Consider the following 144,179-nt stretch of genomic DNA (forward strand, 5'->3'; position numbering starts at 1 on the left):
TGCGCATGTGCATCCCAGATCTGGAAGTGGAGAATCAAGTACCTGTATGTGATTCTGCGCAGAGGAGCTGCCGCCCCACAGTAAATGTACATGGGTCAGTCGGCAAGGGGTTAGGAATAGATGAAATAGATGAAAAATGAAACATTACTTTCATCATAAAAATAAAAAATAATAAAACAAAAGATGAAAAGGAAAATCAAGAATCAAAAATTATAAACAAATGATAAGTTGCAAAAGAAAGTTAGACAAACCTCTCAAATTTTTTAAATATATTTAAAAATATATTATAATGTGACACTCAAGGCCAACATCTGAATTGTATAGATAAACGTATACACGTAAACATGTATAGAGAAAAGTCGAACTATAGAGGCCAAAACATGGAGTCTTATATAAAAGCATACATTTTATTAGAATTATTTAAAAACAAAGAGATTCTATAAAAACAATTATCATGGTACTTAACATCCCTGGCGGTATTCCCGAGTGTGGCTCAGGGTGGAATTTTAGTACCATTAGGGGTAACCCCAAGCCACACTTGGGGTACCGCCAGGAAGAATCACTGGATCCTGGAAGAGGTTACTTACCTTGTCTCTAGGATCCCGCAATGTATTCTGGTAGTGTACAGCGGCCGGATCTTCCGCCTGATGCTGTGTTTCCCCCGGCTTTCATTCTCTGCGAGCGTTGTGTCACAGGGGGGTGGAACCGGTGGTAAATTAAAAAAGTAAAACACACAAACACACTGATACATTGTCCAATCCTATTGGACTACATTACTAAATAAAAAAAAATTACCTTAGTTTGCCCCCAGTGTTTTCCCCAGTGCCCTTGCCTACAGTTTTACTGTACTATAAATATATATATATATATATATATATATATATATATATATATATATATATATATATATATACTTTACCTTATTTATAGTTATTTATTATATTATAATTAATGATTTTGTGCTTCAAACTTTATCATACCCGAGATGTTATAAAGAAGAACGCACAGTAAAAAAAAATCATATTTAACAAGTTGGTTTGGGCTGCTCGTCCTTAAGAATTACATGCAAAATAATGGTACCACTTTCAGCACCTAAAATCTGAAATAATCATACCGCCAGGGAGGTTAATGGATCAACTGTGCATGTAGAACAATTGTTAAAATCTTGCTTGATAATTCCAATGATACAGAGAGTCTTCATGTATCAATGCATTTCACAAAGATATAGCTTCATCAGGATGTATTACCACAATACAGTAATCCTCTAAAGATAAATAATAATGTCTATAATATATCCATACATATGATAGTACAGTGCATTACTTTGTTTGCTGTGTGGAACATACCTTAGTGTCAGGGCACCATCTACAAAGGTGCTCAAAGGCCTGGTATCCCTGGAAGTATCTTGCATGGTCGCCAGAATGTGCAGGAGTGTGCACAAATTCACATTGGCACGTGCATGTACACTGGCGCACGGATGCACACCAGAGCGCACTGGCGCATTATTATGCACACCCCCAGTATAGGCACCCAGTGTTGGCACCCAGTGGCCTTTATAAGAAGGCCAGTCAGTCGCTGAAGTTGCTAATTGATCTTTAGCTTCCTACTGTGTTCCTGTGATCCCTTTCTCCTGTGATTCTCTGTTACCAACCAGGCTCGTCCTTAACCTGTCTTCTGCCCGCCTCCTGACCTGACCTCTGCTTGTCTTGTGGATCTGCTCTTCTCGCTCTCCTGTGTTTGACCCCAGCTACCCATAGGACCTTGTCTACTCTGTTACCCACCTGGCTCCGGATCCTGGCTTCAAACTGACTTCCCTTCTGTCAGTGCTACCACAGACCTGTCACGTCTCACATGTGCCACCTACCTGCGGCACTCCTGAGTCTCTCTGCAAGCAACGCCACGGGCAACCTGTGCTACTTTGAGCCTGCCTCCTCCTGTTTCCCCTTCAGGGAGTCTGGAACTTAGCAACGAGGGAAGCCCCCTCTTCATTTGCCTCCAGCATCAGGTACGTGTTACTTAGCAACCTAGCACCAAATGCTTCCCATGTTATTGAGGTAACTACCATCCCCGCATTTTGTGGTTCTCTGGATTTTTATTTTGATTTGTGTAATGTTAGATTTTATTTACAATTTTTTTTATATAGAATTGCCTTTGCTGCAGTGCCCTATTGCCCTTATTGCTCCGGGGGCCTGCTCGCTGTATGGTCTTGGCCACCGTGCTGCATCTCAGTTTCAGGGTCTTGGCAATCTTCTTATAGCCTAGACCATCTTTTTGTAGAGCATCAATTCTTTTTTTCAGATCCTCAGAGAGTTCTTTGCCATGAGGTGCCATGTTGAACTTCCAGTGACCAGTATGAGAGAGGGAGAGTGATAACACCAAATTTAACACACCTGCTCCCCATTCACACCTGAAACCTTGTAACACTACTGAGTCACAGGACACCAGGGAGGGGGGTCTACTCAATTTAATTTGCCAACGGTTTAGAAATGAATGGCTGTGTGTTGAGTTATTTTGAGGGGACAGCAAATTTACACGGTTATACAAGCTGTACACTCACTACTTTACATTGTAGCAAAGTGTAATTTCTTCAGTGTTGTCACATGAAAAGATATAATAAAACATTTACAAAACTGTAAGGGGTGTACTCGCTTTTGTGAGATACTGTATATTAAAGCTTCATTATGCTTTGTGGTGATATAATAGTATTTTAGACAATACATAGAGGATATGGCTGGTAACCTAAACCCATGTGACACTATAGACTGTAACGTATTATTTTAAACATCCTAGCATTACGGGTATACTGTATGTATATATATATATATATATATATATATATATATATATATATATATATATGCAGTCTCTCCCAAAAGTGAGTACACTCCTCACATTTTTGTAAATATTTTATTATATCTTTTCATGTGACAATACTGAAGAAATTACACTTTGCTACAATGTAGTGAGTGTACAGCTGGTATAACAGTGTAAATTTGCTGCCCCCCTCAGAATAACTCAACACACAGCCATTAATGTCTAAACTGCTGGCAACAAAAGTGAGTACCCCCCTAAGTGAAAATGATTAAACTGAGCCCAATTAGCCATTTTCCCTCCCCAATGTCATGTGACTCGTTAGTGTTACAAGGTCTCAGGTGTGAATGGGGAGCAGGTGTATTCAATTTGGTGTTATCACTCTCACTCTCTCATACTGGTCCTTGGAAGTTCAAAAAAAGGGGGGGGGGGATATGTGGGACTTTAAATGAGGCAATGACTGGGTAGGGTCATATGCCTCCATCCCTGGTTCAGATAAAAGAGGAGGGAGGTTTGGGACTTTGAATGAAGCACACAGCTATAACATGATGTAGAAAATCAATGTATAAAACGTTTATTGGTACATATACAAATATTGAGTCATTTCAAAATACAATGAATAAATAGTATTGCTCATTAATCGCACATAGTACATATATATATACACACTAAGACATATCGCCACACCAGCGTGTTGTGGGTATTATAAATTGACCTAGACTTCGCTTGTCAAGATGCATTGATAAATAATGGTTGTATGAACAAGTAATATAACAGATAGTGGTAATTGCGTAGCATCGAAAAGGGCTCTACGCATTTCGTGGGTTCTTTCCACTCATCAGGAGCCGATGCAGGGTAAATAGGCTTGTACCTGCAATAAAGTATATTTGTAGTCTAGTATTAAATGCAAAAAACAGGGGGGGGGGGGAAGTAAAAAGGGGGAGGGAGGAGCCTCCCCTGGTTACTCACAGGTCAGCTAAAGGTTCCAAATGAGGTGCTGGAAGCCGAAGACAGTGGGGGACTCATCTCCAGGAGCTGTGGCAGTGGCCAGCGGCGTGAAACCAACACAAACACGGGTGGATAGACTGCCATGGGAGTGGGGTCCCCATTAAAAATCAAAAATGGTGCTGAATGTGCCTAAAAGGACATTCTGTGGAAAGTAATAAAATATATATCAATGTAAATAATGCACATCTGATGATATATAGTGAGGACTGAAGCCCAAAAGCAAGGTGTCAGAAGGAATAGACCCAGGTGAGAAATAAAAGTAGATAGTGACAAGAAATGGAAACATATAGCTCTCACCAAAGGAAGGAATGATATGAGAAAACCACCAAGAGACCAGTGAAAACAAAACAGCCAGAGTGAACAATGTAATCAAGTGATACCTGAATCCTGGGTGAGAGAGCATGATCCAAACAGGTGTGTAGTATAGCAGAGCAAGAAACAGGAAGTGAATGCTTCACCTGGAAGTGATATTTGTAGTGAGGTCATGCCACTAAACCACTCCCAACGCCACGCTATTGGTGTTGGGATCTTCAGAGAGTTCTTTGCCATGAGGTGCCACGGCACCTCATGGCAAAGAACTCTCTGAAGATCCTATATAAAGAGGGCCTAGGCTAAAGGAAGATTGCCAAAACCCTGAAACTGAGCTGCAGCATGGTGGCCAAGACCATACAGTGGATTAACAGGACAGGTTCCTTTTAGAACAGGCCTCGCCGTGGTCGACCAAAGAGGTTGAGTGCACATGCTTAGCATCATATCCAGAGGTTGTCTTTGGGAAATAGATGTATGAGTGCTGCCAGCATTGCTGCAGAGGTTGAAGGGGTGGGGGGGTCAGCCTGTCAGTGCTCAGACCATATGCCGCACACTGCACCAAATTGGTCTGCATTACTGTCGTCCCAGAAGGAAGCCTCTTCTAAAGATAATGCACAAGAAAGCCTGCAAACAGTTTGCTGAAGAGAAGCAGACTAAAGACATGGATTACTGGTACCATGTCCTGTGGTCTGATGAGAACAAGATAAACTTATTTGGTTCAGATGGTGTCAAGCGTGTGTGGCAGCAACCAGGTGAGGAGTACAAAGACAAGTGTGTCTTGCCTACAGTGAAGCATGGTGGTGGAAGTGTCATGGTCTGGGGCTGATGGCACTGTGGACCTACAGTTCATTCAGGGAACCATGAATGCCAACATGTACTGTGACATATTGAAGCAGAGCATGATCCCCTCCCTTCAGAGACTGGGCCACAGGGCAGCATTCCAACATGATAACAACCCCCAAAACACCTCCAAGACGACTACTACCTTGCTAAAGAAGCTGAGGGTAAAGCTGATGGACTGGCCAAGCATGTCTCATGTCTCCAGACCTTAACCATATTCAGCATCTGTGGGGCATCCTCAAACAGAAGGTGGAGGAGCGCAAGGTCTCTAACATCCACCAGTTCTGTAATGTCATCATGGCGGAGTGGAAGAGGACTCTAGTGGCAACCTGTGAAGCTTAGGTGAACTCCATGTCCAAAAGGGCGTTAGGGCAGTGCTGGAAAATAATGTTGACAACACAAAATATTGACCCTTTGGGCCCAATTTGGACATTTTCACTTAGGGGAGTACTCACTTTTGTTGCCAATGGTTTAGACATTAATGGCTGTATGTTGAGTTATTTTGAGGGGACAGCAAATTTACACTGTTATACAAGCTGTACACTCACTACTTTACATTGTGGCAAAGTGTAATTTCTTCAGTGTTGTCACATGAAAAGATATAATAAAATAATTACAAAAATGTGAGGGGTGTACTCACTTTTGTGAGATACTGTATATATATATATATATATATATATATATATATATATATATATATATATATTGTGACGGTATGTGAAGTGGAGTAGTGGATAATCAATATACTTCACTTTGCATCTGTTCCATGGTAAGAGACTGAACCGGAATCCGGCCCGGGTTTTTCTAGCTTCTGTGACAGGCTAGGTTCTGGTGCGGAGATTGTGGGTCACCTGAGTCCATGCTAAGGTGGACTTTAAATGAACAAGAAGAGAGCACAGGAATGCTTTGGCCTGAGACTTAGAGAAGAGCTCTGTTTGGACTTAAATGAGAAAGTTTGCTTTACCACATATTTTGTGGGCAATGGGGACCAGCCCCACACAGTATAGGGAGGAAGTCTGTTGTATAATTTAGCGCAGGATGCAAGGATTTACTTTACTGCTTTTTTGTTGTTGGTTTCTTTTTTCCACAATTTTGCAAATCTCTGCTAAATAAAGCTGGCTACTACTACATGCTGACCTTTTCCAGAAAAGGTGATCCCTATGAGCTAATCTCCCAAAATAAATATATACATATATATATATATATATATATATATCAAATAATAGAAGATGCAATCCAATTGTTATTCCAAACATCCTGCTGCACAGTTTGGGAGTTTGGGACATGCATATGTCCTTCATCAAGCTGCATGTGTAGCACTAATCCTCAGTATAATCTTTTATCTCTATTCCCTCAGTGAGTCCAGCCTCACACTACACAGGTATATCTCCTTAATCACAATTTCTAATAGAATCCACTTTAACCCATTATGTAATCTTTACATAAAGAGATCTACACAGTAGAGGTGTCCCACCTTGAAATTGTATATATATATATATATATATATATATACATCACAGATGCGGTGAGCAGCACTACAGCATTGCTTCCATTAGTTCATGTGCAAAGCAATCAAGCCATCCCACTGGCTGCAGATATAGAATCAAGTCCACAGGGATTGCTGCACTTAAGAATTTTCTTTTATTGGAAAAACATCCAAAAAGTACATACCAGTAGAGATGTCCCGAACTGTTCGCCGGCGAACAGTTCCCGGCGAACTTCGCATGTTCGCGTTCGCCGCTGCGGGCGAACATATGCGATGTTCGGTCAGCCTCCTATACATCATCATTGAGGCAAACTTTGACCCTGAATCTCGCAGTCAGCAGACACATTCCAGGCCAATCAGCATACCTCCCTCCCACACCCTCCCACCTCCTATAAATAAGCAAGGGCAGCATCCATCTTAGATCATTTCTGTGTTACTGAGAGAAGGGAAAGTGCTGCTGCTGCTGCTGCTGCTGTTATAGCTAGGGACAGTTAGTCAGTGTTCCCGGTCTTGTTAGCCAGTGTTCTTGGTACACTCCTGCTGTAAGGACAGCACCCCAAAAAGCCCTTCCTAGGGCTGGTATTTGAGGTTTTTTTTGGATATATATATATATATATATCTATTGTCCCCAAAAAGCCCTTTTGAGGGCTGGTATTTGTGTAATTTTTTTTTGTTCTGTGATATATATATATATATATATATATATATATATATATATATATATATATATATATATATTGTCCCCAAAAGCCCTTTTGAGGGCTGGTATTTGTGTAATTTTTTTGTTCTGTGATATATATATATATATATATATATATATATATATATATATATCTATTGTCCCCAAAGGCCCTTTTGAGGGCTGGTATTTGAGTATTTATATATATATATATATATATATCTATTGTGCACTGCAGTTACCTGCCCGCTGTGTGTGAGAGGCCACAGACCCACCACAGACTGCACTGTGTGCACACCACACTCATTTCGGGTGGCACAGGCACAGTACCTTGCATTTTAAAAAATATTTTTTCTTTTCCTCTGTCATAATTGCAGTGAGTGCTGTGTCAGGTCCACAGAGTGTACTGTACCCACTGCAGTGCACTGCCCACCACTGATATATATACGGTGGCACAGCATCTTGTTGCAAATTGAAAAAAAAAAATATTTTTTATTATTGCAGTTGCCTGGGCTGCCAGTGACTGTCAGGTCCACAGAGTGTACTGTGCCCACTGCAGTGCCACTGCCCACCCACCACTGATATATACGGTGTCAGGCATGACTTTTTTGGATTAGTGTCTGGGGGGGTCTAAAAAGCGTACCTGGGAAGTTTCAGCTCTGTAGCAGGTCCAGAACCAGAAAAAAAAGATCATATAGGTGTAAAAGGGGTTCCCACCATCCCTGCTCTACTGAAAAATTATCTTTTTTTCTGGTTCTGGACATGCTACAGAGCTGAAACTTCACAGGTACACTTTTTAGACCCCCTAGACACAAAATCACAAAAAAGTTCTTAAAAATTGTCATTTTTGATAGAGAGCCAATTATTGGAAAAATTAAAAAAAAAAAAAAAAACTTAAAAAAAAAAAAATTTCTTTGGATTTATTGTCTGGGCGGTCTAAAAAGTGTGCCTGTGAAGTTTCAGCTCTGTAGCATGTCCAGAACCAGAAAACAAATAGAATTAGGGTTAGGGCTAGGGTTAGGGTTAGGGTTAGGGCTAGGGTTAGGGTCAGGGCTAAGGTTAGTGTTATTTTTAGTGCTTAGGGTTAGAGGGTTAGAGTTAGAGGGGTAGGGGTAGGGCTACTAACTCTAACCCTAAGTATCTCACTGTAACCCTAACCCTAGCCCCTAACACTAAACCTAACCCTAACCCTCTAACCATAACCCTAACCCTCTAACCTTAACCGCTTGCCGACCGCCGCAAGTAAATTTACTGCGGCGGTCAGCCCCTCACAGGCAAAGTGACGTTAATTAACGTCACTAGCCTGGGAGGGTCTGGGGAGCGAGCGCACGCCGCCGGAGGCGCGCTCCCGCTCCCGCACGGTCACGGTCCCCCCTGCGCGTGTGACTGGCGGACCCGATGTCCGCCGGTCACTCGGCGATCGTCGGGGGAGAGGAAGAAAGTCAGGCAGCTTGTGTAAACAAGCTGCCTGTCATTCTCCTCGGTGTAAATACACTGATCACACGGTTCTACTATGTAGAACCGTTGATCAGTGTCCTTACACCTCAAGTCACAGCCAATCACAGTAAGAATCACGCCCCTAGGGACACACACAGCCCCTCCCTCTCAAATAAAGTTAACCCCTTCACTACCAGTGTATTTTTACAGTAACAGTGCATATTTATAGCACTGATTACTGTAGAAATGTCACTGGTAACCCCAAAAGTGTCAAAAATGTCAGTCAAGGGTCCGATCTGTCTGCCCCAATGTCGCAGTACCGCAAAAAAATCGCAGATCGCCGCCATTACGCGTTAAAAAAAAAAAACAACAAAAATGACAAAAATCTTTCCCTTTGTTAGTAAACGCGATAACTTTTGCGCAAACCAATAAAAATACGCTTTTTGCGATTTTTTTTTTACCAAACATATGTAGCATAAAACAAATTGGCCGAAAAAAAAAAATTTAAAAAAATTTTGATTTTTACATTTTTTTGGGGGAATTTCATATAAAAAAATGTGAAAAATATTGTTATTTTTGCAAAATTTACGCTTTTTTTTTGTTTATAGCGCAAAAAGTAAAAAGCGCACAGGTGATCAAATACCACCAAAAGAAAGCTCTGTTTGTGGGAAAAAAAGGACGTCAAATTTGTTTAGGTACAGCGTCGCACGACCGCGCAATTGTCTGTTAAAGTCACGCAGTGCCGAATCGCAAAATACCCCCTGGTCGTTTAGCAGCCAAATCCTCCGGGGCTTAAGTGGTTAACCCTAACCCTCTAAGCCTAGCCATAAAAATAACCCTAACCCTAAACCTAACCCTAACCCTAACCCTAACCCTAGCCCTAAGCCTAACCCTAGCCCTAACCCTAATTCGTAATTTTTTCTGGTTCCGGACATGCTACAGAGCTGAAACTTCACAGGTACACTTTTTAGACCCCCCAGATGCTAAATCCAAAGACATTTTTTATTTATTTTTTTTTAATTTTTCCAATAATTGGCTCTCTATCAAAAAATTAAAATTTTTAAGAACTTTTTTTGTGTGATTCGGTGTCTGGGGGTCTAAAAAGTGTACCTGTGAAGTTTCAGCTCTGTAGCATGTCCAGAACCAGAAAAAAAATTAGAATTAGGGTTAGGGGTTAGACGGTTAGGGTTAGAGGCATAGGGGTAGGGTTACTAACTCTAACCCTAAGTATCTCACCGTAACCCTAACCCTAGCCCCTAACACTAAACCTAACCCTTAAAGCCCAGTTCCTGTCCCATTGGTGATGTTTTTTAAGTAAAAGAAAATTCTTAAGTGCAGCAATCTCTGTGGACTTTATATATATATATATATATATATATATATATATATATATATATATATATATATATATATATAAAAAGATCTTGTGATGATACTTAGTACAGTCCCAATCCAAAGTGCATGGCTCTAAAATTTAGTTTTTTATCTTCAAATCAAATCTTACTCCACTCTGTGCACAAGATTATCAAAATACCACACCAAAACGCAAGGGGGTCCCACCACCTTTTGCCACGTACCTGGTCCTGAAGCCGAAATGCTGAGAGGGCTCTCCTTGCGGCTGAGTGCTGGGTGTCCCTGAAGGTGGTAACAGGAAGCACGAAGCCCAAAGTAGCAGAGATTGCCAGCTGTGCCCCAGATGAGGGTTGGTGGTAGGTAGATCTCTCTGCAGGTGAACACTAGGACCCAGGAGTGCTGTGGAAGTTGCAGACTGCACACAGCTGGAAGTAGTTTGTAATGGAAAGTGCAGCTGGCAGGATCAACAGGTAAGTACTGGAGGCAGGTTCCGCAGGCTGGGTACAGCAGGTGGGTACCAAGGCAGATCACAGCAGACAAGGCACAGCTGAAGGCATAGTCGGGGACAGAAGCAGAGGTCAGTAAGCCAGTGGTCAGCAGATCGGATAGCAGAGTCATGGTTAGGCAAGCCGGGGTCATACACAGGGCAGATGACAAGAGAAGATCCGTGAACAATCCGAGGTCAGAGCTGGGAGCAAGACAAGAGGAATCCAAGAACAAGCCGGGTTGACAACAGGTGATCAGAAGCAGCAGCAAACACAGGAAGCAGGAAGCAGGAAACAGGAAACAGGAAGCTGATGACCAGTCAGCAATGTTCATGTGCCACAGATATCCTTTTAAAGGCCAGAGGGTGCTGGGATTGGACGTCCACTTCGTGCACCAGCACGCACACGTCTTCGCCCTAGAGGATGAGCATTTGAAATACGTGTGTGCGTATTCATGCGGGCGCGGCCATGTTGAGAACTGGCTAATGTGTCAGGTCTATGAGTGTTTATTCTCCGGCTAGTTCCCTGACACCTTTTCTCTTATGCGCTCACTGCAAAATGAGAACCTAAACCGTATGTTGTTAGGTCTAGATGGGCATTTTATTCCAAGGGGTAAAGGTATGAGGTGAAGAGCATGAAGGAAGGTCTATTACACATGCGACAGGACATGAAAAAATTCAGGGACTGGGCCACAGCCTTGGAGGGCAGAGTCAGTGTGGTGGAGGACGGGCTGCCACCCCTTATTCAAGATGTCAGGATGAATTCCTCTGGGGTCTCTGAGGCAATGGCCAGACTGGAAGACATGGAAAACCGGATACACCGCAGCAACCTACGCTTGGTGGGCATACCGGAAAAAGCAGAGGGTAAAGCACCGGTGGAGTTTATTGAGCACCGGCTGCTGTCTACCTTTGGGAAGGATAATCTTTCTCCTTTCTTTTCGGTGAAGCGGGTGCACAGGGTTCCTTTCAGGGCTCCACAAACATTTTTTCACATCACAAGCATATTTTGAAGAGGGGGAAAAGACAGGTCATATGCTAGCGACTATTTCGCGGGCACAGAGGCCTTCCCCAATAATACATAGATTGACTCTCCCTTCTGGTGTGGTGGTCTCGGATACTCCGTCAATTTTACAGGGGTTCAGCACCTTTTTTAGGGATCTCTACGCTTCCAAGGTGTCCTATGATCCGGGTGACTTGCTGGCTTTTCTGCAGGACCTTCAGCTGCCGCAGCTTTCTGCTGTAGATAGGGCACTTCTGGACTCCCCCATTAAGTTGGAGGAACTTCAGGAGGCCTTGGCAGCCTATCCTAATTCCAAGGCACCGGGAGCAGATGTGTTCCCTATTGAACTGTATAAGGCTTTTAGTGGGGTGCTGCTGCCCGAGTTCCTACACACACTCGAGGCATCTTTAGAGTTGGGGGCGCTTCCCCCTTTATGTATGAGGCAGTGGTGGTGGTTCTCCTGAAGCCCGGGAAGGATCCGAGCCGCCCTGATTCGTATAGACCTATTTCCCTCCTTACGTCAGATTTGAAACTTTTTGCGAAGTTGCTGGCCAACTGCCTTTTCAAGGTGATTTCTAAAATTGTTCATGGGGATCAATCTGGGTTTATTCCGGGGCGATCCACGGCCACTAACATACGCAGGCTATTCTTGAATATGCAGATTCCTCCGGATAACTGTGGCAACAGAGCAATACTGTCACTTGACGCTGCTAAAGCTTTCGATAGTGGGGAGTGGCAGTATCTCTGGTTGGTTTTGGAAGGATTGGGGATGGGGCCCAAATTTATAGCATGGATCAAACTGTTGTATAACGCTCCCATGGCGTGTGTAAGGGTCAATAACATGCTGTCCCCGGCCTTCCCGCTGCACAGGGGCACGCGACAGGATTGCCCCTTGTCGTCCCTGTTGTTTGCCCTGGCAGTGGAACCCCTGGTGGTAGCAGTCAGTGCCAACCCTGCCATCCATGGGTTCAGACGGGGGGAGGGGGAGGAGAAGCTTGCATTATATGCCGATGATGCATTATTGTTCCTTGGCGATACTTCGGGCTCTTTAGTGGAATTAATTACCCTGATTGCTAAGTTTGGATCCTTCTCGGGCTTCCGGATCAATTGGGACAAATCAGTCCTGCTGCCGATGGACCCACTGGTGGCTGCATTGCCGCCACTGGTGTCTCAGGTTCAGGTGGTGGAAGAATTTCGGTGTCTGAGAATCATTATACATCCAGATCTGTGGAAGTATGTTAAGCTCAATGTTGCCCCGTTACTAGGCCGGTTCAAGGAGAAGCTGACCAGTTGGGTCAGGTTGCCGCTGTCTGTAGTAGGCAGGTGCAATCTGATCAAAATGATTTGGAATCCGCAACTCTTATATGTCTTACATAATGCTCCTGTCTGGATACCGATTCATATTTTCAAACAGTTTAACACTGTCTACCGTGCACTTATTTGGAAGAAACAGTCTCCTCGGATTCACCTGGAGACGCTACAGGAAGCAAAGGATAGCAGGGGTTTAGCAGTTCCCAATCCATTATATTACTTTCTGGCTGCCCAATTGCAACATCTCACGGGTTGCTGAAGGACCCGGTCCGCCAGATCCTTGTGGCGTGTCTGGCGGGGGGGGGGTCGCTGGTGGAGTCCTTGGAGTCTGGAGAGATGGGCATGTTTCCCCAGCATCCGACTCTATTGTTGATAGATAAAGTTTGGCATAGGGCCAGGAGTCACTTTGCATATGAAGGGTTTTCCAGATTCTCCCGCATATTACGTAATGCTAACTACCCTGAGTTGGACAGGCTACGAGACTCCCTACAATGGGCTAGATATGGAGTTCAATTCATTTCACAATTGTACAGAGGGACTGTTCTCAAGGATTTTCAGACGCTCAGGGCTGAATTTGGGCTCCCTAACACTTTATTTTTCCAATATTTACAGTTGAGGCACGCAATTACGTCGCAGACCAGGGACGCCCTGTGGGGCTTGTGTAACCCAGTCATTTTAATTAGTCTTGTAAATTCTACGGTTAAAAAGGGACAAATTTCCTCCTTATACTCCTCCTTTATGGATCATGTATTGAGAGCTATGTCATTTAAATGCAGAACTGCCTGGGCGGACGATATGGGGTCTATAACATCAGAAGAGTGGACAGGTGTACTTGACAATGTGCTCAAGGTATCCCTGTCAGCTACACAGCGACTGACACAATTGTTCATACTGCACCGCACCTATCGGACTCCTCAACGATTACATAGCTGGGGGAGGAGGGACTCCACATTCTGCCCCCGCAAGATACATGAGGGCACGCTACAACACATGCTTTGGAGGTGTCCAAAGCTGCACCGTTACTGGACTGAAGTACTGCGCTCCATTAACGCTGTCTGGGGGCTGCAGCTTCCTCTGAATCCGAAACTCTGTATTTTGCGTTGGCTAGACAAAGAATTGTATACATGGGGGGTGCTTGTGGCAGTCCTTAGGACCCTATTTCTTGCCTGAAAATTGATAGCAAGGAAATGGATCTCTCCATCTGCTCCCACTCATGCGGAATGGATGGAGGAGGTTAAATCTCTGTTGGCCAGGGAACATCTGACTTACCTGCATAGAGGGAGCACCATGAAATTTGAGCGCATTTGGGGACCATGGTTGGATGTGCCGGGACTGGCTCCTCCTCACCTGGTCGCAAATAGGATCCTGGGGGGGTGATTTCTTCTTACTCTTAAAGCTGTTGATGACTTCATTGGTTATTTTAGGGCAGCGCATGGGCGGTTGTGGAATAGGAGCGAGAGGACAGGGCCACTTAATTATCATCTCCCTGAGGGGCTGGGAAGCTTACACTGGGGGAGGGGGAAAGTGGAATGCTCCCCCATTGTGCTGGGAGACTGCACCACCTATTTTATTTTTTCTGTGTTTATCTTTTTATTTCTTTCCTGCCTAGTTATGCTTTCCAGTGTGGCAGGGCCTGTTTCAAAGGTGCTTCGTTGACTGAAAGACCGACTTAAGGCACTGATACATGCACTGGTGTGCTCTCCTTGAACCTAGGGGGCCCCCTAACCTAGAGGTGATCCTTACTTCAGCCATACATTTGTTCCACATTTTTGGGTTTTTATGCCTGTATTTAATCCGGTGTCATTTGCTGATATGTACCGTTACTGCCCTACTATGGTTCACTGTGTTGGATGTTTTTTCTCTTTTCTCTGTTGTTTGTAACGAAAAATTTCTTAATAAAAATTATCTGATTTAAAAAAAAAAAAAAAAAAGGCAGGTGTCCCAATACTTTTGGTAATATCATGTATATTTACATGGGCAATACGTTTAAAAGGCTGAAAATAAAACCTATGTGGTTCATGATGACCAAAGTTGAAAAAAATCTATTAATAATAAGAAAATCACGTCTAACCACTTAAGGACTGGGCAGTGTTACCCCCTTGTTTTCACGGGACAGAGCCGGCCTTCCACAGTAAAAGTACGGCGGCTGGTCGGCAAGTGGTTAAAATATTTAAAAATGAAGTAACACTATCATTATTTAAATGTTACAAAGAATATAACAGAATATGTAAAAAATAAATCAAGGCTGCAAAAATCCAAAACGGACTACAAATTGTAAAAGAAAGTACTGCAAACCCTCAAAACAATTCTTCAAATATATTAATAGTAAAAAGGTCAGGTCTGAACATACAGTATATGCCCCTTCAAAACAATCTAGAGTGGGGACTGAGGACAAAGAGAAAGCAAATTTATTAAATGCCTTCTTCAGCTCTGTGTATACAAAGGAGCATGGGGGAGTTCATGTCCATAATAGGGATAATATTGACACAGCCCCAAATGTTAGTTGAACTGGATGGACGCTTGTCTTTTTTTCAACTGGATTAACTATGTAAATGGTGCAACTGGTGTGCATATTTAGCCTGAAACCTAAAATGTCAGCACAAAGATATGCCATTTTGCTACTTTGACTAGAAAACCTCTTTAACCACTTTACCACCGGAGGATTTTGCTGTCTTACGTCCAGGCCACTTTTTGCGATTCGGCACTGTGCAAATTTAACTGACAATTGCGCGGGCATGCAACGCCGTACCCAAACAACGTCCATTTTTTTTCCCACAAACAGAGCTTTCTTTTGGTGATATTTGATCACCTCTGCGCTTTTTATTTTTTTGCGATATTAATAAAAATATGCAAACATTTTGAAAAAATAACAATATTTTTCTACTTTGACAGTTAAAAAATATCCAATATATTCAATTGTTGTCATATATTTAGGCCAAAATGTATTTAGCTACATGTCTTTGACAAAAAAATTCTCAATGAGCGTATTTTTAACCGCTTTATGACCGGAAGGTTTTACCCCATTCCTGACCAGGCCATATTTTGCAATTCGGCACTGCGTTACTTTAACGGACAATTGCGCGGTCGTGCAACGCTGTACCCAAATTGTTTCCCACAAATAGAGCTTTCTTTTGGTGGTATTTGATCACCTGTGCAATTTTTACTTTTTATAAACAAAAAAAGAGCGACAATTTTAAAAAAAAAACAATATTTTTCACATTTTTTTATATGAAATTCCCTCCCAAAAAAATGTAAAAATCTAATTTTTTTTTATCATTTTAGGCCAATTTGTTTTCTGCTACATATTTTTGGTAAAAAAAATCGCAATAAGAGTATTTTGTTTGGTTTGCGCAAAAGTTATTGCATTTACTAACTAAGGGAAAGATTTCTGTCATTTTTGGTGGGTTTTTTTTAACGAGTAATGGCGGCGATCTGCGATTTTTTTTGCGGGACTGCAACATTGTGGCGGACAAATTGGACCCTTGACTGACATTGTTGACACTTTTGGGGGTACCAGTGACATTACTACAGTAATCAGTGCTATAAATATGCACTGTTACTGTAAAAATGACACTGGCAGGGAAGGGGTTAATTTTTATTGGAGAGGGAGGGGTTAATGTATGCCTGCTGCTTACTAATGTGTGTGGGGGGAGGTGACTGAGTGACACAGGGACATATTGCAGGTTCAGCTATGCTTAGGAGATCCCCGACGATCGGGGAAGAGCAGCGGTGATCACCGCCGCTCCTCCCCTGGCCCGACTCCCGCTGTAACTGAATACAGCGGGAGCGAGCCTCCGGCGGCGCGCGCGCGCCGCCGAGAGAGGGGAATGTCTGGTGACGTAGGTCTATGTCGCCAGACGATAAGAGCCACTTTGCCGCAGTACAGTCAACGTGACTGGTCGGCAAGTGGTTAAAGAATATCTAAATCCAAAGTAGGGGAGGGTTAAAACCAAAGTTATTTTTTTTTCTCATTGTCTCTGTCTTTATCTATAGACCCAACTAGAAGTGAACAGATATCTTTTCAATGTGAGTGAAATCGCACTTGTTGTCACAGGAACAAGTGACCCTATTGAATTTTATATTCCTCTTCTGGTGGCAACTCAAATTTGTGGCATAACTCTCACTTTTATTCCATGTGAACCTGGTGATCAGGACAAATGAAGAGAACAATATATATCTAACCTGGACACGTACAGCAAAAACAAATCTATAAATTGCTCTAAACTACTACAGCTCTATGCAAATCTAAAAAAAAGTGTTGTCCTAAAGTAATACTAAAGTCTTGTGTTTTTTTTTTCGTTGAAAATAACAAGCATGTTATACTGTTACCTTACCTACTCTGTGCAGTTGGTTTTTCACAGAGAAGCCAGGATTCTCCTCTTTTCAGGTCCCTCGCCAGTGCTTTCGGCCCCTCCCTCCTGTCGAGTGCGCCCGCAGCAAGCAGCTTGCTATGGGGGCACCTGAGCCGAGCCGCAGCTCTGTCTGTTCATTCAGACATGGAGCCATAGTTCAGACCCGCCCCTCTCTCCTCATTGGCTAACTGACTTTAATTTACAGTACTGGGAGCTAAAGGCTCCTCTGCTGTGTCACGGCCAATCAGGAGGGAGAGTCCTGGACGGCTAAGGCACTCGTGCATGCTGGATTGAGATGGGGCTCAAGTAAGTATTAGAGGAGCTGAGGGGGCTGTTGTACACTGAATTTTTCTTTATCTTAGTGCATAGAATGCATTAAGATAAAAAAGTGGTTGTAAATGCAGAATGTTTTTTAAGTCATGCTTTAAAGTGGTTGTAAAGGCAGAATGGCAGGGGTTTTCTGCCTTTGATATTATAGCAATAAATTATAGTGTCATTAGACTGTTTATCTATTCATTTAGGAAAAAGAGAATACTACCTTAGGGTAGGAAAAAAAATGTAATTATGTTTTGGTTTAAGTGAATTATTCATACACAATATGATTACAGACATAATTTTCTGTTCTATACCTTGCCTTGTAAACAATTACCAGACTTGTTATGTTTAGTAAGGGTGTTGTGTTTTAAATTCAAACAAGTTTGCCCCTAAACCCAAAATTATTCAGGGAGCTTTTTTATCTTGCAGATTTATTGTCATATATATTCATTTAAAATGAGAAATCTAAATTAGCATCATAATTTTATTTGAATATGAAAATGTCGCAAATTATCTTTTGATAAATGCATTTCTGGTTGAAAATTTTAGTCTATACTGTAATGGAAAATTTGAGTCTGTTATGAATAGTAAATAGAATGTATAATAAAAACTTTAAATTATATATTGAAACAATTTACCTTCTGTATCTTGTGTCTAAATGTTTTTATGTTTGATGCCAGTTAATTCATTTTCTGCAAACAAGAAAAAAAAGTCTCCCTTCTCAACTTAACAGAAGTAAGGTCATTTTAATATAATGCTACCCAGAAATAGATTTGAGACCCAATGTGTGGGTCTACCCTAAAAGACTCATACAATTTCAAAGTAGTATATTATACATAGTATACATAAATAAGTCAAGTAGATATACTGTAATGTTTTAAACAAATCTAAAAATATATGTGATGGGGGGGGGGGGGGTGTGGCTGACCAGCGGCGGAGATGGCCGCATAGAAGAACCGCTTTTCACTGCGGGGGAAAACTGAGCCGATTACAGCCTACAGAAGCCTCGTTCAGAGCTGCAACAACTCTCCCCTGGAAGGGGTATGTCTCTGGCAGGACATGGGCAAAAGAAAAGACAGAGGTCGTCCGTGCAGGATGATGGATTTCTTCTCCCAGCCGCAGCACACAGACATCCAAGATGGTGCGGGTCCCTCTGACAGCCCTTCTAGTGGTAATTCCTCTGGACGCCTGCCTGGGCTGCAGTACACTCAGCGGGGGCATAACAACAGTAACCCACAGCACAAACAAGGCTCCCAGGCCTCATTCACTGCCTCTAGCCCTGCTAACAGCAAGCAGAATTTGTAGATATCGCAGGTCACAGCATCAGAGGTGAGCCGTTTCAATCCCACATTTAATGATACCAGAGACCTGCAGGACTCCCTCACAGATTTCCCCACATCTAATCAGCCCATCATTGACACCACATTAAAAGACATGCTTGTATTCTTACGCAGTACTCTGCACTTCAATATCATGTCTCTCACCAAGCAATTGAAAGCTGAATTACATGAGGTGGATACTAGAGTGTCCCATATTAAAAATAAAATGGGGGAGTTCGCTGACACATTCAATGACCTTGTGAACGCACACAATGACAGAGAGGGTGACCTGATCTGGATAAAGACAAAGCTAGCAGACCTGGAAGACAGATCCAGATGGAATAACATCAAAATAAGGGGTATAGCCGAAACCGTCAAACCACAAGATTTACAGATCCACATTACTGACATCTTAAAGGTTATGCTCCCTGAAGCCCCACTGGAAGATCTATTGATTGACTGAATTCATAGACTACCCAAACCGTCCTATCTGCCATCGCACCTCCCTAGAGACACTATAGCGAGGCTGCACTATTATCACACAAAAGAGAAGTTGATGAGAGCTGCCGGAGAAGGGAACAACCTCCCGCAGGAAGTACAGGCCTTATCCTTCTTTGCTGACCTCTCTGCGTTTACGATGCAGCAACGTCGGAAACTAGCAACCATTACAAAACTGTTACACAACCAACGCATACCGTTTAAGTGGATTTATCCCGCCAAATTGGCGATCACAAAGGATGCCAGAACTGTCACAATTTCTTCTATGAAGAAGGGCCTGCGCCTCCTGATAGATTGGGGCATACTCGACTCACTGGCAACCAAGGTGCCTAACGCCCCGCCCCGTCGTGGTGCAACATCAGACGATCCCGATGGAGAATCAGGTTGAGCAGGTGCTCCTACTGTATCTACTGCACAAGCTGGCCCTGTTGACCCTACAGGCCATTTAATGTTCTGGTTATTTCCCCCAGTTGAAACGCGGTTGATCCGCTCAGATTCTGTTTAAATCGTCTACCTTTTACCTGTTACACACACATGCAGTGCACCTGTTGCGCATAAATTTGTAACCCTAACCTTTTTTGTTCAAGTTTATTCTCTTTCGGACTCTGGACTGTTACGAGATTCCACTCAGGAGTCAGCACTCCTTGGAAATAGCGCAAACACCAATCCCTGCGACCACATCAGAACTCTCTACAGTCCGACCCTATTTGTGGTCCTGATATTTCCCTATTAAACATTGAGGGGTAAGCTTTTTTCTTTATTCTTCACCATACACGTAACCCCCCAACATGCCATTCAAACTTTCTTCCCTAAATGTTAAAGGACTTAACAGTCCAAAAAAACGCCATATGGCATGGAAATAAATATGTAGGCCTCAAATGCGACATTACGTGCCTTCAAGAGACTAATTTTTCCTCTTTGAAACCTCCATCATTCCATCATCGCCAGTTCCCCAAAAAACTTTCTTCTTCAATGGCCCTAAGAAGAAAGCAGGTGTGGCTATCGTAATAAAAAACACTGTGTCATTTACTCCCATAACAGCTGAACTAGATGCTCTTGGTAGGTATATAATTTTGGTTTGCGACATCAATAATACCTGCTATACTCTAATCAATGTTTACCTCCCTAACGTCAAGCAACCCATGTTTCTGAAAAAATCCTTTGCAGTGATTTCAACACAATTTGCAACAGATATTTAAATACCTCCAGTGCTCCATCTAAGCAATGCTATAGAGTGACTCTGGCCAGTTTCCTAACACAGGCATCTTTGTTCGATGTGTGGCGTTGTCAGCACTTGTCAGAAAAAGACTTTACTTTCTATTCCCACGTACACAATAGCTACTCAAGACTAGACATGTTTCTAGTTGATAAGTTTTTGTTGCAGATGATTACCTGATTGGATATTCACGATATAACCTGGTCCGATCACGCACCGATTTCTATCGGTGTGGGGTAGTCCCGCCCCGAAACGAGAGCCAACAGATGGCGCAATGACCTATACCTAATTTCACACCCAGAATATAAAGCTAAAATTTCTGCCTCACTTGGGGATTTTTTTAAAATGAATGCTCCCTCGGTGTCGGACCCCTTCACGTTGTGGAATGCACACAAATCTTATATCAGAGGTTTACTCATTCAGCTTAGCGCAATAGTTAGGAGGCAAAGGACGCAGCGGCTCAATCATTTGCTAACTAAAATTCTGCAATTAGAGGCCAACAACAAGATCAATGCAACCCAATCTAACCGTGACCAGCTGTTTTATGCAAGACAGGAGCTCCGCTCCTTATTAATTCACCAACATGACAAGGCCCTTAGGACCCTGAAGGCGAACTCATATCGTCACGGCAAACTCCTGGCTACCCAGGTTGCCAAAAAAAATTCTAAACAGAAGATCCCATACCTTATACATCCTACCTCTGGATAGAGGGCCTTTAATCCAAAAGATAATGCAGATGCTTTCTGCGATTACTATAGTTCACTATACAACCTGCACTTAGATTCTAACTGCCCACAACCATCCTCAGAGTCAATTGCTGAATTCCTTCACTCGGTCCACCTACCGACTCTTCTTCCTGAAGACTTAGCATCTCTCAATACTCCATTCACTGCCTCAGAATTGGAATCAGTTATTGCTAAATTTCTCCATAATAAATCACCAGGACTGGACGGGTTCTCACCCGAATATTATCAGTATTTTTAATTTGATTCTAATCCCGCACATGTTAAGAATCTTTTATGCTGCTGTGTCCCGCGCCTCTTTCCCTGCTGAAATGATAACAGCTAAGATTGTAACTCTCCCCAAGCCGGGTAAGGATCCTGTGTCACCACAGAACTTCAGGCCTATATCACTATTAAACATAGATATAAAGATATATCCTAAGTTGACAGTGGTGTATTTAGGTTTTGTGCTGCCCTAGGCCAGACTACCTTTGTGCACCCCCTAATTTAACTGCGACCCACCCTTTCCTTTCAAGGCCACTCCCCGACCTGTTTCAGTCCCGCCCTGTCAAAAGTAAACCACTCTCCTTCCTCTTTAGGCTTCACCTTTTCCTCTTAGATCTCCACCTCCTCCTCTCTGTACATTAAAGGTGGGTACAAAGTGCCCACTTGTATATTTGTACATTGTATTGTATTATATTACATTGTACATTGCGGCGGACAGATCGGACCCCTAACTTTACATTTTTGACATTGGGGGGACCAGTGACATTACTACAGTAATCAGTTATAAAAATATGCACTGTCACTGTACTAATGACACTGCCAGGGAAGGGGTTAACTTAGTGGGTGATCAAGGGGTTAAATGTAAGCCTAGGGGAGTGTTTATTAACTGTGGGGGGGATTTGAAATTACCATTATATATATATAGAAGGATCACAGGCGCTCTATGATAATTTCAGAAAGAAGAACGGTCGGCTATGTTTACAACATCTGACCGGCCTCTCTCAGCGGGGAGCGATTGTGGCCACCGGCCCTGTGCATCGGAGTCCTGCTGCCTAGTGGGGGCGGCCCCCTAGAACCACGTGCGCGACCGATGTAGTACTACATCGGTTCGCACAGCTGAGCCAGCTTGCCTCAGTAAAACTGCATCGGGCGGTCGGCAAGTGGTTAACCACTTGCTGACCGCCTACCGCAGATTTACTGCGGCAAGCTGGCTCAGCTGTGCGAACCGATGTATGGGTACATCGGTTCGCGGGAGCGCTCCTGGGGCCCTCACTAGGCAGCGGGGATACCAATCCATAGGGCCGGTGGCCGCAATTGCTCCCTGCTGAGAGAGAACGGTCAGATGTTGTAAACATCGCCGACCGTTCTTCTCTCTGAAATTATCATAGAGCGCCTGTGATCCTTCTATATAGGATCACAGGTCTCTATGGTAATTTCACAAGTCCCTCCCCGATACAGTTAGAAAACACCCGCTAGGCTCTTAACACTTAACCCTTTTATCGCCCCTGGTGTTAACCCCTTCCCTGCCAGTGTCATTATTACAGTAACAGTGCATATTTATAGCACTGATTACTGTAGTAATGTCACTGGTCCCCCCAAAAGTGTCAAAAATGTCAGTTAGGGGTCCGATCTGTCCGCCGCAATGTTCCCGCAAAAAAATCGCAAATCGCCGCCATTACTAGTAAAAAAAAATTAATAAATAAAAATGACATAAATCTTTGTCCTAGTTTATAGATGCGATAACTTTTGCACAAACCAATCAGAGTATGCTTTTACCAAAAATATGTAGCAGAAAAGAAATTGGTCTAAAAGGATGAAAGATTTAGATTTTTTAATTTTTTTTGGGAATGTTATATAGCAGAATGTGAAGAAAAAATTGTTGCACTTTTTTTTGTTTATAGCGCAATAAATAAAAATCACACAGGTTATCAAATACCACCAGAAAAAGCTATTTGTGGGAAAAAAAAGGACATACATTTTTTTAGGGTACAGTGTCGCATGACCGCGCAATTGTCCGTTAAAGTAATGCAGTCCTGAATTGCAAAAAATGGCCTGGTCATTAAGGGGGAAAATCTTCCAGTCAAGAAGTGGTTAAAGCTTGGAGCACTGCACTTTGCAGTACAGTGCATGAACTTTCACTTCCTGAGAACTGTTAAATGAGTTTGCATTGATTTCAGCATGCATGGAGTACTTTGCACATGCTGAAACCAATGCAAACTCATTTAACAGATCTCATGGAGTGAAAGTTCATGTATTGTACTGCTAACTGCTCCATATTTTTTGTTGAACATATATTTGCTGCAAAACTTAAATGTTATTATTTATTGCAATTGCCAATATAGCAGTGGTGGGGGTAACCTAAAATCGTTCCTACTTGCTGTGCTGTAGGATCATCCTGGACTGGCCGGGGGTTCCCTTGTCCTCCTCGCTCTCCTCCTCGTCCTCGACATAGACCACGCCCCGCGGCAGGGGGAAGCTAGTATCCCACAGGCCGCACGGAGGAGGGTAGGCGGAGCATTAGGCTCCGCCCCCACCCACTGATTGAAGTGCAGCAGGTTTGGCCACTCACTGCGGCTCTATGGGGGCGCGAGTTCCTCCCTCCCTTGCAAGTACGCCCCTACTGAAAGCCGGACTGTGTGTGTGGGAGGCGGCGGGAGGCAGGCAAGGACCAGGTGAGTGACAGGAGCTGACAAGGAGGCGCGACTCGCACATAAGATGACCGGACTCCCGGAGCACTGCAGACATGTCTCAGATCGGGTTTTTTTATGCTGGGGGGGCCTCTTTTTTGCCACCCCCCGCAAAGTGCCGCCCTAGGCCTAGGCCTTGTCGGCCTAGGCCAAAATACAGCAGTGTAAGTTGATAGCAAATAGACTTGCTAGGTTTCTGCCGTATTTAGTGAAACCCGACCAGGTGGGTTTCATCCCTGGTCGTCAAACCACTGATGCCACCAGACAGATGTTAAATTTAATAAGCCTAGCAGAGGGGACTTGGGAGCCTTCTCTGTTTCTTGCACTGGACGCAAAGAAGGCTTTCAACAGGATCCATTAGGGATACCTAACTAACACATTGGAGAACTTCGACTTTGGAGGGAAAGTTCTCTCCACTATTCTTGCATTATATTCCAAATATTCGGCTTTTGTCTTTGCGGAGGGCATGTTTTCTAGAAACGTTATGATTAGTAACAGGATGAGACAGGGGTGCCCCTTATCGCCCCTGATCTTCACCCTGCTTATGAAACCTCTGGCTGAGAAGATTAGGTCACACCCCAGCATACAGGGTATTGTGGCTAACACTGGGGAACATACTATAACATTGTTCACGGATGATGTTATACTATCCCTGACTAATCTAGAAACTTCACTGCCAGCGGTACATGATGTCCTTAATGAAGTTTCCTACTACAAAGTGAATGCCACCAAATCCTGTATCTTGACTCTCTCTGTTAGTACGTCTGTGAAACAATCACTGCAAAAATCCTTTCCCTATCAATGGTCATCTGATTCGACTGCAGACCTATATAAATCAAATTTTATTCCCCTACTTTCCACTGTCCAACAAGAAATAACCCGTAAGCTAAATTTTACCTGTCATGGTCAGGAAGAATGGCAGTGTTTAAAATGTTACTCTTACCTACATTTCTATATACTGTAACTTCAGGACTCTTCCCATTCCGCTCCCATCCACTTTCTTCATGAAAGCACAAAAACGAATGACCCGGTTTAACTGGGCCAACGGTAGAATACGCTGTTCCTTACACGTACGTCACAAATATAGGACACCCGGGGGTTTGGGAATTCCACACATTAGAGATTACTACAAAGCCACAATCCTGGATCAATTAAAATCCTGGTGCCAACCATCAGTAACCCAACATTGGTGTTCAGCTAAACGTCATTAGATAACATCAGGCACTTTGGAGTCCCTCTTGCTAGCGGCCACAATTTCCAAACAAATCACACTAACCACTAGTCCAACTATAATGGCAGCTCTATCTGTTTGGAACCATGTATGCACGTATGGTGAGCTAACAGTCAATTATATTGAACTACTGGTTACTTTTGACACCCTGTCCCATCTTCTCCCGGACGTCTCCTTTATAAAATGGAAAAATTGCCATATCCTAACCCTAAAGGACATCATGGACAAAGGCCGCATACTTTCCTTTCAAACTGTATGCCATAAATTTAACCTCTACCTAACTCAGAATACCTCACATACGCCAAAGTGTTGTACTTTCTCAATAGATATAACTTATCGACTTTAAAGGTGCCCAAGGAGGCCTGGGTCTTCTGGTACACCTCATCCACCAAAATGAAAGGCATAAGTCTATTTTATAAGCTGCTACACTCTAAAACAGTATTTCAAAGAACTCCAGCTATAGAGACGTGGGAACGGTAACTGAGTAAAACTTTCTCAGACCAGCAATGGTTGCAGGCCATCTCCAATAACTATCGCTTCTCCAGGTGCTCCAGTTACTGGGACACGGCCCAAAAATTGCATCTCCGATGGTACCTTACTCTGTATATTTTAGCCAAATACCCCAATGGTAAATTCAACCAGTGCTGGAGGCAGTGTGGACAAGTGGGCACTTTGTCTCATATGATATGGCTCTGTCCGCACTTGCGCAGCTTCTGGAACAATATATTCAAATTGATCTCTGCGTTAACTAGAGTTCTACTCAAACCTAATTTAGAACAAGCCATATTTGGTATAGGTGTATCTACCATTCCTGTGCAATTACGGCCTATTACTATGCAAATCCTGATGGCGCGAGATCAGTTATCATGAGAAATTGAAAATCAAACTATATTCCTAATGTAAATGAAGTCACCAGGCTAGTGGAAGAAATACTTGGCTACGAGAGGATTTTAGCTTATAGGGACAGCCACTTCAAAAAATGTTAATCTAGCTGGAAATTCTGGTGACCCTTAAATATATAACTTGGTACACAGTGCTCTATGTATTGCTTCCCCATCTGTCACTTGCAAATGTACCAAATGTTTTTTTTCCACCTATCTCAGGACGATTATTTGTAATTGAAGTAACAGGACAAGATTTTCTGTAATGTTACCGGTGCTATTTAACCATTCTCTTACTATTGTATATGATTTACTTATGCAAGAATGTTGATGCAGTCCAGTTTTGTTTTGTTTTGATGCTGGTATCTTTTTCTATGTCATCTTTCTATGTCATTTTCATAATTGACAATGTTACATTTCCTTTTCCCTTTGTACCATTATAAAATTCCAATAAAAATCATTAAATTGAAAATCTGAAGCAATTCAAACCATTAATTATCTGTCTTTCACTCCCAGTGACGTCACACCACCTGTGTTGGGGGTAAGTGTGACAGTGCCTCAATGAACAGCTCCTCCTTCTTTGTGATGGTTATGTCTGTGTGGTCTCTCGTGGGTCTCATGATGGACACCTTCTGGTTAACAGTGGTCCATAGATCCAGGAAAATTACACCTGGTCTTTAACCAGTTCTGGACTGCCCACCGCATATATACTATGGCAGGGTGGCCCAGCTGTGCAAAATCTCGGACCTGTACATGATGCGCGCCTATGGGTAGGGGGCGTGTGCATGCCCGCCATCTCCACAGCAATCTGATTTGGTTTAGAACTGATCAGTCATCAGGTCAAGGCCAATGATTTATGGCCTGGACTTGATGATCGGTTCTGACCAATCACAGAACCTCATGTGCTTGTGTAATCTAAACACAGGAAATTATGCAATCTCCTCTCCTGGAGCCCTTTTCAGTTCCAGCGTGAGAGGGGAGAGCATCTACCATGAATACACAAGCACTACACTGACACTAGTACACATACGCACATTTTCACCCTCTGATCACCCCCAGTTAACCCTTTCACTCCCTGTCACAGTGTCCCTATATACAGTATACAGATAATTTACTGATTACTGTATTAGTGTCACTGGTGACGCCAGTTAGCGCCAGCCGAAGTTAGCGGTAGTTATCGTCAGTCCCAGATAGGATTAGGGTACAAGCCATATATACTATAATAAAGGTTTAACCCCTTGATCATCCCAGTTAACCCTTTCACTCCATGTCACAGGGATTTTAAAATGTCGCCTATGGATAGTAAAATTCACATAGTTTGACGCCGTGGCACGGGCGTGCACAATTTTAAAGCATGACATGTTTGGTATCTATTTACTCAGCATAACATAACAGTTATATACTACAAAACATTGGGTTACGTATTGTGTTTTTTTTTTTTTGCATTCAACTTTTTTCCCAAAAATTGCGTTTAATAAAACGCTGCATAAATATCATGTGACATAAAACATTGTAAAACCCGCCAATTTATTCTCTAGGGCCTCTGCTTTTAAAAATATTTATAGTAATTTCTAGTAATTTTATAGCAAATAAATACTAATTGTCACATGTAAACAAAAAGTGCCAGAAAAGACAGTCTGGAAGTGGATACATACCATGTGTACTCAATCTGTGGCCCTCTAGCTATGGCGGAACTACACGTCCCATCATGCCTCTGGCTGTGGGAATCATGCTTGTAACTGTCAGCCTTGCAATGCCTCATGGGATTAGCTGGAGAGCCACAGGTTGAGCACTCATGCTATATGCTCTATTTTTGTAAAGTGCTGTGTAAATTGAGGGTGCTATATAACTTCCTGTAATAAATAAATAGAAAATAGACATTCTGGAGAATACCCCAAAAATAGGATGGCATTTACCTTCTGGAGGGAAATTAAGATGATGGCAGTGGGGTTGATTTACCAGCGGAATAAAGGTTTCTCTCATAATAAGATGAATATTCAGTAGAAATATAGTGTATTCCTGTCCTATCAAAAATCCTGTTTTTTAATCTCCCTCACATATTACTTAATATTCAAACTGTCCCTCACCGAAAAGGACTGGGAAGCTATATGCCGCTCACCCCATCGCTCCTCGATCAATGTTACTGCTCAAGAAAATGGATACAAGATCCTTACCCGCTGGTACAGGACACCAGACAAAATCCACAGATTCGCCCCAACAGTCGATGACATTTGCTGGAGATGCATGACATCTCCGGGTACCATGCTACACATATGGTGGTCATGTCCGGTATTGCAACCCTTCTGGAAGAAGGTCCACGAAATCGTAAAAAAGGTCACGTCCAGTGAGATTCCTTTCACTCCTGAAAAGTTTCTCTTGAACTACTCCCCTAGAACCCCTAACTCCCTACAAACTGTATTGGCTCGTCACATGATGAATGCCGCTAAGCTTTGTGTCCCGTGCCACTGGCGTACATCTGCAATCCCCTCACTCACTGAGTGGTTTCGCAGACTGAATAGAACTGAAGAAATAGAAGAACTGATAGCCATCTCAAGGGATGATATATCTAAGTTCTCTGCGGAATGGTTGAACTGGCTCCGTTACAAGGAGACAGACGAGTACAAGTCTATCATCTGCTCTCCATAACCTGGTTCCGTGGGCTCTAATATTACACTAGAGCCGGTTTCTCTGGAATGACTGAGAGCAGGGAAACCGTGCTCAATTTCACCATTTTGTCTACCTCCTTCTGACCCCCCCCTTGACCCTCCCACCCATGCACCTCCCCCTCCCCCCTTTTTTTTTTTTTCTTTTTCTTTTTCTCCCCTCTTTTCTCCCTTTCTCTCTTTCTCTCTTTACTCTCCTAATTTACCTGTTCTTCTCTACCTCTTTGTCAAGCTATATCTCTGCATTCCCACTGATTGTTACCAAGAAGCCAGCACCCCTGTTTCAGACACATAAAAGAAGCACATTTTTGGAATCCTTTGGCACTCCCTCTTCCCGTGATGGAATTAACCCATTAAAATTTGCCTACCACCCAGCAAGCATGAGTAATTATCCTAACAGGCGGACATAAATCCCCTAATTTTCATGCCATATCTCTCTGCCAGGATATTAGAAACCTCTCTTTTTCACGTGACATTGTAGCCCTCTTGCCTAGTAGAGTGCTCTCACCATATGCTGTTTGTTATTCCTTCTTGTGTCTGTAAACACGTAATCTCATAAGTTTTCACACTTGTATATATCCTGATATTATGTGGGTTCATTGACTTTCAATTTATTCTACTGTATACATTTGATGTTATGTCTTGCTTTTAACAAAATAAAAAATTTGTTTATGGAAAAAAAAAAATATTCAAAATGTACATAAATCCCCTTATTTGTTAACATTCACTTTGTTCCCATTCACAGCCCTTATTCCTTTAGTAAATAAAATGTATTGTCAGGGAGAGTGCTATGATTTTTTTAAAAGGTTAATAAATACCTATTCATGTTGCACTGCTGTGTCCACCATGCTGGACTTGCCATTGGAGAGTCCTTGCCAGCATTAAGACCTCAAGTGGGCCACTGGCCTTATGTGGTGGAATTGCTAACTAGCTGCCTAAATAACTTCTATAGCCCAACCTAACATTTAAAAAAGTCTTGCCTCTGCAGTAGCAGCCTGGAGTTTGCCTTTAACTAGCAATTACTAGTATTATATTGTATGCCTTTGGCAAGCAAATAGTCAATTCTATATTTTGCCACACTCCATAATTGTAGAGTGTGGAATGGGAGGGAACAGGCATTAGCAGTTTCTAATTGTTAATTTAGGCATATTCTCATACAGTGCCCATGTCACATCATCTTAATATACATTGTAACCTTGTCTGTTCCCCTTTTTGATGAGAAAACATCCAGTTGTATAAGTACTGCTCCAAGAATATACCTATGCTTTTTTTAAAACTACCAAGATAAATGATTATATTTCATAGAGATACACAAGAAAAATACTTGAATGCTGTAATTTAAGTCTAGCCCTTTGTCATCTTGCTTAAATTGGCTATGATTACTATATTGTGTTTTGGTATCTTTCAAAGCTGCAGGGTCACTTTCTGAACACTGGTTGCTTATTACTGTCATTTCACTATTTATTTGCTACAATATCTATCATAATTATTAATATCATATACCTTGTGTTCTATTTATGCCTGAATGTTTCAACATAAAATGTGGAGTGATAATATAGTAATCTCTCGCAGTTGAAATAGATCATTATGATCACCTCCTACTATGCTTAAAATGTCATTATTAAGGTATTTTAACTATTGTGCAGTATTGTGGTTTTGTATACACTTACTTTCTTTCTTTGTGATAGCCAGAACTAAAAAAACAACTAAAAAGGTGTTAATTATAGGTAGTCTGATAAGGAACAGCTTCTACTATAATCTTTATTTAGGAAACCAGTACTGCTGCTTCCTTTGTTGTGAGTGTTCCTGTATTTTATTTACTCAAATTAACTTTTAATGTAAATCACCTAAATATAGTCTAGGTCTACTAAACAAAGGTTGTGTGAGGTTTTGTAGTTTTCCTCTTTAGAAAGCAGCCCTAAGCTGAGTAGAAAAGACTGTGCCCTGTCAAAAAGATTTAGAGAGTACTCTTTCCTATCTGTATGGAAGTCGTAATCTAAACCTTAATATTCACTTTTTAGAAGATAGAAAAGATCCCCAGTGACGTTTGATTAAATTACAAAGAATGAAACTTCTTCTGTGAGGGCTAGTTCCCACCAAAATGTGGAGCGGGAAAAGCATGTTCCGTGAGCATTTCCCTCACCAAAGGTGAGCATGCTGCCCCTGGTGAGAGGAATGCAGGTACCAGTGAATTGTTAATGGCAGTCCAAACAAGGCTCAATTGTGGCCACCAAATCTCATGATACCACAGTACCATGTGGTTTGTTGGGAAATGTTCTGAAAAAGCACTGCTTGCACTGTGTTTTTTCATGTTCCACTTTCAAATCCTCTAAACCATTGATAGCAAGGATATTCACCCTTCGTGGAGATACAGAGCCTCCATAGCCTCCAAGAAAAGCTCATAGTCCAAGTACCATATGAGTTATGCTTTATTAAAGCACATAGCGTATTGTTCATTGAAATCTAGTAAAGTCATATAATATAATATAATATAATATACTATAATATCAGTATTATAATATCTATAAACAATTAATTGTCCCATTCACATGTCACATGCAGATTATTTGGGGCATATGTTTTTAATTCAAATATTCACACTGGGGACATATTTGAAAACATTACTGATGTATATAAATATATTATAACAATCAATCTGAAAATGTTTTTCTTTCCAATCCAGTTATAAAAATAGGTTTGAAAAAATAACAACTCTGGATGACATTACACATACTTGGGTTAGGAATATATATTTACTTAAAGGATCTGTAAAGGCAGAAGTTTTTTTTTTTTATGTTAATGCATTCTACGTATTAAGATATAAAGCCTTCTGTGTGCAGCAGCCCCCCTAATACTTACCTTGGCCCCATCTCTGTCCTGCGATGTCCATGAGTTCCTCGGCCGTCTGAGACTCACCCTTCTGATTGGCTGAGAAAAGGCAGCGGCGCCATTGACTCTAGTGGTTGTCAATCAAAGTCAGTTAGCCAATCAGAACAGAGAGGGTGTGTGGCCAAATGGCAGCTCCATGTTTGAATGGACACACGGAGCTGCAGCTCAGCTTGGGGGCCCCTATAGCAAGCTGCTTGCTTTGGGGGCACTCAATAGGAGGGAGGGGCAAGGAGCAGCAATGAGGGACCCGAGAAGAGGAGGACCGGGGCTGCCCTGTGCAAAACCAACTGCACAGAGGAGGTAAGTATAACACGTTTGTTGTTTTTTTATTTTTAAAAATTAGTCTTTACAATCAATTTAATGTTATGAATAGGTGAAATAGATATATTACAACATTTGAAGAAATTGTGTTGGAAGACTTGAAAGTTAAATCTGAAATGGAATAATGCTGCTACCATAATGGAGTGAAAGATTTAGCATCAAGAAAGGAAGTCATAAGTCATCCCACTTATAAGGGAAGGAGAATATTTTTACTAGATAGGTGTTATTCTATAGAAGAAATGTAAAATATTTGGTCTGATAAAGATACATAATGTACTCATTTTTAAAGAAGAAGCCTACTTTACAATTTAAGAATGAAGTAAAATTCTTATTGGAGTAAAGATTCAGAGATAAAGTCTTCAACAAAACAGAAAAAAATATTTAGTCCTGTAAGAATCTAGGTGACAGAAAAACTATTTTTGGTCCCCTTAGAACCTAGGGTACCTGTAATATAATACGCAAGGTCCATAAAGGCCCCCAAAAACCCAGGGTATTTCTATGACTGGGGAAACTGACTCTTCAACCTCAGGTTGGGTTACTATATTGACCAACTTATACAGACCTTAGTAAAGATTTTACTATCATACAGTGTATAAAAGATATAATAAAAGTAAAAGGATGCAGCATTTTGTCATAATTAACGTCATCAGAGGTGCCTCTGATGACGTTAATTGTAATGAAACACGTAAACCGAAACCTACGACACGATGCAAGCACGCCAGATGCCACACTCATCTATGTTTACTGATTGACATGCTGATATGCCTGTTTATTGCCAAGCAAATGTGAGTGTATTAATTATTAGCTTGATAAATTGGTAGTTTTTTCATAAAGTATCTCACAAAAGTGAGTAGACCCCACATATGTTTGTAAATATTTTATTATATCTTTTTATGTGACAACAATGAAGAAATTACACTTTGCTACAATGTACAGTAGTGAATGTACAGCTTGTATAATAGTGTAGATTTGCTGTCCTCTCAAAATAACTCAACACACTGCCATTAATGTCTAAACCGCTGGCAAAAAAAGTGAGTACACACCTAAGTGACAATGTCCAAATTGGGCCCAAAGTGTCAATATTTTGTGTGGCCACCATTATGTTCCAGCAATGCCTTAACCCTCTTGGGTATGGAGTTCATCAGAGCTTTACAGGTTGCCACTGGAGTCCTCTTCCACTCCTCCATGATGACATCACGGAGCTGGTGGATGTTAGAGACCTTACGCTTCTCCACCTTCCATTTGAGTATGCCCCACAGATGCTCAATAGGGTCTAGGTCTGGAGACATGTTTGGCCAGTCCATCACCTTTACCCTCAGCTTCTTTGGCAAGGCAGTGGTCATCTTGGAGGTGTGTTTGGGGTTGTTATCATGTTGGAATACTGCCCTGCGGCCCAGTCCCACGAAGGAAGGGGATCATGCTCTGCTTCAGCATGTCACTGTACATGTTAGCATTTATGGTTCCCTCAATGAACTGGAGCTCCCCAGTGCTGGCAGCAGTCATGCAGCCCCAGATAATGACACTAACACCACCATGCTTGACTATAGGCAAGACACACTTGTCTTTGTAGTCCTCACCTGGTTGCCGCCACACACGCTTGACATCATCTGAACCAAATAAGTTTATCTTGGTCTCACAGGCCACAGGACATGGTCCCAGTAATCCATGTCCTTAGTCTGCTTGTCTTCAGCAAACTGTTTGTAAGCTTTCTTGTGCATCATCTTTAGAAGAGGCTTCCTTCTTTGATGCCAGTCATGCAGACTAATTTGATGCAGTGTGTGGCGTATGGTCTGAGCACTGTCAGGCTGACCCCCCCACCCCTTCAACCTCTGTAGCAATGCTGGCAGCACTCATGCGTCTATTTCCCAAAGACAACCTCTGGATATTACGCTGAGAACGTGCACTCAACTTCTTTGGTAGACCATGGTGAGGCCTGTTCTGAGTGCAACCTGTCCTGTTAAACCTCTATATGGTCTTGGCCACCATGCTGCAGCTCAGTTTCAGGGTCTTGGCAATCTTCCTATAGCCTAGGCCATCTTTATTTAGAGCAACAATTCTTTTTTTCAGATCCTCAGAGAGTTCTTTGCCATAAGGTGCCATGTTGAACTTCCAGTGACCAGTATGAGAGAGTTAGAGTGATAACACCAAATTTAACACACCTGCTCCCCCATTCACACCTGAGACCTTGTAACACTAACAAGTCACATGACACCGGGGTGGGAAAAATGGCTAATTGGGCCCAATTTTGGCATTGTCACTTTCGGGTGTACTCACTTTTGTTGGCAGCGGATTAGACATTAATTGACGCTCATTTTTTTTGTTTATAGCGCATGATCAAAAAATCGCACAGGTGATCACATACCACCAAAAGAAAGCTCTGTTGGTGGAAAAAAAGGACAGCAAATTCGTTTAGGTACAGCGTTGCACGACCGCGCACTTGTCCGTTAAAGTCACGCAGTGCCGAATCGCAAAATAGGCCCTGGTCAGGAAGGGGGTAAAATCTTCCGGGGCTTAAGTGGTTAATAACTGTGTGTTATTTTGAGGGGACAGCAAATTTACACTGTTATACAAGCTGTACACTCAATACTTTACATTGTAGCAAAGTGTATTTCTTCAATGTTGTCACATGAAAATATATAATAAAACATTTACAAAAATGTGAGGGGTGTACTCACTTTTGTGAGATACTGTACTACACCATTAATAAATAAGGTCTGCAGATATCGACCACAAGGTTTGCCAAAGGGTGGTAATAAATAGCGCATACTCAGACTGGTCTGGGGTGGTAAGTGGGGTCCCCCAAGGCTCAGTCCTGGGACCAACCTTGTTCAATTTATTCATAAACAGCATTGAGGACGGGATCATTAGTTCTATATCAGTTTTTGCAGATGACACAAAATTGGGCAGGGCCATAACTGCACAGCATGAAGCAGATATCCTAAAGAATGACCTGAACAAAATAACAGAGTGGGCAATGACATGGCAAATGAGGTTTAATGTGGAGAAGTGTAAGGTTTTGCACTTGGGGACTAGAAACATAAAAGCACTATACACTTTAGGGGGGGGACCTTTGGGGGAATCAAAAATGGAGAAAGATCTTGGAGTCTTGGTAGAGGATAGACTAAGCAATAGCATGCAATGTCAAGCGGCAGCTGCCAAAGCCGGCAGAATACTAGCATGCATAAAGAAAGGGATGTATTCCAGAGATAAAACTATAATTCTACAACTCTATAAAGCTCTGGTCCGACCGCATCTGGAGTATTCTGTCCAGTTCTGGTCGCCAGTCCTCAGGAGGGATGTGTTGGAGCTGGAGAGAGTCCAGAGAAGGGCAACTAAACTAATTAGGGGATTGGAGGACCTTAATTATGAAGAGCGTCTGCAATTGCTTGATTTATTCTCGCTGGAGAAGAGACGGCTGAGAGGGGACATGATAGCAATTTATAAATACCTCAATGGTGATCTCAGCATATAAAAAAAGCTATTCAGTCGCAAGGATTGCATGAGGACTCGAGGGCAAAGAATGCGATTAGAGGAGAAGTGTTTTAACCTCAGGCAACACAGGGGGTTCTTTACTGTTAGGACTACAAGATTGTGGAATTCTCTACCACAGGAGGTAGTTTCTGCAGGAAGTATGGCTACTTTCAAAAGAATCTTGGACGTACATCTCAAGGATCAGAACATTCAGGGGTATGAGAGATGATTACGGCCATACACACCTACACAGGTTGAACTGGATGGACTATTGTCTTTATTCAACCTTAACTACTATGTAACTATGTAACCATGGAAGTCTCTTTATATTCTTTATAGGTCAAAGCTGGCTGGTTTCATTCACTGCTTTTGGGTTGGAAGTCTACGATTGTGATTTTGGAGTATCGCTGCCTCTGGATTATCCACCACACTTCCAGTCTGTTAGTATTGCGGTTATCTGCTTCATTTATATGCCCCTACTGACCTCTCTATAGCTTGAGGGTCCACACGATCTGGTAAACAGGATTGCCTCTATTATCAACGTGGTGACGTGTGTTTTTTTGTGGTCACTGGAGTCAGTGTTGACCTGTCCTTCCATAGTTCCTCGATTTATATCCATGGCCTTCTTGCACCTTATTGTTTTATTTTTTTGGGGCTGCATCCTTTTGCTTTTATTTTTTACTCTTCGGTATATGATCAGACCCGCTGATGCTGGCTGCCTATATTATTGGTTACTGTATTCATTATATTCACCAATCACAGATAATATTTTGTTTTTATAAAAGATACAAATCACATTAATAATTCCCTTATTGAAAGTGGTTAAATCCTATGTCACATGCTATGCCAAACATTTTTTTTCACGTTGTTTTAATTTTGTATGTGTATCTCCTGCAATGCCAGTGTGCTCTACAATATGTGGGCCAGACCAAACAGACCAAACGGATGCTGAATGTGCAATTAAGAGAACACATTGGTAATATAAAAAGGATTGCAAATACAAAGTTTACATTTACATTTACATGATATTTGTAATAGATAGTAGACCCTTCAGAAATAAAATGTAATGGCAACCAATAAACCACAAATTGCGGGGATGCAATAAAAAAAGAGTGTGAAACTATCTGGATACTTAAATTATAAATGTATGCACCAATGGTGTGAATGTGTAATAGGACAAGTGTTGCATATACAGTACAGTAGATAAGTGGTATTGAATTATATACTTTTTTTTACATGGTAATTATATGCTACAATATGTTCTGTTTTATATAACAAAATATTTTTGAATATGGAAAAAATGAAAGGGAGTGTTTTACTGTTTAAATTTGAGATCTGTCATGGATGAAGCTTATTTCTGTGTTTTTACTGTGTATTGGTGTCAACACCCTAGCTCCTGAAGTTGCCTGTTAGAATGAAACACGGTGAACCCGAAAATGGAGGTTTGGCGCTACACCACAGTGTTTGTGCTGTTTGAACTGCTGCAACGCTGTTTTTCGTAATGCCATATACTGTACATTCTAGTGTGTTTTATGGTTGAAGCTCAGTGTGTTTATAGTATATTTAATATATAAATAAATATAGTGGCTCTGAGGAAGAGGCGTATGCCTTGAAACGCGTCAGCCATCATCCTAATAGGACAAGGGACATTCGTATGGACTACTCTCGATACTCAAGATTTTGAGTCTGATGTGATTGATTTATACCTTTGCTTGTGAGTAACTATTTTTATGTTTTAACAATAAAGCCCATATTGAGATGCGCTAGGTTGATGCGCCTTTCTTTGTGTTTCTTGTTTGTTATAAATAAATATAGCTCATATGGTACATGCAATAAACTTTTCTCTTTCCACAGTATTATTGCTTATGTCACCCATCGGGGGTTACTCTCCAGAATGTAAAATTCTACCTACCAGGCAGGAACAAATTAAAGTTCCATCAAATATGAATAGCCTTCCCAGAAATAAATTACAGTATTTGAATAGGAATATTTCTATGTATCGTGGAGGATCTGTTATTCCACCAAGGGGGAAAATTCTTACCTGCAGTTGGCCCCAGATAGATCGAGATTGGCGCAGTCCAAATGCTTACATTTTACATAGTGTATACTCACCTCTTATTCCTTCAATGGTCAGTAAATCTAGTGAATGATGTCTACAGCACTACAGTGAAAGTCACATTCTTGTTCTATGTTTTATTCAGACCTCCGTGTGGATCTATCCTGTCACAAGAACTACATAATTGAAAATAATATTATGACTGGACTGTGCATTATCTTACTGAGTTGATTGGTTGTGAATATGAAGCACAAACTGTATCTGATTTTAACATTAGACCTACAGTTCTGCAAATAGCAAACCATATGCTCCCTACTGATTGGAGAGCTCTAATTCTGATTTAACAGGAGTTGTGTTGGACCTCTGCAGAAAGATCATAGAGCAAGGGCCCTTCTCTACAGCATACTGGCAGGGGACACATTTCTCTGCTCAGGCTTTGGCTGTTTTCTAAAGAAAATGAACTGTAAGACTCTGCACACCTTTTCTTTCAATTAACCTGGAAAGTATTTAAATGATTCAAAATTCAGTTCAGTTCAGTCCAGTTGGGCTTTAATGGTAATTTTAAAAAGGGAAGGAGGGAGGGGGAAAGTTTACCAACTGAAAAGATTGCCAACCAGTTGTCTTTTCTTATCATATATCAAATAAGCTGGGGGGGGGGGGGTTTGTTGCAATGTCTGTTGCAAAGGGAAGAATGATAACATCAACTATTATTTTTCTAGAACATATTAAATTATGAAAGCATATGTTAAGTAAGTTTACCATTTTTTTATTACCACCATTTCATGTATATAGTATTTTAAATGTTTGCACTTGCTTCTCAGAATAGTAAACAGTCTGTACATATATTATGTCAATGGCGCATACAGTTGCAAGTTGGAATTCTCCATTGTGAAATTATAAGTTCACTATACATCATTAGTGATTAGGGTTAGGATTAATCTCAAATAATACAGGATTGTTTAATATACAGGTTGGCAAGCAAGACACATTTTTTTAAAAAAAAAATTACTAAGGGCACACATAGCTAATTGGCATGCAGTGAAAAATAAAGAAAAAATGCTATCTATTTAACCACTTCAGCTCCCTTTTACCCCTTTCATCACCAGGGCATTTTTGCTATTCAGCACTGTGTTATTTTATTGGTATTTGCACAGTTATGCAACACTGTACCCAAATACATTTTTATATCTTTTTTCACACAAATAGAGCTTTCTTTTTGTGGTAATTGGTCATCACTGGGCTTTTTATATAAACAAAAAAGACAAAAACTAAAAAACAATATATTTTACTTCCTACTACAGTATAATACAAATCCAAAAAAAAAAAATGTCTTCATAAATGTAGGCTAAAATTTATTCTGCTATATGTTTTTGGTTAAAAAAAAAATAATATTTTTTTTAAGATAGCTTGAACTTGACCATTAGTTGAAAATACCTTTCTTTGTGTCACAGCCTTGAAGAAGCAGGGTATGTACGAAAAGTGTTGACCCTTGTGGATGTATGTATATACTGTGAAGCAAGTATTTAGTGCCGGATCACACTGTTCCGACTTGTCAGGCGACTTGGTCTGTGTTTACAACAGCTGCCCGTCCTTCTCTCTCAGCAGGGAGTGATCACGGGTGTCAGACGAAAATCGGAGCCGCCTGCCCCGTGCATCGGAGTCCCTGCCGACTAGCAGCAGGCGCACGAGCGACGTATACCTACGTCGGTTCACGCAGGAGGGCCGCCCTTCTGCAGTATATAGGTTAGAGGAACCCTTCGTTATGCAAAGCGTCAAGATCATGTGGAGGCCTAGGACTTTCTTCTTTTCTAAGGTAATAACCAGTTTTCATTGTTCACAGTACATTCCCTGCCTGCATTTGTTTGACCAGTGGAGAGGATTACTTAAAAGGAAAAAATAAGAAAAAAAAAAAGATACTGTAAATATGAAAAATTTAAAGTATTGTTTATAAAAAAAGAAACATAAAAAGCTTACTACCTTTATGCCTAGAACCTCTGCCTCTCATTTGAAGCCTGCCTGACTTTTTTTAATCAAAGGCCACTGCCTACATTTAATGGCAGCTGGGCGTTAGGGGGAAAATATGTAGTGCTTTGTGGAAGAGCAGGCAGCCTATGGTCATTTTGCCCCTCATATTTGCTGCGGCTTAGCTGTTCCCCAGATTTAAGGATTCATTTTCTGCTGCTTGCCCTTTCCCATGTGTTGTGGAAGAGCAGGCAGTCTATAGCTGTTGGTTTTTCCCTTGTGGATATGCCTCTTGTGCCTGATTATATTGAAATAAAAAATGATATAATGAAGCCTGCCCCAATTCCTCCTCCACCTCACTGCCAGCACCCCAATTCCCCTTGTCCTCTATTGCAGTCAGCAACCCTGTAGTTCAGGAGCTGCATGTGAGTGTTTGTCACTGCCAGGCCTGGCCACTGTGGTTTGAGAAAACCCCTTTTAGGGATCAGAGTCACATTGGTCATCACAGGGTATCCTGCCACCATAAGAAATAATGACAGAGGTTCTTCACACCACATCTTCAAAGTGTGGAATTTTACCAACTCTGGGATGGTGGCAGTAGATCCCCCAATTTTACCCTTGTATCAAGGAGGTGTAAAATTGCCCCCTTCAAGCCTCCCAAAATGTTCTCCTTCTCATCAATGCCAACACCTCTAGTCTCCTTTCCTTCTCACATCAACCACCCCAAAATCTCTTCTCAACACCAGCAACCCTCCTCCACATTATGGGCACCTTACCACTCCTCCTCCCACCAGCACCCCCAACTTCGTCTTCCTTGTTAAAGTCCTCCTCTGTCTCCTGTTGCCTCATTGCATTCCACATGCTGGTGGAGGGCACTGAAGGCCCGGTTACCAGAAGGGGCACCGACGATGTATGTCGCTTTTACCCTGTCACAAGCAGCTACCTTAATGACAAGTCTGCCTGACCCAGAAAAACAGCCAATGCCTTCTACCGCAGGATAGTGCGGATACAACAAAATTGTTCAGCTGCCCAGGAAGGACTTGAACAGCCTATGTCAAAATAAAGCAGGATCTACACACGACTACCACCCCTGCACAGTACCAAGGAAAGGATCACCAGCAATGACTGTGGGAAACAAGGACACTTAAGAAGAGAATGCAGAGCCCTAAGGCATCCCAGACAAGACAAGGATCCCCGTGACGGACAACAACAACAACCACCATGCCCCAACTCCCACTAGGAAATGGGCAATCCCGTGTCACCCCTTATGACAGTGTCCTCAAATTGTAATAATATTAACAGTGTTTCTAAGCAACAATGAACAAATATTAACCGAAGTCCAAATAGCCCCGGAGACAACATGCCGAGATTTGGCGGAAATCTGGAGCGGCAATGAACGACCCCTGCCCTTTGATCGCCTAATGTGTGATCACTTGCAGAAGTGGGGCCAACACAGAGAAGAGGTGAAGTTCTTTCTGCGTCATGAGGAATTCCCAGCAGAGGGCAATGATCAGACGGCCCGTCAAACCCCAAACCAGAGAAATGGTCTAATACTTTCCTTTCCACTGTTGATGTTTCCTGTGTCCCCTTACTGAGCCAATTCTACTGGGAACATACCCTAACTTGCTTGCCAGATTTGTGGTGTCTTCTACATGCCCCTTGAATCTGCTAGGAGCTAAGGTGCTGCCCAGACTAGAGGCCTCAATCATTTTCTCGCCTGAACGAGGAGTGCAGCTACATACTCCTCTATCCTCTATCATCTGCTTTGTGTTCTCTGCCTCTCGTGATGACACTTCATGAAGGGACAACTCCCGGTTCAATACCACAGGATGTACTTGACAGGATCCCTGCATGCTTATGGTCCACAGGACCCGAAGACATCAGTCACTTAAAAGTACCACCAGTCATGGTGCAACTGAAATCTGAGGCACTCCTGCCCAGTAAACCACAATACCCTTTGAAGCCAGCTCAAGTCGCAGCTATCTCAGCATAGGTCGAGACCCTTTGTCTAATGAAGCTCTAATACCCTGTACTTCCGAATGTAATGCCTCAAGGAGCTCAAAATTCCCCATCCCGATTTGCCAAGGCAATGACATCCATTTTAGACACATGGATCCAACTCCACCCAGAGGTTGTGCTCCTTCAGTATATGGATGATCTCTTGCTTTGTGCGGACACCCAAGAAGAGGCATCAACTCGCTCTGAGAGCTTCCTTTGCTACTTGGCCTAACAAGGCTGCAAAGCCACAAAACACAAGATCCAGTAGTGCAAAGGCACAGTGGTCTTTCTTGGTCACTGCATCTCAGAAGCCACACGACATCTTACCCAAGAACAAGTAGCCGCACTCAAGGCCATTCCAGTGCCAATGGGTCAGAGATCCCTCCATCGTATTCCTCCATCCATGCTGGGACTGATCTCCTACTGCTGTTCCTGGATTCCCGATGCATCCCTACTGATGCGACCCCTGTGTGATGCCCTGAAGACCGATCCTTCTCTACTATGCCCAAAAGCCCTCACCAACTTTGAACTTCTGAAAGAAATTCTGTCCATGGTCCCCGCCCTCCACCTTTGGAACTATGAGAAGCCTTTCAAGCTATTTGTCTCAGAGAGAGAGGGACATGCCACAAGAGTACTGGTTCAGGCCCATGGCAACAGGCTCAGACTGATTGGGTACTATTCTTCCCGCTAGGACCCTGTGACTAGGGGTGGCCCTTCCTGTTTAAGCTGTTTTCGCTGTCCATATGCTGCTGGACGAAACTTCAGACCTCATTTTAGCACACCCCCGCTTCTTCTGGCACCGCAAGACTTTGCTGGCTCCCAACGTGTGCTCTACTCAACCCGGACAATGTGTCCACCCAAAGATGTCACTCTCAACCCGGCCACACTTCTGCCATTTTTTTCGAGGGGGGACAAGAAGGAGAAGAAGGACAAGGACAAGAAGGAGAAGGTGAAGAAGACCCCTATAATACTCCAGATATGAAGACGAAGGAGGCAAGTGCCACACAGGTGGCTAGAGGGTTCCTGACAGCGGCCGGAACACCAGTGAAACATAGCCCAGCCATCAACGATTTAATGGATGCACTATTCCTGCCTGAAAAAGTGGCTGTCTTGAAGGTTAAAGCACATGGCAGACTGAATTCGCAAGAAGCCAGAGGGAACCACTTAGTGGATATAGCAGCTAAGCAAGCAGCAACAAACCAACGAAAAATGGCTGAAGTGGCCGAAGAGGAGAGTGAATTCCCAGTGCAGATGCCATCTGACAGGCTATACCAAGCATCTATGCAAGGGGCGGCTCACACAGATGAAAGGGAAAACCCGTTTACCAAAATATATGTATTCAGCAGTCGTCCAATGGGCGCATGGATCTGCACATCTCTCTAAGAACTTAATGAATTCACTGATCAGAAAATATTACTGGGCCCCAGGAATAACCATGTTAACCATAAATGACTGCGCCTCATGTGCAGTATGTGCAAAATGCAATCGGTGAGGACAGAAGGGACACCGCAGAAACATTTGGCGAAACCCCTGTATCCATTCCAAAGGATACAAATTGATCATGTACAGATGCCAAAAAAGCCCTAGTGGTGGTAGACATGTCCTCCGGTTGGCCAAAAGCCTACATCGTTGCAAACATGACAGCCAAGGCCACAGCCAAGAAATTACTCAGTGAGATATTATGAAGACTTGGGGTCCCAGAGGTGGTAGAGAGCGATCAGGGCAAAGCTTTCACAGCAACCCTTACAAAAGAGATTTGGTCAGCACTGGGAGTTCGGTTGTCTCTACACACCCCATACCACCCTCGAAGTAGTGGGAAGGTAGAAAGAATGAATGGTGCAATAAAGTCTAGGATGTTAAAAATGTCCCAGGAAACAGGTATGAGTTGGCCAGACAGTTTGCCCATTGCCCTGTTCAGTGTCAGACACGTCCCCCAGGGGAAACATGCCCTGTCTCCTTATGAAATTTTGTTTGGTTTAGCCCCCAGACTTAGCTGGTACTTCCCACAGCAGTTGCAGTTACAACCTGATGTGTTAACTAATTATGGTACACGTTTGTCTAAAGCATTAACTAATATCCGTTCTCGAGTATTTTCCTCCATTCCAGATCCAGAAACAGACCCGGGAACCCACAGAAGACAAGATTCTGCCAGCAGCACAATGATTGTGCAATATATCCTTTTCTTAAAAAGTCTGATAAAAGCTCAGCAGGTGATAATCACCAAACCAGGTACGCAACAGGCGGCCACCACTAGGACAAATGGTATCACTACATTTTGGTACAATTCATCCAGCACACAAGTAGTTGCATTTACTTTTGATTTTTGTAGTATAATACTCCTGATAAATACACTGACCTAGCTGCCAACCGCAGGAGGAAGCGAACAGCTCCTTCCGGAAGCTTTAACCCTCATGTGTACATCCTATAGGGGTCCTCAGATGAATTCGAAGCCAGGGATCAGGTGGTTTTGAGTCTCTTAAGTTGAAGAAGAACTCAGGTATTACAGACCCTTGATGTCAATATTGTAGCTAGATGAGTGGGTGGCAGAAGGTGCTCTCCCAGGTAGGTGTAACAGTACTAATAGAAGAAGAAGACCTCTTTATGATGGAAGAGGACAAACCCTTCATCCTTCTATAGTCACCCCTATTCATTATTTCACAGTTCTATAGGGTTATAGGGAATAGATAGCACCTGACTGCCCTCTCCAAGCTGTATTGAGGGAGGTAGTGAGCTAGCTACCACTCTTCTCTATATACGGCCTCCAAAAAAGTTCCGGTGGAGTATGGGCCAGGTGAATAGGCGCTTCAGTAGTAATAGGGACAGATTGAAATAGACATTTCAAGGGGGGAATCTGTAATGGATGTTATCAATGGTTAATAATGGTTATATTAGTGAAATGCCTATTTCACCTTATGCTGCATACCTTATGTATATATATATATATACTGTATGTTACTGCTGAGATTTACTACCTTACTCAAAATGCAGCTAGATTACCCCTCCCTTTGTGGAAGCAAGATGGCGCCTGAACAGGGACACTACACTCATAATAAGACCTTGTCATGTCCTGGAAGAAAAATATAGACACATAGATACTCCAATCATCCAATCACCACCTTATACGTTTTATATATGACTATTTCCTGGAATGAATTTCGCAATGCTTTATAAGGCTTAAAAAGAGGAACTAATAAACAGAAACAAACTCCTCTGACAAATGTGTCGGCTATTCCTGTGTGTGTTCACACTATTCTGAAATTAGGCCAGGGGCAGATATATTCTTGGACTGTTTTGGTCCCAATCCAGAACAAGTTCAGGGGTGGCCTTGCTGGAACAGACTTCCTCCCCTATCTGCCAGGGAAAAGACTGCTCTGGTGGCAGGATGGGGCAGGGATACAGGCAAGGTTAGGGAGATACTGGTATAGTGGACTCAATTATTAGAAGGGCAGATAGGGAAATCTGTCACAAAGACCATATTTGCTGAACGGTATGTTGTTTACCAGGCACTTGTTTGGCACATCGGGGATTGGATGGACAGTTTGTTGGGTGGGGCTCCAGAGGACCCAGTTGTCATGGTGCCCATTGATACCAATGACAAAGTTAGAGGACGATGGAGCATTCTAAAACATGATTTCAGGGACTTAGGGGCTATATTAAAGAAAAGGACCTCCAGGGTGGTATTCTCAGAAATCCTGCCCGTACGTTGAGCCACACCATAGAGGCAGCAGGAGATTAGGAAACTTAACATGTGGCTGAGGAACTGATGCAGGAAGGAGGGTTTTGGGCTACTGAAAAATCGGGCTGATTTTGCATTTGGTTACTAGCTCTATAGTAAGGATGGACTGCACCTAAATGGGGAGGGTGCAGCCCTGCTGGGGGAAAGGATGGCCAAAAAGGTTAGAGGAACTTCAAACTAGGTGATGGGGAGGGATTAGAGGATTATTTTCCAGCTAGCAAAGAAATGTCAGAAAGTGTAAATGTGGTAAATTTTATTTGAGTACCTAAAACCAACACGTGTGGGCTGGCAGAATCCGACAAAACTAAAAAGCATGTTCACTAATGCTAGGAGTCTGGTGAACAAAATGGAGGAACTGGAACTACTGATGTATGAGGAGGATTTTGATTTAGTGGGAGTAACAGAGACCTGGTTTGACAGTACACATGACTGTCTTGTGCCTGTCCAGGGGTACTCTATGTATCGAAGGGACAGGGTAAGTAGAAGCAGAGGAGGGGTGTGCATGTACGTTAGGAATGATTTGACAGTGAACACGAGGGACGACATTACTAACAGGGCAGTGGATTCCTTGTGGCTGGAACTTCAGGGGTAAGAAACAAATGGGAAATTAATAGTGGGGGTATGCTACAGGCCCCCTACCCTGAAGGATTAAGAGAAGATTGATCTCATTTCACAGTTAGAAATGGCAGTGAGGCAGGACAATGTAATCATCTTGGGGGACTTTATTTATTCAGATATTGATACGGCAGATGGAACTGCTCACTTTTCTAAGGTTTCTTAAATGTCTTAAGGGACAATTTTATGTGTCAGCTGGTAGATGCCCCAATTAGAAACAAGGCTTTGCTAGACCTACCAATCACAAACAGCCCAGAGCTGATAGCGAAAGTAAGGAATAACTTAGCAAACAGTGATCGTAGGGCAATTACATTCACTTTAAAGCACAGGAAAAGCAGAAATGAAAGTAGGACAAGTACATTAAATTTCAAGAGAGCAAACTTTACAAAACTGCGCTCCATACTACATTATATGACATTAAATGAGAAGATATTCTAAAAACAAAAAACACAGAGGAAAAGTGAGAGTGCTTTAAGAACATTTTAGATAATGGTAATAGCCAGGGTATTCCAATGGGCAACAAATGTAAAATAACCTAAACTCTAAATCTGGGTGGTTAAATCCAAGTGTTAACAGGCACATTAAAGAGAAAAAACTGTCCTTTAAAAAAATTAGGCCAAGGGGACACTGTCAACATTCCAGCACTACAAAGAATGCTATAAGAAATGTGAGAGCGTGATCAGGGCAAAAATAGATGAGTGACAAATAGCAGAAGATAGTAACAAAAAAATCCACAAAATTTTTCAAAGATATTAATAGTAAAAAAAGAAAAGTCGGGGCAAATTGGCCCCATAAAGGATGATGAAGGGCAATTGGTTACAAGTGACAAGGAAAAGGCAACTGTATAAAAATACATTCTCCTCATTTTTTTACTGTGGAAAAGGAGGGGCATAATAAACAAGATGGTATTCTTAGCAACACAGAAAGGAGAGTGCCCTTGTGGCTAACAGAAGCCAGTGTTCTAAAAAGACTGGAAAAACCCAATATGTACAAATCACCAGGACCAGAAGGCTTGCACCAGGGGACTCCTGAAAGAACTTAGACAGGTCATTCTGCTAGACCGTTATTCCTAATCTTTAAGGAAAGCTTACTGACTGGAATAGCACCTGTGGATGGGCGTACAGCTAACGTGGTACCAATATTCAAGAATAGGCTGTGATATATACCTGGAAACTACAGGCCAGTAAGCCTAACATCAATAGTTTGTAATCTTTTGGAGGGGATGATAAAGGACTATACCTAGGAATTTGCAGATTAAGAATAGTATCATTGGTAGTAACTGTAATGGTTGTGCGCATGGGGCCCATGAAAAGCTGTATGTGACATCCATTTTGTTCATGTCTTAGCTTGTCTCAGCTCATCTCAGCCATGTTGTCATGGGAAGGGCATAACCATTGTGACCTTGTCCCCCTCCTTGTTAACTGATGCCAGGACCTAATCATTTCATTGATCAGATAGACACAGACTCTTTCCATTAACCAATCCACAAGCTTCACAAGCTTGAAGAACTGGAGTTTTTCCAGACACTTGCAGCTCTTCCCCCTATTATAAATGTTATAGCAATACACATCCCTGATAGACTGGTTAGCAGCCAAAACTCAATATATTTTATAATTGATGAAATAATAACAACACAGCAACAATATAGACATATTTAACTCCCGCAGCTAATTTGTAGCGTTTTGAGCCCAAACATTGTAAATCCAGGAGTACCAGGAGCAAAACAGGCTTGATTCACCCCTTAGGCAAACTGCGAATCCAAGACCTAACATATTTATAGTAATTTTTAAGCTCATTTCATGCTGAACAATATTATGCATGTTAGCCGACTGTAAACTGTAGGTATTCAGAGATGTAAACACCTATAGAAAACTTATCTGGGACCTAGGCATAAATGTGGTGACATCCCAGCAACCCTCCTCAGGTGCTTAATTGGTCAGATGGCTTCTGTCATCACTCCTTTTGATACCAGAGAAAAGGGGGACACATTGTGGTAGCTCGTGTGTACCAACAAGCAACTGAAGACCTGTCAAGTTATGAAAGCCAATTTACCACCTTACTCATTGACTGAAATTTTCTATAACAGGACATTGGAAGTAATCTTCATTTTCAACTCCTTTTTTTTTTTCTTCTCTGTTGCTTTATTGTCTCTTAGGTTCATTGTAACACCCCTTTTCTGTAAATTCTTTATTTGCACCATTTTGATTTTTTCATTATTAAACCCTATTTTTAAAAGTGTTGAAAATGTCTCTAAGGCTTTAAATGCAAACTAAAGGAATCCCTGTCTCATGAAGAGTGCTACCGCAGTATACGTTTTTGAACATACTTATCTATAGTGACAGTGCGTGTTACGCATGTTTATTCTAAAATCATAGTTGTTATTGTTAAGATTGTGAGTTTCCGTTTTCTCTGTAAAAAGGTGGTGGTGGTGGCTGTTTAAAAGGTTAATTGCTTAATTAACGTAACCCAGGGACAATCGCTCTCAGGCTGCTGCCACCAAGGTTGTGGTCCTGCAAGCTGGAAAATCTTTGTGCAGGGTGCAGTTGAGAGTGACATTATTACGTAAGTAACAGCGTGGTGTGAGATTGGCCAGTCCTTTGTCATGAGTTAGTGAGAAGGGCAAGGGTCTGACATCCATGTTCACCACAGTAACCAGCATGGATTTATGAAAGATTGTTTTTGCTGGACAAACCTATAACCATTCTATGAGGAAGTGAGCTGTAATCTGGATAAAGGAAGGCGAGGGGATGTAGTAAATCTAGATTTCGCCAAAGCATTTGACACAGTTCCCCATAAATGCTTAATCCACAAATTGAGGTCTGTTGGTGTTAATGATAGTGTATGTACCTGGATAGAAAACTGGTTACAGGGGCACGTCAAGAAGGTTATAATAAATAGCATATCTTCTGAATGGTCTGTAGTTATAAGTGGTGTATCCCAGGGCTCTGTCCTGGGGCCGATCTTGTTTAACTTGGCCATAAATGATATAGAGGTTTGGATAAATAGTTAAATCTCAGTGTTTGCTGATGATACAAAACCAAGAATGACAATAAATTCACAACAGGATATAGGAACTCTACAGGAAGACCTTGATAAAATAAAAGGCTGGGCTAACACATGGCAAAATTAATTTTAATGTAGGAAAATGTTAAGTTATACATTTGGGGAATAAAAATATGAATGCAAGTTACATGTAAGGGGGAGAACCTATGGGTGAATCGATGCAGGAAAAAGATCTGTGGTTCCTGGTAGAATAAATGCTAAGCAATAGCATGACATGCCAACCTGCAGCAACCAAGGCCAGAAGAATGTTGGCATACATTAAAAAGGGAATTTACTCAAGAGACAAAATTATAATTTTACCACATTACAAAACGTTGGTTTGGTCACACTTTGAGTATGCCGTCCAGTTCCTGCATCCATTTCTCAGAAGGAATGTGCTGGAACTGAAGAGAGAGTCTAGAGAAGAGCAACAAAACTAATAAGGAGGCTGGAGGATCTCAGTTATGAGTAGGGTTGAGCGGACACCTAGATGTCCGTGTTCGACGGGTTCGGCCGAACTTTAAAAAAAAGTCCGGGTCCGTGTCCCGGACTTTTACCGAACTTTTCCCGGACACCGAACCCCATTGAAGTCAATGGGGACCCGAACTTTAAGGCACTAAAATGGCTCTAAAACACCAAAGGAAAGGGCTAGAGTGCTGCAAATGGCAGCAAAACGTAATTAAGAGCATGGCAAGTGCTCTGCAAACAAATGTGGATAGGGAAATAACTTAAAACAACAAAAAAAAACAGAAAAATAAAACAATGTTCTTCTTCATCTCTGAAGGACGAGGCCCATATGGAGTAGGAGGGAGGTTGAGGTGGTGGTGGATGTGGCGGTGACATAGGCGTGCGCACAGGGTGTGCTGGGTGTGCCTGGGCACACCCTAATCACCTAGGGCACATAGCATTGCCAGTGAGGAGATGGGAAAGATCTCCCTGGGACCTGCTCTGCTCTATTTCTCCTTGCCTACAGGTACATGGCCCCGATACATTACTCTCCCTGCTGGCAAACACATGCATGTGTATTTCAACTTTGGGGTGCACACCTTAATGCAATAGGCTGCGCACACCTATGGGCGGTGTAGGTGGAAGCGGCGGTGGAGGAGGACCAGGGCCGGATTAACAGCATCATGGGCTTGGTGCTGAGGATTTTGAAGGGCCTTAAGGGCCGTGCCTTGCCATGCACCCAGAGGAGGAAGGGTGCAGCCATGCATGCCTAATTCAACATGGGATGCTGTCTCTGAAGCCCATAAACACATCCATGCATCGCCAACTGTCCCTCCTTGTCCGGCCTTCACGCTGTGTGGGGAGGTTCTGAGGGTGCTGCCTGGGGAAGCGAGCATAGAAGCCAGACTTCTGTGTTTACAAGTGACAGAAGAGCGGTAACAGTGAATATGGCCAACCCGGGGCCTATATAAAAGGTAGGGGCCTGGAGCTGCAGCTCCAATAGCCCCTACATTAATCTGGCCCTGAGGAGGAGGACGAGGTAGCCAACACTGCTTCTTTTCAAAAATTTTAAATGAGGGTACACCCCAAAAGAGTGAGAAAGAGCAAAAATGGAACAATGGGTGGGTAAGGTCGGTATCCATTGCTATTCTGCATAAGGTACGGAAAAGTCCCGTGGGATCCATGCCTGGTTCATTTTAATGAACGTGAGCTTGTCCACATTGTCTCTGGACAGGCGGCTGCGCTTGTCTGTTATAACGCCCCCAGCCGTGCTAAATACCCGTTCAGATAATACACTGGCTGCAGGGCACGCCAGCACCTCCAAGGCGTAAAGGGCAAGCTCAGGCCATGTGCCCAATTTGGAGACCCAGAAGTTGAAGGGGGCAGACCCGTCATTCACTACATGTAGGCGTGTGCACACATACTGCTCCACCATGTTGGTAAAATGCTGCCTCCTGCTAAGACGTTCCATCTGAGCTGCTGGTGCTGCTGTTTGTTGTGGCGTGCTGACAAAGCTTTTCCACATTTCGGCCATGCTAACCCTGCCTTCTGAGGTGCTGGCGGTGCCCTGGTTGCGTTGGCGACCTCCTCCTCCTCCTCCTCTGCCTTGTGCTTCCACTGTGGCCCCGCTGTCAGATGGGAATGCCAGCAGCATGGCGTCTACCAGCGTGCGCTTGTACTCGCGCATCTTGCGATCGCGCTCCAGTGAGTGAATTAAGGACGGTACGTTGTCCTTGTAACGGGGATCCAGCAGCGTGGCCACCCAGTAATCAGCACAAGTTAGAATGTGGGCAACTCGGCGGTCGTTGTGGAGACACTGCAGCATGTAATCGCTCATGTGTGCCAGGCTGCCCAGAGGCAACGAAAGGCTGTCCTCTGTGGGAGGTGTATCGTCCGTGTCCTCTGTATCCCCCCAGCCACGCACCAGTGATGGCCATGAGCTGGCCTGGGTGCCACCCTGCTGTGAACATGGTTCCATCTCCTCCTCCAGCTCCTCCTCCTCCTCATCCTCCTCATCCTCCAGAACTGTGCCCCTGCTGGACAATTGTGTCCCTGGCGTTTGTGTGTGCAGGAACCCACCCTCGGAGCCCCTTGCGAATGACTGCCCTGAAAGCCTTTGAAATGTTACCTCTTCATCCTCCTCCTCCTCCTCCTCATCCTGTGCCACATCCTCTTCCATCATCGCCCAAATTGTTTTTTCAAGGAGGCATAGAAGTGGGATAGTTAAGCTGAGAATGGCGTCATTGCCACTGGCCATGTTGGTGGAGTACCCAAAACAGCGCAACAAGGCACAATATATGCAAATGTCAAATATGCAAACTATGCCGCAATTTAATGTTTTTTACACCAAAAGGGTGTGTATTGAATAGCGGAATAGGATAAAAAACTGTGTATCTCACACGTACAAACACAGACTAGGCCCGATTAAATTTTTTCCTACCCTAAAGGGAGGATGAGGAAGAGGAGTATGGAACATGCAGCACCCTCAAATCTTCAGAAGTATGAGATGAACCCCAAAAACTTGGAAAGGTGGATCTCTCTCACACGTACCAACACAGACTATCCCCCAATTTAACTGATCCCCAAAGGTTTTTGATTAAATAGCGGAATAGAAAATATGATCCAAAAAAAGTGTATGTATATCACACGTACACAACCACACTAGGCCCCAATTACTATTGTTTGTACCCCTAAAAGGCTAGATGAGGAGTAGGGGGGGTATGGAACAGGCAGCACCCTCAAACCTTCAGAAGTATGAGATGAACCCCAACAACTTGGAAAGGTGGATCTCTCTCACACGTACCAACACAGACTATCCCCCAATTTAACTGATCCCCAAAGGTTTTTGATTAAATAGCGGAATAGAAAATATGATCCAAAAAAAGTGTATGTATATCACACGTACACAACCACACTGGGCCCCAATTACTATTGTTTGTACCCCTAAAAGGCTAGATGAGGAGTAGGGGGAGTATGGAACAGGCAGCACCCTCAAACCTTCAGAAGTATGAGATGAACCCCAACAACTTGGAAAGGTGGATCTCTCTCACACGTACCAACACAGACTATCCCCCAATTTAACTGATCCCCAAAGGTTTTTGATTAAATAGCGGAATAGAAAATATGATCCAAAAAAAGTGTATGTATATCACACGTACACAACCACACTAGGCCCCAATTACTATTGTTTGTACCCCTAAAAGGCTAGATGAGGAGTAGGGGGAGTATGGAACAGGCAGCACCCTCAAACCTTCAGAAGTATGAGATGAACCCCAACAACTTGGAAAGGTGGATCTCTCTCACACGTACCAACACAGACTATCCCCCAATTTAACTGATCCCCAAAGGTTTTTGATTAAATAGCGGAATAGAAAATATGATCCAAAAAAAGTGTATGTATATCACACGTACACAACCACACTAGGCCCCAATTACTATTGTTTGTACCCCTAAAAGGCTAGATGAGGAGTAGGGGGGGTATGGAACAGGCAGCACCCTCAAATCTTCAGAAGTATGAGATGAACCCCAAAAACTTGGAAAGGTGGATCTCTCTCACACGTACCAACACAGACTATCCCCCAATTTAACTGATCCCCAAAGGTTTTTGATTAAATAGCGGAATAGAAAATATGATCCAAAAAAAGTGTATGTATATCACACGTACACAACCACACTAGGCCCCAATTACTATTGTTTGTACCCCTAAAAGGCTAGATGAGGAGTAGGGGGGGTATGGAACAGGCAGCACCCTCAAACCTTCAGAAGTATGAGATGAACCCCAACAACTTGGAAAGGTGGATCTCTCTCACACGTACCAACACAGACTATCCCCCAATTTAACTGATCCCCAAAGGTTTTTGATTAAATAGCGGAATAGAAAATATGATCCAAAAAAAGTGTATGTATATCACACGTACACAACCACACTAGGCCCCAATTACTATTGTTTGTACCCCTAAAAGGCTAGATGAGGAGTAGGGGGGGTATGGAACAGGCAGCACCCTCAAACCTTCAGAAGTATGAGATGAACCCCAACAACTTGGAAAGGTGGATCTCTCTCACACGTACCAACACAGACTATCCCCCAATTTAACTGATCCCCAAAGGTTTTTGATTAAATAGCGGAATAGAAAATATGATCCAAAAAAAGTGTATGTATATCACACGTACACAACCACACTGGGCCCCAATTACTATTGTTTGTACCCCTAAAAGGCTAGATGAGGAGTAGGGGGAGTATGGAACAGGCAGCACCCTCAAACCTTCAGAAGTATGAGATGAACCCCAACAACTTGGAAAGGTGGATCTCTCTCACACGTACCAACACAGACTATCCCCCAATTTAACTGATCCCCAAAGGTTTTTGATTAAATAGCGGAATAGAAAATATGATCCAAAAAAAGTGTATGTATATCACACGTACACAACCACACTGGGCCCCAATTACTATTGTTTGTACCCCTAAAAGGCTAGATGAGGAGTAGGGGGAGTATGGAACAGGCAGCACCCTCAAACCTTCAGAAGTATGAGATGAACCCCAACAACTTGGAAAGGTGGATCTCTCTCACACGTACCAACACAGACTATCCCCCAATTTAACTGATCCCCAAAGGTTTTTGATTAAATAGCGGAATAGAAAATATGATCCAAAAAAAGTGTATGTATATCACACGTACACAACCACACTAGGCCCCAATTACTATTGTTTGTACCCCTAAAAGGCTAGATGAGGAGTAGGGGGGGTATGGAACAGGCAGCACCCTCAAACCTTCAGAAGTATGAGATGAACCCCAACAACTTGGAAAGGTGGATCTCTCTCACACGTACCAACACAGACTATCCCCCAATTTAACTGATCCCCAAAGGTTTTTGATTAAATAGCGGAATAGAAAATATGATCCAGAAAAAGTGTATGTATATCACACGTACACAACCACACTAGGCCCCAATTACTATTGTTTGTACCCCTAAAAGGCTAGGAGTAGGGGGAGTATGGAACAGGCAGCACCCTCAAACCTTCAGAAGTATGAGATGAACCCCAACAACTTGGAAAGGTGGATCTCTCTCACACGTACCAACACAGACTATCCCCCAATTTAACTGATCCCCAAAGGTTTTTGATTAAATAGCGGAATAGAAAATATGATCCAAAAAAAGTGTATGTATATCACACGTACACAACCACACTAGGCCCCAATTACTATTGTTTGTACCCCTAAAAGGCTAGATGAGGAGTAGGGGGAGTATGGAACAGGCAGCACCCTCAAATCTTCAGAAGTATGAGATTGTGTTCACTGTACCCCACAAAGATTGAGTTCACTGCACCCCACAATGATTGTGTTCACTGCACCCCACAAAGATTGTGTTCACTGCACCTCACAAAGATTGTGTTCACTGTACCCCCCAAAGATTGTGTTCACTGCACCCCACAAAGATTCTGTTCACTGTACCCCACAAAGATTGTGTTCACTGCACCCTAAAAGGATGTTGTTCACTGCACCCCACAAAGATTGTGTTCACTGCACCCTAAAAGGATGTTGTTCACTGCACCCCAAAAAGATTGTGTTCACTGTACCCCCCCAAAGATTGTGTTCACTGCACCCCACAAAGATTGTGTTCACTGCACCCCAAAAAGATTGTGTTCACTGTACCCCCCAAAGATTGTGTTCACTGCACCCCACAAAGATTCTGTTCACTGTACCCCACAAAGATTGTGTTCACTGCACCCCAAAAAGATTGTGTTCACTGTACCCCCCCAAAGATTGTGTTCACTGCACCCCACAAAGATTCTGTTCACTGCACCCCACAAAGGATTTTGTTCACTGCACCCCAAAAAGATTGTGTTCACTGCACCCCAAAAAGGATTTTGATCACTGCACCCCAAAAAGGATGTTGTTCACTGCACCCCAAAAATGATTTTGTTCACTCCACCCCAAAAAGATTGTGTTCACTGCACCCCACAAAGATTGTGTTCACTGCACCCCAAAAAGATTGTGTTCACTGTACCCCCCAAAGATTGTGTTCACTGCACCCCACAAAGATTCTGTTCACTGTACCCCACAAAGATTGTGTTCACTGCACCCCAAAAAGATTGTGTTCACTGCACCCCAAAAAGGATGTTGTTCACTGCACCCCAAAAAGGATGTTGTTCACTCCACCCCAAAAAGATTGTGTTCACTGCACCCCACAAAGATTGTGTTCACTGCACCCCAAAAAGATTGTGTTCACTGCACCCCAAAAAGGATTTTGTTCACTGCACCCCAAAAAGATTGTGTTCACTGCACCCCACAAAGGATTTTGTTCACTGCACCCCACAAAGATTGTGTTCACTGCACACCAAAAAGGATTGTGTTCACTGCACCCCAAAAAGATTTTGTTCACTGCACCCCAAAAAGATTGTGTTCACTGCAGCCCAAAAAGATTGTGTTCACTGCAGCCCAAAAAGATTGTGTTCACTGCAGCCCAAAAAGATTGTGTTCACTGCAGCTCACACACAGAAAAATGGATGTGGATCACTGACACCTGCCTATCTCCAATCCCACACCACACAGCAATATCGATTGTAGTTTGTAGAACACAGTTTCCCTAAAATTCAGCAGACTCTGTCCCTAACAGGATTGAGAAGAGATCGTAGATCAGGATTGAGTGCAGATTCACCCCACCCCCCACACAGCAATATCGATTGTAGTTTGTAGAAGACACTGACCCTATAATTCAGCAGACTCTATCCCTAAAATGCCTACAACTCGCCCTGCCTAAACACTCCGACCTGTCCCTCAATTCTATCCGGACACAAATGGTTTTTTCCTGCCTATCTTTCCCTAATCAGCAGCCAGCACATTGATGTGTGCTCTGTCCCTTAGCTAAGCAGCAGAATGACGCTGCTGCGGCGGCTGCCTCGAACTTATAAAGACTTGGTCACATGCTTCAGACGGCCAATCACAGCTACTAAGACATTTGCAGGCATGGCTGGGATGGCTTAAGGCACACCAGTTAAACGATTGTTGATTGGCTGTTGAAAGCCCGCCATGAAAAGAGCGCCAAAGCATGCAAAACCCGGAAATAAAACGACCGAACACGGATTTTTACCCGAACATACAGTAAAGTGTCCGTGTCCGTGTTCGGGTAAAAAAAATCCAATTATTCGGTACGAACACGAATAATACAGTCCGTGTTCGCTCAACACTAGTTATGAGGAATGTTTACAAACATTAAACATATTCTCCCTGGAGAAGTGACACTTAGAGCCCATTCACACTAGTACGACTTGTGAGGCGACTTGTGTAGCCCCAGGTCGCTTGACATAACAAAAGCAATGTTAATCAATCAGTGCCGTCTTAATTGGCACTACTGAAGTCGCTCCGACTTCAGAAAAGGGTCCTTTACTACTTTGAGGCAACCTGTGATCCGACTGTCCCATATACTTCAATGGGAGTCGCTTCCTTATCTTAATTGACACAACTTGTTATCAGACTTTCCAGGAAGAAGAAAGAGATTAGCCAGGCATTCCCCACAGACAAAGTCGCCTGTCTCCTCAAAGTAGTGCACAAGTCTCTTCCAAGTCTCTTCCAAGTCTCTTCCAAGTCTCTTCCAAGTCTCTAAACAAGTCTCTTCAAGTCACGGGGCGACTTTCTGGTCGTGGTAGTGTGAACCGGCTCTTAAGAGTGGATATGATAGCAATGTAAAAATATCTTAATGCCGATTTTAGCATTGGGAAGAAACTATTCAGTTTCAGGTCACTCAAGAAGACAAGTTAGACAAGAAGTGGTGCGTAAGGGTTTTTTTTTTTTTTACTGTAAAGAGCGGTAAGCATGTTGAACTCCCTTCTACAAGTCTCAGCGGGTAATGTCGCTAATTTAAAAAAAACGCTTAGATGGGCATCTTATTGTACACAATATACAGGGATAAAGGAAATTGTGGAGACATAACACACCCACACACATGAAGAACTGGATGGACTGGTGTCTTTATTCAATCTTACCAACTATGCAACCTTGGCTGCCATTAGACCAACTTTGCGCTGCACCTGCATTAGCACATTAATGTTGATGGCTTAGATGCAGCACAGCTTGTAAAGAGAACAATGGCTGTCTGCCTCCTCCCCTCTTGTGTGTGTGCATAAAGTAGGCAGCCCTACTGACTCCAAGCCCTCCTTGGAGTAATAACTGTACCACCCTATTGGTGGCCCTGGATTATTATAGTGTAGATTTTTTGGCAGATGATTCCTACTGCCATCTGAAGCTGCTTTGTCCAACCATTGTACAATGTTTTTGGCTACCAACTCTCAAATAAAATACTCAATTTTTTTATTTCAAGATACAACCTGCCTCCTCTCTATCTCTTATACTGTGGTTTAATGAATCAGCTTCAATACTGCTCAGACACTAAGCAATATTTGTGACTAAGATATTACACACCAATTGTTATTGCAATATAAAACCTGCCTTGTCTAATATTTTTCTATTTGCTACCTATTTAAATGCTCACATACTATCCCTGATACTATCCAATTTCTACCAACCACATACCTGAAGCCTATATTTGGAATTTTTGGGGAATAATCTGGGGCATGGGGATGAGAAGAAATTTGTGTAATGAGGGGCGATTGTACTGAGGTCTAATGAACCCTAAACTGTGTGGGGAAAGTTTCGGAATATACTGAACACTGTGCTACCCTCAGTGCCACCTTCCTTTTCCCCAAACTTTGCAAGTCATATTTATATATCTGTGTTGGGCATTAATTGGAGGTGACAACGTGAACAGAACATAGGCTAGCTTAAATACGCTTAACAGAAAACAGAGAAGCTAGAGAGAATGCATAAATGTCATAAACCTCCATTAGCCAGAGCCCTTGAAAGGCTCTTAATGTGGTGCTTTCATAAATGGCCAGTCATACACCATCTGGAAGAACATCTTAAGCAATACACATTGTGAGTCTTTTTTTTTTTTAATTAAATACCAGAGCAAAACTTTATACATAATCCATATTTTCTGCTGTGATAGTTATTATAAAGTGGTCAGATTAATGTAGGAAAATATATCAGTATTAGTTAGACCCCAAACACCCTTTTATTTCAAAGTATAGAAGGTTAGTGGTACACAATTCACCTCCTAGGCACGAAATACATAATATTTATATCATATTTTGCTATCTAAGAAATTGTAATATCATTCTGCAAAATAATATGCTGGTTGTCGGATTGTGAAACCATGTAAGATGGAAATACAGATGCATTCAGGATAATTGGCATTACGTGTGTGTCATGAGAGCATAAAAATAATCCCCCACACTTATTGACACACCCCTCAGACCTTTGATTGGGTGCAATTATATGTGGAACATCCATTCAAGGGACAGAAAAAGCTGCTGCATTTGAAAGCTCAGGGGTCCTATTTGACATTAAAACTACCTTTAATACTGAGAGTCACTTTTTTTCTAAGGGCAACTGACTCTTGCAAACAACAAATTGAGCTTACCTTGCAACAGGGATAAAAATGCCCCAGTTTTTTTACTCAAAAACATGTAAAACTGACAGAGCACATATTTACTGATAAGCTGAAATATGACAGAACTTCCCATTGAAAACTAAACTAACCAATTTTTAATTGGTATAAGCAAAATATAAAATATATAATTCATTGCTGAGAATTGGTGATAATCCAACATTCTTTTTAATTCTCTTTTTTGCACTGATTTTTATACCACCGAGGATTTGTAAGACCAAGAACCGGAGATCTGGGGCATGAAAAGACGAACAGCATAATTGGGGTAATATTCCACTGTCACGCTGCACATGCCTGCCCTAAAAAAAGGCCCTGAAAAGAAAAAAAAATATATACTATGAATTCTAACAAGTGTTAGTTTGGCTTTTTGTGTTAATCAAGTCAACCTAACTCTGATAGTGTATCTAAAACGACCCTTTCCCCAGACTGACAATGCTGTTGTCCAAAGAAATTTCTGTTGCTCCTCCAGTGACCCAAAGACAGGATGTGTGTCACTATGGTGTGATCACCAGGTGAAAAAAAAGGCAAAAAAGAAAAAAAAATGTTTCAGCTACCACATTTAATGACTGGTAAGCTAGACTATATACATTTTTAGTTTTTAGATTTAATATGGCTTTAAGACACTAGGAAAGGCATGGTGTCCATGCATGCTTGACCATATCACAGTTTCTCTTGGAGCAGTCAGGGAAGGCACTGTACACCTGTATGCTCCTACTAATGACAGGGACTCTTTAAAGCACCAGGGAAATATTGTGCTTTTTATGGTCCCAATGATGACATTTTTTTAAAGCAGATCAGGGTGCTATTTATGTATTTAAGCCAAACTAAACAATACAATTAAAAAAACAATTACACATTCAAAATATGCAATATAGTGTCAATTAAAATCATATTGTTCTATAACACTATATACAGCATAAAGGAATCTCCCAACCATGTAATTTAACAGAATAGTGTTTTTCCCATGTTGCCCCCAAAGTTGCATTAAAGGAGCCTAGCTACCTGGGCCTTTTTCAGTGGTATAAAAACTTTCATTGGGATTTAAGTTCTGGTCCTGCAGACTTCATGCAAGATTTGACAAATCCCCAACAAATGGAACCCGGGCAGATTCAGTCACTCATAGTGTTTTTCTTTTTTTATATCAGCATGTACAGAAAATACTTGCTGACATTGCCACAAATAAACACTTCCTTTGTGCTGGACAGAAAGAAAAAAGGATTTATCTTGTATAAATTGCTAATTCTTTGACCCCCATGTCATGGAGATGAATGAAAGCAGACATATTTCAAGACCAACCTGGGTGAAACCCATGGTTGCCTCCATTGATACATTGGAGGAGTGAGTGTAGCCACCCAGGGACAATTGGTATGTTAATTACTAGGTATGTGGATGTGGATTAGTATGTGGATTACCAGGTGAAAAAAAGATAAAAAAAAAACAATAAAAGCAAAAATTAAAGTGGTCGTAAAGCCTTGATGCATTAAGGTGAAAATTCTCCTGTGTTGCAGCTCCCCCCAAACCCCCCTTTTTCTTACCTGAACCAGATCCCATCCAGAGAAGTGCCAGAGCACAGCAGCTCCAGCGGCTGTCACTCTCTTCATTGGACATTGGCTACTGCTGATGTCATTCAAAAGCTGTGACATGGGAGTTGCGGGCGTGGCTGAGTCCCGCTGTCTTTGTCAATGGACACAGCAGTGGAACTCGGGAACGACTATGCACAGTTGCCCCCATGGAAAGCGGCTTTCCACTGGGGCACACGATGAAGAGGAGGGGATTGGAATGCCGACGGAGCAGAGCAGAGCAGGTAAGTCAAGGCATGTTTACTTTTTTTTTTTTCATTGAATGTTTACAACCACTTTAATGCAGCCACCTTATCTAAGGACTGGTAAGCTGTAATATATTACATTTTTGTATACAAAGAGGCGATTGTGGTGGTAGTTTACTTTTTACCAGGGTACCTACATCACAGTTGAATGGACCTATAGTGTAGGAAAAGAGCCTAAAGTATAGGTTAGGGGGAGCTAAAGGCCAAGAATCCTCCAAACCTAGAAATAGAAAAGAAAAAAGGCGATGCCCGACGTGTCCACTAAGGACACCGTAGTGTTCCTGGATAGAAGTATACACAAGACCAGAGATGCAGATACTGAATAAAGAAAAGAGAAATGTCGGAAAATTTGAGGGCACTTGAGGACTTTAATGGTACCATACAATAGTGTTATATAATTCAATACTACTCCATATATAAAATCAAGAAAAATCCTTTATTCTATACTCAATATAAAACCAAAGAGATATACATATACATGATTAAACACATATCATGACTGTACAACAGATTGCATTGTATAAATAATGTCACAATACAAAGCAGGAGTGCCGAAGGCTATCCCAGGCTAATGCCTGACACGTTTCACAGTCCTCTTCACTACTTCTTCAGGGGCAGAAGTTCAAAAGAACAACAATGCAAGTTTAGTACACCTGAGAAATACAAAACAATAACAAGCATAAATAAAATGTTTGCATGTGGAAATAGCCAGGCCTGAAATTCCCTGATGAACACCTCAGCAATCCCTATGTGCAGATGGTAAACCAGAATAGGGAGAGATCCTAAACGTCTCACCGAAGAGTGTGGGAGTATGAGGACTATAATACACGTGAAAGAAATGAATGGTGTAGGATATATCATATATATAAGTTGCGCTAAAGAGTGAAAAACATATATGATTGTATGTAGTAAAGTCCAAAATAAAGTCCGTATATAAGCAAACAGCACGTCTGATGAATTAACTGTGCAGGTACCGCTTACCGGAAACAAATAATATATAAACCCAAAGGAAATTTCAGGAAGTCCTCAGGAGATAGACGTCAATTGAACCCTGTATTCCTGGATGGATCTCCTCAGTGTTGGGTGATCATGTGAAATATAAAAATAAAAACGCCATAGCGTAAAACCACAAATAAATTGGATAAACACCCCAAGTGATAGGATTATCAGAAAGGTGCTGGGGTAGTGATGGTGTAAGACTCAGACACCTCTAAACCTGTGTAAATACTCCTTACCAGAGTAATGAAAAGTGTTCAGAAAAAGCAAAAATCAGGAAAGCCTCCCCCGATAGGACTGCAGCTTACCAAAGGAAAAGATATAGTGAGCATATAGATTCCAGCCGTGCCACCGAAGAGGGCTAACATACATATATGCCCTTACCAGCTCCAAGTATTATACGGCAGAGAAGTTCCAAGACCGACCAAAACACTTCCACTGGGGACACTGGTAGAGGCTCAGCATACAGATGATGTCAACCGTAAAATATAAGAAGGCAGACCATAGCGTAAAACCCACGAACAATTTATTAATAAAAGGGCAAACACTTACAAACATCGAGGATCAGAAATGCTGAAAGGAGAGAGGTAAAGAGCCGCCGGCCGGACGGCTCCGCTCGCCCGTTTCTTCGTAGGACAATAGCGTAAAGGTGACATCAGCACGCCGTGACCTGACGCGTTTCATCAAAGATGATGTTCTCAAAGGTTTCAGAATCTTCATAATCTTTTGTTGGTCTAACGCAGTTGTTCACATTTTCTTAGGATATATCATATTGTACAGTTCATATTTAGATAGAATCCTTTCAAAGGGTGCTGCCCTCCACCATCCCATAACACCATGCAAAAGGAAAAAGGGGGGATGGGAAGCCCCTGAAGAAGCAGTGAAAAGAACTGCAAAACATGTCGGGCATTAGCCTGGGAAAGCCTTCGGCACTCCGGCTTTGTATTGTGACATTATTTTACAATGCAATCTTTTGTACAGTCATGATATGTTTTTAATCATGTATATGTATGTCTCTATAGGTTTATATTGAGTATAGAATAAAGGATTTCCTTGATTTTATATATGGAGTAGTATTGAATTATATAACACTATTGTATGGTACCATTAAAGTCCCCAAGTGGACTCAAATTTTTCTACATTTCTCTTTTCTTTATTCAGTATCTGCATCTCTGGTCTTGTGTATACTCCTATCCAGGAACCCTACGGTGTCCCTAGTGGACACGTCGGGCCTCTGGCCTTGTCTTTTTTCTTTTTTATTTCTTGGTTTGGAGGATTCTTGGCCTTTGGGTTCCCCTAACCCATACTTTAGGGTCTTTCCCTACACTATAGGTCCATATTACATTTTTGGCTTTGGGTTTACACAAGCTTTGGGAGATAAAGAGTAGATGCTTCAATTTATGAGTACTTAACGTCTCACACAAATCAGGTCCAGAAAATGCTTCAGTCAGAAATAGTTCCAACAAAGAACATACCATGAAAGGATCTGAAATACTGAGGTTGTATACATTGAGGGAATCCCTACCTGTAAAATGTAAGATAAAGGTTAATTATCTTGCACATTCAGACATCTTTATTGCTAGAATGTTTCTTTAAACTCCACCAATGTTAATGACTTCTATTCCAGCTGACCTGAATTTATAATTGTAATATCTCTGTAACATGGGAAAGTACATTTTTTATTACCAGCTCACAGAGTCTATCTCCCTCTGCTATAGCAATAGCTTAGCAACAATAGTAATGAATGCTTCTGTAACAGGAAACCTAGCAACAGTAGTATTATAACATTTGTCCCTGTACTTTCAGTAATGCACTTTAACTTTCTCTTTAAAACAAAACATATTAGCACAATGCCTGTAACAAGGATTTTTCTAAAGGTTTTATGTTTTTTTTATAAGTACACATATGCATTCCAGCCCCAACAATGGTTTCTTCCCAGTTATGAAGTTACAGCACCTCAATTCACTCATGTCTTGCAATATAGTGGGCACCAGCAAGTGCCCCTTGTATTAATTCAACAAAACAAGGATTAACTATACCTTTTACTTCCAAAATCTCCAACCAAAGTTTCACTGACAACAGCAAAAACCTTGCACTGCTACATTGACCCTTGTATCCCTGTGGTTTGTAGTTTTTGTAAATAGATCAGTGACTGCTAATATTTTGGATTTGCTTCTAGAAAAAGAGGATAATAAAGGGCCATGCCATTACGTGGACCTAAGAAGGTGCATACTAGGAGTGTTTATATGGCTGCTGGCCAAGACAAGCTCTCTTATCATTCTAGCTTAGTGTGCTTGAGATAGGGATTGATATGCAAGTCTGAGTGCCAAGATAAAGTACTCAGGAGTGGAATCAAAATCAAGAGCATTAGAGAATGTAGACCAGGGATATGCAAACTGTGGCCCTCCAGATGTTGCAGAACTACAAGTCCCATGAGGCATAGTAAGACTCTGACAGCCACAAGCATGACACCCAGAGGCAGAGGCATGATGGGACTTGTAGTTTTGCAACAGCGGGAGGGCCACATTTTGCATATCCCTGATGTAGACAATAATGAAAAACAACAGCAAACAAGACACAGAAAGGAAAAGAAAGGTAAAAATGAGAGTCTGACAAGAGTAGGAGAAGATGATAGAGGAATATGATTTTTTTTGATGTTAATAAGACTTGTCTTATTATATTCCTTTAAAACAAAAGGGTCAGAGCCTTTGATGAAAATGTATTCCCAATTGTATATATGTGATTAGCTAACACCAAATCATCAGATATTACTTTAATTAAACTCTCAGTGAGCACCTGGTCAGTGATATACTCAAGAACTTCAGTAGTTTTAGCCTATTTGCCTATTTTTTTTTTTTTGATGACATAGACCTTTATCTGTTTAAAGACATTTTTAACCTTCCTAGCGGTATTCCCGAGTGTGACTCGGGGTTAGATTTTAGAGCCAAAAGCGGTAACCCCGAGTCACACTCGGGGTAGCACTAGGAAGATCGCTGGATGCTGGAAGAGGTTTTACTTACCTTTTCTCCGGGATCCAGCGAAGAACGCGGGCGGTGTGTGGCGGCGGAGCTTCCTCCCGATCGTCTGCGAGCCCCGACTTCCGTCTCCGGCGACGTGACGTCCGCCGGGGGGTGGAACCGGCGGCAAATTTGAATGTAAAACACACCAAACACACTGATACCATTCAAAATAAAATAAAATCACATTACATTGCCCCCCAGTGCCCTTTCCTGCAGTTTTACTGTACTTTTTATGTAAATATATGTATATATATATATATATATATATACATATATATATATATATACACATATATATATATATATATATATATATATATATACGTATATATATATATATATATATATATATGTACATATATATATATATATATATACACACGCCCAAACCAACTGTATACATATTATATATATATACAGTTGGTTTGGGCTGCTCATTCACAAGAATTACATGCAAAATAATGGTACCGCTTTCAGCACCTAAAATCCAAAAGAATCATACCGCCAGGGAGGTTAAAGTAGAAAACTTTGTGTTTATAAAATGGAATTTACATTATTTTTGCTGTTAGGATATGTAATCATTTAAAAACATTTGTAAAAAGTATGCATTAGAGAATCAAGAGAGAGACTAGAAAGACTGATCAAAATGAGATCTCTAGCAACAGTTCAGAAAAGTACAATCATTATGGTTTTCAAATGTAACTTTTAAAATAAAGTTGTAAAGTTAAAATAGCTGTGCAAGAACTAATTACAAATACCTAGCCAAAATGTGTCACCTACTGTATATTTCTGTCTTTGAAAGAAAAGGCCTTATCGTGGTTTTGTATACATACAATTGTACTGTATAAAATAATAATATTATTAATCATTATTGTAAAAAATAAATTATATGTATAATTTTACTGTATAAATATCACATTTGAGTCTACTTAAAAACTATGAGAAGAACTTTGGTCTATTCCCTGTGCAATTCAAAACAATTCAAGATTCACTCAAGAAATTGATAACCACGCATGCATACAGGAATGTTTTGATTTCTAAAGGAATCCCTGCACAGACTAACAGGATGGCCATAAAGTCAATATTTTCAATATTAATGTTGTAGTAAACTGTACAGGTGAAATAAATATTAATACTTTTTGGAAAAGAATATGTTCTAACATGACATAATAATGTCCATGATTCTTTTTTTATTTGCATTACCAGCTAATTTTTCAGGACAAGCTTTTTGGAGGTTATCCCCTTCTTTTAGGTCCTATGTCACGGTCAGGGGTCTGGCTCAGAGACCAGAAGATATAGCAGGAGAGATACCCTGTCCCTTAGCTAGATAAGTACAGAAGCAGTTCACCCCAATGGAAAACAGGGGCTCACCTGATGTGCAGAGTCTAAGCACTAACAAGCATTTACCAGAGCTCCTGATAGAGGAGATGGGTTTTTCTGTGTTTTACCAGGTTGTAGTTTTCAGTATCACCCCACTAGGAGGTGAGCAAGTTGGAGTCCAGTAACAAATATAGCAGGTATGAATAAAGCAAAAGCATAGTCAATAACAAGCCTAAGGTCGATAACAAGTGGTTGCAGGTTTGGAACAAGCAGAACCATAGTCATGAAATAAGCCTAAGGTCTGTAATGAGTAGTAACACAAATACGAACAGAAGCAGGAGTAACAAGAGCACGATATTGGCTGGAGAAAGCACAATAATTTGGCAAATATAAAGGGCAAAGGTATGGCTAAAATAGGAAGTTCATGGGAAGAGTAAAGGGTTCAAGGGTCAAAAGAAACAAGATTCAAGGCAAGATCCCAGGCTGTCCAGTATTCCAGATGGACCAGCAACAAGAGACACTGACCGACACAACCGAGGTTGCAGGTTTAGACCTGGGTCCTGACACCCTAACAGTAGTGATGTCGCAAACCTAAAATTTGCCGTTCGCGAACGGCGAACGTGAACCTCCACATAACCTCGCGAACCGCCATAGACTTCAATAGGCAGGCGAATTTTAAAACCCACAGGGACTCTTTCTGGCCACAATAGTGATGGAAAAGTTGTTTCAAGGGGACTAACAACTGGACTGTGGCATGCCGGAGGGGGATCCATGGCAAAACCCCCACGGAAAATTACGTAGTTGACGCAGAGTCGGGTTTTAATCCATAAAGGGCATAAATCACCTAGCATTCCTAAATTGTTTGGAATAACGTGCTTTAAAACATCCAGTGTGTGTATACGATCAGGTATGATGTTGTATCAATCAGGTAGTGTAAGGGTTACGCCCGCTTCACAGTGACAGTCTGACCAAACTCTGACAGACCCAACTCCCCGTTTAACGCACCGCAAACAACCGCAAACAGACCAGAACCGACCAAAATGGGACAAGGAACTGGGCTTTAAGGGTTAGGGTTAGGGTTATTGGTTAGGGTTTAACATTAAGGTTAGGGTCAGACCTAGGGCTAGGGTTAGAGTTAGGGTTAGAATTAGGGTTAGGGCTAGGGTTAGGGTTAGGGTTAGGGTTATTTTTAGTGCTTAGGGTTAGAGGGTTAGAGGGTTAGGGGTAGGGGTAGGGTTAGAATTTAGGGTTAGGGATTTAGGGTTAGGGTTAGGGGGTTAGGGTTAGATAGAGTTTGTTTAAAGGTTGGATAGGGTTTGGGGTTAGGGTTAGAGTTTAGGGTTTGGGTTAAAGGTTAGGGTTAAGGGCTAAGGGTTAAGGGTTAGGGTTAGTGTTAGGGTTATGGCTTAGGGTTAGCGTTAGGGTTAGGGTCAGGCCTAGAGCTAGGGTTAGAGTTAGGATTAGCATTAGGGTTAGGGCTATGGTTTCGGCTAGGTTTAGGGTTTTTTTAGTGCTAGGTTTAGAGGGTTAGGGTTAGAATTAGGACTAGGATTATTTTTAGGGCTAGGGTTAGGGTTAGAGGGTTAGGGTTAGGGGATTAGGGTTAGAGGGTTAGGGTTAAGGTTAGATACTTAGGGTTAGATCATTAGGATTAGGGTTTGGTTTAGGGTAAGGGTTAGGGTTATGGTTCGAGGGTTAGGGTTATGGTTAGAGGGTTAGGGCTTAGGGTTAGGGATAGATACTTATGGTTAGGGTTAGGGTTAGATACTTACGGTTAGGGTTAGGGTTAGAGTTAGGGATAGGGTTAGATACTTAGGGTTAGGGTTAGAGTGTTAGGATTAGGGTAAGGGTTAGGGTTAGGGTTAGAGGGTTAGGGTGTTACAGTTAGGTTTATGGTTATAGTTAGAGGGTTAGGGTTGGGGTTAGAGGGTTAGGGTTATAGTTTAGGGTTAGAGTTAGGGTTAGGGTTGGGGTTAAGGTTAGGGTTAGTGGTTAGGATTAGGGGTTAAGGTTAGCGGTTAGTGGCTAGGGTTAGGGTTGGGTGAGGTTTGGGTTAGGGTTAGGGCTTGTCTAGGGCTAGAATTGGGGGTTAGGGGTTAAGGTTAGATACTTAGGGTTAGGGTTAGATACATAGGGTTAGGGTTATATACCTAGGGTTAGCATTAGGGGGTTAGGGTTAGAGGGTTAGGGCTAGGGTTAGATATAGAGGGTTAGGGTTATGTACTTAGGGTTAGGGTTAGGATTTGATACACAGTATTAGGGTTACAGTTAGGGATGAACTAACACCCGAACCTCCCAAAAGTTCGGCCCGGATTTCAGAACCCCATTGAAATCAATGGGACCCGAACTTCTGTAATCAAAAAACACCATTTTGAAGCCCTAAACCCCAATAAATGCCCCTAAAAAGTGCCTAGGGTTCTGGGTCATGCCCCAGGGACTATCAATCACACAAAAAAAAGTTCTTAAAAATTGTCATTTTTAATAGAGAGCCAATTATTGGAAAAATTAAAAAAAAAATTTCTTTGGATTTAGTGTCTGGGGGGTCTAAAAAGTGTACCTGTGAAGTTTCAGCTCTGTAGCATGTTCAGAACCAGAAAAAAAGATAATTTTTCAGTAGAGCAGGGATGGTGGGACCCTCCTTTTACACCTATATGATCTTTCTTTTCTCGTTCTGGACATGCTACAGAGCTGAAACTTCACAGGTACACTTTTTAGACCCCCCCCCCCGACACTAGTCCAAAGAAAGTCATGCCTGCCTCCAAAAATGCCTGATAAATATATATAGAAAAAAAAAAAAATAAAAACAGACTGATATACCAGCACTAAAAAGGGCTTTTTGGGGTGCTGTCAGGAAGCTGTCCTTACAGCAGGAGTGGACACAGAACACTGGCCTAGCTAATGATTAACCTATTAATTCAGCAGCAGCACTTTCCCTGCTCTAACTAACACTGCAGCTTCAGAATGAATCTAAGATGGATGCTGCCCTTGCTTTTTTTATAGGAGGTGGGAGGGTCTGGGAGGGAGGGTATGCTGATTGGCTGGAATGTGCCTGCTGACTGTGAGGTACAGGGTCAAAGTTTGCCTCAATGATGAAGTATAGGGGGCGGACCGAACATCGCATATGTTCGCCCGCAGAGGCGAACGCGAACATGCGAAGTTCGCCGGCGAGCAGTTCGGGACATCTCTACCTAACAGTAGTAGGCAGGCCCGTAAAAGCTTGTCCTGTATAGTTAGTGCAAATAAATAAAGGGTCACAGACAGCACTGCGTTGTTGCAATTCCCCTAATATGGCTATAATCATTTTAAGCATGAGACATGGAAACACCACACTCTGTGGTTAAAAGGTGTAATATTTCAGTTAGTAGTTAGGCCAAAGAGAAATAAACAACATGCAAACAATTCACAGAATATAACTGACTTTCAATTATTAATGTAAATCAGAGTTAAATCCCCTCTGCCAACCAGTACTCCTTAGATGACACTTTTCATCTTTACTTTTTTCTCCAGCACTGGAAGGTTCTCAATGATGCAAAAAGTGTGGCAAATGTATTGATGTCAGTGCCCTTCCCTTCATCATTGTACTGTGAGAGCAGGCCATCAAGGTCTTGCCCCCCCCAGAGCTGAGACCATGACACCCTGTGTTGGGGCAACAATGAAAAAATAAAAAATAAAACTGGAGTTAGGCTTCTTTCACACGGTCTGCCTCCGCAGGCGGATCCGTGTTGCTCAGCGGGGATCGATCCGCGATCCCCGCTGAGCCGGGCGGATGACAGCTCCGTCTCCGCTTGCAGAGCGGAGAGGGAGGTGTCTCAGCACCCGCTGCCCTCTATGGGGGATCGGAGGAGAGCGGACCGCTTGTCCGCTCTCATCAGATCCGCTCCGCTCCGATTACTGAACGGATGGAAAAATAGGGTTTCCATCCGTCCAGATTTCAGTACAGGATCGGATGCGGATGGCAGCGGGTGTCAGCGGAGGTGACCTCCGCTGACACCCGCTGCCCCATAGAGCTGCATGGAGGATCCGATCAGATCCGCCTAAAAAACTGACAGGCGGATCTGATCGGACCGCCCGTGTGAAAGAGCCCTTAGACTTTAAACTTTCAGTAAATTAAAATAGTATAAGTCAACAAACTTAAATATTTTCACAAATAATTATATTTTTGTCAAAAGCAAAGTTCACAAACCCAGCCTGGAGTGCAGTAAAATAAGCAACTTGATATTGCACATATACCTTCCTTGGTTGTTTTTGTACTGATTATATTAAGATGAATTGATAGTGTTGGAATGTGCATAGAGAATTAATGGTTAAATATTTTATGCAAATGCTGTGCAAAGCTGATTTGTTTTCTATTCACTGAAAGTTTCATTATGTAAATTCTTCACAAAACTAATTTAGAAAAAAACATAATGTTTACAAATGTTGAAGAGAATGTCACAGCTTAAACAAATCAACATATTATGCTAATGCACATTTAGCTAACTGTGGTTATAAGGGAGTCCACCTAGGGATTCAATGGTCTTGATGGGGCCTAAAACCTCAGTGCCAGGATGTGCCAGGAATTATGAGCATTGATCTAGAAGCCATATTAATGTAAAGTTCTCTGATTGATTCTAGTTGATCCTTCTAAATGCATCTGTACCCACTATCATCTAAAGTTAAAAGACAAATATGAGATTAGAAAAAAATAAACACACACATTCAGCTATGTGGCTGCAGCATCAATTCAACCACCTTTACTGTCCTGGCTTGTTAGGTCCGCCTGTCAGTTTTTCAGGCAGACCTGATTGGATGCTCCATGCACCCCTATGGAGAGGGTGATGTCAGCGGTAACATGTTCACTGACACCCGCTACTAACTAATGTGGCATGGATGAGGCATGGGTGGGCACGGATGAGGCATCGATGTGGCATGGAGGGGCATGAATGAGGCACAGAAGGGCATGAATGAGGAACGGATGTGGCACAGATGGGCATAAATGAGGCACAGATGGGCATGGATGTGGCATGGATGGTCATGAATGAGGCATGGACGAGGCATGGGTAAGGCACAGATGGGCATGAATGAAGCACAGCTGGGCATGAATGAGGCACAGATGGGCATGGATGAGGCACATATGGGCATACATGAGGCACATATGGGCATGCATGCCGTGTCAATGAGGAACAGATGGGCATGAATGAGGCATGGATGAGGCACAAGTGGGCACTGCTGCGGTCTCTCTCCTCTCCTCACACGTTGTACCAATTGGTGTGTACAGGGTGCGAGGAGAGAGATGAACCGGACATGCGCCGGTTTGTTGACAAATGATCGCTCCATCATTGGACAGAGCGATCGCATGGTAATGAGTTGTTGTCATTGGCCCTTTACCATGATCTGTGATGCGTCAGATCCTATGAACCCGGTGAGCAAGGACACTTCTATGTGCGCAGCCCAGGGGGCATGCAGAAAGCATGATTCTGGAAGGACGTCCCTGTACGCCCCCTCCCAGAATATGCCAACCACGCTGTAGCCATCATTCGTCTATGGCCCGGACAGCAAGTGGTTAAAGCAACCTGTCAAAAAAAAACATCTTTTTGTTTTTTTTTTATGTTGTATGTTGCTCTGTTTAACCCCTTATTAACCCTTAATGGACTCTAATCAGCCCTACCTAACTCCTTATTCTACTTATCCATTTAATCATTATTTTCCTGTTGATTTTTTTTTCACTTCTATTTTATGAACTTAACTATTAATAGTTAAAATAATAATTAAAAATACAAATTTAATTTGTAAATAACTCATTCATATGGGGCTGGCAACTGGACACCCCCTTTATTTTTAAAAGGAGCTTTCAAATTTTGAAAAGATTCACAGACCCCCACAAATACCAGGCCATGGATTTGGGAAAGAGGCAGCATGCTTACCTCCCTTTCCTCCCTGCATTATTAGACAAGAGTCTGGTGTGGATTTTTGAGAGGACCTCAAGATTTTTATTTTCATGTTTGGATAGATCTGATATAGAATTTCTGGCTGATCTTACACTGTTTTACTTTCTTTTTTGCATCAGTCCCCCTTACAATTCATACTAAACCCAAATAACCTGGCACAAATTATAGGGGGAACCCCCACAACAATTAACTTTTACTATCCTTGTCTCCTTGGCTCCCTTGCTAAGATGGCAAGGGAGTCCTGGCCATGTAAGCGTTCTTAACAACCATTGGCAGGGGGAAGTTGTACCAACACCAGTTTTTGTAAGGTGCCTGTTGAATGCAGTAACCTTTCATAACTTAGTGAACAATACTGGTCACATAATAGCTTTTTTTTCATTGACTCATGAATAGTGTTGAGCGAACACGGACTGTATTATTCGTGTTCGTACCGAATAATTGGATTTTTTGTACCCGAACACGGACACGGACACTTTACTGTATGTTCGGGTAAAAATCCGTGTTCGGTCGTTTTATTTCCGGGTTTTGCATGCTTTGGCGCTCTTTTCATGGCGGGCTTTCAACAGCCAATCAACAATCGTTTAACTGGTGTGCCTTAAGCCATCCCAGCCATGCCTGCAAATGTCTCAGTAGCTGTGATTGGCCGTCTGAAGCATGTGACCAAGTCTTTATAAGTTCGAGGCAGCCGCAGCGGCGTCATTATGCTGCTTAGATTCAGGGACAGAGCACACATCAACGTGCTGGCTGCTGATTAGGGAAAGATAGGCAGGAAAAAACCATTTGTGTCCGGATAGAATTGAGGGACAGGTCGGAGTGTTTAGGCAGGGCGAGTTGTAGGCATTTTAGGGATAGAGTCTGCTGAATTATAGGGTCAGTGTCTTCTACAAACTACAATCGATATTGCTGTGTGGGGGGTGGGGTCTGCACTCAATCCTGATCTACGATCTCTTCTCAATCCTGTTAGGGACAGAGTCTGCTGAATTTTAGGGAAACTGTGTTCTACAAACTACAATCGATATTGCTGTGTGGTGTGGGATTGGAGATAGGCAGGTGTCAGTGATCCACATCCATTTTTCTGTGTGTGAGCTGCAGTGAACACAATCTTTTTGGGCTGCAGTGAACACAATCTTTTTGGGCTGCAGTGAACACAATCTTTTTGGGCTGCAGTGAACACAATCTTTTTGGGCTGCAGTGAACACAATCTTTTTGGGGTGCAGTGAACAAAATCTTTTTGGGGTGCAGTGAACACAATCCTTTTTGGTGTGCAGTGAACACAATCTTTGTGGGGTGCAGTGAACAAAATCCTTTGTGGGGTGCAGTGAACACAATCTTTTTGGGGTGCAGTGAACAAAATCCTTTTTGGGGTGCAGTGAACAACATCCTTTTTGGGGTGCAGTGAACACAATCTTTTTGGGGTGCAGTGAACAAAATCCTTTGTGGGGTGCAGTGAACACAATCTTTTTGGGGTGCAGTGAACACAATCTTTTTGGGGTGGAGTGAACAACATCCTTTTTGGGGTGCAGTGAACAAAATCCTTTTTGGGGTGCAGTGAACAAAATCATTTTTGGGGTGCAGTGAACACAATCTTTTTGGGGTGCAGTGAACACAATCTTTGTGGGGTGCAGTGAACACAATCTTTTTGGGGTGGAGTGAACAACATCCTTTTTGGGGTGCAGTGAACAACATCCTTTTTGGGGTGCAGTGAACACAATCTTTTTGGGGTGCAGTGAACACAATCTTTGTGGGGTACAGTGAACAGAATCTTTGTGGGGTGCAGTGAACACAATCTTTGGGGGGTACAGTGAACACAATCTTTGTGAGGTGCAGTGAACACAATCTTTGTGGGGTGCAGTGAACACAATCATTGTGGGGTGCAGTGAACTCAATCTTTGTGGGGTACAGTGAACACAATCTCATACTTCTGAAGGTTTGAGGGTGCTGCCTGTTCCATACTCCCCCTACTCCTCATCTAGCCTTTTAGGGGTACAAACAATAGTAATTGGGGCCTAGTGTGGTTGTGTACGTGTGATATACATACACTTTTTTGGGATCATATTTTCTATTCCGCTATTTAATCAAAAACCTTTGGGGATCAGTTAAATTGGGGGATAGTCTGTGTTGGTACGTGTGAGAGAGATCCACCTTTCCAAGTTGTTGGGGTTCATCTCATACTTCTGAAGGTTTGAGGGTGCTGCCTGTTCCATACTCCCCCTACTCCTAGCCTTTTAGGGGTACAAACAATAGTAATTGGGGCCTAGTGTGGTTGTGTACGTGTGATATACATACACTTTTTTGGGATCATATTTTCTATTCCGCTATTTAATCAAAAACCTTTGGGGATCAGTTAAATTGGGGGATAGTCTGTGTTGGTACGTGTGAGAGAGATCCACCTTTCCAAGTTGTTGGGGTTCATCTCATACTTCTGAAGGTTTGAGGGTGCTGCCTGTTCCATACTCCCCCTACTCCTAGCCTTTTAGGGGTACAAACAATAGTAATTGGGGCCTAGTGTGGTTGTGTACGTGTGATATACATACACTTTTTTGGGATCATATTTTCTATTCCGCTATTTAATCAAAAACCTTTGGGGATCAGTTAAATTGGGGGATAGTCTGTGTTGGTACGTGTGAGAGAGATCCACCTTTCCAAGTTGTTGGGGTTCATCTCATACTTCTGAAGGTTTGAGGGTGCTGCCTGTTCCATACTCCCCCTACTCCTAGCCTTTTAGGGGTACAAACAATAGTAATTGGGGCCTAGTGTGGTTGTGTACGTGTGATATACATACACTTTTTTGGGATCATATTTTCTATTCCGCTATTTAATCAAAAACCTTTGGGGATCAGTTAAATTGGGGGATAGTCTGTGTTGGTACGTGTGAGAGAGATCCACCTTTCCAAGTTGTTGGGGTTCATCTCATACTTCTGAAGGTTTGAGGGTGCTGCCTGTTCCATACTCCCCCTACTCCTAGCCTTTTAGGGGTACAAACAATAGTAATTGGGGCCTAGTGTGGTTGTGTACGTGTGATATACATACACTTTTTTGGGATCATATTTTCTATTCCGCTATTTAATCAAAAACCTTTGGGGATCAGTTAAATTGGGGGATAGTCTGTGTTGGTACGTGTGAGAGAGATCCACCTTTCCAAGTTGTTGGGGTTCATCTCATACTTCTGAAGGTTTGAGGGTGCTGCCTGTTCCATACTCCCCCTACTCCTAGCCTTTTAGGGGTACAAACAATAGTAATTGGGGCCTAGTGTGGTTGTGTACGTGTGATATACATACACTTTTTTGGGATCATATTTTCTATTCCGCTATTTAATCAAAAACCTTTGGGGATCAGTTAAATTGGGGGATAGTCTGTGTTGGTACGTGTGAGAGAGATCCACCTTTCCAAGTTGTTGGGGTTCATCTCATACTTCTGAAGGTTTGAGGGTGCTGCCTGTTCCATACTCCCCCTACTCCTAGCCTTTTAGGGGTACAAACAATAGTAATTGGGGCCTAGTGTGGTTGTGTACGTGTGATATACATACACTTTTTTGGGATCATATTTTCTATTCCGCTATTTAATCAAAAACCTTTGGGGATCAGTTAAATTGGGGGATAGTCTGTGTTGGTACGTGTGAGAGAGATCCACCTTTCCAAGTTGTTGGGGTTCATCTCATACTTCTGAAGGTTTGAGGGTGCTGCCTGTTCCATACTCCCCCTACTCCTCATCTAGCCTTTTAGGGGTACAAACAATAGTAATTGGGGCCTAGTGTGGTTGTGTACGTGCGAGATACATACACTTTTTTTGATCATATTTCCTATTCCGCTATTCAATAAAAACCTTTGAGGATCAATTGAATTGCGGGATAGTCTGTGTCGGTACGTGTGAGAGAGATCCACCTTTCCAAGTTGTTGGGGTTCATCTCATACTTCTGAAGGTTTGAGGGTGCTGCCTGTTCCATACTCCCCCTACTCCTCATCTAGCCTTTTAGGGGTACAAACAATAGTAATTGGGGCCTAGTGTGGTTGTGTACGTGTGATATACATACACTTTTTTTGGATCATATTTTCTATTCCGCTATTTAATCAAAAACCTTTGGGGATCAGTTAAATTGGGGGATAGTCTGTGTTGGTACGTGTGAGAGAGATCCACCTTTCCAAGTTGTTGGGGTTCATCTCATACTTCTGAAGGTTTGAGGGTGCTGCCTGTTCCATACTCCCCCTACTCCTCATCTAGCCTTTTAGGGGTACAAACAATAGTAATTGGGGCCTAGTGTGGTTGTGTACGTGCGAGATACATACACTTTTTTTGATCATATTTCCTATTCCGCTATTCAATAAAAACCTTTGAGGATCAATTGAATTGCGGGATAGTCTGTGTCGGTACGTGTGAGAGAGATCCACCTTTCCAAGTTGTTGGGGTTCATCTCATACTTCTGAAGGTTTGAGGGTGCTGCCTGTTCCATACTCCCCCTACTCCTCATCTAGCCTTTTAGGGGTACAAACAATAGTAATTGGGGCCTAGTGTGGTTGTGTACGTGTGATATACATACACTTTTTTTGGATCATATTTTCTATTCCGCTATTTAATCAAAAACCTTTGGGGATCAGTTAAATTGGGGGATAGTCTGTGTTGGTACGTGTGAGAGAGATCCACCTTTCCAAGTTGTTGGGGTTCATCTCATACTTCTGAAGGTTTGAGGGTGCTGCCTGTTCCATACTCCCCCTACTCCTCATCTAGCCTTTTAGGGGTACAAACAATAGTAATTGGGGCCTAGTGTGGTTGTGTACGTGCGAGATACATACACTTTTTTTGATCATATTTCCTATTCCGCTATTCAATAAAAACCTTTGAGGATCAATTGAATTGCGGGATAGTCTGTGTCGGTACGTGTGAGAGAGATCCACCTTTCCAAGTTGTTGGGGTTCATCTCATACTTCTGAAGGTTTGAGGGTGCTGCCTGTTCCATACTCCCCCTACTCCTCATCTAGCCTTTTAGGGGTACAAACAATAGTAATTGGGGCCTAGTGTGGTTGTGTACGTGCGAGATACATACACTTTTTTTGATCATATTTCCTATTCCGCTATTCAATAAAAACCTTTGAGGATCAATTGAATTGCGGGATAGTCTGTGTCGGTACGTGTGAGAGAGATCCACCTTTCCAAGTTGTTGGGGTTCATCTCATACTTCTGAAGGTTTGAGGGTGCTGCCTGTTCCATACTCCCCCTACTCCTCATCTAGCCTTTTAGGGGTACAAACAATAGTAATTGGGGCCTAGTGTGGTTGTGTACGTGCGAGATACATACACTTTTTTTGATCATATTTCCTATTCCGCTATTCAATAAAAACCTTTGAGGATCAATTGAATTGCGGGATAGTCTGTGTCGGTACGTGTGAGAGAGATCCACCTTTCCAAGTTGTTGGGGTTCATCTCATACTTCTGAAGGTTTGAGGGTGCTGCCTGTTCCATACTCCCCCTACTCCTCATCTAGCCTTTTAGGGGTACAAACAATAGTAATTGGGGCCTAGTGTGGTTGTGTACGTGCGAGATACATACACTTTTTTTGATCATATTTCCTATTCCGCTATTCAATAAAAACCTTTGAGGATCAATTGAATTGCGGGATAGTCTGTGTCGGTACGTGTGAGAGAGATCCACCTTTCCAAGTTGTTGGGGTTCATCTCATACTTCTGAAGGTTTGAGGGTGCTGCCTGTTCCATACTCCCCCTACTCCTCATCTAGCCTTTTAGGGGTACAAACAATAGTAATTGGGGCCTAGTGTGGTTGTGTACGTGTGATATACATACACTTTTTTTGGATCATATTTTCTATTCCGCTATTCAATAAAAACCTTTCTAGGGCAAGATCTTAAATTACAGAAATATGAGGAGACCGTCAAATAAGGGCCGTGGCCTGGGTCGTGGTGCTGCTGGTAGAGCTCCTGTTGCAAGGAGAGGACATGGTCGATCTGTGCCAGCTACACGCACAAGTGAAACACCTTCCTCAAGTGTGAGTAGGCGACAGAACCTGCATCAGTATTTGGTAGGGCATCAAACGCCCCTAGAAGTGATGAGGCCAGAACAAGTTGAGGCGATAGTAGATTGGTTTGCTGCTGACAGTGCCTCCAGTTCCTTCACATTGTCTCCCACCCAGTCTACTGCAGAAAGGTCAGAGTTGGCACCTGCAGCCAATGTCCAACCGTCTTTCACCTCACCCCCTTGCATATCAGGCCAGCAGTCTGAGCCCCAAGCCATACAGCAGTCTCTTATTCTTTTTGAGGACTCTGTCAGCAGGGTTTCCCAGGGCCATCCACCTAGCCCTGCCCCAGAAGTGGAAGAGATTGAGTGCAGCGATGCCCAACCACTTATTTCTCAAGATGAGTACATGCAAGGATCATCGCAGCACGTCTCCGATGATGACGAAACGCAGGTGCCAACTGCTGCGGCGTTCAGCATTGTGGAGACCGACAAGGAGGGCAGGGGTGAAGACTGGGTGGAAGATGATGTGGAGGACGATGAGGTCCTCGACCCCACATGGAATGAACGTCATGCAGGTGACCTGAGTAGTTTGGAGGAAGAGGCGGTGGTCGCACAGAGCCACCAGCACAGCAGAAGAGGGAGCAGGGTGCAGAAGCGGAGCGGCCGTGCCCTAGACACTACGCCCGCTACTGCCCAACGCAGCAAGGGAACGAGCGCACCAAAGTCAGCTCAAAGGAGTTCTCTAGCGTGGAAGTTCTTTAGAAAATGTGCTGATGACAGGACACGAGTGGTTTGCACCCTGTGCAATCAGAGCTTGAAGCGAGGCATGAACCTTCTCAACCTGAGCACAACCTGCATGATCAGGCATCTAAGTGCAAAGCACGAGCTGCAGTGGAGTACACACCTTCAAAACCAAGAAACGTCTCTGGCTCATCCTGCTTCCTCTTCTGCTGCAGTCTCGGCCGCTCCAGCCACATCTGTAGTGATACCGGCACCTGCCACCCCGCAAACAGACGATCTGTCAGCAACACCACCACCTGGGTCACCAACAACCATCTCCACAATGTCCCGTGGAAGCGTTCAGCTTTCCATCTCCCAAACACTTGAGAGGAAGAGGAAGTACCCCCCTACCCACCCGCGATCCCTGGCCCTGAATGCCAGCATTTCAAAATTATTGGCCTTTGAAATGCTGTCATTCCGTCTGGTGGAGACGCACAGTTTTAAAAACCTTATGTCGGTGGCTGTCCCACAGTACGTCGTGCCCAGCCGCCACTACTTTTCCAGGCAAGCCATCCCTTCCCTGCACAACCAAGTGGGGGAAAATATCAGGTGTGCACTGCGCAACGCCATCTGTGCCAAGGTCCACCTAACTACGGATACGTGGACCAGTAAGCACGGTCAGGGGCGTTATATCTCCCTAACGGCACACTGGGTAAATGCAGTGGCGGATGGGCCTGAGGCGGATAGCAATTTGGCGCATGTCCTTCCACCACCGAGGATTGCAGGGCGCTTCAGTTTGCCTCCTGTTCGTAACTCCTCCTACTCCGCTTCCTCATCCTCTACCGCCTCCTCATCCGGACAGCGTAACACCTTCACCACCAACTTCAGCACGGCCAGGGGTAAACGACAGCAGGCAGTTTTACAACTTGCCTGTTTGGGGGACAAACCACACACCGCGCAGGAGTTGTGGAGGAGCATGGAACAGCAGACAAATGAGTGGTTGCTGCCAGCGAGCCTCAAGCCCGGCCTGGTGGTGTGTGATAACGGGCGAAATCTCATAGCAGCTCTGGGCCTAGCCGGTTTGACGCACATCCCTTGCCTGGCGCATGTGCTGAATTTGGTGGTGCAGAGGTTCCTTAAAAACTACCCCGATATGTCAGAGCTGCTGCAGAAAGTGCGGGCCGTTTGTGCGCACTTTCGGCGTTCTCACCCTGCTGCTGCTCGCCTGGCAGCGCTGCAGCGTAACTTCGGCCTTCCCGCTCACCGCCTCATATGTGACGTGCCCACAAGGTGGAACTCCACCTTGCACATGCTGGAAAGACTGTGCGAGCAGCAGCAGGCCATAGTGGAGTTTCAGCTGCAGCACGCACGCGTGAGTCGCTCTGCGGAACAGCACCACTTCACCACCAATAACTGGGCCTCCATGCGAGACCTGTGTGCCTTGTTGCGCTGTTTTGAGTACTCCACCAACATGGCCAGTGGCAATGACGCCGTTCTCAGCTTAACTATCCCACTTCTATGCCTCCTTGAAAAAACAATTCGGGCGATGATGGAAGAGGATGTGGCACAGGATGAGGAGGAGGAGGAGGATGAAGAGGTAACATTTCCAAGGCTTTCAGGGCAGTCATTCGCAAGGGGCTCCGAGGGTGGGTTCCTGCACACGCAAACGCCAGGGACGCAATTGTCCAGCAGGGGCACAGTTCTGGAGGATGAGGAGGATGAGGAGGAGGAGGAGCTGGAGGAGGAGATGGAACCATGTTCACAGCAGGGTGGCACCCAGGCCAGCTCATGGCCATCACTGGTGCGTGGCTGGGGGGATACAGAGGACACGGACGATACACCTCCCACAGAGGACAGCCTTTCGTCGCCTCTGGGCAGCCTGGCACACATGAGCGATTACATGCTGCAGTGTCTCCACAACGACCGCCGAGTTGCCCACATTCTAACTTGTGCTGATTACTGGGTGGCCACGCTGCTGGATCCCCGTTACAAGGACAACGTACCGTCCTTAATTCACTCACTGGAGCGCGATCGCAAGATGCGCGAGTACAAGCGCACGCTGGTAGACGCCATGCTGCTGGCATTCCCATCTGACAGCGGGGCCACAGTGGAAGCACAAGGCAGAGGAGGAGGAGGAGGAGGTCGCCAACGCAACCAGGGCACCGCCAGCACCTCAGAAGGCAGGGTTAGCATGGCCGAAATGTGGAAAAGCTTTGTCAGCACGCCACAACAAACAGCAGCACCAGCAGCTCAGATGGAACGTCTTAGCAGGAGGCAGCATTTTACCAACATGGTGGAGCAGTATGTGTGCACACGCCTACATGTAGTGAATGACGGGTCTGCCCCCTTCAACTTCTGGGTCTCCAAATTGGGCACATGGCCTGAGCTTGCCCTTTACGCCTTGGAGGTGCTGGCGTGCCCTGCAGCCAGTGTATTATCTGAACGGGTATTTAGCACGGCTGGGGGCGTTATAACAGACAAGCGCAGCCGCCTGTCCAGAGACAATGTGGACAAGCTCACGTTCATTAAAATGAACCAGGCATGGATCCCACGGGACTTTTCCGTACCTTATGCAGAATAGCAATGGATACCGACCTTACCCACCCATTGTTCCATTTTTGCTCTTTCTCACTCTTTTGGGGTGTACCCTCATTTAAAATTTTTGAAAAGAAGCAGTGTTGGCTACCTCGTCCTCCTCCTCAGGGCCAGATTAATGTAGGGGCTATTGGAGCTGCAGCTCCAGGCCCCTACCTTTTATATAGGCCCCGGGTTGGCCATATTCACTGTTACCGCTCTTCTGTCACTTGTAAACACAGAAGTCTGGCTTCTATGCTCGCTTCCCCAGGCAGCACCCTCAGAACCTCCCCACACAGCGTGAAGGCCGGACAAGGAGGGACAGTTGGCGATGCATGGATGTGTTTATGGGCTTCAGAGACAGCATCCCATGTTGAATTAGGCATGCATGGCTGCACCCTTCCTCCTCTGGGTGCATGGCAAGGCACGGCCCTTAAGGCCCTTCAAAATCCTCAGCACCAAGCCCATGATGCTGTTAATCCGGCCCTGGTCCTCCTCCACCGCCGCTTCCACCTACACCGCCCATAGGTGTGCGCAGCCTATTGCATTAAGGTGTGCACCCCAAAGTTGAAATACACATGCATGTGTTTGCCAGCAGGGAGAGTAATGTATCGGGGCCATGTACCTGTAGGCAAGGAGAAATAGAGCAGAGCAGGTCCCAGGGAGATCTTTCCCATCTCCTCACTGGCAATGCTATGTGCCCTAGGTGATTAGGGTGTGCCCAGGCACACCCAGCACACCCTGTGCGCACGCCTATGTCACCGCCACATCCACCACCACCTCAACCTCCCTCCTACTCCATATGGGCCTCGTCCTTCAGAGATGAAGAAGAACATTGTTTTATTTTTCTGTTTTTTTTTTGTTGTTTTAAGTTATTTCCCTATCCACATTTGTTTGCAGAGCACTTGCCATGCTCTTAATTACGTTTTGCTGCCATTTGCAGCACTCTAGCCCTTTCCTTTGGTGTTTTAGAGCCATTTTAGTGCCTTAAAGTTCGGGTCCCCATTGACTTCAATGGGGTTCGGTGTCCGGGAAAAGTTCGGTAAAAGTCCGGGACACGGACTTGGACTTTTTTTTAAAGTTCGGCCGAACCCGTCGAACACGGACATCTAGGTGTTCGCTCAACCCTACTCATGAATCATTGAACCTATGGAAACACTGGGCAACTCTAAAATTATAATAATAATGTTAAACTAGCACAACTACAGAGAAATCCTCCTGCTAAAACAAACATTTTCTTAGCTGAAAGAAAGAAAATGGATGTTTGGTGAAAGATACAGCTTGCTGGTATGATGTATCTGTTGTCTGAAAATAAAGCAATTATAGGCATCTATGGTCATAAGAAACGTCTCGATTATAACTGGATTTGCACTTTGGAGAAACCAATGTAGTTGGAGAGCAGATTGTTTTTGCAATCAGACAACCACATAAATGGACTCATAAAGGCTGACATAAATGTGGCATTCCTAATCCCTGCAGCCTTCCCTTATTCACTGTTTGACCACAGTTTCAGCAGATATACTAATAATAACTGTATCTCAAAGGCATCAGCTGGAAGCAAGGAATTCTTATCTGAAAATAGCTCAGAGCTTCTTTGGGCATTAAAACAAGGAGTGAAAAAATAGGAAAAGAACAAACAATCCTAAAAATACCAATTACTAAAAAAAAAAAAAAATCATATCACCATTGAGATATATTTATATATCATTTAGTTAATATAACAATTTTACATCTTTCATTTTTTTAACGTTCTATCAATTGAATCGTGATCTTTTAAATAGATGCAAACTCTCTCTGGATAACATTTAGTTCACTAAATTACTGTGTATCATATAGTACTGACATGTCTTTTTCTTTTTTTTAAATACATTTTAATTTCTGTTTGGCTTATTTCCTCCAGGTATTTTTCATTCACATTCATATCATATGCGCACCAACAGCACCTGCACATCAATGTTTAGAACATGAGTTGCACACATCATTTATAAGAATCTTTAGACTCGTATTTAGACTCGTAGTCTTCTCTGGAGGAGAAACTGTTAGAGTTACAACGTAGAAGAGTAGGTTTGAGACAGAGGCATAGAGTTGACATAGACAACTCTATGGTCAGCTGAGTGAACTATCGGCTGCAGTCTCGAGTTACCCGGTGTGACAGGAAAGCCAGAAAAAAAGGTGGAAGGTTGCGGGAGGGGTGAGTCCCCTCCCGCTGCTTGTAAAAGCAGTCTAGCGGCTAATTAGCAACTAGGATTGCTTTTACATAAAAGCTGACCGCTGGCTGTAAAAAAATATACCAGGATGATGCCTAAATCTGCAGGCATCATACTGGTATGACCGCCCAAAGTCCAGTGACGTACCAGTATGTTGCTGATCCTTTTTGGGCATATATTTTAAGGTTCTTTTCTTTCCATGCAGCCTGTTGGCTGAACGAAAAAAGAGAACCTAACAGATTCCTCTATTCACATCAATCGATGTGGATGAAGAAATCTCTTCCAGAAAGTGTGTGGTATGCCCAGCATTAGACTTCTCAACATCCACCCACTTCTAATGATGGGCATACATGCAATATTCTTTTTTTTTGTTCAGCCCATTAGCTGAATGGAAAAAAAAAGAACATAGCAGATTCCTCCATTTACATCGATCGATGTGGATGAAGAAATCTTTGCCAAGAAAAGTGTTTAAAAATATATGGTGAAGCATAAGGGATAACCGCCCTCTGTGTCCACCCCATCCCCTATGCTTCACCATATGTCCTCTCTTTTTAACCCCCTTAGCGGTAACCCCTAGTGTGACTCTGGGTGGATTTTTCATGCTAGGATCGGTATCCCCGAGTCACGCTCGGGGTAGATGTGCAGAGCCTGCAGCTGGGTTCCTTACCTTCTACTGGCGATCCAGCGATGATCTCCCATTGCTGTGATCGCCGCCGAGATCCCCGTCGCTCGTCTGTCACTCTGATGACTTCCTGGTTCCATTCCCTGCAGCAGCAATGGTGCATGGGAGTGGAACTGGGAGGGAAATTCAAAAGTTGCACCAACACAAACACATAAAAAGGAGGTGATACAGTGTAATCTGAGAGGATTACACTGTATCACCTTAGGTATCAGACACAGTGCCCTTTCAGTGCCCCTTGCCATTGTCATTTGTGAGAAATAAAACCGTTTGAAAATGGCATAAAAAAGCGTTGTCCTACAAATGCGCTTTTGGATCAGCTGAGCGACTGTGACAGCGACAGCGACAGAGCTGCTCGCAGAACAGAGCGACAGTGAGTCGTGGGGAGATTTGTCATCTGACTCTGACACCGACACTGATCCAGAAAGTGACAACGCCGATGATTCCGCACCTGACCTAAGCGATGTGCGCACTTGGTGCCCTCTAAACAGCGATGCGGACCAGGCAGCGCCCCCTGAGATTCCGATTCACTGGATCTCCTGGGATGAAGGTTGATGTGGAGAGTGACAACCCTCTGGCGTACCTGAAATTATTTCTTACTGAGGAGGTAATTTTAAAAATCGTCACAGAAACCAACCGCAACCATGAGCAGCAATCCGCTACGCTGCGTGCCAGATTTTCCAGATCCAGAAAATGGGAACCGGTCACTAAAGGACACATCTGGCAGTTTCTGGGACTCATCATCCTTCAGGGGGTGGTGGGGAAACCGCTCCAGAAATGGTATTGGACCACCAATAAGATGCTGGCCACTCCATTTTTTGGCACAGTGATGTCCAATTTTCGTTTTTCACTCATCATGAAAAATGTACACTTCGCCAACAACGAAGAGTTTGATGAGGCCACGCATCCTGCGCCCAAACTCAAAAAAATTTGGGAGGTGTGCCAAATGATTGTCACCAACTTGCAGCAGACCTACGTGCCAGAAAGGGATGTCAGTGTGGACGAAAGTCTGATGGCCTACAAGGGACGCCTGAGCTGGATACAGTTTATTGCATCCAAAAGAGCGCGGTTTGGCATCAAATTTTATATGCTTTGTGAATCATCCCCCGGATATATCTGGAATGCGGTCATTTACACCGGTAAAGGTACCAAGTTCAATCCCAGGCACAGAGGGCTATGGGATGGCCACATCCTCTGTCCTTTCACTGCCAGACCCATTGCTGAACCAGGGATATTGCGTGACAACGGACAATTTTTACACATCTGCGGAACTTTTTGAGGTTTTGCTCCTAAACTAAACTGATGGGTATGGTACTGTTAGGCCAAACAGGCGTGACATGCCATCAATGTTTGACAGGAAAAAAACTAAAAAAAAGGAGAGATGGTTGCCTTTCAAAAGGGTAAAATGATGGCAATGCGGTGGCGAGACAAAAAGGACGTGTGTCTCATGAGCACCGTGCACAGCACCTCCACTGCCATGGTCCGCACAAAACACGGAACAGATGTGCTCAAGCCGCAAGTCGTGATCGACTATAACCACACAATGGGAGGTGTCGACCGAGCCAATCAGGCAATGACATTTTACCCGGCGATGCGGAAGCAACAGAAAAAGTATTACAAAAAGATTTTCAGGCATCTCCTTGAACAATGCCTTTGGAACGCCTATATCCTTTATAAAGCAAACACTAACATACCTCTTGTTCATTCTGACTTTATCTGTAAGGTGGCTGAGCAGATTTTTGTCAACCTCCCGACGCCATCAGTATCTGCTAACAGACCCGGACAACGCGCTGTTGACTTTGGCAATCCAGAATACCTGACAGGCCGTCATTTTGTAGACTTTGTACCGCCAACCGCAAGACAGTTAGCGCCTACCAGGATGTGCGTCGTTTGCTGTTCCAAGAAGGATGGCAATGGAAAAAAAGTCCGAAAGGAAACAAGGTACTATTGTCCTGATTGCAACGTCTGACTTTGTCTAGTTCCATGCTTCAAACTGTTTCACACTCAGGATGTGTATTGAATTTCTTTGTTTGACAAATTTCATTATTTTTCATTGCATTATTGAATAAAATTATATTATTGATTAGATTATAATTCATGTGTTTGTGTTTCAAATTTATCACATCTGGGATGTCTACTAGAGTCTTGTTTTGGTCAGGTTTAAGTAAGTATTTACTAAGAATTGTAGGCCTACAATACATAACGCCAAATTTCCATGCAAAAAATTGTACCGCTTTTGGTACATAATTCCTGACATAATCATACCGCCAGGGAGGTTAACTGCGGTCGTGAAATCACCTCCTACAGCGCTGCAATCATTGATTTACATATATACTGAGAGCAAACACTGTTGCTGTCAGAATAAACAAATCACTGCTGCAGCTGATGGGTGTACCTGCAAACCAAACAATGGTTAACTTAACAATAAAACACAGTAACAATAAAACATTACAATACAATAGTATACAGTGCAGGAAAAATAATAGAATGATGGTATCTGCAAAGAAAACTATGGTTAACAATGAAAAAAACAGCAACAATGAAACATTACATTATAATAGCATACAGTACAGTAAAACAGTAGAAGGATGGTATCTGCAAAGCAAACTTTGCTGAACAATTAAAAACAGTAACAATAAAACATAACAGTATAGCAGTATATTATAAATTACAGTAAGAACAGAAAATTAACTCAATAAAACGACAACTAATTTTGGCTTTTTTATTTTTTAATTTTGTTTTAGTTTTTTTTTATTTTTTTTTTACACTTTTTTTGTAACTGTAAAAAAACTTTAAACATTCCAGGCTAGGGTCTCTCAAAGTGCGATAGCCATCTAACATCATTCGAAACCCTGTGTGAAAGTGTGCCCTCGACTGTGCTTTGCTGTACCCTATACTAATACATTACTAGTGTGTGGTAGTGACGGAAACAGTACCCGATGCAGAGACAATGTTGGCTAGGACAGGAGGGACAAAAAAAAGTTGGTGTCATGACTATATCTGCGTTTTCTACAGACAGGACATCTTCTTTGGGATGCTCTTTGGGTAGGGGTACCAGGGAGGATATCTGAAATATGCCTCTCATGCAGCCGGCTCACTGCGTCTGGATTGTGAATTTGGGGCACATCTTCTGTATCTCTTCCTGGAATTTTAGAAAGAATACACTTCTTCCTGATGGTTTGGATAGCACATAAGCGTTCAGAAGAGCCAATTGGGATATGTATACAGACACTTACTTGTACCAGCGTCTGGCCTTACGGGCAATTAAGTACGGAGCCATCATCTAGTCATTGAAGTCTATCCCTCCCATGTTAAGATTGTATTCATGGACACAGAGGGGCTTCTCGACATCACCAGTCACCATTGCAGTTTGGACTGTCATATCTGCGTATAGTGTTAGCAGAGATCAGGCCTGACTCTGCTAACGCTGTGGTTTAGTGTGCTGTGTATTGGAAGTGACAGTAATCTGCTGATGTCAAGCAAAAGGACAGCCGGCAGCTCTGTAAATCTTCCAATTCTTTATTGTCACATCTCAGGGAATAAAATAGACAAGGTGGCTAATGCGTTTCGGTGATGAGCCTTGGTCACAGCACACACAACATATGAAAAAAACATTTATATATATATATATATCGTATCTCACTAAAGTGGGTACACTCCTCCCATTTTTGTAAATATTTTATTATATCTTTTTATGTGACAACACTGAAGAAATGACACTTCGCTGCAATGTAAAGTAGTGAGTGTACAGCTTGTATAACAGTGTAAATTTGCCGTCCCCTCAAAATAACTCAACACACAGCAATTAATGTCTAAACTTATGGCAACAAAAGTAAGTACACCCCTAATTAAAATGTCCAAATTGGGCAAATTAGCCATTTTCCCTCCCCGGTGTCATGTGACTCGTTAGTGTTACAAGGTCTCAGGTGTGAATGGGGAGCAGGTGTGTTAAATTTTATGTTATCGCTCTCACTCTCTCATACTGGTCACTGGAAGTTCAACATGGCACCTCATGGCAAAGAACTCTCTGGGGATCTGAAAAAAAGAATTGTTGCTCTACATAAAGATGGCCTAGGCTATAAGAAGATTGCCAAGACTCAGAAACTGAACTGCAGCATGGTGGCTAAAACCATACAGCAGTTTAACAGGACAGGTTCCACTCAGAACAGGCCTCGCCATAGTCAACCACAGAGGTTGAGTGCACGTGCTCAGCGTCATATCCAGAGGTTGTCTTTGGAAAATAAATGTATGAGTGCTGCCAGCATTGCTGCAAAGGTTAAAGGGGTAGGAGGTCAGCCTTCCAGTGCTCAGACCATACGCCGCATCCTCAAATCAAATATGTAATCAAATTGGCATGCATGACTGTCATCCCAGAAGGAAGCCTCTTCTAAAGATGATGCAAAAGAAAGCCGGCAAACAGTTTGCTGAAGACAAGCAGACTAAGGACACAGATTACTGGAACCTTATTTGATTCAAATGGTGTCAAGGTAGTGTGGCGACAACCAGGGGAGGAGTGGAAAGACAAGTGTGTCCTGCCCAGTACCTACAGTCAAGCATTGTGGTGGGGGTGTCATTGTCTGGGGCTGCATGAGTGCTGCCGGCACTGAGGAGCTACAGTTCCTTGAGGGAACCATGAATGCCAATATGTACTGTGACATACTGAAGCAGAGCATGATCCCCTCCCTTCAGAGACTGGGCTGCAGAGCAGTATTCCATCATGATAACGACCCCAAACACATCTCCAAGATGACAACTGCCTTGCTAAAGAAGCTGAGTGTAAAGGTGCTGGACTAGCCAAGCATGTCTCCAGACCTAAACCCTATTGTGCGTCTTTGGGGCATCTTCAAGCGAAAAGTGGAAGAGAGCAAGGTCTCTGACATCCACCAGCTCCGTGATGTCATCATGAAGGAGTGGAAGAGGACTCCAGTGGCAACCTGTGAAGCTCTGGTAAACTCCATGCCCAAGAGGATTAAGAGGCAGTGCTGGAAAATAATGGTGGCCACACAAAATATTGACATTTTGGGCTCAATTTGGATATTTTAACCTAGGTGTGTACTGACTTTTGTTGTCAGCAGTTTAGACATTCATGGCTGTGTGTTGAGTTATTTTGAAGGGACAGCAACTTCTACAAGCTGTACAATCATTACTTTTCATTGTAACTAAAGTGACATTTCTTTACATTTCTTTAGTGTTGTCACATGAAAAGATATAATAAAATATTTGCAAAATGTGAGGGGTGTATTCACTTTTGTGAGATGCTGTACACACACATAATAGGAGTATCCACACCCATACCGAACAATTCGTAATTAAATCAAGTGCTGTGCTGACCAAAAAGGTTCAACAGCTGTTACAAATTGTAGGAGGGAAGTAGTCTCAAATGTGTGTTAGTTAAAACAGATGACAGCCATAATGGAACAAAATATATGGTACATTAAATTGCATGAAACATACACATACATAGGTCATGTAGTAATTCACTTAAGGAAAAGAGCCACATCATGAATGAAATATATGGGATAACAATATATGGGAGGACAAACCAACCCTTTCTGGTTCTAAAAAGGTAAAGGAAGTCATATTTTCATGGTGCACATATTTAAAGTGTTTAGATACATTAGACAAATTCTTATCATTAATGTAAGAGGCTCCGTGGAAATGTTCACTTATTCTGGTCCTCAAGGGTCTGGATGTACATCCCACATATTGTTTGCAACAAGAAATACATTCCACAGCATAGATAACATTGCTTGTGCCACAATTAATATATTCCCCAACTGAGTAATCTGCTGATATTGCACTTCTTGTGGGCTGGGCGGAGGGGCTAAACGCAGGTGCTGGCAGGTGTCGGGGCTGATCCTGCTAATGCTGCGTTTTGGGAACATTATAGTAAACTATTGGGACGCTAGTATAGTTCTGATCTGATTAAAGCTATTGATCCGTTCAGACACTATACTAGTAATGCAGGTGTTTTGTGTGTGTGTTTGTGTCACTGGCAATCAAAGGATTAAAATGTATTACTAAATATGCAGTGGGCAATCTGACACTGTCCTGGATTGACACTAACTAACGTTAACGCTAACTGATGTCACCTGTGACACTAATACAGTCATCAGAAAAAAGATCTGTACACTATAATAGTGACACTGTGACAGGGCAATGAAGGGGTTAACTGGGGGTGATCAGGGGGTTAAATCTTTTTTAGGGGATATATGGCGGGTACCCTTCTATCTGGGACTGCCCCTAACTACCACTAACTGCCTCTCACACTAACTTGCGTCACAAGTGACACTAATACAGTGATCAGTAAATTATCTGTATACTGAATATAGTGACACTGTGACAGGGAGTGAAAGGGTTAACTGGGGGATAATCAGGGGGTGACAAATGTGCCTATGTGTACTGGTGTCAGTGTAGTGCTTGTGTACTCACTGTCTGATGTTCTTACATGCTGGAACCGCAAAAGGGCTCCAGGAGTGAAGATTGCATAGTTTCCTATGCCATGTGTTTGCATTACACAGGACATTCTGCAATTGGTCAGAACCGATCACCAGGTCCAGGCCAAAAATCTTGGCCTGGACCTGATGACTGATCAGTTCTGAACCTAATCCGGACATCGCGGGGGCGGCAGGAGCGCGACCCCGAGCGACCGAAGTACAGTTACATCGGTTCGCGCAGCCGAGCCACCACCTTGGCAGGTGGTTGGCAACTGGTTAAAGGAGACAATACTTCGGAGTTGATTTTCTGAAACTGGAGATGCAAAATCTGGTGCACTTGTGCATGGTAGCCACTCAGCTTTGAACTTCAGTTTGTTCAACTAAGCTGTTCTGTGGGGGGCTCCACCAGATTTTGCACTCTCCAGTTTTAGTAAATCAACTCCTTTGTCTCCCAACTGTGCTCTTTCATTGTCACACACATTATGCAGTCATGGCCTGCTGTTGTCAGCATAGGAATACTGACTTGACAAATACCAAACCACTATCACTTGAGCACATACAGTACATGTAGACAGAACATAGCTGAAAAGAGGCAGCAGGAGATTCACAGCACTGAGATGCACCAATGGATAAAAAGAGGTCAAAAGTATTTTACAAAAAAAAAAAAAAAAAAAAACTTCCTTAAAGTGGGTGGATCAAGGCAGGGTCTTGCTTAGAACATCTGATCAATAAAGCTTGTTGAGAAAGCTACAAGCTCATCTTGTGAGGTTGTGATTTCATTCTCAGATTTTATATATTTATAACCTTTATCATCATCGTGCATGTCTCCTTTGATAACTGATGTATAAAACTTAATCTCTAGTGTCTGTCTGCCCTAGCTTATTTGTCCTTTCCTTTTTCTCTGTAAACTTTTTTTTATTTTTTTTTTTTATGTCTAATTCTGCCTTACTTCCTGATCTGTACTGCTAACTATTTTCCTTGTAAAGCTTACATCTTCTTCTTAGATCTTTTATATATTTTATTTTCTAACTGCTTCTCTTTATTTTACGCTGTCAATTATAATTTAATTTCAGCTGTCCTTGCTCTCCTTCTTATTTTCCATTCACAGATGTATAGGTATCTTGACATACCCGGGAGCGTTTGTAAACCTGAGAATGGGGGGGGGGGTTGTGAATATGTGTGTGTGTGTGTGTGTGTGTGTGTAGGTGGGAGTAATTGTGGGTTTTGCTATTGTGCTTAAAAGGCAAGGAGTCCATATTACTGCTCCCTCTGTACCCATGAATAGAAAGTAGGGTGGTAGATAACTGGACCCCCATACATACCCTACAAGGAATTGATGTAAAATTTGCCTATAGCAGGGTATGTCCTGATTACTGTAGTTCAGCCCCATCCAGCAGTCTCTTTGCAACATCCCTTCTAAGATCTCTTTCAGTGATCGGAGTGCAGCCCCCTCCTTGTCTTGGTCACATTACAGTGAACACTTCCTCCTCCCCACTACTGATTCCTCTTTTCTTCCCCTGAGGGTAAGTGGATCTGCTATTGTAATAATTGTACCTGCAATGTGCAAAACTACTGGTAGAGCAACAGACAGAATGACAACTCCAAAAATGTCAAAATTTTAAAACAATAGAATTAGTGATCGACCAATATCGTTTATTTTGTTCATCTATTGGTATCTGCCAATATCTGCAGATATTTTCGGACATTAAAATTTTTTTAAATTTTTTTTGTGTCTACAGGTACTGTGGTGGAGAGATCTGGGGGTCTAAAAGACCCCAAACAGATACCTCATCTCCCCACAGTGCGGACATCCCTCGCCAGCAGCATCACAGATGGAGGAGGTAAGGGATCCCTTCTCCTCACAATCCCAGGGTGCCAGCTCACAATCCCCACATGCTGCAGCCCACCGCTTCTCCCCTTACCAGGCCTCACTAGATGGGGAAGTGGAGGGGGCTTCTTCTCCAGCATCTTCTCTGGATAGACAAATGGCAGACATTGCAGAATTAGCTCTGAGCCAGGGCAGCTCCACAGCCTTCCCCCTCCCCCCAGAACACTTATTCGGATGATTCCATACTTATTGCCAGGTTTTCGGCTCTGCTACAACAAGAACTTTCCAAGACCTGTGCCACCATTACTGCTGATCTAAAGGGGGACTTTCAGGAGATAGGTGGGGGGCTTGACACCATTGAATCTAAAGTGGATGGCACTGTGAAAAGAGTCAACTAAAATTTACAAGCTGATAGTCTCCCTGCAGGATCAACTTGACCAAGCCCAGACAAAAATTGAAGATCTAGAAAATAGATCTCGCAGATATAATTTGAGAATCAGGGGGCTCCCCGAATCGATAAATGACCTGGAACCTGCGATTCATACACTCATGACTGATCTTATCCCGGATATTTCTCCACATCACCTGGAATGGGATCGTTTTCACCGGGCCCTAACGGCACCATGTTCTGATGGCTTACCTAGGGACATCATCGTGAAACCCCATTTCTATAGAAATAAGGAAAAGGTCATGGCGGCAGCTTGCTTTCGCAATGATGTCACCCTGCTCGACCATCCTATTCAACTGTTTGCGGACATATCCCAGGCAACTATACAAAAACGGTGATCTTTAAAACCGCTGCTAACTCATTTGATTAATCGTCAAATCAAATATCGCTGGTCATACCCATTTAAACTGTCCTTCACATTCAAGGGAAAGTCCCACTCTTTCACCAGCTTCCATGAAGGGGAGAATGTCCTCCTGGGCCTGGGTATACTATCCAGAGATGGCCCCCCAGCCAGATCCCCACCGGGGCCCCAGTGAAGGCTTCCAGGCCGCTGTCGCCCTTATGGTCACAATCTACCAAGAGGGGCAACGCCAAGACGCGCACGCCACCGTGAATAGTGGACTGCCTATGTTCATGGTCTGGTTACTGTTCCTTGGAAGACCCTGGTCCCTGAGTACTCCGTAACCCTGGGAGTGTCTGCCAGCTTGGAGGACAGGGACAGTCACAAGACTTTTATCGAGAGCCCCATGGTTCGGGCTTCTGTTTGTCCCCACGCAACGGACTTGGACTGTGCCTTCAGGGGGGGTGATTAGTTGACCTGATCGCCCTGAATGATTCCTGCTGCGGGCTCCTGCTGGGAGCTCCGGTTCCCTGATTTCTGCTGATTGTTGCTGATTATTATTACAGGCATACCCCACTTTTAAGTACACAATGGGACCAGAGCATGTATGTAAAACGAAAATGTACTTAAAGTGAAGCAATACCTTTTTTCATTTCTCAATGCATGTAAAAACACTAGCTCCATAGGAAATCTTGGTCAGCTTGACATGGCATTGCTCCCAAACCATGTGACAAGGACACCAAGCTTGGGGAGCATGTTAAGGGGATCCAGGACTATGACATAGTAGATTACAAAGGATATGTTGTAGTCCTGGGTCCCCTCTCGGTGCTCCCTAAGTTTGGTATCCCTGTCACTTATGGTTTGGGAGCAGTGCCATGTCAAGCTGACCAAGATTTCCTATAGACGCCAATGTTAAAAACCGGGAGTAGTGTCATGCCAAGCTGAACAAGCTGTGTCCTTACTCGCGAGTGTACTTAAAATGAGTGTACTTAAAGCGGGGTATGCCTGTATACAGTTTCTTTTAGGTTCTGTTCACAGAGTATAAAGGATGGTTCCCTCCCACCTCCCGGTTTTTGCATTCCACTGAAACCACATGTTTTTGTTAATCCTTTCTCCTTCTGTTGGACCAACCCATTGCTAACAGCCGAGGTGAGGAGACTGCCCGGAGGATTGTTGATTTCATAACCGGTCAAGTTTATATCGTGGGGGGGCAGTTACCGGTTGTCCCTAATATTGGTATGTAGTCCTTTAGCTTGAATTGAAGCAATTCGGGTTGTTTCCACATGCCACTTTCTGCGAATTTGCTCATGGCTATGGGCGGTGAGCAACCTCGCAAAATTTTACGGGGTGCTGGACCCCAAAACCAGCCAAAACTGTGTAACTTGCACATCTTAATGTCGGATCCACCGCCCCCCCTCCCCTTGTGGGTGCTGGGGAGGAGGGCCAGGGACCTTTTTGTTGTTTTTCTTTCTTGTTTCTTTTCTGACCTCTTTCTTTTCTTCCCTTCTCTACTAGCAGTGTGTCGGTATCCAGGTTCCTTCTATTTTAACTCAGAGATCCACGTGTCTGGGAGAGATCGATCCTTCTGGGATACAGGCGAGTACAACCTACCGAACCCCAATGACACGTCCTTCCACAAGTAACTTTAAAATTCTTATACACAATGTACATGGCCTCAATGCTCCTGTTAGCGAAAGCCTTCCAATTCTACCAAAAACAGGGTATAGATGTTCTCCTCTTACAGGAGACTTATTTCACTCGCACATCAGCACCTAAAAGTCTTAGTGCCAAATATCCCACTTGCTACATGTCAAATAGTGCTGACAAGAAAAAGGGGGGTAACGATTTGCATAGCTAAGAGAGTACCATTCACACCCAGGGGAGTGATTAGAGACAAAGAGGGGCGATACATCATGGTTCACGGAAAAATAAATGAACACGAAGTAACTTTTGTTTCTTACTATGCTCCCAATGTGGGCCAGCTGCCCTTTTTCCATGATATGCTGAGTGTGGTGATGCCACACGCTACTGGCCATGTTGTGTTTGGGGGTGACAGTAATGTCCCCTTGGACTAAGTCATGGATAGGTCTAACTCTTTACGTGCTTCTCTGAGACATGCTCCATGGCAGGGGGTTAAGCTGGCTCGTTTGTTGCACTCCACTGGCCTGGTGGACGTGTGGAGAAACGACCACCCCATGATGCGAGATTTTACTCACTACTCTCCTGCTCATAAAACCTATGCCCGCATGGACCACCTTTTCACCTTGTCACCCCTCCTCCCATTTGTGTTGAAAGCTCAGATTATTCCCACCCCATGGTCCGACCAATCTCCTGTGGTGATGACCATCTCCGATCTATGGACCAAACCCAAACCATCCTCCTGGAGGCTTAATGCTTCCCTGCTGAATGACCCCTTAATTTTCAGGGAAGTGGCAGATTGTTTGCGACAATATTTTGCTGATAACCCTGCCACGGACACTTCCCTGGCAATAGTATGGGCCGCACATAAAGCGACGATCAGGGGTAAACTCATTCAAATAGCCTCTCGGAAAAAAAGGGAATGCGACGGGGAGATATTGCGACTAGGGATGATCGAACGGTTCAGGTCGACCATCGGTTCGGCCCGAACATTGGGTGTTCGAGGTTCGGCCGAATTTAGAACTTTTTGCCCAAAAAGTTCGGAATTCAGCAACCAGAACCGCCCAAAATGCAATGCTTCAGGAAATGGGCTTTAAAAGCCCGTGATTGGACCAGAACCATTAGCAAAAGCCAATTGAGGGGGCAGGAGAATGCTAGGAATGTGATTGGAGTGACTAGGGGGTCCCTAGACCAATCATTAGTGAATACGCCCCCCAGTATATAAGATCGCCCCCGCCATATTCCTAGCATTGTTATACTGGACATGGAAGAGAGTGGAAGCAGTTCTGTTAATTTTACTTTAAAAGTGTCATTTAGCTATTTTTAGTGTGAGGAAAGGGATATCTAGTGTAGTTAGAGTGCTCCTTTACACTTTAGTTAGCTTCAAAAATTTAGTTTCTGTAGGGAAAGTGTTAAGTGTAAGGGGACCGTAGTGTAGTGTAGTGTAGGGTTAACTGGAGGTGACTGCTATGGCAGGGTGACAAAACCCTTCCATAGCAGGGTGACCGCTATAGAGAAATGATAATTTCTCTGAATTGCTTCGGCACACCCATATGGCTTCTCACCAGCCAAGCATTTTTTATGCTGCAGGGGCTGCCACTGCCAGTGCTTTTTTGAGGACATGTTTGATGTCAGATATGACATCTGAACATGTGTATAGGGGGTATATATACACATATATGTCTGAATATATACCCCTAGACATATATAGGTGTGATAGTAGCAGAAATAAATGCTTGCGCTAATGAAATCATTTGCAGTAATATATTTCTGCTACTATCACACCTATATATGTCTAGGGGTATATATTCAGACATATATGTGTATATATACCCCCTATACACATGTTCAGATGTTTTGCCTGCCTCAAAAGAACCCAAAAAAATGCCAAAAAAACGCTAGCGTCAAAAAAAAAATGCCCAGGTGTGTTTTTGCTGGCATTTTTTGGGGGGTTTTGGAGGCAGGCAAAACATCTGAACTTGTGTATAGTGGTGTATATACACACATCCATATATTTATATACACACCTAGACATATATAGGTGTGATAGTAGCAGAAATATATGCTTGCGCTAATGAAATCATTTACAGTAATATATTTCTGCTACTATCACACCTATATATGTCTAGGTGTGTATATAAATATATGTATGTGTGTATATATACCACTATACACAAGTTCAGATGTTTTGCCTGCCTCAAAAGAACCCAAAAAATGCCAAAAAAACGCTAGCGTCAAAAAAAAATGCCCAGGTGTGTTTTTGCTGGCATTTTTTGGGGCTTTTTGGAGGCAGGCAAAACATCTGAACTTGTGCACAGTACCACTATACACAAGTTCAGATGTTTTTCCTGACTGTAAAGAACCCAAAAAAATGCCTTCTTTTAAACAGGCAAGGTGTTACAGCAGCGAAGCCAACCCCCTGAGCTGAAAGTTTTCTAATACAAACGATCTTTTTTTATGGTTCTGGACATGCTACAGAGCTGAAACTTCACATGTACACTTTTTAGACCCCCCAGATACTAAATCAAAAAATCTCTTTTTTTTTTTTTAATTTTTTCAATAATTGGCTTTTTTATCAAAAATGACAATTTTTAAGAACTTTTTTTGTGTGATTTTGTGTCTGGGGGGGGGGGGGGGGGTCTAAAAGGTGTACCTGTGAAGTTTCAGCTCTGTAGCATGTCCAGAACCAGAAAAAAAAAAGGATTGTATGTATTAGAAAACTTTCAGCTCAGGGGGTTAGCTTCTCTCCTCGGTTTTCACACCTTGCCGGTTTCAAAGCAGGCATTTTTCTCTTACGTCCTCCGACAGTCGCCGCCTCTTCATATTCGTCACATATGGGTATTAGACTTTGCTCCGAAGGAGTAGCTAGGCAACAGAATATGTTAACATTAAAGCTTTTAACATATCCCACCCTCAAGGGGTGGTCCCCTCAGTCAATACCCTCCTACTTCCTGCAACCATATCTCAGTTTCAATGTCTAGCTTGTCAGGAGTGGCTGGCTCTCTCTGTGCTGGGGCTTTGTGCCCCAGACTCTTTCTTCTTTTTTGATTTTTTGTTTGAGTTTTCTCTCTACCTTTACTTTTTTTTTTAAAATTTGTTTTTATTGAAGTTTTGCACACATAAACAGACAATACACTGCCACGCAGGGCAACATTTACAACCAAGGACAACAGGTCAACCCCCCCCATCCCACCCCCCCCTCCAGGCTCCACCCAGCGCGTCCATCACAAAAAAAAAAAGCTTCTAGCAGCAATAAAAATATCCCCCAAGTCCGCTCCATCTACCAAGGAGCAAGGTCATCAAACACAGACATTAGCACAGTACAGTACCCGCATTCAGTAACCCCATGCCGTATTCAAAAACCTGAGAGACCTCAACACATGCAGCTAGCACCCAGCGAGTTGGAGAGCATCATCAACTGGCACGACCACCCCCCCCCCCTAGATAACCCCGAACAGGATCCCATAAAACCTCAAAGCTGAGCCACGGAGTTCGAGGCTGGGGAGTCTAGCCATATTTTCCACACTTTACCAAACTTGCGAGGACATCCCCTACTGAGATACGTAGCCTTGTAGAGCGGAGTCACTTTATTAACTAAGCCTTTCCAAAAGAGGATCGTGGGAGCCAAGGGACTTTTCCAGTGTAAGAGCAGAGCCTTGCGAGCATAGAAAAGAAGTAGACTGATCAGAGTACGAACTGCCCTCGCGGGGGCCACGCCATCCACCAACCCCAAAAGACAGACCTCCACGGAGCAGGGGACCGGAATCTTAACCACCTCCACGATGCAATCCAAGACGGCTGCCCAATAGTCCTTGACCACCGGGCACCCCCAGAAGATGTGGCTGAAGTCCGCCGGAGAATGCGAACAACGCCAGCACTCCGCCGAGGTCGTCGGATAAATACGTGCCAACCTCGCCGGCGTGTAATAGATCCGATGTAGAAATTTAAAGTGAATAAGGCGGTCCCTTGCAGAGACCAGGTAAGCAAAGGGCGAACTCCACATATCATCCCAGTCATCACCATCCAGGTCAGGCACCTCCCCCACCCAGCGTTCCCGACACCTACGCACCGCCGGCGGAGTGGTGGCGAACAATTCCCTGTACAACTCCGAGAGGGGCTTCCGCATATCCGTCGCCTGTAACGCCACTTCAAGAGCTGAAGTTTTAAGCACAACCCGGGGGGACCCAAACTGTGCCACAAATGCATGGCGGAGCTGAAGATAACGAAAAAAATATTTATTGGGTAGATCGTAATGCACCTTCAAGGCATCGAAGGTGCACAACTCCCCACCAGAGACAATGTCCCCCAACAACTTAACCCCCTTGACGGCCCAGATGGCGGGATCAGGGATCGAAGCAAAATGAGGAAACTTGGGGTTCCACCACAATGGGGAGGCCGGGGATACACTAGTAACCCCCGGCTCCACCAGCATCAGCATATGGTCCCAGGCCTTGATGGTAGAGCGCATAGTCCCTGTCAGCTGAAATTTAGCCCTGGACCCCCGATGCAGCAGAAGCCGAAGACTCTCGTAGGAGCCCAAAACAGCCGCCTCCAGCACCGTGGCGGAATCCCCATCGTCCCCCATAAGCCAGCGCCGCGCCACCACTCCCTGCCCGGCCAGGAAATATTTATAAAGATCAGGCAAAGCCAATCCCCCCTGACCCCAGGGCTCCTGTAACACTTGCATGCCAATTCTAGGAGGGGAGTTACCCCAAATAAAGGAACCTATCAGGCCATGAACGCGACGGAAGAACGACCGTGGAACCCACACCGGCGAGTTCCTAAGGAAATACAGAAAGACAGGGAGGAGTTTCATCTTTACCAAATTAATGCGCCCCAGAACCGACAAAGGTAAGTCGCGCCACACCTCCGCCCTGCGTTTAAAGACCTCCAGCAATGGGAGAAGATTCAGACTGAGATAGTCAGCCACTCTCGCCGACACCCTGACTCCCAGGTATGTGAACTCGGTCACCCATTTCAAAGGCAACGCCCCATCCGCTGCAGCAATAGCACCAGGATCAATGGGGAGCATGGTGGATTTATCCCAATTAACCCGTAGGCCAGAAAACTTAGCAAAAGTGTCAAGGATATGGAAGACCGCCCGCAGGGAAACATTAGGATCTTTCAAAAACAAAAGCATATCATCCGCATAGAGCGCCAGGCACTCCTTAATGGAGCCCACTTCCAGCGCCCCCACCTCTGGAGATGCTCGCAATGCAATAGCCAGGGGTTCGATCATCAGGGAGAACAGAAAGGGCGAAAGAGGGCAGCCCTGCCTAGTCCCCCTACCCACCCCAAAAAAGGGAGATAGGGTGGAACCGATCTTCAACGCCATACGCGGGGAAGAATACAGGAGGGAAATCCACTTACAAAATTTAGGACCAAATCCCATACTCCGCAGCACCACCCCCATGTAGACCCAATCCACCGTGTCGAAGGCCTTGGCAATGTCCAGCGACACCACCACTCTAGTGCCAACAGAGGCATGCGACACCTGCAAATGTGTAAACAGGCGTCTAAGGTTGGTGTCCGTGGACTTGCCCGGCATGAATCCGGTCTGATCAATGTCCACCAGGGAGGGCAGGACCACAGCCAGCCTAGTAGCCAAGACCTTCGTGAGTATCTTGAGATCCACATTGAGCAGGGCAATGGGGCGATAGGAGGAACACAGGGTGTGGTCCTTACCCGGCTTGGGCAGAAGAACAACATATGCCTCGAGCATAGAGTCCGGCAGGGCCCCCTGATCGAAACACGCAGCATACAGAGCCTGGAGCCTGGGAGCCAAGGAGTCCGAATACTGCCGATACCACTCCGCCGGGAATCCATCAGGGCCCGGCGACTTATTGGGGGGGAAGGACGAGATGGCTTTTTCAATTTCCTTCAACGTTATGTCATTATCCAACAATGCACTGTCCTCGCCCTCCAAGACCGGAATCGGCAACCCAGATAAAAGGCGCTCCAACTCCCCCAGATCGTAGGCAGGCAGAGGCAAATAGGTGTCAGAGTAGTAATCCACAAAGACCCGGGAGATCTCCCCCGGGTCCCTAACCATTTCCCCCGAACCAGACCTGATACATGGAACACTTACCGAAGCCCTCTGGTCTGCCACCAAAAAAGCCAACAGCTTACCATTTTTGTCCCCCTTCTCAAAAAGTGACTCCGCTCTATGTTTAAGATTGGCATGCGCAAAATCAGTATCCAATAAGGCCAAACGCCTTCTGGCCTCCTCCAGGGCCGCATAGGCCGCCGGTCCCGGAGAAGCCGAGTATTCCTCCTCCAACCTACGGACCTCCAGCAGAACAGCCTCTCTATCAGCATTAGCCTCCCTACGGGACGTCTTAATCGCAGAGATGTAATGACCCCGCATGACCGCCTTGAAAGCATCCCACAGGACCACCCCAGCCGTGGACGAGGCATGATCCTCCCAATATGCAGGCATTTGGGGCTCCACCTGCTGCATCACCTTTTCAGTCTGCAGCCACCCCGGCGATAGGCGCCAAGCACCCCTGGTCCCACCTGCCCCCACCCGCAGAGTCAGTAGCAGTGGGTTGTGATCTGAAAGACCCCCCGCCAAATAGGCGGCATCCTGGACCAAGGGAAGACAAGACCCATTAGCAAAAGCCAGATCTATTCTGGACGCCGTTCTGTGCACCCCAGACCAGCAGGAGTAGCCACGCACCCCAGGATTTTTCCAGCGCCACAGCTCCGTAAGCTGAGCCGCGGAAGACCATGACACAAGTTCAGGGGATGACAGTCTACCCGGGTTAGAGGAGTCCAGTCCACCGTCCAGAACAGCATTGAAATCCCCGGCCATGATAAGAGGAAGGTGCATATAAGGGGCCAGGGTCACCAGGAGATCCACCAGAACCTGGGAGTGGAACGGGGGAGGTAAGTATACACTCACCAGAACCACCTGCCGGTGAAATAACTCGAGGAGAACAATAACATATCGTCCGCCAGGATCCGTAATCACCTTTTGAATCGAGCAGGGTGCATTCCTACCAAGCAAAATGGATACCCCACGGGCATACGTGGAGTATGTGGCGTTGAAGATCCTCTGAATCCAAGGCCTCTTCAAGGCAAGCACCCTGCTGCCATCCAAATGTGTCTCCTGGAGGAGGATAACATGGGGTTGTACAATTTTAATATACCGAAATATAGCCGTGCGTTTCACCTTGTCATTGAGACCTCGCACATTCCATGACATAATCTTAAGCAGCTCAGCCATAGAACAGCAGAGGGGCATATAGCAGGAGGAAGCCAGAGGACCAAGCACAGCCCGAGGACCAACCCGATCCTCTCTACCTTTACTTAGCTGTTCTTTTTGTCAGCATTAGTTAGTTCTTCGGATGAAGAGGATCATGCGGGCTGGGTCTCGGGCTGATCCCCCTGGTCGCATGTCGTGGGTCAGTGGCTTCCCAGCCTGCCATCGAGCGTTCAGCCAGGTAACGCTCCTGGCACAGTGAACGACCCATCCCTGTTCGGTGCAGGGATGATTGGTGAGGTGGCTACCTCACTGGACGCTGTGCGGTTTCTTAACCCCCATTCTGTGCGTCTTGTATGCGACTCTCCCTGCCTCATGTGCAGCGGCTTGTTCGCCTGTGCGGGTCCCCCACGCCATTGTGAGGTAAGTGTATCTATGTGGGGACCTGTCTGTCTGGGGGGGTGTCAGTCTGGGACTGTGTAACCTGCCTCTGTTCACACTGTTTGTCTCCCTATCACTCGGCTGCATGCTGTGGGCTGCAAGGGGGGGGGGAGCTGTGTGACACTGTGTGTGTCAGCCTTGTCAGTGTGAGAAGCTGTGTGCTGTGGGGCATGTTTTGGGCATGTTTGGGCACTATACAGCGATCGCTGCCGCGATCTGACATGTTTTTTTATACATGGATGACATGTGTGCATTACTGTACTGTGGAGCGGCGGTTTCGGCGCCAAACGGCGCCATTTTGCCTACACTCGCTCCGGCCGCATGTTCTACATGCATGGCGGCCATTTTCTTGTAGCCTCCCATAGGCTTTCATAGAGCGCCCTGGCAGCATCACTTCCTCTTCTCCAGGAACACCGATCGAGGCAGCAGCAGCGGCGAGGGTCTCCTCAGGTTATATCCTTCTTATCCATTGCCTGTGTCAGTTTTATTGTCCCTGTGGGGGTCTCATTGTGCTTGTGTGTGGTGCGGTGGGCTGCGCTCGCCGTGCTTGTTAAAGGGGCAGTTAACCCTTTATTATCCGGCATTTGTAATAGGGGCAATGGATTCTCAGGAGGGCAAATTTCCTACCGCCTTGGTGGAAAGCCAGGGGACCGCTGTTCCCCCCCAGGGGGGGATTTAGCCACTATTGTGGCTGGCCTTGCTGCTCAGGTGCAGATGCTGGTGGCTGCTCAATCTACTAAAAGACCCAGAGTTTCTCTTTCCTCTGATTCTGAGGGTGAAGGTGATGGGGCTGTTATGGCGGGGGCCTCATTATCGGGGTCCCGCTCCTCCCTGGATCTAGTGGGGTCCGAGGTGGAGGCTGAAGTTGAAGGGGTTGATAATTCTCCCCCTGGCTCGCCTGAAGAGCTTGCAATCATGGATGAATTGATTGCTTCCATAAAACAAACGCTGCGTTTGCAGGATGAAGTGTGTCCCCCCGCTGCCTTGGCGGCTTATGGGACACAGAGAAAACGCAGGACGCCGCAGGTTTTTCCCTGCAATGATGATTTTCAGCGCGCTGTTAAGGAACAATGGCGCAATCTGCGCAAACCTTTTGCTGTACCTAGTAGGTTCAAGCTGCGTTACCCTTTCTCGCCTTCCACTGATGAAAGGTGGTGTGTGCCACCCCCAGTGGATCACGCAATTGCGGTTTTAAACAAATCCACTGCGATTCCTGCAGAGGATTCCCCTGTGTTCCGTGATGCCACGGATAGGAGATTGGAGTCTCTTGCCGTCATACTTATTCTGTTACGGGTTCTATGCTTAAGGCTCTGTTTGCCTCTCTCATGGCGGCCCAGGCGGTCGCAAGTTGGATGCAGATGTTTAGGCGCGTCCTAGTGGCCGATTCGGCCTCGCCGGCGACCCTGGATATGGTGGATCAAATCCACCAGGGTGTCATGTATCTGTGTGATGCGGACTTGGACTTAGTCCCGTTGGCTGCACTTGTGCACAGCGTGGCGGTGTTGTCTCGCCGCCTGGTTTGGTTGAAATGTTGGTCGGTGGACCAGTCTTCACTGAAGACCTTAGCCAATCTGCCTTATGATGGGTCTCGCCTTTTTGGGGAGTCCTTGGATGTGTTGATTAAGGGGATCACCGGAGGTAAGAGCACTCTCTTGCCCCATTTCCCCAAGGCTAAGGGGGCTTCTGGGAAGAAGCATGCTAATTTTCGGCCCCCTCAGGGGTCCTTTCGTGCCTTTCAGTCGCACTACAAGGGCAAACCGTTCAAAGGTCAAGGCTCTCAGAAGAAGCCCTGGTCTGGAAAACAGAAGTCCGGTCAATCCGGATCCGCAGCCCATAACAGTGCGGCCTGAAGGGGCGCCCTCACCCAGTTTTGGGGTGGGGGGACGCTTGCTCGGTTTTCTTCAGCCCTGGTTGGCCCGCGTGCGGGACAGATGGGTTCAGGAGATCGTTCGATCTGGTTACAAGATCGAGTTTCTCTCTCGGCCGGAGAGCAGATTTTTTCCCTCAAATCTTCAACTGTCTCCAGAGCGTTTACGGGACCTGCACCTGGCGGTGCGGGACCTGGGGGCTCAGGGAGTGGTAGTTCCGGTGCCTCATCGGGACAGATTTCGGGGGTTTTATTCCAATCTGTTCACCGTGCCCAGAAAGGAGGGCAAGGTTCGTCCAATTCTGGACTTGAAGGCTCTGAACCGCTCTGTGCGGGTTCGCAAGTTCCGCATGGAATCCCTGCGGTCGGTGGTGGCTGCCCTGGTTCCGGGGGAATTCATGGCCTCCATCGATTTGAAGGATGCGTATCTTCACATCCCCATTTTCGAGGGTCACCAGAGGTACCTTCGATTTGCCATTGCGGAGGATCACTACCAGTTCGTGGCGTTGCCTTTTGGTCTCGCCTCGGCTCCGCGGGTCTTCACCAAGGTGCTTGCACCGGTTCTGGCATTATTGAGGGCCCAGGGCATTTCTGTCCTGGGGTATCTGGACGACATTCTGGTTCGGTCTGCGACCAGCCAGGGTCTGGAGAAGGACCTGTCTGTCACAATGCAAACTCTGCAGGAGTTTGGTTGGACGATAAATTTTCCAAAGTCGACACTGAGTCCGTCGGTTCGTCTTCCCTACCTGGGAATGATTCTGGACTCGGTGCAGGCGAAGGTCTTCCTGACGGAAGACAAACTCAGTACTCTTCAGGAGGAAGTCAGGTCCCTCAGGGACGTTCCGCACTCGTCTCTGCAGACGTGCATGAGATGTCTGGGATTGATGGTCTCAGCCTTCGAGGCGATTCCCTTCGCCCAGTTTCACACGCGGGGTCTCCAAGCGGAGATCCTGTCCATGTGGGACGGGCGACCTCAATCTCTGGATCTTCAAATCTCGTTGAGTCATCGCACCAGAAGAGACCTTCTGTGGTGCCTCCAGTCCCCGATGGTGTTCGGGGGCAAGTCGTTTCGTCCTATCTCGTGGACGGTAATCACCACGGATGCCAGCCTGTCGGGCTGGGGTGGTGTTCTGGGTGTTCTGTCCGCCCAGGGGACTTGGTCGGAGGGGGAGTCCTCCCTTCCGATCAACATTCTGGAATTGCGTGCGATAAATCTCTGTCTTCATCGCTGGACGGACCAGCTGCAGGGCTGCCCGGTTCGGGTGCAGACGGACAATGCCACGGCGGTGGCCTACATCAACCACCAAGGGGGCACCAGGAGTGCCCGAGCGGCTCGAGAAGTGGCCGACATTCTGTCTTGGGCCGAGACTCATGTCCCGGCGATAACGGCGGTTCACATTCCGGGGGTGGAGAACTGGCAGGCGGACTATCTGAGTCGCCAGACCCTGGATCAGGGGGAATGGTCCCTCCACCCGGCTGTCTTCCAGATGTTGTGCGCGAAGTGGGGTCTTCCAGATGTGGACCTGTTCGCGTCTCGTCTCAACAACAGGGTGAGAAGGTTCGTGGCAAGGACGCGCGACCCTCGGGCAGACGCGTCGGACGCGTTAGTGGCCCCGTGGCATCAGTACAGGCTGATGTATGCGTTTCCACCGATTCAGTTGCTGTCCAGGTTCCTTCGCAGGTTACACTCGGAACGCAGCACGGTGATTCTTGTGGCACCGGACTGGCCTCGCCGGTCCTGGTACGCAGACCTCGTGAATCTGGCGGTCAACGCCCCGTGGCGTCTGCCTCTTCGAGACGATCTCCTGTCTCAAGGACCGATATACCATTCTGCTTTACAGTCGCTGGCTTTGACGGCCTGGCTGTTGAGACCGAGGTCCTGAAGGAGAAGGGTCTCTCCCCAGAGGTCGTTCATACCTTGATCAACGCGCGGAAGTCTTCCTCGGGGAAGGTTTATTACCGTACTTGGAAGGCCTATTTTGCCTGGTGTGAGTCCAGGGGGTTTTCACCCCGCACGTACTCGGTTTCCCGAGTGCTGTCCTTCCTTCAAACGGGTGTCGATCAGCGTTTGGCGCTGGCTACGATAAAGGGTCAGGTGTCTGCGCTGGCCGTTCTGTTTCAACGTCCCGTGGCTTCCAACTCCTTGGTTGGCACTTTTGTTCAGGGAGTGCGGCATCTGGTTCCTCCTAGGAGGGATCCCCTGCCCCCTTGGGACTTGAATCTCGTTCTATCTGTGTTACAACGTGCTCCTTTTGAACAGATCAGGGAGATCTCGTTGTCTATGTTGTCCAAAAAGGTCGCCTTTTTGGTTGCGATCACTTCGGCTCGCAGAGTGTCGGAGCTGGCGGCTTTGTCCTGCAAGTCTCCGTATCTGGTTATTCATTTGGATAAGGTGGTCTTGCGACCTAATCCTTCTTTTCTTCCGAAGCGAGTTTCGGAATTCCATCTTAATGAGGATATTGTCTTGCCTTCGCTGTGCGCGAAGCCTAAACATCCAGAGGAGGTGAGATTACATTCTTTGGATGTTGTTCGGGCGATAAGGGTTTACCTTAAATCGACTGAGTCTTTTCGAAAGACGGATTCCTTGTTTGTTCTTCCAGAGGGTTCTCGGAAGGGCATGGCGGCGTCGGCCTCTACCATCGCCAAATGGATCAGGCAGACCATTGAACAGGCCTATGCTTTGCAGGGGAAGGTTCCTTCTGTGCCTGTGAAGGCGCACTCTACTAGATCTCTGAGTACGTCTTGGGCCTGTCGTCACGGGGCTTCTGTAGCCCAGGTGTGTAAGGCGGCGACCTGGTCGACCGTGCACACTTTCACAAAATTCTACAAAGTAGATGTTCAGGCATCGGCGGATGCTTCCTTTGGCCGCAAGGTTCTTAGTGCGGCGATTCCCTAGGGTCCCTTGTTGGGGACCTCTGGCTGTTGGGATAAGTTTTTTATCCCCTGGTTATTTGTCTTTTCCTGGGTTGTTGCTCCTGTTGAGCACTTGTTTTTCCTGTAGCCCAGCTGGTTTCCTTCCTTTGGTAAGGTTCCTTTCTTTGATGCGGAGACTGCGTTGCCTTTCGGCGCGGATGCGTTTCCCACCCCTCATGTTTGCACTGCTTTGGGACGTCCCCATATGTGACGAATATGAAGAGGCGGCGACTGTCGGAGGACGTAAGAGAAAACGGAATTTTTGTAAAATCTTACCTGTAAAATTCCTTTCTCTGAGTCCTCCGACAATCGCCGCCCCCGCCCCTCTTTTGGGGTTTGGTTGTATACTCTACTGCTATTCCACTGAAACTGAGATATGGTTGCAGGAAGTAGGAGGGTATTGACTGAGGGGACCACCCCTGAGGGTGGGATATGTTAAAAGCTTTAATGTTAACATATTCTGTTGCCTAGCTACTCCTTCGGAGCAAAGTCTAATACCCATATGTGACGAATATGAAGAGGCGGCGACTGTCGGAGGACTCAGAGAAAGGAATTTTACAGGTAAGATTTTACAAAAATTCCGTTTTTTTGGGTTCTTTGCAGTCAGGAAAACATCTGAACTTGTGTATAGTGGTACTGTGCACAAGTTCTGATGTTTTGCCTGCCTCCAAAACCCCCCAAAAAATGCCAGCAAAAACACACCTGGGCATTTTTTTTTTACGCTAGCGTTTTTTTTGGCATTTTTTGGGGTTCTTTTAAGGCAGGCAAAACATCTGAACTTGTGTATAGTGGTATATATCCACACATACATATATTTATTTACACACCTAGACATATATAGGTGTGATAGTAGCAGAAATATATTACTGTAAATGATTTCATTAGCGCAAGCATATATTTCTGCTACTATCACACCTATATATGTCTAGGTGTGTATATAAATATATGGATGTGTGTATATACACCACTATACACAAGTTCAGATGTTTTGCCTGCCTCCAAAACCCCCCAAAAAATGCCAGCAAAAACACACCTGGGCATTTTTTTTTTTGACGCTAGCGTTTTTTTGGCATTTTTTTGGGTTCTATTGAGGCAGGCAAAACATCTGAACATGTGTATAGGGGGTATATATACACATATATGTCTGAATATATACCCCTAGACATATATAGGTGTGATAGTAGCAGAAATATATTACTGTAAATGATTTCATTAGCGCAAGCATTTATTTCTGCTACTATCACACCTATATATGTCTAGGGGTATATATTCAGACATATATGTGTATATATACCCCCTATACACATGTTCAGATGTCATGTCTGACATCAAACATGTCCTCAAAAAAGCACTGGCAGTGGAAGCCCCTGCAGCATAAAAAATGCTTGGCTGGTGAGAAGCCATATGGGTGTGCCGAAGCAATTCAGAGAAATTATCATTTCTCTATAGCGGTCACCCTGCTATGGAAGGGTTTTGTCACCCTGCCATAGCAGTCACTGCCAGTTAACCCTACACTACACTACGGTCCCCTTACACTTAACACTTTCCCTACAGAAACTAAATTTTTGAAGCTAACTTAAGTGTAAAGGAGCACTCTAACTACACTAGATATCCCTTTCCTCACACTAATAAATAAAAATCAAAAAATCTCTTTTTTTTTAAATTTTTCAATAATTGGCTTTTTTTATCAAAAATTACAATTTTTAAGAACTTATTTTGTGTGATTTTGTGTCTGGGGGGGTCTAAAAGGTGTACCTGTGAAGTTTCAGCTCAGTAGCATGTCCAGAACCAGAAAAAAGATCATATAGGTGTTAAAGGAGGGTCCCACATCCCTGTTCTACTGAAAAATTATCTTTTTTTTTTTCATGGGTCTGGACATGCTACAGAGCTGAAACTTCACATGTACACTTTTTAGACCCCCCAGATATTAAATCCAAAGTCAAAATCAAAAAATGTCTCTTTTTTTTTTCAATAATTGGCTTTTTTTATCAAAAATGACAATTTTTAAGAACTTTTTTGTGTGATTAATAGTTAATGGGGCATGACCCAGAACCCTGGGCATTTATTGGGTTTTAGGGCTTAAAAATTGTGTTTTTTGATTACCGAAGTTCGGGTCCCATTGATTTCAATGGGGTTCTGAAATCCGAACCGAACTTTTGGGAAATTCGGGTGTTCTGGTCGAACCGAACTTTTCAAAAGTTCGATCATCCCTAATTGCGACAAGAAGCGGAATTGTGAGACCTCCTAAGAGAACAAAAGAGAACTCCGGAGGTGGATATTAGGCATAGGATTGATGCTGCACGAGTAGCCCTCAATTTTAGCCTAACCACCAAGGCCGAAAAGTCCATCCGTTGGTCGGGAAACCGCTACTATACCCTGGGTGACAAACCACACACTCTATTGGCCAGCAAGCTGACCCCGAGACTCCATTCTCCGGCTCTTCCGAAATTGAGGCTCCGGACTGGCCTCCGGACACAAAATCCCCAATTGGTAGTTAACGAATTTTACCATTTCTATACCAAACTCTATTCCCAGCCGCAACCACTCCGACAGTCCTTATTTGATGATTTCTTCTGAGACATCCCCCTCCCTCGACTCTCTTCCTCCCACCTAGATATTATGGATAGAGAGTTCTCGGACTCTGAGGTTCTGGCTGCTATTAAAACCATCAACCCTGCTAAGGTGCCAGGTCCCGACGGGTTCTCTGGCCACTACTATAAAAAATTTAATGAGATCCTTGCCACCCACCTCTGCTCTTACTTTAATTCCATTAGGAAAGGAGTCCCAATCCCTAAATATAAAAACATTGCATTTATTCATGTTATACCCAAACCGGGAAAAGGGGAATGCCTTAATTATCGACCGATCTCCCTTATCAATGTAGATCTAAAAATTATGGCGATATACATGGATGGATGGTCCAATTGGATCTCACCGGCCAGGATAGGAAGTGTATCGAACTCCAAAGCTTGATCAGTCAGAGGGTCCGCTCCCACACAGTGGATGGTGAGTTAAAGATAAAACAAGGGGGACATAGCGTAATATTGCTAAAAACTGGTTTATTTTATAAAAGCTGATAAACTTACAAACATCCGTGAAGGAAAGGCATGTATATAAAAAACAGCTGGGCTGACTTAGTCCTCTTTACATGTTTCGGCAAAGGTGCCTTTTTCAAAAGACAGGAATGACAGCCGAGCTGCTTCTCAGCCACATCAGTTGTCATTACAAGACAGCCGACCGTTAACTATGGACACCGGTACCGGGGTGATGCCTCTAGCTGCAGGCATCACCCCGGTACATGCACTTTCCCGAAATATCGGCAATATCGGTAAATCAAAAGGTCGATTCTGATATATCGGGGAAAGTGCATATCGGCCCTCGATATATCGGCTTTGCCAATAATCGGTCGATCCTTAAATAGAATGTTACAGACCTCCTTCTTTACTCCAATATTGTTGCTTATACAGACCTATAGATTACATACTAAAACTGTGATTTACTAAAACTGGTGCACAGAGAATCTGGTCCAGCTGTGCATAAGAACGAATCAGCTTCTAAGTTTTAGTATTAACCCTCAATTGAACAAGCTGAATTTAGAAACTAATTGGTTACTATACACAGCTGTTCCAGATTCTGTGTGCACCAGTTTTAGTAAATCTACCCAACAGCATTTTATTACTCAAAGAAAGCAGTATCTGTATTTTCTTTATATAAAAACTAAGGCAAAAAATGTTTTGTCACCCAGAAGGAATATAAGAAATGCCTGTAAAGTATCTCACATTAACACCCTTCTTAAAGCTTTTGCATAACCAAGAATGTCAGGCAAATCAAATAATGTCACCAATAGCGATGATCTGAATATCCCTGGTTCGATTTCAGGGTAAATTTACAAATTTAATGAAAGTCATTGGAAGATGAACCTTAGAAATCAGTAATGGCCATTTTCTGTGCTAATACAAAAATTACCTGGAAAAAGCTGATGGCACTTTACTGGTACAGAATAAAAAAGCTCTCATTACAATATTTAAAAACATAACCCAAGTTTTTTTTACAAACAATAATAAAATAACAATGCCTTATGTAAAATAGGGCAAAGTTATGTGTAATAACTAGAGTTGAGTGGACACCTGGATGTCCGTGTTCGGCGGGTTCGGCCGAACTTCAAAAAAAAGTCCAGGTCCGTGTCCCGGACTTTTTCCGAACTTTACCCGGACACCGAACCCCATTGAAGTCAATGGGGACCTGAACTTTCAGGCACTAAAATGGCTCTAAAACACCAATGGAAAGGTCTAGAGTGCTGCAAATGGCAGCAAAACGTAGTTAAGAGCATGGCGAGTGCTCTGCAAACAAATGTGGATAGGGAAACAACAAAAAAAAAATAGAAAAATAAAACAATGTTCTTCATCTGTGAAGGACGAGGCCCATATGGAGTAGGAGGGAGGTTGAGGTGGTGGTGGATGTGGCGGTGTCATAGGCATGTGCACAGGGTGTGCCGGGTGTGCCTGGGCACACCCTAATCACCTAGGGCACATTAGCATTATCGCTCTGTTTGCCAGTGAGGAGATGGGAAAGATCTCCCTCGGACCTGCTCTGCCATAAGAGAAGTGCCACACACTTCTATTTCACTTTGCCAGCAGGGAGAGTAATGTACCAGGGCCATATACATGTAGGCAAACACATGCATATGTATTTAAACTTTGGGGTGCACACCCTAATGCAATAGGCTGCGCACACCTATGGGCGGTGTAGGTGGAAGCGGCGGTGGAGGAGGACGAGGTAGCAAACACTGCTTTTTTTCAGTCATTTTAAATGAGGGTACACCCCAAAAGAGTGAGAAAGATCAAAAATAGAACAATGTCTGGGTATGTTCGGTATCCATCTCTACTCTGCACAAGGTACGGAAAAGTCCTGTGGGATCCATGCCTGGTTCATTTTAATGAACGTGAGCTTGTCCACATTGTCTCTGGACAGGCGGCTGCGCTTGTCTGTGATAACGCCCCCAGCCGTGCTAAATACACGTTCAGATAATACACTGGCTGCAGGGCAGCCAGCACCTCCAAGGCGTAAAGGGCAAGCTCAGGCCATGTGCCCAATTTGGAGACCCAGAAGTTGAAGGGGGCAGACCCGTCATTCACTACATGTAGGCGTGTGCACACATACTGCTCCACCATGTTGGTGAAATGCTGCCTCCTGCTAAGACGTTCCATATGAGCTGCTGGTGCTGCTGTTTGTTGTGGCGTGCTGACAAAGCTTTTCCACATTTCGGCCATGCTAACCCCGCCTTCTGAGGTGCTGGCAGTGCCCTGGTTGCGTTGGCGACCTCTTCCTCCTCCTCCTCTGCCTTGGCCTTGTGCTTCCACTGTGGCCCCGCTGTCAGGTGGGAATGCCAGCAGCATCGCGTCTACCAGAGTGCGCTTGTACTCGCGCATCTTGCGATCGCGCTCCAGTGAGTGAATTAAGGACGGTACGTTGTCCTTGTAACGGGGATCCAGCAGCGTGGCCACCCAGTAATCAGCACAAGTTAGAATGTGAGCAACTCGGCGGTCGTTGTGGAGACACTGCAGCATGTAATCGCTCATGTGTGCCAGGCTGCCCAGAGGCAACGAAAGGCTGTCCTCTGTGGGAGGTGTATCGTCTGTGTCCTCTGTATCCCCCCAGCCATGCACCAGTGATGGCCATGAGCTGGCCTGGGTGCCACCCTGCTGTGAACATGGTTCCATCTCCTCCTCCATCTCCTCCTCCTCATCCTCCTCATCCTCCAGAACTGTGCCCCTGCTGGACAATTGTGTCCCTGGCGTTTGTGGGTGCAGGAACCCACCCTTGGAGCCACTTGCGAATTACTGCCCTGAAAGCCTTGGAAATGTTACCTCTTCATCCTCCTCCTCCTCATCCTGTGCCACATCCTCTTCCATCATCGCCCGAATCGTTTTTTGAAGGAGGCATAGAAGTGGGATAGTTAAGCTGACAACGGCGTCATCGGCACTGGCCATGTTGGTGGAGTACTCAAAACAGAGCAACAAGGCACGCAGGTCTCGCATGGAGGCCCAGTTATTGGTGGTGAAGTGGTGCTGTTCCGCAGAGTGACTCACGCGTGCATGCTGCAGCTGAAACTCCACTATGGCCTGCTGCTGCTCACACAGTCTTTCCAGCATGTGCAAGGTGGAGTTCCACCTTGTGGGCACGTCACATATGAGGCGGTGAGCGGGAAGGCCGAAGTTACGCTGCAGGGCTGACAGGCGAGCAGCAGCAGGGTGAGAACGCCGAAAGTGCGCACAGACGGCCCGCACTTTCTGCAACAGCTCTGACATATTGGGGTAATCTTTAAGGAACCTCTGCACCACCAAATTCAGCGCATGCGCCAGGCAAGGGATGTGCGTCAAACCGGCTAGGCCCAGAGCTGCTATGAAATTTCACCCGTTATTGCACACCACCAGGCTGGGCTTGAGGCTCGCTGGCAGCAACCACTCATTTGTCTGCTGTTCCATGCTCCTCCACAACTCCTGCGCGGTGTGTGGTTTTTCCCCCAAACAGGCAAGTTTTAAAACTGCCTGCTGTCGTTTACCCCTGGCCGTGCTGAAGTTGGTGGTGAAGGTGTTACGCTGACCGGATGAGGAGGCGGTAGAGGATGAGGAAGTGGAGTAGGAGGAGTTAGGAACAAGAGGCAAACTGAAGCGCCCTGCAATCCTCGGTGGTGGAAGGACATTATAACGGTATTATAAGTAGTAATCAGCATGGATTCATGAAAAATCGTTCATGCCAAACCAATCTATTAACCTTCTACGATGAAGTGAGCTGCCACTTAGATAAAGGTAAGCCTGTGGATGTGGTGTATCTGGACTTTGCAAAGGCCTTTGACACCGTTCCCCACAAACGCTTACTGTACAAACTAAGGAAGGTAGGTATGGACCATAAGGTGAGTACCTGGATAGAGAACTGGCTCCAGGGGAGAGTCCAGAGGGTGGTGATTAATGGGGAGTACTCTGATTGGGCGGGTGTGGAAAGTGGGGTCCCCCAGGGTTCTGTCCTGGGACCAATCCTGTTTAATTTATTCATAAATGATCTAGAGGAGGGGATATCTAGTACAATCTCAGTATTTGCAGATGATACTAAATTAGGCATGCCAATATCTTCTATGCAGGATGTGGAAATCTTGCAAGCAGACCTGAACAAAATAACGGGGTGGGCAACTACATGGCAGATGAGATTTAATGTAGAAAAATGTAAAGTAATGCACTTGGGGGCCAGAAACCAGAAAGCAAGCTACTCACTAGGGGGGGAACCTCTGGGTGAGTCTAGGATGGAAAGGGACCTGGGGGTACTGGTAGACAACAGGCTTGGAAGTGGCATGCAATGCCAAGCCACTGCAAGCAAAGCCAACAGAATACTGGGTTGTATAAAAAAGGGGATTCACTCCAGAAATAAAGAGATTATTCTTCCACTCTACAAGACTCTGGTCCGGCCACATCTGGAGTATGCAGTCCAGTTCTGGGCACCGGTCCTCAGGAAGGATGTGCTGGAACTGGAGAAAGTCCAGAGAAGGGCAACAAAAATAATTAGGGGAATGGAGGACATCAGCTATGAGGAAAGACTACAAGCACTGAACTTATTCTCTCTGGAGAAGAGACGATTGAGGGGGGATATGATATCAATGTACAAATACTGTACTGGCGACCCTAGCATAAGGAACAAACTATTCAGAGAAAGGAGATACAATAAGACACGTGGCCACTCACTAAAACTTGAGGAAAGGCGGTTTAACCTTAAAGTGCGTAAGGGGTTCTTCACTGTAAGAGCGGTAAGGATGTGGAATTCTCTTCCGCAAGCAGTCGTATCAGCGGGGAGCATTGATAGTTTCAAAAAACTATTGGATGGACACCTTAAAGACCACAACATACAGGGGTATACAATGTACGGTTAAAAGCAAACACACACACACATCATAGGTTGAACTGGATGGACTTGTGTCTTTTTTCAGCCTCACTAACTATGTAACTATGTAACTATGACATGCGCCAAATTGCTATCCGCCTCAGGCCCATCCGCCACTGCATTTACCCAGTGTGCCGTTAGGAAGATATAATGCCCCTGACCGTGCTTACTGGTCCACGTATCGATAGTTAGGTGGACCTTGGCACAGATGGCGTTGCGCAGTGCACACCTGATTTTTTTCCCCCACTTGGTTGTGCAGGGAAGGGATGGCTTGCCTGGAAAAGTAGTGGCGGCTGGGCACGACGTACTGTGGGACAGCCACCGACATAAGGCTTTTAAAACTGTGCGTCTCCACCAGACGGAATGACAGCATTTCAAAGGCCAAGAATTTTGAAATGCTGGAATTCAGGGCCAGGGATCGCGGGTGGCTAGGGGGGTACTTCCTCTTCCTCTCAAGTGTTTGGGAGATGAAAAGCTGAACGCTTCCACGGGACATTGTGGAGATGGTTGGTGACCCAGGTGGTGGTGTTGCTGACAGATCGTCTGTTTGCGGGGTGGCAGGTGCCGGTATCACTACAGATGTGGATGGAGAGGCCGAGACTGCAGCAGAAGAGGAAGCAGGAGGAGCCAGAGACCTTTCTTGGTTTTGAAGGTGTCTACTCCACTGCAGCTCGTGCTTTGCACTTAGATGCCTGATCATGCAGGTTGTGCTCAGGTTGAGAAGGTTTATGCCTCGCTTCAGGCTCTGATTGCATAGGGTGCAAACCACTCGTGTCCTGTCATCAGCACATTTTCTGAAGAACTTCCACACTAGAGAACTCCTTTGAGCTCACTTTGGTGCGCTCGTTCCCTTGCTGCGTTGGGCAGTAGCAGGCGTAGTGTCTAGGGCACGGCCGCTCCGCTTCTGCACCCTGCTCCCTCTTCTGCTGTGCTGGTGGCTCTGTGCGACCACCGCCTCTTCCTCCAAACTACTCAGGTCACCTGCATGACCTTCATTCCATGTGGGGTCGAGGACCTCATCGTCCTCCACATCATCTTCCACCCAGTCTTCACCCCTGCCCTCCTTGTCGGTCTCCACAATTCTGAATGCCGCAGCAGTTGGCACCTGCGTTTCGTTATCATCAGAGACGTGCTGCGATGGTCCTTCCATGTACTCATCTTGAGAAATAAGTGGTTGGGCATCGCTGCACTCAATCTCTTCCACTTCTGGGGCAGGGCTAGGTGGATGGCCCTGGGAAACCCTGCTGACAGAGTCATCAAAAAGAAGAAGAGACTGCTGCATGACTTGGGGCTCAGACTGCTTGCCTGATTTGCAAGGGGGTGAGGTGAAAGACGGTTGGACATTGGCTGCAGGTGCCAACTCTGACTTTTCTGCAGTAGACTGGATGGGAGACAATGTGAAGGAACTGGAGGCACTGTCAGCAACCCAATCTACTATCGCCTGTACTTCTTCTGGCCTCATCACTTCTGGAGGCGCATGATGCCCTATCAAATACTGCTGCAGGTTCTGTCACCTATTCACACTTGAGGAAGGTGTTTCACTTGTGCGTGTAGCTGGCACAGATCGACCACGTCCTCTCCTTGCAACAGGAGCTCTACCAGCAGCACCACAACCCAGGCCACGGCCCCTATTTGACGGTCTCCTCATATTTTTGTAATTTATGATCTTGCCCTAGAAAGGTGTTTATTGAATAGCGGAACAAAACAACAACAGTATCGCACGGGTGTATCTCACAGTCAAATATGCAAACTATGCCGCAATTTAATTTTTTTTACCCCAAAAGGGTGTATATTGAATAGCGGAATAGAAAAAAGGATAAAAAACGGTGTATCTCACACGTACAAACACAGACTAGGCCCCGATTAAAATTTTTTGTACCCTAAAGGGAGGATGAGGAAGAGGAGTAGGAGGAGTTCGGAACAGGAGGCAAACTGAAGTGCCCTGCAATCCTTGGCGGTGGAAGGAGATGCGCCAAACAAATTTAAAAAGTGTATCTCACACGTACCGATACAGACTATGCCGTAATTTAATTTTTTACACTCCAAAAGCATGTATATTGAATAGCGGAATAGGAAAAATTTTATAATACGGTGTATCTCACACGTACAAACACAGACTAGGCCCCGATTAAAATTTTTTGTACCCTAAAGGCAGGATGAGAAAGAGGAGTAGGAGGAGTTGGGAACGGGAGGCAAACTAAAGCGCCCTGCAATCCTCGGCGGTGGAAGGAGATGCGCCAAACAAATTTAAAAAGGTGTATCTCACATGTACCGATACAGACTATGCCGTAATTTAATTTTTTACACTCAAACAGGGTGTATATTGAATAGCGGTGTAGGAAGATTTTTATAAAACGGTGTATCTCACACGTACAAACACAGACTAGGCCCCGATTACAATTTTTTGTACCCTAAAGGCAGGATGAGGAAGAGGAGTAGGAGGAGTTCGGAACAGGAGGCAAACTGAAGCGCCCTGCAATCCTCGGCGGTGGAAGGAGATGCGCCAAACACATTTAAAAAGGTGTATCTCACATGTACCGATACAGACTATGCCGTAATTAAATTTTTTACACTCAAACAGGGTGTATATTGAATAGCGGAATAGGAAAAATTTTACAAAACGGTGGTGTATCTCACACGTACAAACACAGACTAGGCCCCGATTACAATTTTTTGTACCCTAAAGGCAGGATGAGGATGAGGAGTAGGAGGAGGTCCGAACAGGAGGCAAAATGAAGCACCCTGCAATCCTCGGCGGTATGAGATGCGCCCCAAAAATTGGAAAGGTGTATCTCACGCGTACCGATACAGACTATAACGCAATTTAATTGTTTTTACCCCAAGGGTGTAGATTGAATAGCGGAATAGAAAATATGATATCAAAAGGTGTATGTATCTCACACGTACAGACCCAGACTAGGCCCAAATTACTATTTTTTGTACCCCCAAAGGCAGGATGAGGAGTAGGAGGAGTTCGGAACAGGCAGGAGGCAGACTGAAGCACCCTGCAATCCTTGGCGGTATGAGATGCGCCCCAAAAATTGGAAAGGTGTATCTCACACGTACCGATACAGACTATCCCGCAATTTAATTGTTTTTACCCCAAAGGTGTAGATTGAATAGCGGAATAGAAAATATGATATCAAAAGGTGTATGTATCTCACACGTACAGACCCAGACTAGGCCTAAATTACTATTTTTTGTACCCCCAAAGGCAGGATGAGGAGTAGGAGTAGTTCGGAACAGGCAGGAGGCAGACTGAAGCACCCTGCAATCCTCGGTGGTATGAGACGTGCCCCAAAAATTGGAAAGGTGTATCTCACACGTACCGATACAGACTATCCCACAATTTAATTGTTTTTACCCCAAAGGTGTAGATTGAATAGCGGAATAGAAAATATGATATCAAAAGGTGTATGTATCTCACACGTACAGACCCAGACTAGGCCTAAATTACTATTTTTTGTACCCCCAAAGGCAGGATGAGGAGTAGGAGGAGTTCGGAACAGGCAGGAGGCAGACTGAAGCACCCTGCAATCCTCGGCGGTATGAGATGCGCCCCAAAAATTGGAAAGGTGTATCTCACACGTACCGATACAGACTATCCCGCAATTTAATTGTTTTTACCCCAAAGGTGTAGATTGAATAGCGGAATAGAAAATATGAAATCAAGAGATGTATGTATCTCACACGTACAGACCCAGACTAGGCCCAAATTACTATTTTTTGTACCCCCAAAGGCAGGATGAGGAGTAGGAGGAGTTTGGAACAGGCAGGAGGCAGACTGAAGCACTCTGCAATCCTCGGCGGTATGAGATGTGCCCCAAAAATTGGAAAGGTGTATCTCACACGTACCGATACAGACTATCCCGCAATTTAATTGTTTTTACCCCAAAGGTGTAGATTGAATAGCGGAATAGAAAATATGATATCAAAAGGTGTATGTATCTCACACGTACAAACACAGACTAGGCCCAAATTACTATTTTTTGTACCCCCAAAGGCAGGATGAGGAGTAGGAGGAGTTCGGAACAGGCAGGAGGCAGACTGAAGCACCCTGCAATCCTCGGCGGTATGAGATGCGCCCCAAAAATTGGAAAGGTGTATCTCACACGTACCGATACAGACTATCCCGCAATTTAATTGTTTTTACCCCAAAGGTGTAGATTGAATAGCGGAATAGAAAATATGATATCAAAAGGTGTATGTATCTCACACGTACAGACCCAGACTAGGCCCAAATTACTATTTTTTGTACCCCCAAAGGCAGGATGAGGAGTAGGAGGAGTTCGGAACAGGCAGGAGGCAGACTGAAGCACCCTGCAATCCTCGGCGGTATGAGATGCGCCCCAAAAATTGGAAAGGTGTATCTCACACGTACGATACAGACTATCCCGCAATTTAATTGTTTTTACCCCAAAGGTGTAGATTGAATAGCGGAATAGAAAATATGATATCAAAAGGTGTATGTATCTCACACGTACAGACCCAGACTAGGCCCAAATTACTATTTTTTGTACCCCCAAAGGCAGGATGAGGAGTAGGAGGAGTTCGGAACAGGCAGGAGGCAGACTGAAGCACCCTGCAATCCTCGGCGGTATGAGATGCACCTCAAAAATTGGAAAGGTGTATCTCACACGTACCGATACAGACTATCCCGCAATTTAATTGTTTTTACCCCAAAGGTGTAGATTGAATAGCGGAATAGAAAATATGATATCAAAAGGTGTATGTATCTCAAACGTACAGACCCAGACTAGGCCCAAATTACTATTTTTTGTACCCCCAAAGGCAGGATGAAGAGTAGTTCGGAACAGGCAGGAGGCACACTGAAGCACCCTGCAATCCTCGGCAGTATGAGATGCGCCCCAAAAATTGGAAAGGTGTATCTCACGCGTACCGATACAGACAACCCCGCAATTTAATTGTTTTTACCCCAAGGGTGTAGATTGAATAGAGGAATAGAAAATATGATATAAAATTGGTGATTTTTCAATAGCACATGTGAACAGCAGTGTCTTATATCAGTCAGCTCTGCTGCAGGCTATGGAGGGAAAAAAAAAAGAAAATTCCTCTTTTAAGTTTGTAATTTTTAAATAGATTAGTACAGACTATGCCACAATTTAATTTTTTTAACCCAAAAGGGTGTATATTGAATAGTGGAATAGAAAAAAGTGTATACATTTTGAAATCACTCAATTATAGCACATGTGAACACAGCAGTGTATTATCACAGTCAGCAGCACTGAAGGAAAAGCGCTGCACACAACTGACTGATAAAAAATACTTTTTTCTCCCTCCTCCTCAGCGGGCAAAAAGATTGTGTTCACACCACCCCACACACAGCAAAATCGATGTGGACCACTGACCCTGCCTATCTCCAGCCTCGCCCTAAAATGATCAATAAGATCAGTCACTGCCGGCACTGCAAACCCCCCACACAGCAAAATCGATTGTAGAACACTGACCCTGACTATCTCCAGCCTGGCCCTAAAATGATCGATAAGATTGGTCACTGTCGGCACTGCAAACCCCCCCCACACAGCAAAATCGATTGTAGAACACTGACCCTGCCTATCTCCAGCCTCGCCCTAAAATGTCCTAACAACTCGCCCTGCCTGCAGCACTCCGACCTGTCCCTGATTCTGAATTCTTTTCGGACACAATATCATTTATGACTGTCTGTCCCTAATCAGCAGCCAGCATGTATGATGTGTGCTCTGTCCCTGTACTACAGCAGAATGACCCATCGGCGCTCGGTCTCGAACTTATAAAGACTTGGTCACATGCGTCAGATGGCCAATCACAGCTACTAATACATTTGTAGGCATGGCTGGGATGGCTTAAGGCACACCAGTTAAATGCTTGTTGATTGGCTGTTGAAAGCCCGCCATTAAAAGCGCGCCAATACATACAAACCCGGAAATAAAATGACCGAACACGGATTTTAAACCCGAACATACAGTAAAGTTTTCGGGTCCATGTTCGGGTAACAAAAATCCAATTATTCGGTACAAACACGAATAATACAGTCCGTGTTCGCTCAACACTAGTAATAACTACCAACTACTAATTATCAACCGCACGTGAGGCCTGTTCAGTTCACTCTTAATTGTAGCATAGTATGTAGCCTTGTGGAGATAAATCCTCTTAGGTCAACGCATTTTTCAGTTAGCTTCTTTAGGATACATGACGATAATCACAGAGAGAACTAAATACAAAAAAGTATTAAAATATGCATGATGCAAATGTAATCAATTTCAGTATACACATATCAGTTTTCAGTAAATATTTTTCTAAAGCTCAAACCTCTTGTCTGTAGCTGCAGCAACCACCCAGGAAACTGCCAGAGTGGGCTCTGAGACAAAAAGAGAGAATGAAGGATAGGCAGCTACCAATCATCTTCTATCTCCTATATATGTGAATATTGTACTTCATGAGATATATTAATACTTTTGAGCTCTTAAACCCCAAAGTGATGACTTGGGTCTTACATTTTGTATTGTATTCTAAAATGATTTAATAAACTTCATTAATGTAATAAAACAAACAAAAAAACATATGTACTGTATGTTGTAAAATGTATGAAGGCGCCTAATACCCAACTACAAAAGACTTCTGTGTTATAAACAGCTGCCCCTTTAAATTTAATGAACACATAAAACGTAAAAAGAATATAAAGTAAGGCACTGTTTAGTTATATGTGCATCTCAGAGAATGAAAAATTATGTAATTAGCGTCTATAAACTATGAATCCATAAAGTGCATAAAAAAAATGCATATAAAAAATAAGACACTATCATCAAAGTGTCAACCTGCATATATTCCATAAGTGCTTAGGAGAACATGAAAAAAATATAGTACAATAATCTATCACTTGTGCTCACGTCACGTGCATAAATAATGAAGAAAAAACAATTTCAACATATAAATGAGTACATGAATATAGTTCATAAAGAATAAAATGGAAATATATGGTCTGCCCAAACACCAACACCGTGCCTGTAGAGTTGATTTATAAGAACCTTTCCACCTCGTGAGCCAATCCACACTAAAATGCTCACCAGAAGGTCCCAGGCCACTGGGACCTAAATCGCCTTTCAAACAGCTGGGTGCCAAATCCCTTATACCACGTCCTCTCTCCTCTCCACAACCAGGATGTATATGAAAGCAAAGGACATAAACAAATAAAAGTGCCACTCCGTTTTATTGGGAAGCCAATACACACACATTTAAGGTCTTAGGCTTACAAAGAGAAGTGGCCAGACTGGCACTAGTGAGAACCGCCAAAGCAGAAATTGCATTCCCCTCCGTGTAGCCAGCTGACTCTCTCACCCTTCACCTAGACACTCCGAGGCCACGGCCGGCGTGCGTTCCGCGACAGTGCAGGAAGTTACCTCACTGGATAAACCGGAAGCTCAGATGGTAAACAGACCACATTGACACCTTACACTTTGATGATAGTGTCTTATTTTTTATATGCAATTTTTTGATTAAACTTTATGGATTCATAGTTTATAGATGCTAATTACATAATTTTTCATTCTCTGAGATGCACATTTAATTAAACAGCGCCTTACTTTACATATTTTTTATGTACTGTATGTTGCTCCAAGAATTTTGGTGCGGTCCCCTCAGCGAGTGGACCACCTAAGGGCACCAAGAGTATTTGTATTTATTGTGGGATTGATTCTACTAATAAGTGCCAAACGCGCACTAAATACCAACCTTTATCAGTGTACAGATGAAGTCCAGAAGGATCCACACAGCTGAAAAGGCAATGCCCCCCCCTAGTGAATATGAAGTAAATGGTGCAATGGTGGCTAGCTACTACAACTATCCTTTGACACAGTAAACCTACAAAACACATCAGACATATGACAGAACTGGAAGTGCCCAGTTGGCCATCTTGGAATTTGGTATGTGTAATCTCTTGACATATGTAAGCATATTGATGTCAAACAAATGATTTTAAATGTGGATTTCTGCACTATGGTCATTTTTTTATTTTATTTTTTTGTATGGAAACCATCTGTTGCAATTGTTTAAAATACCAAACTTGGAGGGGTGGTGGAAATCAAGGAATAAACTGATTGCGCTATTTTAGCCAGGTGACTTGTGGGTAATTCTTTTTGTAAGGTACACTGGCATTTGGAATTGGATGTATGGATTGTGATCACATGGAAATTAAAGTTTTTGCAATTAGTCACAAATACATGTGAGCATAATAAACATTTATAGATGTGATCACAATAATTGATCGGCTTATTATATTTTAGAAATTTGAACATACTACACACACACTATACAACATATTTTGTTGTTTCTTTGTTTTTGCTACCATAATTTTGTTTTTGCTACTATGGTTTGGCGATATAATTTTTGGAGGAAGAGTTGAAGGTGAAGGAATAAAGAAAATACACATTAGCTGTTCTGGAATCAAGCTTCATTTGACCCATCTGCATTGAGAGTACATCTGGTAAACATTTAAACATCTTAAGGATATATATTGGAGCGCTTAGTGAAATTTTAAGTAAAAAACTCCATCAGTCCCAGGATCAAAGGATATGTCAAATAGAAACACCTTTAATAAAGAATCCGTCTGTTGTTAATCAAGCATATAGTCCTCAGATGTAGAATCCATATATGCAAAGAGATGAAAGGGAAAAGATCATGGTGCAGTACATCACAATTAGTGAAAAACATACATACAGGGAGGGTTCCACCAGTGCAGGGTTCATGCAGCATGATGTGTACACACTTCCTCCACCCCTCATGCAGTGCACACTCACCAAAGCTAAAACAATCACTTGCTTGTAACAATACAGGTTTGGTGGGATGATTCACATGCACTTGGAGGATACAGCAAGCCAGCACCACAGGGTCTTCTCCCAATCTCTCAGAGGTCAATAATCATCATTGCAAAGTAAAATGGAAACAACGTTTATTGAGTAATAAAAGCACAAAGTAATAGCCACTCACATTGAAGAACACTTTGCTACTCCCAGCTAGCGGTGCAGTCACAGTTCAGTTCATCAGTGGGCAAAGCTTTTCTTGTGTCAAAGGCTTTTATTGACAATTACGTAAAGTTTATGCAAAAAGTCAATATTTGCAGTGTGGACCCTTCTTTTTCAAGACCTCTGCAATTTGCCCTGACTTGCTGTCAATCAACTTCTGGGCCACATCCTGATGATGGCAGCCCATTCTTGCATAATCAATGCTTGGAGTTTGTCAGACATTTTGGGTTTTTTTTTGTTCACCTGCCTCTTGAGGATTGACAACATGTTCTCGATGGGTTTAGAGTGCATTCACACTGCCGTGACTTGTGAGGCTACTTGTGTGCCCTCAAATTGCCCCAAGTCGCTTGACATAACAAAAGCAATGTTAATCAATAAGTGCCGTCTTAATTGGCACTACTGAAGTCGCTCCGACTTCAGAAAAGGGTCCTGTACTACTTTTAGGCGTCTTGTATCCGACTTGTCCCATAGACTTCAATGGGAGTCGCCTCCTTATCTTATTTGAAGCGACTTGTGATCCGACGTTCCATTAAAATGGTCCTGAACCAGAAAAAAAGATAATTTTTCTTCGAATTTTTAGTAGCGCAGGGATGGGGCTCCGCTCCACCTGGGCGTTTTTGTTGCAGGATTTTATCAGGCATTTTTTGGGCGTCTTTGGAGGCAGGCATGACTTATTTTGGATTTAGTGTCTGGGGGGGTCTAAAAAGTGTACTTGTGAAGTTTCAGCTCTGTAGCATGTCCAGAACCAGAAAAAAAAGATAATTTTTCTTAGAATTTTTAGTAGAGCAGGGATGGGGCTCCGCTCCACCTGGGCGTTTTTGTTGCAGGCGTTTATCGGGCATTTTTTGGGCGTGTTTGGAGGCAGGCATGACTTTTTTTGTATTTAGTGTCTGGGGGGGTCTAAAAAGTGTACTTGTGAAGTTTCATCTCTGTAGCATGTCCAGAACCAGAAAAAAAGATAATTTTTCTTAGAATTTTTAGTAGAGCAGGGATGGGGCTCCGCTCCACCTGGGCGTTTTTGTTGCAGGCGTTTATCAGGCATTTTTTGGGCGTCTTTGGAGGCAGGCATGACTTTTTTTGAAATTAGTGTTTGGGGGGTCTAAAAAGTGTACCTGTGAAGTTTCAGCTCTGTAGCATGTCCAGAACCAGAAAAAAAGATAATTTTTCTTAGAATTTTTAGTAGCACAGGGATGGGGCTCCGCTCCACCTGGGCGTTTTTGTTGCAGGCTTTTATCGGGCATTTTTTGGGCGTCTTTAAAGGCAGGCATGACTTTTTTTTAAATTAGTGTCTGGGGGGTCTAAAAAGTGTACCTGTGAAGTTTCAGCTCTGTAGCATGTCCAGAACCAGAAAAAAAGATAATTTTTCTTAGAATTTTTAGTAGTGCAGGGATGGGGCTCCGCTCCACCTGGGCGTTTTTGTTGCAGGCATTTATCGGGCATTTTTTGGGCGTCTTTGAAGGCAGGCATGACTTTTTTTTTTGCTTTAGTGTCTGGGGGGTCTAAAAAGTGTACCTGTGAAGTTTCAGCTCTGTAGCATTTCCAGAACCAGAAAAAAAGATCATTTTTCTTAGAATTTTTAGTAGTGGGCCTTTTTTAGTAGTGGGCGTTTTTGTTGCAGGCGTTTATTTTGACATAATTATTTTGACATAAAAAATTGGGTCAGGGATTCTTAAATAGCGATCATGGAACTATTCCTATCAGCAATGTAATTGCTTTTCTCTTTACTATACAGTAATGTCAGAAGACCACGTTTCCCATTAGTTTTCTTCAATGTAGACTGTGTTTTTTTTTTTTTTTTTTTTCCTTATATATACGTATGTAGTCTAAAACCTTAGAACTTAACAATAAAAACTGACAAGATTACTTGCTTTTATTAACACCTGCTTTTCTGCAGCCTTTAAATATGAAAAGCAGCACAATATTGTTTTCAAGAAACAAAACAAATGAACACCAATGTGTTTTGCCTCTTACCACCAATTTAAAGGGACAATTCTGCACTGATCACCAGTGTAAGAAGTCACTACACCATTATCACCAATGTAAGGGGGCATTTTACCACTGACTACTATTGTACAGCAACATTACACTAACTATCAATATAAGGAGGCAGTACACCACTACCACCATTGTATAGGGGCAGTTCACCACTGACTACTAACGTAAACTACACTAAGACGAATAATGTTAAAAAAAATGGTAAAATGTATAAAGCAAAAAAATAAATAAAAGAAAGTTGAAGGTTCCTCTTGGCTCTGTTGTAAACGGTCTAAGAAAGGGGCACACATCTGTGAGTCTAGCATTCGACCTAAAACGGAACTTTCGTACATTTCCCACAGTAATAGAATTACTCATTTAAAAAATGGTCATATTAATGTAGTAGAAAATATCATTTACTGTCATGTATCTGGTCCTGAAGCCAAAATTCTGCGAGGGCTGTCCTTGCGGCTGAGTGCTCGGTGTCCCTGAAGGTGATGGGCCGGTACGCACCGGTACTCAGTACCGCCACTTCCAAATATAGCTCTTGAGCGTACCGCCACATATCCGTGCGCCCAGAACGTGCTTTTAGCACACCGGTACACTCATTTGGACATCTGCCGCTTTTCAGAGCGCCCTTCACAATGCACGCTTCCTAATTCGTCCCACTGAGAGCAGAGACTACATTACCCATAGTACACCCTTGAGTTTTACAAGTGAAAAGCACATGCGTTGCTTTTGCCGCTGTCAGTGTCAACAACTCAACGTGGCCAGAGACTCGGAGAGGGTGTGTGAAACGCACACACTCGGCTCGGTAATAAAAATACAGTGTGAACAACACTTAATATGCTCTCCTGGCTTCAGACTCTGAGTACTAAAAGAACATGGTCAGAATCAGATGACTCGCTGGCTGACACCCCACCAAGCCAGAATGATATCGCTGCAGGTCAGACGCAAGCTAATGAAAGCGGTCGAGAACGAGGACGAGAATGACATCACTTCTTCTACCGATGAAAACAGCCGCGTTAGCGATCATGAGTGGCCAAAATGTAGGTACCAAGGACAAGTCCAGTATTTCTCCACAAGTTACCAGTGGCTGATGAGCAGAAATCAAAAGTTGGGTTGTAGTGTGTGTAGTCAAGTTTGTGCTGCGTGGACATGCAGCAAGGGCAGAGAATGTCGCAGGAGTGGAGTGGGTGCTTAATCTAGTCTTTTGGAAGGGACAAGGCTTTGACAGATAAAAGAAACTCTCTCGACATCAAAAGGCTTTCAAATCTGATCTTCCTAAAAATGCAATGGACCACCCTTGGATCAGTTTAATGCACAAACCTATGTGCAGACATGGCTGGCACTAGGGAGGAGAAGTGCAGCATCCACAAACTGTGAAGCCCAAAGTGCAAGGAAAGTGGAGCCCAAAACATGCTGGAGCCTTTTCTAGGTAAAATTATTTGTACAGTGCTTCTTATTTTTCATTTGATGTACTGTGATTGTATTTTGCTGAATCTGCTTTTGTTTATTTTTCAGGGGTAAAGAAATTAACCATCTTCAAGACCTCAAGACAACACAGTAGCAGAGGTCTGGAAGCCAGTAGTTAACAGATCAGATATCAGACTCCTGGTAAGGCAAACCAAGGACATACACAGGACAAGAGACAAGGTAAGATCCGTGGGCAATCCATGGTCAGAGATGAGAGGTATCCAAGGGCAGGCCAGGTCGGTAACAGGTGATTAGAAACAACAGCAAACACAGGAACAGGAAGCAGGAAGCTGAAGACCAGTCAGAAATGTCCATGTGCTGCAGTCACTCTTTAAAAGACCAGAGGGCACCAGGATCTGACATGTATTGTGTGCGCAATACGTGTGCGTGCATTCATGCAAGCACGGCCATATTGAAAATTGGCCACTGTGCCAGGCCTATGGACAACTCTCCTCTAGCTAGCCTAGGCAGCATTCACATGGGCAATTTGGCCAGTTGAGCAACCTGCTGAAGCCCATTCACTATAATGACAGGTGGCATGCATTGATCGCTGCTGGATGCACACAAAGGCTGTGTCTGTTTAAACATAATAAAACACCCCAATATACCTACATCACACCCCTTGAACCTTTTCATTGGGTAGAACTTGTCTGCAACACCCATTAGAGGAGAGGAAAAGGTTACTGCATTTGCAGCTCTTGTTTTATCATTAACACTATGAATAAACACTAAAAGTAATTTTTGAGTATAAAGTTGACTGTAAAGGGTTATCTGCTTAGTTACTGCCACAGTGACAGTGACTCTCAGTCTGTTGGTGCTTATATTGTTGTCGTAAGCTGAAAAATCTCTGAGCAGGGTAAGGAAGAGAGCTTTATACCAGCCATTCTGGTTCAAGTGTTGGGATCTGACATTGTAATCATCACAGGGCTCACTATGCTGACCATTTTCCACTTTGCATATCCTATACATACAATCTGTGGAGATGTTTCCGTGCTGTGGACAAAACAATATATATGTAGGTGCTGCCTCCACTTACAAAGAAAATTTGGGGAAGACCCCGAAAGAGTTCAAAAAGGGAGGAGGGGAAAAAGGCAAACTGTGGTTTATCCCAAACTAATAGACTTTATTGGTAACAAAATTCAAAATCACAAGCAACATCAAAAATAGCAGACTGCACATACAGAATTAAAAAATAGGACAACGTTGCCACTAAAAAACACACCGCACTCCGAAATAGAAATCAAACAGGAGTGTATTTATTCCACATCAAAAATAGGCATCAAAACTTCAAACTTGGTAATGAGTAAGCGACATTTTTAGTCGTGAAACGCGTCTACCTATTGTCCTATGTCTCACAGTTTGAAGTTTTGATGAATATTTTTGATGTGGAATAAATAAATACACTCCTGTTTGATTTCTATTTCAGAGTGCGATCACTTTTTCCTTGATTAAACAGTTACCGGATTACGGATCCGACCAGCACCTGATACTGTCTCACCTGGAGCGGTCACATCTCAGTTTGGACTCCAAACTAAAAAAACACACACCCAGGGTTTACCAACACACCGCATGTACACAGTTAGCAATTAGGCATGTCATTATATAGTGGTTAGGCTGGAGATCGGGTAGTAGTGAGTAGCAGGGAACCTCAGTGATGTTAACAGCCACCCAGCTATACAAAAAACACTGTGGACATCTGCTCTCACCATTCACCTATGATCTATTTATAGTTTACTACTACAGGTAAAGTGACATATGTTAAATAGTGTCCCTTCACTAGAAGTTACAAGGCTGTGATGCCTCAGGAATGCAGATCCTTCTAGTATAAAGTCACAATATATAGAAGGCAGCTTTGGAGAGTCTGGGGAGTCTGGGGAGTGTTCTGGTGTGTTACTCATAGTTGTGTTGACAGTGGGATTCACTACAGGTTGCAGGGCCACCTGCAATCGCTATGGCTTATGACATGCTCTAATCTCCTATAGCTAGCAGCTGTTGTTGCGGCTGGTTTTGTGGGACGGTCTCTGTCTCTCCAAGAGCGCCTCTTCCTCTTGCAGAGTATGCTGAGAGTATTTTCACAGGTGCAGATGTAGATCCTAGCTCACTCCCTCTTCGAGTATCGTATGCTATCAAGCAAGAGCTGAAGTTATTACTCTGGGGGTAAGAGTAAGAGGTATAGTTATGAGGTATGTTACTGATTTGTCTGTATATTCCTAATTGGCCACATGTTGGCAACAAGTACTGGCTAACCACACACACCAACCTTGACCTCTGAAGGGGTTAATAACCCAAAACCTAAGGACAGGATGTGTCCCATTAAATACTTCACATATGGGAAAATTCCAAAGAACTTAAAAGTCAGAATGGAAGGCAGGCACGCCACCCTGAGGAAGTCTACGTCACCTAGTGGAGGAAACATGTCTTCATTGGCGCACGGTTCATCGCCGCACCAGCTGTTGGCCCTTCACTAGCCATTTCCCTGACATCCCCAGGCTGCATTCCGATGCATAGCAAGAAATTGAAGCTGATCTACCACGGAGCCCAACAGTGAACCAACTATACCTCTTACCCCCAGAGTGATAACTTCAGCTCTTGCTTGATACCATACGATACTCAGCTTGGAGAGGGAGCGAGCTAGGATCAACATCTGCGCCTGTAAAAGTAGAGGCTACTACTGGGTTGATCGAGGCTCCCATACTCCCAGCATACCCTGCACAGCTGAGAGGAAGCCACGCTCTTGGAGAAGCTAGCAGCGGGAGATTAGAGCGTGTCATAAGCCAAAGCACTGAGATCCCTGCCTAGGTGGTCCTGCAACCTGTAGTGAATCCCACTGTCAACACAACCATGAGCAACACACCAGAAACACTCCCCAGATTGGGATTTGCTCTATCAATAATTGGAGTGTCAAACTTTTCATGGCGGCTCCAGAGAAAATTATTGTATCGATTTCTCAATCACCTCAGCTTATCTCCAAAGCTGCCTTACACATATTGAGACTATATATAAGAAGGACCTGCATTGCTGAGTAGAGTTGAGCGAACACATGGATGTCCGGGTTCGGCGCTGTGCAACGCCATCTGTGGCAAGGTCCACCTAACTACGGATACGTGGACCAGGGACGTTATATCTCCCTAACAGCACACTGGGTAAATGCAGTGATGGCTGGGCCTGAGGCGGATAGCAGTTTGGCGCATGTCCTTCCACCACCGAGGATTGCAGTGCGCTTCAGTTTGCCTCCTGTTCCTAACTCCTCCTACTCCGCTTCCTCATCCTCTACCGCCTCCTCATCCAGTCAGCGTAACACCTTCACCACCAACTTCAGCACAGCCAGCTGTAAACGACAGCAGGCAGTTTTAAAACGTGCCTGTTTGGGGGAAAAACCACACACCGTGCAGGAGTTGTGGAGGGGCATTCGACAGCAGACCGATGAGTGGTTGGTGCCAGTGAGCCTCAAGGCCGTCCTGGTGGTGTGTGATAACGGGCGAAATCTCGTAGCAGTTCTGGGCCTAGCCGGTTTGACACACATCCCTTGCCTGGCGCATGTGCTGAATTTGGTGGTGCAGAGGTTCCTTAGAAATTACCCCGATATGTCAGAGCTGCTGCAGAAAGTGTGGGCCGTCTGTGCGCAATTTCGGCGTTCTCACTCTGCTGCTGCTCGCCTGTCAGCGCTGCAGCTTAACTTCTGCCTTCCCGCTCACACCTCATATGTGACGTGCCCACAAGGGGAAACTCCACCTTGCACATGCTAGCCAGACTGTGCGAGCAGCAGCAGGCCATAGTGGAGTTTCAGCTGCAGCACGCACGTATGAGTCGCTCTGCAGAACAGCACCACTTCACCACCAGTAACTGGGCCTCCATGCGTGCCCTGTTGCTCTGTAACATATGCAGAATAGGCCGCAATTTAATATTTTTTCCCTAAATGGGTGTTTATTAAATAGCGGAAGAGAACAACAGTATCAAAGGGGTGTATCCCACAGTAACATATGCAGACTAGGGCGCAATGTAATATTTTTTTCCCTAAATGGGTGTATATTGAATAGTGGAATAGAACAACAGTATCCAAAGGGTGTATCTCACAGTAACATATGCAGACTAGGCCGCAATGTAATATTTTTTCCCTAAATGGGTGTTTATTGCAATGCGCAACACAACAGTATGTAATGGGTGTATCTCACTATACCATATGCAGGCAAGGCCACAATTTACTTTTTATCCCCTAAATGGGTTTTTATTGCAAAGCGGAATACAACAGTATGCAATGGGTGTATCTCACTGTAACATATGCAGACAGGGCCGCAATTAACTTTTTATCCCCTAAATGGGTTTTTATTGCAAAGCGGAATACAACAACAGTATGCAATGGGTGTATCTCACTGTAACATATGCAGACAGGGCCGCAATTAACTTTTTATACCCTAAATAGGTTATGCAATGCGCAACACAACAGTATGCAATGGGTGTATCTCACTGTACCATATGCAGACAGGGCCGCAATTTACTTTTTATCCCCTAAATGGGTTTTTATTGCAAAGCGGAATACAACAGTATGCAATGTGTGTATCTCACTGTAACATATGCAGACAGGGCCGCAGTTAACTTTTTATCCCCTAAATGGGTTTTTATTGCAATGCGCAACACAACAGTATGCAATGGGTGTATCTCACTGTAACATATGCAGCCTAGGCCGCAATTAACTTTTTATCCCCTAAATAGGTTTTTATTGCAATGCGCAACACAACAGTATGCAATGGGTGTATCTCACTGTACCATATGCAGACAGGGCCGCAATTTACTTTTTATCCCCTAAATGGGTTTTTATTGCAAAGTGGAATACAACAGTATGCGATGGGTGCATCTCACTGTAACATATGCAGACAGGGCCGCAGTTAACTTTTTATCCCCTAAATAGGTTTTTATTGCAATGCGCAACACAACAGTATGCAATGGGTGTATCTCACTGTAACATATGCAGCCTAGGCCACAATTAACTTTTTTTCCCCCCTAAATGGGTTTTTATTGCAAAGCGGAATACAACAACAGTATGCAATGGGTGTATCTCACTGTAACATATGCAGACAGGGCCGCAATTAACTTTTTATCCCCTAAATTGGTTTTTATTGCAAAGCGGAATACAACAACAGTATGCAATGGGTGTATCTCACTGTAACATATGCAGACAGGGCCGCAATTAACTTTTTATCCCCTAAATACTTTAGCTATATGTGCTTTTTAGCCTTAACACACTCCTTTATTTTCACCAAACAGCTCTATTCTGCACAATAGCTAAGTGCTTTGCAACTTCACTGCAGTTAACAACGTCATGGTTTCAAATCCCAACAATCACTACACTTGGGATCTCTTTTCACTCTCATTTCTTTTAGAGTTTTTTTTAAACTATCTCAAATTTTTGGGGGGGGGGTGGATGGGGGGGGGGTGTTCAATCCCAAATTTCAAGCACATTAATGGAACCAACACAATTTTGATTTTATGACTGTGGTCCTAGTTTTCTTGAGATGCAATTCTTTACATATTTACCATGGTTCTTACAATTTTTTGACCAATAAACATAGGTGTCTGATATTGGACTCTCTCCATATTTGAACAACACAGACCCTCATAGTCCAACACTACATTTGACTCACACCTCAACACAACACTGTCACATCCCTACCCTACATTACAACCCCTCACATCACCAGTACAAGCAGCATGCAAAGTGCAAAGCTCCGGCCTTGGCAGCTTAATGGCCCATACACTAAGAAGTTTTCAACACTTTTTCCTGTAGACTTAACCAAACCATATAATATGAGGTCAAACCTCAACACTTTCAATTTGTATGCAATCAGGCAGGCCCTTGCACTACATAGAAAAGGTCAATCTGAAGGATAAAGTCTTCTCTAAATATTAGAGTGTGTATGGCCCTTTTGTCTGTAGGCACCCACCCAAAACAATAAACACATGTTCCATTCAAAAGTCTTTATTGATTATAGAATGACAGCATAAGGAGGGATGCAGCAAGCTAATATTGTCAGTCTCCAGTCCATGTGCCTTTACAGCGCCAGCCCACGATCTTTGCTCCATGGCTACGGGATTCTGATCTCTTCCCCAACTTTATGCAGAGTCCAAAATCCATGCTGCACCTCTACCAGCTCATAGGGGACAGGCATGGCCAGGTTGCTGTTCAGCTTCCAAGCCACTTTGGAAGTTCTAGGGTGTTCATGTTGGTCATCGATGCTGCTTCTGGCCATGTGCCTCACCAAATATCCACTGACCACAAAAGAAGATGAGTGGAGTCCATGGAGGTGGGTTTCTAACAGCTACAACCGCAAGCAGTACCACTCCTGGAAAAATAAAACAAAGGATAAGACATTTCATTATGAAAATCACATCTTAATGCCCGTTTCCTTCATTCTGAACTTCATTTAATTTCGACATCACGAGTGAAATAACACATTTTCAGACAACTTACACAAACCAGAAAACATTAATGCAAACATTTGAATACACCCCTGTGACGCCAGACAGCCCATCACCACAGGCTTCTCAGGGTACATGCCATGATTCCAAGATGTCCAGGTTCTGAAAAATTAGAACACCATAAGATACCAACCAGCCGTTCATGTTATCAATAACTACACAGGTGGCATAGACACAAATAAACACCTGCCAGCTCTTATCAGCCCTTTCCACTATTCACAATACCAACATGTTTAATGTTAGAGGTGCATGTTCTTGCTCAAGTAACACAATTTTACCAATGTTGACTACACTTTATCTACAATGGCAAGTGTCATTGGCAGATGAGAATTACCCTCTGTCTCCCTGTGAGTGGCACCTCTGCTAACTAGCAAATTAATACACATGCCATATCTCGACCGGTTACAGTACTTACATGTAAAGTGGCTAGCAACCAGGGTATTCCGGGTGGCCATACCTGCAGTGGTGCTCCGCCGCCTGGGGGCCGCCGGCTGACGGACCTCTGGCTCCCTCTCCTCCGTCAGCTCTCAAGATTCATCCCGGGCAACGCACATGTTGTGCAACACGCAGCACGCCAGGATGATCTTGGAAGCCTTTGTAGGAGAGTACAGGAGTTCACCCCCAGGCCGGGCCAAGCAGAGAAACCGGGATTTGAGAAGACCTATGTTCAACTCGATGATACTCCGGCTTCTCCGCAAGGCCCTGTTGTAATTAATTTCTGCTCGGCCCTGGGGGTACCTGATTGGAGCCATCAGCCACGTCAGCTGCGGGTAACCAGCATCCCCTGAAAAAAAAGAAAAATATACTTTAGTTCTTCATATCATGTGACTTTAGATGACTCCTCAAAATGGGAGACAATTAGGCATTTTACTAAACAACCTGCTCGTCTGTGTGCAAAAACTCATATGAAACATCTCAACTCTGTCTAACTGCCTAAATCACTAATACAAATGGGAAAAAGGACACACAAAGTGGTGGGTTTCTCTTGCAAGTTCCAACTTGGCCCCTATTTTGTTCCTATTACATTAGCATAGGCCTTACTTCTGGAATATATCTGCAACTAGAGTGAGGAAACCAATATTGACTCACTTATGCAAAGTACTTTGGGGATATGACAATACCATTGGAATCATTTGTAGGTTTTGTTTGGGTGGCTAGAGGACACCATTTACACATTGGTTAACCACCTTCATTTGACTCAAAGACAACTTTGGAAATATTTCTGTGGTGAGCTGCTAAGCTGCTGATCTGGTTGTGTGTGAACAGCCTGCCAACTCCTAACACATCCATTTTAGGTAGGCTTTGCTTAAATCAGGGTGTACACCGATGTAGCTTATTCCTATGTCTATGTAATCTTACAGTTTATGTTGTTAAGACAAAATACTTTACCAATAAGCCACCCTTCGGGCATTTGGCCACTTTCAAACGCCTGGTACAGAGTACTGGTTCTTAACATACTGGAATCATGGCACGACCCTGGGTGACCAGTGTTGACACTCATTATGCGCTGTTTGGCGTCACAAACCAATTTGACGTTCACGGAGTGGTACTGCTTGCGGTTCCGGTACTCAATTTCGTGGCTCCTTGGTGGCCTAATGGCTATGTGGGTGCCATCTATTGCCCCTAGGATTTGCGGCATGTGTGCCCGCAGGTAGAAGCCCAACTTCACTTCATTCCACTCATTTTCATTCTGTGGCCAGTGGATAAAATTGGGCACTAGATCCACTATGGCATTAATGACCAACATGAACACCCTTGAAACTGTGGGCTGGCTAATGCCCATTATACTTCCAGAAGTGGCTTGGAAGCTGCCACGCCCTAAAATATACAAAGTGGCCAGCAATCTGGCCATGCCGGGCACCGCATGGCCGCGCTGTGTGTCCGGGTCAATTTTGTCTGCTATGAGCTGGTAGAGGTGTAGAATAGTTCCTCGCTCGAGCCGGAACTTCCTCCTGACATCAGAATCCCGCAGCTTGTCCAAATAGATCCTTGGAGCAAAAATGCGTGGCTGGCGAGGTAAGGGCACACGGACTGGAGGTGCTGCTGGAGGTGCTGCTGGAGGTGCTGCTGCAGCTGCTTCCCCACCTTCTGCTGCCTCCTGTGCTCGGGCCTCCTCAAACAGGGCATTGATAAATGCCAACATTGCACCATCTAAAGCGTCTGGGATCTCGTTTTCCATTTTGAACGCGTAAATTCGCGAATGCGCAGATATATATAGAAACGGCCGCTAATTATCACACCTGTGAGCCAGCTATAAAAGGAGCACATGGCCAATATGGCTGCTGGATGTTATAGATCGATGTTTCTTATGTACTAGCAAGACCCTGTGACCCACAACCTACATTATCTTGAGGTAAGACAATTGTATCCCTCTCTTCTTAAAAAATATTACAAATTCTCTCTCTCTCTCTCTCTCTATATATATATATAGAGAGATATGTCTGTTTGTGTGTTCTTGCTCACCGTTATTGTTTCCTGAAGGAGATAATTTGTACTTATCTTGGGTGTGCTTAAGTTGTCTATGGTGAATCCCCTCCAACCTACAATAGCTTGTAAATCCCCTTAAGTGTCTTTTAATCATTGTTAGTTGGCCCCATGTGCATGTGGTTTTGACATGTGTTTTCTCATGTTTGTTAAAGGTGTGCAGTCTAGATTTGGCATCTAAACCTGCCCCCTTACCTTACCAGCTTCCAAAGACACCATTTTTGCTTTCCTGATAACTGTAATTTTTTATGTGCACGTATGTAGGTCATGCGATTTCTCATGTATGTTTAATGTTTGCAGTCTCCTTTTGCCTATAAAAAATTACACCACCACCCCCACCAAGTCTGTTTGTGCCATTAGGTAAGTGTTGGAGGGCCTCGTGTGATGTTTGACCGTATGCGTTTTCTAATGTTTTTTTTTAATGTCTTTGCAGCCTCCTAGGCTGTGGTTTACTACCACCAACACCACCACCAACACCACCACCACCCCCACCAAGTCTGGGTAAGTGTTTGGAGGGCCTCGTGTGATGTTTGGCCATATGCGTTATCTTATGTCTTTTTTTTTATTTCTTTGCAGTCTCTTCTGCTCCACCACCACTACCACCACTACCACCACTACCACTACCGTGTTTGTGCCATTAGGTAAGTGTTTGGAGGGCCTCGTGTGATGTTTGGCCATATGCGTTTTCTTATGTCTTTTTTTTATTTCTTTGCAGTCTCTTCTGCTCCACCACCACTACCACCACTACCACCACCGTGTTTGTGCCATTAGGTAAGTGTGTTCTGTAACTGTTCACTAATTATACTGTATATGAAGAGCAATCTGCAAATCATGTATTTTTATGTTTTCTCTTTTGTCATTTCAGATTTAGGCATTTGGGGCTATTTGCTGCTGCTGGACAGCCAGATTATCTGCCCACCTCGTGCTCCCATGGCCCCACCCACTGGAAGGCTGAGGAGAGGGGGCAGGGTGGCCAGGGGGGGCAGGGTGGCTGCCAGGGTGGCCAGGGGGGGCAGGGTGGCTGCCAGGGGGGGCAGGGTGGCTAGGGGGGCAGGGTGGGCAGATCGTCTGGCTCTGGTGTGAGGGAGGCTCCAGCTGTATCCAGGAGGGAGTCCACCATCCCCATCCCGGAGCAAGAAGCCGAGGGAGGTGTTAACACACCAAGTGGACAAGCTGGCTCTTCTGACAGTAGTCCTGGAGAGGGTCTGTCCACCAGAGTCAGCTTGTCCACATTATCCCGGCTTCCCCGTTTCACCCCCAATCAGTGCTGTGCCCTGGTCCAGGCCTATATGGCCAGATATGAGGTGCTACATGGGACCAGGGCCACGTCTCACTCTGTAACAGAGAAGCGCAGATTGTGGGATGAAATCCGGGATGCTGTAAATGCACTGGGTGAAACACCTCGCCACAGTAACAGCGTGCGGAAGAAGGTCACCGACATCTGTGCGTCCGTTCGGAGGAAGCTAATTGCATGGGCTGCGGAGGGTCTTTATGACCGACAAGGTCGGCTGGATGAACGTGCACGAAGTTCTCTCTGGCCTTATCAATTACCTTTTTTGCAGATAATCGGGCCCGATACCATCTTTGCCAGAGAGGACTTAGATTCGGATGCTTTGCATCAAGGTAGGATATTATCTTGGATGTCAATTGTGTGTTTTTTACAAAAGATTAACTACTATCCTATGTGTGACATGAATAGAATTTGATACTTGGCCTTCCAAATGTCCTTTTTTTCTTTTCCCCAACCTGCAATTTGTTCATCTGTAGCACGGATCTCAGCCCCTCCACAGCCCATGCAGCTTGGCGACCCCGACGGACTCACGGGTGTTGACATCAGTGCTGACCCTCCTCCTGGTAAGTCCCATATCGTACTGTGCCAAACAATGTAGATGTATATTTTATTCTTTCCAAGATAGCTCATATTGCTATGTCCTTTACAGAAGATCCGCAGCAGGGAACACACCCAGTGCAGCAAGGCCTGGAGGAAGGTGTTGGTATGTATAGCAATTTTATAATTTTTAACGAATCTTATTAACCCAGTTAACACACATGTATTTTCTTTAAAAAGAGTGTTGCCTTTTAGATGTTTACCCTGCAAAACACCGTTGACAGCATTAATGGGTGCCGTCATTAGTATTCAGACCAAGCCTTCTTAACCTTTGGGAGGGTTTAGCAAGTGTCCTATGAGCCCAGGAAAGCAATTTTGAATCTTTGGCCGCAATGCTTAATTCCTGAAGCTAGGAGGGCAATCTGGCCATATTCATTACTGCCTAAGGTTATGTACTAAACATGTTTTTTTTATTTTTTTCAAAGAACATCAGGCCCCTCTTGACGTAGCAGCTGGAGTTGGATCAGGAGCTGGCGACGATTCTGCATCCAGTGCTGTGGTATGTGATATAAGGGAACAAGGTGCACATGTAACATTTCAATGGTAGTAATGATTTTGGCCTAGATGTGGCTTACATTGTGTGTATTAAATTAGTGCTATGACATTCTGACGATGCACCAGCACAACAAGAGTTCGATCTTGAACATCAGGGAATTATGTTAGAATTTGGGTTGCCACTAATGTGCCAAAAACATCCATGACCTTTAAAGTCCAGCCAGTCTTTGATTTTTCAGGTCCAAATTCATGTGTATCGTTTTGTTGGGTTGTCCTGTAGCCGATTGATGGCGAGATTTTAGACAACATACGTAGATTTCGAAAGTCATTGGTGTAGTAACAGATTTACCAAAAGCAAAAACAACCTACCACACCAGGGTTAATTGGGAACAGCTTCATGTCTAAACTGTGTTGCCTTTGTCATATTAGTCCTACCAACATAATATGTACCCATTATCAGAAGTGTTGCTAGCTTGGATAATATTACAATGAACAAGTACTTATTAGAAGCACATCAAACTTTTCAACGTTCAGCTTGGGGTGTTAAGTTGTCAAACTAATCCGAACTATTTAGTCATGATGTTTTATAATGATTTGGTCTATTTCTTCTGCTTTCAGGCAGCCTTCGATGCAGTGGGATTGTCACCTACCCAACCTCGTGCATCTCTGCTGGATGTGGCAGAGAGGCTGCTTACCGAGTATCTGATCCAAAATGAGTTAAGGAGGTCTACTCATCAATCTAGTGAGGTAGTACGGCTGCTAGGGCTCATACATGAATCTGTAGCAACGATGGCACGGGTTCAACAGGATATGCGTGAAAGCTTGGTAAGTTTAGCAAACCAGCATCAACTGGATCGGCAAAGTGTTGACACTCAGGTGCTGGACCCACGCCAACGCCTGTTTGGATCAGAAGATGCCCCATTGGCAGAGCCCTATCACTCACCTGCCACTGCAAGTTGTGCTAGTGGGAGGGTAATGCCAGTGTTGGCCACTTGGCAAGCAGCTGGGTATGTGACAATTCCTCCTGTAGCCACTCCTAGCACTTCACACTCCGTTCGGCCTCCCACACCCCTCAATGAGCAATCCTCCTGCACAACCTCATTGCGCACTGGTTCCACAATATCCCTTCCATTTGACTACACTCCCTCCACACCTTTAGAACTTCAATCCTACCCAGGCCGTCAGCCTTTGTCACCAGCCCCAGACGCCGTTTCCCCCCGCACCGTGGACCCCAACAACCAATCAACCACAACTCCCCACACATCTTCACAACCCTTGCACCACCAGCAGCATCAAATAGCCTCGGGGCAGCAGCAGCAGCGACAAAATCTAATGGTAATGGCACACTATCCCCAAATTCTGAGGCTGAGCCCAGAGCAGATTGGACTATTGGCCCAAGATCTTCTGTCTGGTACATTTCCAGGGTTTACCACATTGCAGCAGCCTCCTGGACACAATCTGATAATAATGGCCCACTGTACCAAAACCCTAAGGCTGAGCACAGAGCAGATTGGACTATTGGTCGAACATTTGCTGTCTGGAACCTTTCCAGTGTTCACCACACTGCATCAGTCACCACCACCAGCACCTTAATTTGATATTTATTGTATTTATTTGTGTTATTTTTGTTAATGATTGATACATTGGCCAATTTGTGGGGCCATTTTTTGGTTCAATTTGAGGGTGGCACAATATGATTTATTAGAGTGTTTTTTTTTGGTGTTAAGCAATAAAAATTTCAGCAAAATGAATAGTTTGTGTTTGATCTTTGGTTTTTTAGGAGTGTTGGTGGCCAAGTAAGGGCCCTGGTTAATGTAGGCATTTATACACACGTGCTTCTCTATCTCCAAACATATGATTTCATTTAAATTTGGAAAACTCAATGTTCACATAATGACCCAAGAAAAGGTCTCCCTTCAAATGTAGCTTCAAAACAAGTCTCAAGGATAACATATACCAAAGCCAACATGCTAACAATTACAGACCACACCACTCGACTAAACAAATACAACACAAAAGACATTCGATGTGTACACCAAAAAGAAAACTTTGGTAATAAAAGATAAACTCTTTTTAATAACACATGTAGGTGTCTACCAACTGTAGCGTCAAAAAAATATATTATTAAAATATGTAATATAATGAACAAAATTTCAAATGTAACATTTGTGTTGCAACGTGCAACATACAATTTTTTTTTTTTTTTTTTTATTAAAAAATATATATTTTTTTTTTTCAAAAATTTTTTTTTTTTTTTTTTAGTAAACATTTTTTTATATTTTTTTTTCAAAAATTATTTTTTTTTTTACTAAACAGTTTTTTATATTTTTGTTTAAAATATTTTTTTTTCTCTTTTTTTTCTTTTTTTGTAAGAACGATTCAAAGGCTTGACATTACGCACAAATGGCTCCTTAGGGTCCGGATCCACCCCACACAGCTGCTCCAATAACATTATTCGTTCTCCACACCACTTTAAATACGCCAGCATTACCTCGCTGGTGAGGTGGGTGTGCCCTGGGTAGAAAAAGACATGACAATTAGTTTTATGCAAAATGATCCTAACAAGGATTGTAATTAGGGTTGAGCGGACACCTAGATGTCCGTGTTCGATGGGTTCGGCCGAACTTTAAAAAAAAGTCTGGGTCCGTGTCCCGGACTTTTACCGAACTTTTCCCGGACACCGAACCCCATTGAAGTCAATGGGGACCCGAACTTTAAGGCACTAAAATGGCTCTAAAACACCAAAGGAAAGGGCTAGAGTGCTGCAAATGGCAGCAAAACGTAATTAAGAGCATGGCAAGTGCTCTGCAAACAAATGTGGATAGGGAAATAACTTAAAACAACAAAAAAAAACAGAAAAATAAAACAATGTTCTTCTTCATCTCTGAAGGACGAGGCCCATATGGAGTAGGAGGGAGGTTGAGGTGGTGGTGGATGTGGCGGTGACATAGGCATGCGCACAGGGTGTGCCGGGTGTGCCTGGGCACACCCTAATCACCTAGGGCACATAGCATTGCCAGTGAGGAGATGGGAAAGATCTCCCTCGGACCTGCTCTGCTCTATTTCTCTTTGCCTACAGGTACATGGCCCCGATACATTACTCTCCCTGCTGGCAAACACATGCATGTGTATTTCAACTTTGGGGTGCACACCTTAATGCAATAGGCTGCGCACACCTATGGGCGGTGTAGGTGGAAGCGGCGGTGGAGGAGGACCAGGGCCGGATTAAGAGCATCATGGGCTTGGTGCTGAGGATTTTGAAGGGCCTTAAGGGCCGTGCCTTGCCATGCACCCAGAGGAGGAAGGGTGCAGCCATGCATGCCTAATTCAACATGGGATGCTGTCTCTGAAGCCCATAAACACATCCATGCATCGGCAACTGTCCCTCCTTGTCCAGCCTTCGCGCTGTGTGGGGAGGTTCTGAGGGTGCTGCCTGGGGAAGCGAGCATAGAAGCCAGACTTCTGTGTTTACAAGTGACAGAAGAGCGGTAACAGTGAATATGGCCAACCCGGGGCCTATATAAAAGGTAGGGGCCTGGAGCTGCAGCTCCAATAGCCCCTACGTTAATCTGGCCCTGAGGAGGAGGACGAGGTAGCCAACACTGCTTCTTTTCACAAATTTTAAATGAGGGTACACCCCAAAAGAGTGAGAAAGAGCAAAAATGGAACAATGGGTGGGTAAGGTCGGTATCCATTGCTATTCTGCATAAGGTACGGAAAAGTCCCGTGGGATCCATGCCTGGTTCATTTTAATGAACGTGAGCTTGTCCACATTGTCTCTGGACAGGCGGCTGTGCTTGTCTGTTATAACGCCCCCAGCCGTGCTAAATACCTGTTCAGATAATACACTGGCTGCAGGGCACGCCAGCACCTCCAAGGCGTAAAGGGCAAGCTCAGGCCATGTGCCCAATTTGGAGACCCAGAAGTTGAAGGGGGCAGACCCCTCATTCACTACATGTAGGCGTGTGCACACATACTGCTCCACCATGTTGGTAAAATGCTGCCTCCTGCTAAGACGTTCCATCTGAGCTGCTGGTGCTGCTGTTTGTTGTGGCATGCTGACAAAGCTTTTCCACATTTCGGCCATGCTAACCCTGCCTTCTGAGGTGCTGGGGGTGCCCTGGTTGCGTTGGTGACCTCCTCCCCCTCCTCCTCTGCCTTGTGCTTCCACTGCGGCCCCGCTGTCAGATGGGAATGCCAGCAGCATGGCGTCTACCAGCGTGCGCTTGTACTCGCGCATCTTGCGATCGCGCTCCAGTGAGTGAATTAAAGACGGTACGTTGTCCTTGTAACGGGGATCCAGCAGCGTGGCCACCCAGTAATCAGCACAAGTTAGAATGTGGGCAACTCGGCGGTCGTTGTGGAGACACTGCAGCATGTAATCGCTCATGTGTGCCAGGCTGCCCAGAGGCAACGAAAGGCTGTCCTCTGTGGGAGGTGTATCGTCCGTGTCCTCTGTATCCCCCCAGCCACGCACCAGTGATGGCCATGAGCTGGCCTGGGTGCCACCCTGCTGTGAACATGGTTCCATCTCCTCCTCCAGCTCCTCCTCCTCCTCATCCTCCTCATCCTCCAGAACTGTGCCCCTGCTGGACAATTGTGTCCCTGGCGTTTGTGTGTGCAGGAACCCACCCTCGGAGCCCCTTGCGAATGACTGCCCTGAAAGCCTTGGAAATGTTACCTCTTCATCCTCCTCCTCCTCCTCATCCTGTGCCACATCCTCTTCCATCATCGCCCGAATTGTTTTTTCAAGGAGGCATAGAAGTGGGATAGTTAAGCTGACAACGGCGTCATTGCCACTGGCCATGTTGGTGGAGTACTCAAAACAGCGCAACAAGGCACACAGGTCTCGCATGGAGGCCCAGTTATTGGTGGTGAAGTGGTGCTGTTCCGCAGAGCGACTCACGCGTGCGTGCTGCAGCTGAAACTCCACTATGGCCTGCTGCTGCTCGCACAGTCTTTCCAGCATGTGCAAGGTGGAGTTCCACCTTGTGGGCACGTCACATATGAGGCGGTGAGCGGGAAGGCCGAAGTTACGCTGCAGCGCTGCCAGGCGAGCAGCAGCAGGGTGAGAACGCCGAAAGTGCGCACAAACGGCCCGCACTTTCTGCAGCAGCTCTGACATATCGGGGTAGTTTTTAAGGAACCTCTGCACCACCAAATTCAGCACATGCGCCAGGCAAGGGATATGCGTCAAACCGGCTAGGCCCAGAGCTCCTATGAGATTTCGCCCAGGCCGGGCTTGAGGCTCGCTGGCAGCAACCACTCATTTGTCTGCTGTTCCATGCTCCTCCACAACTCCTGCGCGATGTGTGGTTTGTCCCCCAAACAGGCAAGTTGTAAAACTGCCTGCTGTCGTTTACCCCTGGCCGTGCTGAAGTTGGTGGTGAAGGTGTTACGCTGTCCGGATGAGGAGGCGGTAGAGGATGAGGAAGCGGAGTAGGAGG

This window comes from Pelophylax lessonae (genome assembly GCF_965119305.1).
Source record: "Pelophylax lessonae genome assembly, chromosome: 1".
Classification (NCBI taxonomy): Eukaryota; Metazoa; Chordata; class Amphibia; order Anura; family Ranidae; genus Pelophylax; species Pelophylax lessonae.